General features: G+C 43.1%; 2 protein-coding genes across 8 annotated transcripts in view; one reads left to right on the top strand and one right to left on the bottom strand.

Annotated features, from left to right (window-relative positions):
- Positions 1–5373, top strand: part of fbxo25 (F-box protein 25) — a 63121-nt gene extending 57748 nt beyond the window's left edge. For 2 of the 3 annotated variants that reach the window (XM_078541881.1, XM_078541880.1), the window contains exon 9: positions 4447–5373. Coding sequence is in view for 2 of the 3 variants with exons in the window: in XM_078541880.1 (XP_078398006.1) it covers positions 4447–4536 (90 nt within the window). In the remaining variant the exon portion in view is untranslated. Of the gene's footprint in view, positions 1–4149; positions 4177–4446 lie in introns of all 3 variants that reach the window. The other variant, XM_078541879.1, reaches the window with a different exon arrangement.
- Positions 5374–22825: 17452 nt separating this feature from the next.
- On the bottom strand, positions 22826–119114 carry LOC144680656 (testis development-related protein). 5 transcript variants are annotated; one of them, XM_078541884.1, is made up of 7 exons: positions 119004–119114; positions 97512–97630; positions 94059–94182; positions 89713–89792; positions 88760–88819; positions 52608–52702; positions 22826–26632 (listed from the first exon to the last, which is right to left on the bottom strand). In XM_078541884.1, exons 3-7 carry the CDS (start codon positions 94177–94179, stop codon positions 26296–26298), a joined length of 693 nt encoding a protein of 230 aa, XP_078398010.1. In that variant the 5' UTR covers positions 94180–94182; positions 97512–97630; positions 119004–119114; the 3' UTR covers positions 22826–26295. The 5 variants fall into 5 exon arrangements, with proteins under 5 accessions (XP_078398010.1, XP_078398008.1, XP_078398009.1 ...); XM_078541882.1 differs by having other exon boundaries at positions 97599–97630; positions 119004–119108; XM_078541883.1 differs by lacking the exon at positions 94059–94182.
- Between the last annotated feature and the right edge of the window lie 25065 nt (positions 119115–144179).

Here is a 144179-nt window from a genome sequence, read left to right on the forward strand (position 1 = left end):
CTGAAAATCATCTTCGTTTCTAATGCTGTGATTGACTATTTTAAAAATAACAAGATCTATGAGAGGTTTTTTCCCTATTGTTTTAAGTACCACTAGTAGACAGCCAAACTGCATTATATGCATGTGTCAAACAATGCATGCATGCATGGAATTTTCTTTTTTCCCCAGTGATGTGAATAAACCCCATATTTGTAGCTGCTTGCTTGCATCAATTTTGAATGTTTAATTTGGGCTAATATGCAGCCTTTTAAAATGTATGTTATTCAGGATTAGAAAAAATAACTGAAATTGTGTACATGATTTAGTACCATTTGAAACTTGCATTTTAATATGGCAATTTTTGTGGGGGTTTTTTGCTCTTGAGCATCAAAACAGCACAAGAGTAGCTGAGTGTTCCGAAACAATCACGGAGGTAAAACTGAAGAAGGAACGCCACAACCTTCATGGAGGGTCAAATCTGAGGAATTGTATAATAAGTCTTGGGATAAATATTTGGTAGTTGCTGTTCAAGTAGTATAAGTATTTAGTTTAGTGGTTAGAGTTTATGTATTGGTGTTAAATTGTTAAAATTGATTTGTTTTGCTTTTAAAGGTATTTAAATACTTATTGGCTAACATGGTAGGGCAACTGGGGCACATCCTATGCCATGTGGGAACTCAAGGACACTGTGTCCTGCAGAACCACCATGCAGGAAGTGCTGCCAACTGCTCAAGCTCTTTGAGCTTGAAGGGGTGGCTGGCATCACTATAGTACGTACTGGAAGCTGATAGTTTTATGGACAGCATGTCTCGGGAGGTGGTCACCCTGCAGCTACAAATAGTTCACAGGGAGAGGGAATGGGTGACCACCAGAAGGAACAGCCAGGCAGTACAGGAAACCCTTGGGACTGCGATATCCACAGACACTGGCATTCTGTGCCTCCCAGGTTCCAGAGCTTTTAGAGGCAAGAAGAAGATTAAAGGACAGGATGCCCAAAAGTGATTATCTCTATTTCCAGAGTGACCTGCGTGTGAGTACAGAAGATAATAGCAGTGAATATGTGGCTGAAGAGGTCGCGCAGGAAAGAAGGCTTTAGATTTCTGGGGCATTGGTACCAGTTCTGGGGTGGGAGGGACCTGTTCAAACCAGATGGGTTGTGCCTGAACAGGGCTGAGATCAATAACCCCTCCACAAAGACAACTAACGCAATGGGGATGAGTTTAAAAGCCACCAGGACACAACAGCAGAGAAGAGTGACCTGATCACAGAAAACCAGTTCAAACAAATTGCAACAGAACAAAGAATAGAGTAATGAGAATCAAAAGCGAATGGAGATTTTTTAAAAAAGTAAAGCAGTTGAGCATGGTGTTGAAATGCGTATGTGTTAGTGGGAGGAGAGTTATGCATAAGGTGGTTCAGCTGCAGATGCAACTTGCGACTTGGGGTTATGATATAGTGGCTATAACAGATCTGGCTTCAACTTGGGGATGAATGGAGAAATATTCCTGCCTGCAATGTATTCAGGAGGGATAGGGAAAAGAAAAAGGTTCGGGGGTGTTTGGGTAGTAGGAATGTTGGTCAAGGATATTACAGTTCTACAGAGGGAAGCTAAACTAAAGGGTTCAAAGACTGAGGGAAGAATTTTCTCCCCATCGGGGGAGCTGAACAGGCGCAGGGAGGGCGATTGGCTGCGTGCTGCCATTTTACGTGGGCAGGCCAATTAAGGCCCCCCCAGTGTGATGCGCACCTGAAAACACTGAGCGCTCCCTGTGCGGGCGGAGGGAGGAGGCTGAGTCGGGGCCTGCGCTCTTTCGTGAAAGAGCGCAGAAATCTCTGGGGCACAGAGCTGCCTCGGGGAGATTAGTTTGATTTTGAAAAATTTAAATAAAGAAAGAAAAAAAATTTTAAGACATCCCCTCATGTGGACATGTCAATGAATTTTAATCATTTTTTTATTCAATTTATAAACACTCCATGAAACCTCACCCCACCTGTGGTTGGATAGGCAACCCTGTTAATTGATTGAAGTGGTTTTTAAATGGCCTTAATAAGCCTTTGACAGTTCGGCCAGTGCGCGCATGCCAAACTGAAGATCGGAATGACGCGCGGTGACGTCGGGACACACACCTGATGTCACCGCGCGCCATTTTACGTGTCGGCAAATGGGACCCACCTCCTCCCCCCCCCCCCCTTCCTCCCCTGCTCGCCGACCAGAAGATTCATGCCTGGATTTATTAGGTTAGAGCTATTATTTTGTTGGGTGTTTACTACAGGTTCCCAAATATTGAGGAGATTGAGGAGCAAATCTGTAAGTGAATTTGGAGAAATACAAGAATAATCTAGCAGTAATAATAAGGGATTTCACCCGAACAAAGACTGGGGAATTAAAAGAAGCAGAGTGAAGGGCAAGGAGGCTGATTTAAGGAAGTTCTCCTCCTTCAATCTGTTTCAAGCCCAGATGGTTGAAACAGTGTTGGATTTAGTTCTTGGGAGTGTAGTAGAGGACTGCCATGTTTTTGGTGGGGAGAAGCTCTGGGCAATAATTCTAATATAATTAATTTCAAAGTACAATAATAAAAAGGGACAAAAAGATCAAAGATGAAAATACCAAACTAGTGGGAAACCAATTTCTGTGATTTAAAGGATCTAGCACTGGGCAAAAAAAAACTTGGAAAGCAGTAAATAAGCAAAGACAGGCCTTCAAGGAAGAGTTTTTGTTTGTTCATGGATGAACCAAGCTTGTTCCCATAAGGAAGAATGATAAAGCACCCAAAGTTAGGGCCCCCAGGATGATAAATAAAGGTTAAAATAAAATAGAAAAATTAGGTTTATGACAAATGTCAGGTACAGAATACAGCTGGAAATCAGAATAATCAGAATACAAAGAGTGCAGAGGAAATTGCAAAAGATACAAAGGCAAAGGGAGAGTATGAGGAAAATTTGTAAGTAACATAAAAAGGAGCCCAAAATCTGTTACTTTTTTTACTTATATGTTTGTAATTGGAATTGAGAGAACAATTAGGGGCATAAAAAGAAATTTTGTGGAGGCAGATAGTATGACTAAGGTACTAAATGAGTACTTTGTATCTGTCTTCACAAAGACTAGGATGAAGCAAATGTTGCTGTAGAGGAGGTGGGTGCAGTTTTAAATTGGATAAAAATAGGAAAAAGGTGCTAAATGGGTTAGCATCACTCAGTTAACTAATCATCTGGTCTAGATGGGATGTGTCCTAGTTTGCTGAGGGAAGATAGAGGAGATATAGCAGAGAAGCTCTGGCTGCAATCTTACAACCCTCCCTAAATATTGGAGTGGTCTGGAGGAATGCAAATCTTACACCCCTCTTCAAAAAAAGAAGGGAAGAGGGATCAACATGGGAACTACAGTCCAGACAGTCTAACATAAGTGGTAAGAAAGTACTAGAGATTATTGTGAACAATAAGTTAATTCTCACTTGGAGAAATATGGATTGATAAGGGACAGCCAACATGTCTTTATTAAAGGCAAATGGAGCCTGACCAACCTGACTGTTACTTCAGAAAAAAACCTGAGGGTTGATGAAGGATACCTATATCTGATGGACCTTCAGAAGGCATTTGATAAACACTTAATTGGAAAATAAAAGCATATGGTATTAAAGAATGATTGTAACTTGTGTAGAAAAATTATCCAAGTGATGGGGGCAAAGTGTAGTGATGAACGTTTTTATGATGAGAGAAGTATTCAATGGGCTCCCCCGGGGGTTGATATTAGGATCATTGCTTTTCTTATATACGAATGACCTGGACTTGAGTGGACAATATAAAACTTAGCAACATAGTAAGTAATGAGCATAATAGTAGAAGGCATCGGGAGGACATAGACTGTTAAATGGGCAAAAACCTGGCAGATGCAATTTAATGTGGACTTTGCACTTTGGAAGTCACAACATCAAGAAACAGTAGAGTCTAAAGAGTACTATTTTGAAAGGGATGCATGAACAGAAAGTCCTAATTGTTTTCATTCCATTAACCAATTAAGAACAATATTACAGAACACTAACTTTATTTAGGAAAGGTTCGCTGGAAAGGGTGATCAGGTTGGGAAAAATCCTTATCTCTTCTTTTAATTGTTCCTATTTATCCTTTTTCTCCCTTTTTCCTTCATGCTTCCCTTCTTCCTTGATCTCAAAGGACTACCATCTTGCTTTATTATTCAAGGTATTTTGAAACATTTACATCCTTGAATTCTAACTGCTTCAGTAAATTAAATAAATAATGATATAGCAGTCAAAATGTTGATATCTCAGTTAAACACAATGTTAGGAGACAAGGGCAGGATTGTAAAATTGCACATTTTCCGTAGAGATATTATGTTCAGCTTGCTTGAGAAGTAGCAAGCATGTGAGTAGCAAGTTTTTTGATACTCTAATCAGTCACAAAAGCACTTAAAAAGGTTTCTATTAATTTGTTATATTTCCTTTTTACTAGGATACAGGACATCCATGTACAGCCAACAATCCTGAAAGCTGCTCTACACCAGTATCACCTCAGCACTTCATAGACCTTTTTAAGTTTTAAATGGAACTATTAATGCTTTAAAGATTTTATTTTAGATGGCGCTGTTTTTGTAGGAGAGCACGTTGCTGCTTATTCTTGTGCAATACATCTGTTCTTGTATGCTGTTTTTATTTAAAACTAATTAGAAACATTTCCTACATCAGAAAAGAAAATCATGTAGACTTAAGTTCCTGTAGAATACAAAAGCATTATAGCTCTTAACTCCATGCAAACATCTGGAAGTAGATTCTTGATTTAAAAGCTTCAATAATGTTACAAGTTGTTAAGTTTAAAAATAAATATTTTTGCACATAATGGATACATTTAGCCTGAAATGTAATTTACATAATGAAACAATTGCTTTAGTTCTGTTTTTTAGCCTACATGTTAAAATCTATTAAGATTGATTGAAAAAAAATTTCTAAACTAGTGTACCGCCTTTTTTAAAACAAAGCACTTTTTCTGTTTTTTAAGCTGCTTTTTGAACAGGACATTAGCCCCTACAAAGCATTATGTATGATTATTCATTAAGACTGATCCACATGGATAGGATAAAACCATGTTACTGCTATGAATTGTGATATTTAAGGTTTTTTCAAAAATATTGCAGATGTACATTATTTTATAAAATAATTCCAGCTGCCTGTGATGCTGGGATAAGAGGCTTGCTGAAAGCAAATACTATATTGTTACAAGCTTGAAGTGCAGAATATACACTTGTTATTTAAAATGGAAAAAAAAACTCCCACAATATTAATTAAATGTAAGGTATTTTTTGGTGCGAAAACAGTAATGTATTGCTTGTATCCTGTAGATATTTGGGAAGTGAGGAGGAAATAAAGATAATTTGATCCCCAATTGTATAATCTATTCACCTGTGTATTACATACTGGAGATTGAAGTCAATATTTGCTTTTTTAAAAAAGTTTATTCTTCAGCTTTCTCCCTATTCCTGTTCTGCATTTGCTGGGGTAGGGTTCCAGTGATACCAGCAATACCTCTGGCAACCTGCCCTAATTACTGTTCTTCATGTGTGAGCCAAGATGGTGTCTGAAAGCTGTTCTGTCATAGAGAACACAATGGCTGAGCCTGATCCTGTTGATATACATGTGCACAATCTAGTTAGAACAAATCATGATTGTAATTGTCTTGTGAATCTTTCTCAAGTTTGTCTTAGTACTTGAAGACAAACACCTGTATATGCATTTATTTTAACTTTTTAATCATCTTAGACTTTCCCCTCATTTGTTGCTTCTACTGGGATTGGTTATTTAGGGGAACAGGTTGCTTGTATATTTCCAAGTGAATACATGAAGGAAGTAATCAGTTAAGATGAACACAAGGTAGATAATATACTGACTTTTAGACTCATTAGGATTCTTGTTTGTTTTTGTGTGCACTAGCTTATCTTTTTATTGAAGGAATCCCAGTGGATCCCCTCACATTTTCTCCTGCAGTTTTTGTAAAGAAAATATTTCCTCATTATATATTTGATTTAATTTTTCTTTGCTTATTTAAGGTTGTGCTTGTTTAGCCTCTACTTACTAACCATAGCTATGCATTTATCCAGCATATTTGGCTGTATGCCTATAAAAGTACACTGCTTACCCTGATATTTGTTCATCAAACACTGATGTTTAAGCTTTCCTCTCCTTTTCAAACTTTTTATTAAATTCAGTATGTACTTGGTTCCTTGTCCAGATCGTCTTGTATAAATGCAAGAAATAGGGGCAGGAATAGGCCATATGGCTTTTTCTGCTTGTTCTTGTCATTCTGCCATTCAGTAAGATTATGGCTGAATTTCTGCATCAACTCTAATTTCCTGCCCTGTCCCCATATCTCTTGGTTTACAAAAATCTATCAATTTCAGTCCTGTATATGCTCATTGAGCATTCACAGGACTCTGGAGTAGAGAATAACAAAGATTGACAACCTTTTTGAGTGAAGAGGTTTCTCCTTTATCACAATCCTAAATGATCAACTCGATACTTTGAGACTGATTAACAGTTATAAACTCTCCAGCTCGAGGAAACAGCCTCTCTGCATATTTATCCTGTAAAACCTTTTAAGAGCTTTATAGATCATCCTGCATCTCTAAACTACCTGACGTATGTGGAAAAGTGCCCAGGTTATGTATTGTTCACAAAAAGCAGGACAAAAATTCAATCCAACCAATTACTATCCCATCAGTCTACTCTCAAGTCATCAGCAAAGTGATAGAAGGTGTCATCAACAGTGCTATCTACAGGCACTCAGCAACAACAGCTCACCAATGCTCAGTTTGAGTTCTACCAGGGCCACTTGGCTCCAGGCTTCATTTCAGTCTTGGTCAAAACATGGACAAATGAGCTGAATTGAAGTGAAGTGAGAATGGCTGCCCTTTTCATCAAGCAGCATTTGACTGAGTGTGTCATGTGAAGGTAAGATAAGGAAAAAAACTGGAAGCAAAGTTGATGTGAAGTTTTCCAGTTCAGGGCAAGAGCAGGAAATTGTGCTGATATAGTCATCATTGTACCAGGAAAAAGAGGTGAAGGAGGGGACCCAAGTAGGCCTGGAACACGGAACGTTCCACACATGCCACAAATAGGCTAGGACTCATGGGTAAGCATAGCAATACCTTTTTTGAAGGAATTGAGTTAAAGGAGTAGTTCAATATGAGAACAAGTTCAGCCAGGTAGAGGAGGATGGCTGCATGCATTGTAGTCCAAAAATAGAAATGTTTTCCCACAATGAATTCAAATTTATGTTTATCTTAAGCTTTGTCAAAAGTCAGGTCTCCTGTTTAGCTCTAAAGAGTTAAAAGGCAATCATACTTCAGTATTGAACAAACTATTATAACTATGTTCATTCTCATTTAACAAGTGTAGGGAATATAATAGTTGAAACTAGAGCAGGTTTTGTATTTGACACAAATGGTACAATTGTGAATAAATATTTTAAAAGTTCACTTTTTTGTAATCTTGACAGCCCAGTCAAAGCATGGATAGATACAAGTAAGTATTATATACTGATCCATATTGACCTTTTGAGAAATCCCAAATTGGCTCTAGCATGAGAGAAATTGAAAACAAGCTTGGGAGCTGCATTCATTGCAAAAATTTCCACAAAAGAGCAGTTGAATTTTTAGAATACAGTTTAGATAATTCTAGATCAGTGTTCTGGTCATAGATATGAATCTCATGTCAACTCTACCAAGTTGATAGTGGTTAACATTCAGTTCTCTGGATATTTTTCACCGATGATTCTAGCAAACCCAAGAACATCAGGCTCACATTCTCCTATGTGTTGAAGTAATACATTGTCAATGCAAAAATATTAATCTGCAGATTAATGTTTCCAGATAGTAGCTATATTTTTTAGATTTATTATAGTTAGGATTTAAAGATGTAGGCATCATTGCCTTTCAACTCATAATACCAAACACATGCAATGCCAATAAAACCATTGATTCCATTTTCTGTTTAGTAATAAGCTTTTGCAATACATTTTAGATTATATTTCCTATTCCAATGACTGCCAGTACATTTCTGTATATGACAAAAATGTCCTTTATGAATTTCAAAGCAATCTCATTTCATATAAGAGATAATCAGATCGTGTTTCTCTATATATCAAATGCTGACTGTTACAGTATAATATTGCAGAGGCCCAATGGTGTACTGCACTAATATCCACCACCAAGTAATGGTAGAATGCAAACTTAGCTCTAATGGTTTATAATATTGAATTTCATAACTTCAGGTAATTTGTGAACTGCTAAGCAAACATAATTCAGTTTGCCATGATATTTATTAATGGATAATTTAACTTGCCTTAGCTGCATTGGATCCTAGATCCCAGAGATGATAAATATGCATCTCAACATTACATGAGCCTGTTTCTGCTCCAGTGATGGTGACTAGAACATCTGCCTGCCAGTGATTTAAGGCACTGACCCTAATGTATTTTGCAAGACCAGATCATTAGCATAGGCCAAAACTGCAACTCCTGTGTAACATGGGGTGATTGTGGGGGTGGTAAGTTGCTGAGGGGATGAGGAACTTCAGAGCAAGTTTGTGGGGGAATATATTCTGGAAAATTCCTCTCTGACCCTCCGAGGTGAAAAAACCAGTCCAAGAGATCACATGGACCAAGATTTATTAATTTAAGGTCACTTACCGCCTTTAAAATGCAGTCTCAGTCCCAGTCAAGAACTGGACCAGCTCCTTTTATGAAGGTGTAGAGGGAGTCCACACCCTTTGACAATGTGTTCCAGGAAGCTCACTATAAGCTGGTAGAAGAACTAACATGCAGTTGATGTCTACTTTTAAAAAGAATGACATCTTCATTCACTATGCACTGTGGTTTAATGGCTCCCCTCTTGCACTGGAGTGCTACTTTGGGCTGCTTTAGAGTGCTTAAGTTGGAGTTTGGTGAGAGGGACCATTAAGGGTTAATTTCTATCTATAGTCTTTAATTTAGCAATTAACTGAAAGTTGCTCCTTGGGTTGGCAGAAGGTGAGTTTTAGTCCACAGGCAGAAAAGAAATGGGTGATGACCAGACAGATTAAAAGCACTAGGCAGGTAGTGCAGGAGTGCCCTGTGTCCATCTTCCTCTCTAACAGATTTTGTGTTTTGAAAGCTGCTGGGGGAGATGGCTGTTGCTGTATTTTCCTGAGAAACCAAGTCCATGGCACTGCGAGTGGCTCAGCTATAAGGGGGAGAAAGAAGAGTGGGAGAGCAATAGTGATAGGGGATTCAATCATAAGGGGAACAGATGGATGTTTCTGCAGCCACAGACGTGACATCAGAATGGTGCCATGTTCAAGGATGTCACTAAGTGGCTGCAGGGCATTGCAAAAGGGAGGGCTCATGGTCCTTTAATACCAACAACATGGATAAAAAGAGGGATGAGGTCCTGAAAGCAGAGTATAAGGAGCTAGGAAATAAAAAGGTAGTAATCTCAGGATTGCTCCCAATGCCACATGATAGCAAGATCAGGAATAGGAGAATAGACCAGATGAATGTGTAGCTGGATCAATGGTGTAGGAGGGGGGATTTAGATTCCTGAGACAATAGGACCGATTCTGGGGAAGATAGCACCTGTATAAGCTGAACGGGTTGCACCCCAACAGGGCCGGCACCAATATCCTTGCAGAGGTATTTGCTAGTACTGAGAGGAAGGGTTTAAACTAGAGTAGCAGGAGGATGGGAATCTGCACATGAAGACACGAGAGGGAAGCAAAGATAGGAATGAAAAAGAGAAAAGTAGAAAGCAGTAGTGGAAGGCTGAGGAAACGAGGGATAGCCGAAAATAGGGATATATTTTTTTAAAGTGTAAAAAAAAAGTGTCTTTAGACTTGTCTTATTCACAATCTGAATGCATGGAGCATTTGCAATAAGGGGGACAAATTAACAGTGCAAATAGATGTAAACGGGCATAGTATGATTGTGATTACAGAGACAATCCATAGAGGGAGTGCCATGGAGTAAGTGCAGCAAAGGTTCACCAGACTGATTCCTGGGATGGCAGGATTGTCATATGAGGAGAGATTGGGCTGACTAGGCCTGTATTCACTGGAGTTTAGAAGAATGAAAGGGGATCTCATTGAAATGTATAAATTCTGACAGGGCTGGACAGACTGGATGCAGGGATGATGTTTCCTCTGGCTGTGAGAATCTAGAATAAGGGGTCATAATCTCAGGATATGGGATCGGCCATTTAGGACTGAGATGAGAAACTTCTTCACTGAGGGTGATGAACCTGTGTAATTCTAAACCACAGAAGGCTGTGGAGACCAAGTCACTGAATATATTTAAGTAGGAAATAGATTTCTAGTCTCTAAAGGCATCAAGTGTTATAGGGGGAGAGTGGGAGTTTGGCGTTGAGATAGAGGCGATGATCATATTGAATGGCAGAGTAGGCTCAAAGAGCCGAATGACCTATCCCTGATTCTATTTTCCCATGTTTCTATGACATGGCTGCAGGGTGACCAAGGCTGTGAACTGAATATCCAAGCGTACTTGACATTTAGGAAGAACAGGCAAAAAGGAAAAGCAAGTGGGTGGCGTAGTTAGTTAAGGATGAAATCAGTGCAATAGTGGGAGAGGATATTGGTTTAGAAAATCTAGATGTAGAATCAATCTAGGTGGAGCTAAGCAGCAACAAAGGACAGAAAACAATAGTGAGAGCTGTCTTTAGGCCTCCAAACAGTGGTGGTAAGGTAGGGGAACGGTATTAAACAGGAAATTAGAAATGCATGTAACAAGGGTGCTACAATAATCATAGGTGACTTTAACCTACATATAGACTGGGCAAACCAAATTAGCAAAAATACTGTGGCGGTAGAATTCCTGGAGTGTGTAAGAGATGGTTTTTTTTTAGACCACTATGTCAAGGAACTGACTAGGGATCAGGCTATCCAAAATTTGGTATTGTGCAATGAGATGTGGTTAATTAATAATCTTGTGAGGGGTAGGGAAGAATGACCATAAGATGATAGAATTCTTCAATAGGATGGAAAATGAAGTAGTCCAATCTAAAGCTAGGGTCTCAAAGCTAAACAGGAAACTACAAAGGTGTGAGGCGTGAGCTGGCTAAAATAGATTAGGAGACTTCATTAAAAGGTAGGCAATGGCTAGAATATAAGGAACTAATGTATGCATTGCAGCAGTTATACATTCCTTTCTGGTGCTAAAACACAACCATGCCTTACAAAAGAAATTAAGGATAGTATTAGACCAAAAGAGGAGCCATATAAAGTTGTTAGAAAATGGACTGTAAAATCTTCTATAAGTTTGTAAAAAGAAAAAGATTAGTGAAGACAAATGTAGATCCCTTACAGTCCAAAACAGGAGAATTTATAATAGGGAACAAGGCAGAACAATTAAGACGGGCACAAATAACTTCCCAGAAATTATAGAGAACCAAGAGCCTAGTAAGAAAGAGGAATTGAAGGCAATTAGTATTACTAAAAAAAATAATGCTGGAGAAATTAATGGGATTGAAAGCCAATAAAACCCCAGGGCACTAAAGGAGGTGGCCATGGAAATAGTGGATGCGTTTGTTGTCATCTTCCAAAATTCTTTAGATTTTGCAGCAGTCCTAGCAAATTGGAAGGTGGCAAATGTAACCTTACCACTTAAAAAAGGAGAGCAGGAGAAAACAGAGTTACAGACTAGTTAGCCTAACATCAGTAGTAGGATGTGATAACAAGGCACTTAAAAAGTATCAATGGGATTAGACAAAGTCAACATGGATGTATGAAAGGGAAATCATGTTTGACCAACCTACTGGAGTTTTTTGAGGATGTAATTAGCAGAATAGATAAGAAATAACCAGTGGATGTGATGTGTTTGGACTTTCAGAAAGCTTTTGATAAAGTCCCACATAAGAGGTTTGTGTACAAAGTTGAAACACACGAAATTGGGAGTAATATATTGGCATGGATTGAGAAACGGAGAGTAGGAATAAATGGTTTTTTTTTGGAGTGATAGGTGGTGACTAGTGGTGCACCGCAGGTGTCAGTACTTGGGCCCCAGTTATTCACAATATATATCAATGATTTGGATAACAGAACCAAGTGTAATATTTCCAAGCTTGCTGATGACATAAAAGTTGGTGGGAACGTGAGTGGTGAGCGGGATGTTAACAGGCTTCAAGAAGATTTAGGCAAGTTGAGTGAGTGGGCAAATATATGGCGAAAGCAGTATAACGTGGATATAACTTGACCCTTATCCACTCCAGAAAAACAGAATGGCAGAGCATTGTTTAAATGGTGATAGATTATGGGAAATGTTGATCTACAAAGTGACCTGGTGTCCTTGTACACCAGTCACTGAAAATTTCATTGTGAGAGGACCTGAATACAGGAGCAAGGAGGTCTTACTGCAGCTGTACAGGGCCTTGGTGAAACCACACCTGGAGTACTGGGTGCAGTTTTCGTCTCCTTACCAGGAAAGGATATACTTACCATAGAGGAAGTGCAGCAAAGATTCACCAGACTGATTCCTGGGATGGCAGGATTGTCATATGAGGAGAGATTGGGCTGACTAGGCCTGTATTCACTGGAGTTTAGAAGAATGAAAGGGGATCTCATTGAAATGTATAAATTCTGACAGGGCTGGACAGACTGGATGTAGGGATGATGTTTCCTCTGGCTGGGGGGATCTAGAACGAGGGGTCACAGTCTCAGGATATGGGGTAGCCCATTTAGGATTAAGATGAGGAGAAGCTTCTTCACTCAGAGGTGGTGAACCTGTGGAATTCTCTACCACAAAAGGCTGTGGAGGCCAAGTCACTGAATATAATCAAGAAGGAAATAGATAGATTTCTGCACCCTAAAGGCACCAAGGGCTATGGGGAGAGAGCAGGGGAATTGTATTGAGATAGAGGATCGGCCATGATCATATTGAATGGCGGAGCAGGCTTGAAGGGCAGAATGACCTCCTCCTATTTTCTATCAGCACATCCCACATTTTAACTAAGTGTGGTAATGGGTGGGGAAAAGGATGTTTTAACCAGTCGGCCGCAATGGTGGCTTTTTACGCCTTATCATCCCAATCCTGCCTCATTAGTTTTGCAGCCACAGAAAACACTCCATCTTGCTGGTAGGCAGCTTCTGAATTGCCGTCACGACATTACCTGGTTGTTTCCTTACTCCAGGTGCCATATATAAACTGCAGCTGCACACACATTTCTCAACGTTTGCAGCCCAGGACTGCTCCAGTGAAGACATGGTCTTGAAAGCCAAGAAGAGTTCAGTGACCCATTACTGGAATGCCTTTTGGAGGCCCCACTGTGATGTCCTCCACCCCAGTTCTGGCCGCAGAAGGTCCAGCTTTCTCGCCACCCTGGTTTGGGAGGCCTGACGCCAGCAGACACGGAAAATTCCGCCCTATGTTTCTATCTTTTACAAAACCAATTTCTCAAGTTGCACAGTTCTTCAATCAGCTATCTGCAACCACAGAGATTTCCTTCAGATGCTTGCTTTCACCTAATACAATATTATGCTATGAGGAAGTGACACAGAGGACAGAATATTACATCCCGCAGATAGGTGCACACCCGACCCAATCGGGTATAAAATAACGCACGATGATGTCAGGTGAGCATCCCAATGTCATCGCGCACTTGTGCGATATTTTGGTCGGTGGGCACGAGCAGGTGCCAGAGCTGCACCTGCCATTAATTAACAGGCCACTTAAAGCTATTAACAATCCAATTGACAGCAATTTAACATTGCCTGTACGATTTTGCACTCGCATGGGCAAAATGGGCAGGCAGCCAGCTGACATCTTCAAAAACCTCATCCACAAGTGGGATAAAAAGAGTCAGCAGCATCGCCAGTGTGAGTAGTGAGGATAAAAAACAAAAAACTGCGGACGCTGGAAATCCAAAACAAAAACGACAACAGGGATTGGATGTCCCTCTACACCTCCATCCCCCATCGGGATGGTCTGAGGGCTCTCCGCTTCTTCCTCAAACAGAGGCCTGAAAAATCCCCATCCACCACTACTCTCCTCCATCTGGCTGAACTTGTTCTCACACTGAACAATTTCTCCTTAAACTGCTCTCACTTCCTCCAAAATAAAAGGTGTGGCTACGGGTACCCACATGGGCCCCAGTTATGCCTGTCTCTTTATGGGGTATGTGGAACATTCGTTGTTCCAGTCCTATTCCGGCCCCCTCCAACAACTCTTTCTCTGGTACATCGATGACTGCTTCATGCTCTCATCTGGACCTGGAAAAATTTATTAATTTTGCTTCCAATTTCCACCCCTCCATCATTTTCACATGGTCCATCGCTGACACTTCCCTTCCCTTCCTTGACCTCTCTGTCTCAATTTCTGGTGATAGACTGTCCACCAATATTCATTACAAGCCTACTGACTCCCACAGCTACCTTGACTACAGCTCCTCACACCCCACTTCCTGTAAGGACTCCATCCCATTCTCTCAGCTCCTTCACCTCCGTCGCATCTGTTCTGATGATGCCACTTTCAAAAACAGTTCCTCTGACATGTCTTCCTTCTTCCTTAACTGAGGTTTTCCACCCTCAACCATGTCCGGCCTATCTCCCGCGTATCCGCCCTCACACCTTTCTCTCCTTCCCAGAACCATGATAGGGTCCCCCTTGTCCTCACTTATCACCCCACCAGCCTCCGCCATTTCCGCCAACTCCAGTATGATGCCACCACCAAACACATCTTCCCTTCACCCCCACCCCAGCGCCATTCCGCAGGGATCGTTCCCTCCGGGACACCCTGGTCCACTCCTCCATCACCCCATACACCTCAACCCCCTCCCACAGCACCTTCCCATGCAACCGCAGAAGGTGCAACACCTGCCCCTTTACTTCCCCCCTCCTCACTGTCCAAGAGCCCAAATACTCCTTTCAAGTGAAGCAGCATTTCACTTGCACTTCCCTCAACTTAGCCTACTGCATTCGCTGCTCCCAATGCGGTTTCCTCTACATTGGAGAGACGAAACGCAGACTGGGTGACCACTTTGCGGAACACCTTCGGTCTGTCCGCAAGCATGACCCAGACCTCCCTGTCGCTTGCCATTTCAACACACCACCCTGCTCTCATGCCCACATGTCCGTCCTTGGCCTGCTGCAATGTTCCAGTGAAGCTCAACGCAAACTGGAGGAACAGCACCTCATCTTCCAACTAGGCACTTTAGCCTTCCGGACTGAATATTGAGTTCAACAACTTTAGATCATGAACTCTCTCCTCCATCCCCACCCCCTTTCCAATCCCCCTTTTTTCCAATAATTTATATAGATTTTTCTTTTCCCACCTATTTCCATAATTTTTAAATGTATTTCCATGCATTGTTTTATCTCTACCTTTTAGCCTATTTCAATCCCTTCCCCCACCCCACCCCCACTAGGGCTATCTGTACCTTGCTCGTCCTGCTTTCTACCCTTAATGTCACCTATTAGCACATTTCTTAGCTAATATCACCACCGTCAACACCTCTTTGTCCTTTTGTCTATGACATCTTTTGGCAATCTCTACTTATCACTGGCCCTCTATCCAGCTCTACCTGTCCCCCCCACACCCCCCCACCCCCCCCACTCCCCTTACACCAGCTTATATTTCACCTCTCTTCTATTTTTCCTTAGCTCTGTTGAAGAGTCATACGGACTCGAAATGTGATTAGGGAGGAGTTTGGTATATAGTTTGTTGCTGGTGACTTATTGGTACTTGGCAGCTTCATCTCTGTTCAGGTCTTCATTCTTAGCTTTTCCAGGCTTTATTTCAGGACTCCTTGATGTCTCCGAGGAACCCGAAGGATTCAGACTGTGTGGACCTGTCCAGGTATCAGACAGCCTTCCGTCATCCTGGTAATGGGGATTGTGGTCTCCACTGGTGGCACCTCCTCTGAGGAGGAAGAGAGGGGCAGAAAGGAGGCCAGGTACCCCAATGCAGCTTCCAGGGGAGTGATCTGTGGGAGGAGAGGCGCAGACACAAAGGACACAGGGCCAGCAGGTAGTCCAAGGTGCAAGTGGCCGCAGAAGATGCCAATATCCTGCTGCCAGGACTTACAGGTGGTGATGCAGCTACCTCAATATGTCCAAGGTACAATGCTGAAGGAGGCCTCTCAAGGGAGACCGTGACCTCTATTTGCCAGATGATTGGGCCTGAGATCAGCTCCAACTGTGTGGGTGGACACCCCATGCCAGTAGCTCTGAAGGTCACAGTGGGGGATCTGTGTGGACTCCCCCAATCAGCTGTTCTCAGTTGCATCAAGCTGGTGACAGAACGCTCTGTTCAGGCGGGTACTGACCTTTATTCTTTACTGTACAGACAAGGCCAGCCAGGCTGAGTGAGCTAGAGGCTTTGCAGTGACTGCTGGGATCCCCCACATTCAGGGTTCCATCGACTGCACACATGACTCACCCAAGAGAATGAGGATGAAGGTATCAAACTTGGGGAGAGAGACTGCGAGGTTCTTAAGCAAATTGATATAGGGGGTGACAAGGTGTTGGCAGGCTTAAAAGTGGACAGATCTCCAGGTCCAGATGATTTGTGTCCCAGACTGCTGAGGGAGGCAAGGGACGAGATCGCAGGGGCTCTGACCCAAATTTTTAATTCCTCTCTGGTCACGAGGGAGGTGCCAGAGGACTGGAGAACAGCTAATGTGGTTCCACTATTTAAGAAGGGTTGTAGAGATAAGCCAGGGAACTACTGGCCAGTGAGTCGCACGTCAGTGGTAAGGAAACTATTGGAGAAAGTTCTGAAGGAGAGTATCTATCTCCACTTGGAGAGGCAAGGTTTGATCAGGGATAGTCAGCATGGCTTTATCAGAGGTAGGTCATGCATAACAAATTTGATTGAATTTTTTGAGGAGGTGACCAGGTGTGTAGATGAGGGTAGTGTAGTTGATGTAGTTTATATGGATTTCAGCAAAGCCTTTGACAAGGTCCCACATGGGAGACTTATAAAGAAAACAAAGGCACATGGGATACAGGGTAATTTGATAAGGTGGATTCAAAATTGGCTTAGTTGTAGGAGGCAGAGGGTGATGACAGAAGGATGCTTTAGTGACTGGGAGCCAGTGTCCAGTGGCATACCACAGGGATCTGTGCTGGGTCCCCTATTATTCGTCATTTATATAAACGACATAGATGACTATGTGGCGGGTAGGATTAGTAAGTTTACGGATGACACAAAGATTGGCTGGGTGGTTAACAGTGAGGTTGAGTGTCTTGGGCTACAGGAAGATATAGATGGGATTGTCAAATGGGGAGATAAGTGGCAGATGGAATTTAATACTGAAAAGTGTGAGGTGATACACTTTGGAAGGAGTAATTTGACAAGGAAGTATTCAATGAACGGCATGGCACTAGGAAGTTCTGAGGAACAAAGGGAACATGGCGTGTGTGTCCATAGATCTCTGAAGGCGGAGGGACATGTTAGTGGGGTGGTGAAAAAGGCATATGGGACACTTGCCTTTATCAATCAAGGCATAGATTACAAAAGTAGGGAGGTCATGTTGGAGTTGTATAGAACCTTGGCGAGGCCACAGCTCAAGTACTGTGTGCAGTTCTGGTTCCCACATTATAGGAAGGATGTGATTGCACCGGAGGGGATGCAGAGGAGATTCACCAGGATGTTGCCTCGGATGAAACATTTAAGTTATGAAGAGAGGTTGGATAGACTTGGGTTGTTTTCATTGGAGCAGAGAAGACTGAGGGGCGACCTGATCAAGGTGTACAAGGTTATGAGGGGCATGGACAGGGTGGATAGGGAGCAGCTGTTCCCCTTAGTTGAAGGGTCAGTCACAAGGGGGGCATAAGTTCAAGGTGAGGGCAGGAGGTTTAGGGGGGATATGAAGAAAAACCTTTTTACCCAGAGGGTGGTGACGGTCTGGAATGCACTGCCTAGGAGGATGGTGGAGGCGGGTTGCCTCACATCCTTTAAAAAATACCTGGATGAGCACTTGGCACATCATAACATTCAAGGCTATGGGCCAAGTGCTGGAAAATGGGATTAGGTAGGTAGGTCAGGTGTTTCTCACGTGTTGGTGCAGACTCGATGAGCCGATGGGCCTCTTCTGCACTGTGATTCTGTGATTCTGTGATGTGGCCATCAAGACACCAGCGGGTTAGCCGGGTGCCTTCATGAACAAGAAGGGATTCCACTTTATCAACATGCCAATCGTGTGTGACCAAAAGATGCAGATTCTGCAAGTCTGTGCAAGGTACCCATGACGTGTATATCCTGACACACTCCCAGGTGCCAAGGCTCTTCAGTGCTCCAGCCTGACTGGATGGATGGCTGTTGAGTGACAAGGGCTATCCATTGAAGAGGTGGCTCATGACACCTCTCCGCCATCCAAGAACAGAGGCAGCGAAGTGTTACAATACGAGTCATGCTTCCAAAAGGGCGGTAGTAGAGAGGACCATAGGTCTTCTCAAGATGCACTTCCGATGCCTGGACCATTCAGTGGGTGCACTACAATACCCTCCAGAGCGGGTGTCACCGATGGTGGTTGCATGCTGCGCTCTCCACAATCTGGCACTGGCAAGGGGGGACCCACTGGAGGAAGAGGATCTTGAGGCAGCTCCACAGCCACAGAGGATGAATCTAGTAGTGAGTTAGAAGAGGAGCACGGTGTGGAGAGCGCTGAGAGTGTGGAGGCAGACCTCGGTGACTGGGGAGATGCCAGCCGTGGCACTGGCTGCTCCCTCCCAGGCGGGGCCAGCACAGGCTCCACTGGCCCGAGGACGACCAAGGTCATCAAGGCCAACAAGACAGCGCAGTCAGCAGGCTGTCTCCAATGCTGCTGCCAGCAAGGCGGGAGCACCAAGACGTAGCACTCGCAAGCGTAAATGTATCCTTCAGGGAGGCAGGGACACCTGGTACGCATTCATCCAACGCTCTTTCAACTAGGCTACCAAAGATCAGCTTTAACCCCAAGTCAGGGCTGCCGCCTCCATCCCGGATGTCTCAAAGGACCCTTTCATTTGAACCCAAACAACACTCAATGCCTGTGCAATAAAGTTCAGAGACACTTATGGCCGGCATTACACACTGGTGTACCCTGCACCAATAAAATGAAAAGGTGAATCATATTCAGTCCTGTCCCTCTTGTGCTCATGGTGCATTTAGCTTATGCTTGCGACTGCTATATCTATGTGTTCCCCCCTCACTGGCACCGGTATTGGAGTCAGCCTGCTGACTGCGCTGTCTTGTTGGCCTTGATGACCTTGGTCGTCCTCGGGCCAGTGGAGCCTGTGCTGGCCCCGCCTGGGAGGGTGTAGCCTGTGCCACAGCTGGCATCTCCCCAGTCACCACAGCCTCATCAGATGCCACGGTCACTGGCAGAGGGGCAGAGGAGCTGCTGCCGTCATCCAGAGCATCCTGACAAGAGCCTGCAGAGACAATTGGCAGCTCATGTGCCAACGTGAGGTCACTTTGGACCTCCCTGCTCACCACTGATGAACAGGTACCAGGCTGGGATACTGGGTGCCTCATCCATCTCCCACACTGCACTGACCACCTGAGGTCATTGCCTGTGTGAGGGCTTGCAGGTCCAAAGGGTCAGCGCAGTTCTCACTCTCCACATAGACTCCTCCATAATGAGACCATGGCATGCATAACCTCATGGATCTCCGCCAGATTCATCTACACATCTCGCTGGACATCCAGTATCTGCCACCTAATGGATGACTCCAGAGGCTCATCAGTTGCCTTCGACTGAGCATCGTCCTGTTCCCCAGCGGTGCTCCAAGTGTCAGCACCCTGAGCACACTCTGTCTCCACCTGCACCTCAAGCGAGTGTGAAGTGCCCTCACCAATGTTCACCAAGATACTAGCCATCACTCTAATGCCCACTGAGGTGCTGGTATCTGCACTGTTTCCTGCTTCAGTGGGTGTGACGCATGTGCAACTGAAGCTCAGTTGTCCTCCAGCGTCAGGGGTGGCCCTTTGGGGTCTGCAGAGCGAATGCCTGCTGGAGAATCTAAAGGAGAATAAGGATGTGTCTTTAGTTAAAGTCATCGCACTGTCACTGTGCATGCCAGGCACCCTGGTGAGATAACGGAGATCTGCATCATGGTGCCGTCATCTTTCAATGATCAATGGGGACTCCAGGTTTGAGGCTCACATCAATGAGGAGACTACACTAGAATGGTTGCACTATCCGAAATTCTCACCTCTGTGCACTGCGCTCTTACCTTCGTCTGGCACCCCCACCTCTCCTCGTCCAGTTGCACGGGGACCGTGCCGGTTCTCAAGCTCAAGGGTGTCCTGCTCGAACTTGCTGAGCTGCAGCAGGTTGGGCAGGCCTCCGCTTGTACATGCCCTGTCTGCCTGGTTATGGCTTGTCTTTTCCTGAAAGGACAGAGGAGCATTGATTAGTCCACTCTCTACCTGCAGCGCCATTGCAGCCTGGCCAACCCCAGCTAAGGAGCACCTTGCAAGGCACATCCGAGTCATGGCCTTGAGCTGCAAGGCACTCAGTCCAAGCAGCCAGGGCTCACCCCCTTGGGCACTGACAGTTGGCCGGTTGGCACTCAAACTTGAGCACCCCTGAAGTCCATGGGGGGGTAGGGGGGGGGAATGACTACATCTTAACATTTCTGCACACTGACCCATGCCAACACAGTACTCACCCTTCCTAAGCGCAGGAAGTCATTGAACCTCTTTTGGCACTGGACCCATGTGCGCCACACCACGTCATGGCTGCTCACCAGTGCCTTCCATGCCCTCATTGTGAGGTGCACTGGCCTCCTCCACTCATCTCTGGTGACAAGGGTGTTCCTCCTGGCTGCCACCTCCCTCAGGATGGTGAGACACTCATTGGAAAAGCGGGAGGGGCTGAGTGCCCACCCGACCTGCCCTCCCGCCTGCCGTGTCTAGCCACACTCGACTCCGTAACTTCAGTTTGGGAACGTAGAGGAGACGTCCTTCTGTGGCAGCCTTGCAGGGACTGCCTGGGCTGCTTTTAAACTAGCTGCCGGGTCACCATTGGACCCGGCGGCTGACAGGCCCCCATCCCGCTCAGCCCTTCCCAACCAGTGAGGAGCCATGTTTTATGTTAGGTGGGCCTTAATTGGCCCACCAGTGTGAAATCATGGTCAGGGCCAATCACAGGCAGCAGACCGTTTCCTGGCCGTTCCTGGGCCCGCCCACCGCGCCTGTCCAATGACCTCAAAATCTTGTCCACACTGTCTGAGCAATGCAAGCCATTGGCTAGCTCGTGACTGAATCCCACTGATTCTGAGAAGCAGGCTATTGAACTGTTGTCCTGACAGTTGGTGATAGTGAGCTCGGTGGGCCAATGCCAGCTGCAGATGGTGGTTGCAGCTGTCAGGAGGATATATTGTGACAAAACCAAATACCTTTTTTCAAATGAATTCTGGTCAATACAGTATGTCCCACATAATTGCAATACCTTGCGTATAACATTATATGAATTCTCCACCTCACCTAAAACCATGTGGTCTTCTGGAAGAAACAAAAATAGATAACACCCAGGCCATTTTGGGGAAAATATTTGGAAAATTCATCTCTGATCCATCTAGGCAATAGAAACTATTCCAGGAAATCAATCTGGCCTGGAATGGCTTGAAGTATTTACCTTATCTAAGAGGTGATATCAGCCCCAACCAGAAACAGGCCCAGCTCGTGCTTGTAAAGTGTCTGTTGCACGAGTTTTGCTTTAAAATTGCAAAAAATGTATTGGTTCCCAGAGTGAGCAAGGAGAGTGTTTAGTATCTTAACTTAGCACTCCTGGTGAGGTCACTGAACTTCTTTTAGCACTGCCCAACAATCCTATAATGGAGTTGGGACTTTGTAGCAGCAGGAGCAGGCCAAATGACCCCCTCAAGCCTGCTCCATCAGACCATACCTCACCACAGTTCTAAATGGTGGCCCCATCACCTCGAGACTATGCTCACTAATTTTAGTATCTCCAGCCAGGGATTACAGCCTCTTTGTATCTACACTGTCAAGCCCTCTCACTGTTATAAATTTCAGTAAGATCACCTTTAATTATTCCAAACACCAGGGAATAAAGGCCCACTCTACTTAACCTCTTTTCATAAGACTCTAGGAATTTTAGAGAATTCTAGGAATCAATCTAGTACATCTGTGTTGCACACCGTCTAAACCAAGTATATTTCCTCCTTAGGCAAGGAAAACAAAACTGTAAACAATACTCAAAGTGTGATCTTACCAAAGCCCTGAGAAATTGTAGCAAGACTTTCTTCCTCTTGCATTCCAGCCCCTTGAAATAAAAGTGATATTCCTAGCTGGTAAATTAACCTTGGAGTTTGTGCCTCTGATTCAATTTCCTCCAATTTTACATGGGATTCATGCCAATCACTCCTCCAGTGCATGTAGAAATCAGCTTAGCCAGGAAACTCCCATCTAACTGCCACTCTATGCAATTGGCAGGTCCAAACCTTTTCTCATTGTCATGATAGTAGAATAACAAGGTAAGTTCACAGTCAGTCATAGTATTTTAGGTTCACTAACCCCCTTTTCTATTAATAATTTCATCAATTAATTGCTTATGATTCATGTTTGCAAACCTTGGAGACCTCTTTTTCCATTAGAGTGTCTCTGATATTTGCAAGTAACCTTTTTTGGCTCATGAGAAGTCTAGCCTTGCATAGTTTCAAGTTGTTGGTGGGTTAGAAATTCTGGAATATGAAATATCTGAGTGCCATTATTTTTTTTTAAATTAAATACTAGCAGTAGTTGTGCTATGTTGATCAGAGAGAAGGATTGTATTTCATCATTGTCTTCTGGAAGCCTGTATAAACATCAACAATAAATTCTATGTTTCCAATTAAGTGTAAAGCAAAACTTTGTCTTCATAATACTTTATTGATGTGAAGCAGTATTGCCTGGCAAAGTATCCACAAAGTGCTAACTATTAATCAAGTTTCAAATTCAACTCTCAATATAAAATGTCTTCTGCTTTTATATAATTTTTCCTTTAAATTTCACATCGAAATCAAATAAGGTTGACTATTGTGTACAAAACAAAAACTCTAATACTAAAATTAGACCAAAAATGTTTAAATGGGCAACTCATTGAGTACAAAGATACATTTATAATAGCATTGTCTTAAAAGAAAATTATCCTCCCATTGTTAAAATTTAACAAGGTAAACATCCAAACTTGTTATATTCACAAATGCTCCAACAGGTTTTGCATAGTTGTATTTATTCATTATGTCTGCCTTTGTTCAGTTTACAAGTGAACAGTACAGGGTATATAGTATGTACTCTAGCTTTGGTCTGGCAATTAGAAATATATTTTATTTGTTGTACTAAATACTTTGGCAGCACTGTTATCGACATGTAAGCAAATGGAAAATACAAGCTTGTGTTAGCAAATGAAAATCATCCTTCAGAAAACAAAAACTATAAAAGATTCCACACATGAATACGATAATCCATCCTGAAGCTCGCAATACCTGATGGCATATCAAAAGAAAAACAACATTTCTAAAAAGTGTATAATCACCCTGAGATGCGACTTAAACAAATAATGTTGTACTGCTGTTATCATCTGCCAACTAAATGTTTCACTGCAGAAAGGCAAAAAAAATGTGCTAGAGAAAAAAAAATGAACTGCTACAATCAGTCTTGTAACAGTGTTTTAACTAGAGGCCGGGTTAGGGTTATCACTTAAGCAGTCTGATCTGATCAGAGCAACACCTAATGAATTACTCATGTTGCTTTAATGTGAATTTATTGCATTCCTTCCCAAACCAGAATCATTGTAATTGGTTACTTATGTTTTAATTGTAAAAACACCACTTCTAACAAATGGAGAAACGAACCCTGAAATCTGACCATCTTGCATTATTTCACAAAGACCAAACCTTCAATGATTTAAGATCCTATTTGTGAAGGTCACATTTCAAAGCCTGAATTGGAACATTAAAACCCATATTTATTCATGCTTTTAAGAAATTTTGGCAAATATTTAATGAACATTTGTTGTAACATATATGCCTGGTTATGCTTTTTTTAAAATAAAAGAATGGAATTCATTTTAAATCTATTAGGCAACTAAAAAACTCTAACCACTGGTATTTTGTGCCACTGTCTATTGTTGAACAATCTTTGCCAACAGTACCACTCGTGCCACTTGCCTGGCATTGTAGCAGTCAAGCAAAACTCTTGCTAAAGTCCAATTTGGAAACTCTACCACTATTTCAGAATAGACCAAGCAAAGAAAAAAAAAAGGCAACCATAGTCCATTGATCAAAAAGCATTTTTTTTTGTTTTATTCATTGACATTTTTTCCCCCTCACATGAACATTACAGGGTGCTTTTTGTTGAGCTATGGTTCCTTTAGTGTCAGGCATTATGTTGTCAAATTTGTCAGTATCAGAAGGCAAAACCAAGTTCAGGAGTGGGCATCACAGCTGTGCATGACCTGATCCAGACAAGCACATAGGCTAAATTGCCTACTCCTGTTCCTATCGAGCTTGTTCCACCGTTCAATTAGATCATGGTTGATCTGTACCTCAAACTGATGTTACCCACTTTTTGCGTTATAGCCGGTGATACGTTAACAGAACAAAAATATATCAATCTCGACCTGAACATTTTGATTGACCAAACTTGCAGACTTGAGGGGGAGGGTGGGAAAGGAACTTCCAGAATTTTACTACCATTCATGTGAAGTGCTTCTTAACTTCACTCCTAAACACCTTAATTCCAATTTCAAAATTGGCATGCAACTGGTAAAAAGAGACAACCATGACAAATTTAATAGTGAGGCAGCCTTTGGTGACTGCCTAAAATAGGTGTTAGAAACCTTACATATGAACAAAACTATCCTTTTTCAGAAGATTATAGAAACTATTCTTTAGTCCAGTGTTTCTCCAACTGTACTTCATAAACAATTTGCACACACACACACAGCACATTTCTGGAGATGTTACACAAAAGAATTAGGATACATAATCTAAAACAGATTTTCAATCTTTGAAATGTTAAGTGTAAACCCAGAAAAGCGGATTTATAAAATCTGGCCTCAATCTAAAGCTGCTAAAATAATTTTAAAATGCTTGATTAGGATGAAGGATCTTGTTTTGAACACATTTTAGATTAGGATGTGATAGGCAAAATGGTCTTCAAAAGAATATCTCCTCTGCACCTTCCCCATATTCAGTGCACCATTGCATTACTGGTCTGTTGCTGTTCTCCGTTGAGATGTTACTTGCAATTCTATAATTAGCCCATGTCGCAAATTGCAATTAAAGAAACAATTGAGCCAAAATTCCTATTCCTGATCATCCAGTCATTGCTATAAGTGTGTATGTGGATGCCCATGGGGAGTAGTGATTTGGACTTGCCTTGTAACAGTCTTCATGATCAATAGCCCATCCTCATTCTTCAGGTTCACACTATGGAACTATATAAAAGGATACTATTACTATATCAAAGCATGAATCAGTATCTTTCATGCAAAGGGGGGAAAGATGGTACAATTTGTAAAAATAAAAAAAGGTTAATAAAGCCTGACCTCGCTGACCAGGTATGTTAAAATCAATTGAAAATGAAGTTGTTGGATCACCCTGAAAAAGTATCTCAGGTGGTGTCTGTTACATCTGGACACCAAGTTGCTCCTAGAATGCTTGCCAAAATTAAATAATGGGAGGCACATTCTATCCAGAACAAACACCCAATTGCTGGTAAGTTGCTGGTCTCCAAATAAATTCCAGCTTCGAATCAGCTTTCAAACTCAATTTACTGGATGTACTTTTCTCTCTTCTCACCCAGACTGAAAGCATCATACGGCAGAGCTAGATATGGAAGGAGGAGCAAAAAAAAAAGGTTTTTCTTTCAGACTGCTATTCAAAGGCAACATCATTTGTACCATTTGTAGTCCAACTATTCTCCTTTGCTAGGTGAAGGGGCAGTGAGAACTTAAGTTTAAAACAAAAAGTGAGATCAAATATTAATAAATAATTATATTTAGGCACTCAGTTAAGCTGATGTCAAACAAACAGTAACAAATAATGAACACTAACTGAGCAATTTACAGTGAAAGACCATCTGAATGGAAAACATGTAACTATATTTATTGAAATAATTATGGCACAACAGAAAAGAGGTTACCAACTCTTCGACTTAATTAAAATATAGTGCTGATCAGGCACCGATTTCTTCACTTGTGCACAAAATCACACAGAATTAGATGCAAAATGATGAATCAAAAAGAGTCCATAGAAAGCATGACTATATATACACAAATAGTGAAGAATGGTGCAAACTGAATCTTGGACTAACATTAAGGCAGATAACTATGTATCACTCTGGCTCTTCCCAGCAGTCAGTCAGATTTCCTTTGCTACGTCTCCTCATTCCAGGCAGCTTCCCTGCTGTCATAATGCTCCACCTGGAGCCACTCGTGTTTGCTTCATTGTCCAGGCTGGTGTATTTGGAACTGCCACTAGTCTCGCTCGTCCAGTCAGACCAGGCATTTGCATCAGTCAGACTGCTACAAGGGTTCTCCACCATTACTTGCGGATTCCAACCCTCATCCTCTGTGGGAATCTTGCTGGCTGAATTCTGTTTAATTCCTAAACTGTCCCAGAAACTAGATTTCTTCTCCATCTTCACTTCTTCTTTTAGTTTTACAGTGGTCCTGCAAAGAAACAAGGGAAAAAGATCATTGCAGCCATTGGTGATGCAACCTGCTTCAAATGCATTCAATTAGTGTATCACTACTTCCATGATGTGACTTACCAACCTCTGTGACCTGCCCTGATAACATTCACCATGTTATCACCCTCAATTTAGGGCCAGCTTGCAGTGGATAATATATATTTAGATTGAGTTCACAATATTTATTTTGTTTTTCCACAGTTACTATTACGGATGAAGAAATAATTGAATGAACAGTCATCCAGACTTGCAAAACGATGTTTGGCTTTTTGGAAATTAAGTGTCAAATGCCTAACAGGTCAATGCATTGCGCAGGCATTTACACATGACAAAACAACTCGGGAGAAGAGGAGATAAGTTCCATTCCTGGTCTAATTTAAGTTAGCTCATCTCAGCTAAGACAATAGTAGGGGTGCCACAATTAGCATCAGTGTCTCAAGGGTTTGGACTAACAAAACTTGCACGTATATAAATGCCTTAGAAAAAATATCCCATGTTAAAAGGCACTTCACAGTGGCATACAATAAAAATTGATAACAGCCAAAGGAGGCAGTAGGAAGAGAGCCCGAAAGTTTGGTCGAAGAGCTGGGATTTAAGAAGATCATTAAGAGTACAGGGAGGTGGAGAGACAGGGACCCAGGTGGCAGAAGGTATGGCTGCTAATGCAGAGCTGAAGGGAGGGAGTACATGAGAGCCCAGGATCAAAAGATCACAGTAGTGAATTTTAACATGAAGGACCGTGTGGGCTTGAGTGCCAGGGAGGGTTTAAAACCAGCCAGAAAACACCAGCACAAGCTGGCTCCAAACCACCAACTTCCACATTAACTGCAGCATGTAAGACGGTTTGCACAGTAATCTACTTGGGAGATGGGTGACCAATTTACATATGGTAATTGCTCAGTCATAGCGATATTGGCAGATTTTTCAGTTCATTGTGTGATCCATGAGTTCCCTGAACAATCCAGAGAAAGCAAGATGAAAACAGTGGCAATTGAGGAGCTCAATGAACCTCAGCGAATTATAAGAATAAATACTTTCTTTGCTACCTGCCAGTGGGAAAGAGTTTGTTCACAGTACTTTTGCTGAGAGTTTAGTTTCTACACTTAGACCATAAGACATAGGAGCAGAAATTAGGCCAATCGGCCCATCGAGTCTGCTCCGCCATTCAATCATGGCTGATAAGTTTCTCAATCCCATTCTCCCGCCTTCTCCCCGTAACCTTTGATCCCCTTACCAATCAAGAACCTTTCTATCTCAGTCTTAAATACACTCAATGACCTGGCCTCCACAGCCTTCTGTGGCAATGAATTCCATAGATTCACCACTCTCTGGCTAAAGAAGTTTCTCCTCATCTCTGTTCTAAAAGGTCTTCCCTTTACTCTGAGGCTGTGCCCTCGGGTCCTAGTCTCTCCTACTAATGGAAACATCTTCCCCACGTCCACTCTATCCACGCCTTTCAGTATTCTGTAAGTTTCAATCAGATCCCCCCTCATCCTTCTAAACTCCATCGAGTATAGACCCAGAGTCCTCAAACGTTCCTCATATGTTAAGCCTTTCATTCCTGGGATCGTTCTCGTGAACCTCCTCTGGACCCTCTCCAGGGCCAGCACATCCTTCCTGAGATACGGGGCCCAAAATTGCTCACAATATTCTAAATGTGGTCGGACCAGAGCCTTATAAAGCCTCAGCAGCACATCCCTTTTATATTCTAGTCCTCTCGAAATAAATGCCAACATTGTATTTGCCTTCCTAACTACCGACTCAACCTGCAAGTTTACCTTAAGAGAATCCTGGACTAGGACTCCCAAGACCTTTTACACTCCAGATTTCTGAATTCTCTCCCCATTTAGAAAATAGTCTATGCCTCTATTCTTCCTAACAAAGTGCATGACCTCACACTTCCCCACGTTATATTCCATCTGCCACTTCTTTGCCCATTCTCCTAACCTGTCCAAATCCTTCTGCAGCCTCCCCGCCTCCTCAATACTACCTGTCCCTCCACCTATCTTTGTATCATCTGCAAACTTAGCCAGGATGCCCTCAGTTCCTTCATCTAGATCATTAATGTAAAAAGTGAAAAGTTGTGGTCCCAACACTGACCCCTACGGAACTCCACTAGTCACCGGCTGCCATCCTGAGAAGGACCCCCTTATCCCCACTCTCTGCCTCCTGCCAGACAGCCAATCTTCTACCCATGCTAGTACCTTGCCTCTAACACCATGGGCTCTTATCTTACTGAGTAGCCTCCTGTGCGGCACCTTGTCAAAGGCCTTCTGGAAGTCCAAGTAGATAACATCCATTGGCTCTCCTTTGTCTAACCTACTCGTTACCTCTTCAAAGAATTCTAACAGATTTGTCAGGCATGACCTCCCCTTGATGAAACCATGCTGACTTTGCCCGATTTTACCATGCACTTCCAAGTATTCTGAAATTTCATCCTTAATAACGGACTCTAAAATCTTACCAACGACCGAGGTCAGGCTAATCGGCCTGTAATTTCCAATCTTTTGCCTCACTCCCTTCTTAAACAGGAGGGTTACATTAGCGATTTTCCAGTCCTCTGGGACCCTCCCTGACTCGTGATTCCTGAAAGATCACCACTAATGCCTCCACTATCTCTTCAGCTATTTCCTTCAGAACTCTGGGGCGTAATCCATCTGGTCCAGATGATTTATCCACCTTCAGACCTTTGTTTTCCTAGCACCTTCTCCTTGGTAATGGCCACCATACTCACCTCTGCCCCCCGACTCTCTTGAACTTTGGGGATGTCACTCGTGTCTTCCAGACTTCAGCAGTCTGCACTATCACATCAGGATGGATGTGGTTTATCTGCTTTTGATTGGATCTCAGATGACAACCAAGATGGCCAGCAATAGCACTAGCAGCTTGCTACTCACACTTCCCTGCACAGCTACAGGTCGAAGGGGAGCAGAAGAGGTGCAGCACACAGGAGGCCATACCTGACTCAAAGGGTCTACAGGCAGAGGATCAGTTTCCTGGTTAGAATAGCAACATATCAGGAGGCTCGGTGTCACATCAGGTGCTGGCAAATGTATTTGCAACCTGCTGGAACAAGACCAGCTGCCAACTGGAGCAGGTGGCCATGCTTTACTAGTGGTTACCAAAGTTACCACTGCCCTCAACCTTTTTGTCTCTGGATCCTTCCTGCAGCTCTGCTGGAGACATTTACAGGATCTCCCAGTCGATGGTCCACAAATGCATAAGTGACTGATTGCTTGTTTGCCAATTGTATTAACTTTGCCTGTAATGACGCCAGTCAGGATAAGCAGACACTTGGGTTTGTGGCTCTGGCTGGCTTTCCACAGATAAAGTTGTCATCAACTACACATGCATAGTAATCAGATAATCACAGGCCAACTGCAAGGGCTTCCACTCTGGCACACACCAGATCAATGTGCATCTGGTTTGCAACCACAGATCTTTATACAGGTTGACACAACCTTCCTGGGCAGCTACCTTGTGACAATCCAACCTCCAGGTTCTTCATACCTGGAAACACAGTTAACTATTGGCTGCTTGGGGACAAAAGCCACATGGATGCTACTGGTGTCCTAAACAACCACATGTTCAGGAAGCACTGCCAGCTGCAGAATCTTGAGCTCCGGGTTTCAGAGCTCGAGCTGCAGCTGGAGTCACTGTGGCACATCCGCGAGGCTGACAGCTACGTGGATAGCACGTTCAGAGGGGTGGTCACACAGCAGCTTAGGAGCCTGGAGGAAGGAAGGGAATGGGTGGCAGCCAGGCAGTCCAAGTGAGGCAGGTAGTGCAGGAATCCCCGCTCACGAATCGGTTTTCCATTTTGGAAGCTGGTAAGGGTGCTGGTTCCTCAGAGGAGTGCAGTCAGAGACAAGTTTGTGGCACCACGAGCAGCTTGGTTGTACAGGAGGGGAGGTAGAAGGAGCAGCGATACCTATAGGGGATTCATTCGTTAGGGGAACAGATATGTGTTTCTGTGGCCGTAGACGTGACTCCAGGATGGTATGTTGCCTCCCTGGTGCCAGGGTCAAGGATGTCACTGAGCAGCTGCAGGACATTCTTCCGGAGGAGGATGATCAGCCAGAGGTCGTGGTCCACATTGGGACCAATGACACAGGTAGGCAGGGGGATGTGGTCCTGCAATCAGAGTTTAGGGAGCCACGTAGATAATTAGCAAGCAGGACCTCTAATATAGTAATCTCCAGATTACTCCCAGCATCACGTGCAAGTGAGCACAGAAATAGGAGGAAAAGGCAGATGAATGTGTGGCTGAAAAGATGGTGCAGGAGGGAGGGCTTTAGATTCCTGGGACACTGGGACTGGCTCTGGGCAAGATGACACCTGCACAAGCTGGATGGGTTGCACCTGAACAGAGCTGGGACTGAGTTCCTTGCGGGGCATTTCGCTAGTGCTGTTGGGAGGGTTTTAAACTAACTCGGCAGGGGTGCGAGAACCAGGAGAGAATATCAGAGAGGAACACCAGGGTGTACAAAATACTGGGAGAGACAGATAGCACTAGTATAGAGAATTATAAGTTAATAGGTGGAGGCAAAGTGAGGGAGAAAGTCATGAAGTCTAAATCAGGGTTACTGCGCATGTATGTGAATGCACGGAGTATAGTAAATAAGATTGGAGAGTTACAGGTGCAGATTGTCATGTGAAAATATGGTGTTGTGGCAATACAAAGACCTGACTCAAGGAAGGGCAGGACTGGGTGTTAAATATTCCTGGGCACAAGGTGTTCAGAAAAGATAGGAAAGGAAGAAAAGGAAGGCAAGGAGGAGGGGTGGCAGAATTGATTGAGGAGAGCATCGCAGTGCTGGAGAAAGAGGATGTCCCAGAGGGTTCAAGGACAGAATCAATTTGGCTAGAGCTAGGGAACAAAAAGGGTGCAATTACATTGCTCGGTGTAGTCTATAGACCGCCAACTAGTGAGAAGGATGTAGAGGAACAAATCTGCAGGGAAATAACAGATGTGCAAACATTATAGATTAGTTACAATGGGAACTTTAATTACCCAAATGTAGACTGGGATAGTGGTAGTGTAAAGGGCGGAGAGGGCCAGAGTTCCTAGACTGTGTTCAGGAGAATTTTCTACAGCAGTATGTGCTCAGTCCAACAAGAAAGGATCACTGTTGGACCTGGTTCTTGGAAATGAGGTGGGCCAAGTACACCAAGTGTCAATGGGGGAACAGTTAGGAGGCAGGGGTCATTAGGATGACGTAGAAAAGGACAATGTGCAATCCAGAGTAAGAATAATTAACTGGGAGGGAGCAGAATTCAATGGGGCAAAAACAGAGCTGGGCTGGATATACTGGAACCAAAGGTTGGCGGGAAAAGCTGTAGCTGAACAATGGGCTACCTTCAAAGAAGAAATGGTGATTCGGGCACAGTCAAGATATATTCCCTCAAAAGGGAAAGGTAGGGCAAATCCACAGCTCCCTGGATGAAAAAGGAGATAGAAATTAAGATAAAGAGGAAAGAGCGTGCTTGTGACAGGTGTCAGGTAGAAAATACAATCGAGAACCAAGCAGAATACAGAAGGTTCAGAGGGGAGGTGAAAAAGCAAATAAGAGAAGCAAAGAGGGATTATGAAAAAAGACTGGCAGCCAACATAAAAGGGGAATCCCAAAGTCTTCTGTCAGCACACAAATAGTAAGGAAAATGGTAAAAGGAGTAGGGCCGATCAAGGACCAAAAAGGGGATTTACACGTGGAAGTAGGGGGCATGGCTGTGGTATTAAATGAATACTTTACATCTGTCTTTACCAAGAAAACAGATGCGACCGAGGCCATGGTGACAGAGAAGGGTTCAAAATTGATGAGGAAGTGTTGAATAAACTGGCAGTAATTAAAGTTGACAAGGCACCAGGACTGGATGGGATGCATCCAAGGATATTGAATGGAGCAAGTGGAAATTGAAGGGGCACTGGTCATAACCTTTCAGTCTTCCCTAGACTGGTGGCGCTAGGGAACTGGAGAATTGCAAACATTACACCCTTGTTCAAAAAGGCTGTTGTTAGGATAAGCCCAGCAATTATTGACCAGTTAGTTTAACTTCAGTGGTAGGCAAGACTCTAGAAACAATTATACAAGATAGAATCAGTAGTCACTTGAGAAAATATGCATTCATTAGGAAGAGCCAGCATGGATTTCTAAAGGGGAAATCATGTTTAACTAACGTGGAGTTGTTTTTAAAGAGGCAACAGAGGGGGTTGATTGAGTAATGTTGTTGATGTGGTTAGTCTACTTGGATTTTCAAAAGGCATTTGACAGTGCCACACAACAGACTTGAGAAAAAGTTACTGCTCATGGAATATAAGGGACAGTAGCAATGCAGATACAAAATTGGCTGACTAATAGGAAATAGAGGGTAATGGTCAATGGATATTTTTGGGGCTGGAGGAAGGGTTGTAGTGGAGCTCCCCAGGGGTCAGTATTGGGACCCTTGCTTTTCTTGATATATACTAATGGTCCAAGGGACAATTTCAAAGTTTGTGGATGATATGAAACTTGGAAGCATTGTAAACTGAGGACAGTATCGGACTTCAAAAAGGAAGTAAACAAGTTGGTGGAGTGGGCAGATAGGTAGCAGATGAAGTTCAATGCGGAGAAGTGTGAGGTGATGCATTTTGGTAGGAAGAACATGGACAGAAGGGGTACAATTCTTAAGGGGGTACTATAGATCATTGAAGGGAGATATTGAAGATTCTTCCCACATATCAAATAATTTTACAGGATTGGCTCATCACTCTTACTTGGACATTGGGATGAGTTTATATCTTGTTACCCCATTCCAGTTTCATTGTCGAGTGGGTTAGTTGCGTTTGACATGTGGTGGGGAGTTGTCATAAGGACTTTTATGGAAGTGCACGAGCATCCCTGCTACCTCCCAAATTTCAGGGGGAAAATTACCTGTTCCAGGTAATGTTCAGCTGTTGCACTGTACTTTACCCTTTACACTGGGACAATTTGTCACCATAACCTATGGCTAAAGCATCATACTTCCATCTCCACAACACCATCTCTGCATCTGAAACCATTATTGATGCTTTTGTAACCTCAAGTGTTCCCTTGCACTCAGTCCCTGAGCCATCCTGAAACCTGCCACTGTATGTTAGTCAACATATTCCAAACCTTTATTGGAAGTGGGTGAGTGGCGACCACAAACTGCTCTATGAAAGTTGTGTAGAATTAGCACCCAAGTGCCAAACCTGTAGGTTTGTGTCTTAGCACCTCCAAGCAAGTTCACATTACAGTAGTAAGCAATTAGGACCAAAATTACATGCTAAAGCCAGACTTACAAAAAAGTCTCATCAGCACAGCGCCCATTTTCACTCCAATCAAAATAATTCCCCTTGCATTAAAGCAATTTTGAATAATTAGCTGGGGTTAAACTATTGTTTCCAGTCATAATTATGTTATTTTGCTAACAGTCTTGAGCATCATTTATGTCCTCAAAACACCTTTGGGGTTAAATCCAAAATTGATCGATTCCATGGAAGCTACATTGCATCACATGCCAAAAAGATATCAATGGCATTGTAGAGAGGACATTGTTATGCTAAGTCTCTGCACTTTATAAACTCCGGGACTGGTTTTAGTCTGTATCATTATTGCTTCAGGATAAGTGCCAAATCATGAAAAAAGCAACCAACAATTCTTCAAGGGGCCTGATGGGATGGATGGTTGAGTGGGGTTAATTAACGAAGAACAATAATCTGTGTGTTGTGATCTCCCTAAGATTCCTACGGGTAATATAGGTGTGTACAAAACTTCAATTTAGAGAGAAGAGCCTTCACGCTAGCTGCAAAGATTGTGTTGCCAAATACGTAATTATTTGCAACAGTCACATCTAGACACCAATCTAATAAACATGATGATTACACCATGTGGCAGCCCAGACAAGACTATCAGAATTCAATTGCAAGATTGCATAGTGAGCAGGCATGAAATGAATGGACTAAAATGCACTCAACCTATAAACTATGCTTTGTCATTAGTATGTAGAATTCAGAGCCATAGTCAGGTCATTCCTTACTGTGCTCAATGTGCTCTCCTAAAATGGACCCAAAAAGCAGATGAGCATTGGGAATGACAAATGTTTGCTTTCAAATCTTGTGAAAAGTTTGAAGGTTGCTTTCGTTGGAAATTATAATCCCTCGTGCAAAGAGGATATCAAATCATGGAATACCATTAAGCAGAGACAAAAAAAAGTTTTTTGCTCTGTAGTTCAGAAGAATGTCCCAAAGAATGTTGGGGGTGATTTTCCCTCAATACTTTTAAGCTCTAATCAGTTTCTGAGGTGTCTTAAGCAAAAATGTCAGTTAAGCCTGTGTTTAGCACAAGAAGCCAACTTGGTAAAAGAGTTGACATGCACAGCAGAAACAGCCATAGAGGGTTGTTAAACAGCTGATTGCCAACTAAATTATCTGCTAGCATTCATTAATAAGGCTGCAGTGCATTTTTGTGGCTATTGCTTAACCTCATTGCCTTACCCAAAAGCAACTAGCTGATTTAGTTGTTGCAGAGGATTTTGAGAGCTTAAAGTCGTCACCTTTTACTTTTTCACTTGCTGCTGGAGATTTCAAGAAGACTTTTAAAACACATCAGCAGACTTTGTGGGACACTTTTCCCAGACTTCAACACTCAAGTAACATTTATTCCAAAAACAGAGTCCTTTTTAGGTGAAGTCACCAGAAGAAAGGAAGTGCTTGGTCTTGAGCATCTTGCTAGATGTCCCCCTTGGTCTTCATGTGGAATGGAAGGAGGTCATGACATCAGGAAGACCACCACCAGTTGCTGCAGGAGGGAGGTATGCCTCAGAGTTATGCTGAGATGACACAAGTTTGTGTGTGTAGCAGGTTTTATTCAGTGCTTTGAAATGTCTGTTCCATGCTTACAGCTCCAGCTTACAGCAACTTTTGCAGTTTTGTTTACTTTTCACCAAGTCCACATCCAGGCTTAACTAATCATGCACAGTGAGTAAAGACTCTCAGTCAAACACAGAATAATTGAACACAAGAAGAGGGACATGGAGGAACAGGAAGGTAAGGTGGACTCCTTTTCCATTGTGGATATCCCTCCTCAACCTCCAAGACCTCTAGTGCCATGTCTTAGAACCTGTGCACCGTTTCACTTGGTCACTCAGCCATCCTGAAATAGGCCACTGCACTTCAGCCTTCACACTCCATATCTTTAGTCTTCCAGGAAGGGAAGGGGTGAGTGGAGGTTACATAAACTGCTCCATGAAAATTGTATCTAATTGAGTGCTAAACCTTGGGTGTCTGACTTAACACAAGGCAAACTCAAATTATGGTTTTAAGCAATTGGAACCAAAACTGCACACTAAAACTAGACCTTCAAACAAATATATCTTCCTTGCACATCACCTGTTTTCACCTTTTCATCAAAATGAGTTATAAATGAAATGTTTGATAATTGATCAAAAAATCCAACTATCGAGTATCTGACTATGTCAGTGAACTACAGCAGGGCCTCATCCAGGTGTGGATAGATAAGATCTGCTGCAAACACACACTACAGAGAATAGCTTGTACAATGAGGCTTGCTCCTCAAAATTGAACCTCAGACATATTCAATGATATTCTCACCTGGCAGTCTGCAAATAAGCATTCTTTACATCTATGATTGCTGGGTGTCTTGTGTTCAATGAAAGCAGTGCCTTTCCACAGAGCTCCACACCCCTGCTCCGCCTCCACTGACTGTACATGTGCTAGAAATTGTGCCAAGCCAGGCAGCTCCTGTAATGGTGGATATGACAAAGCTAATAACTGGGCCTTCAAAAGACCCACCTCAAAAGGAGGGAAACAGAAGATGATTATATATTCAGGTCTGCTGCAGATATCTTCAGAGGTAAAGTGGCATCATTCACCCCTTGAATCAATCTGACTTTTACTTTTATGGCAGCTAACTCACATTGTTCAATACTGACTTGCATGATAGCGTTATTTTGGCATCTAGCAATGCCGATCTAAACTGGGTACTTATTTCTGTTGCATGTGCAGCTGAGCTGCCACAAGGCGAGGCTTGGTTATAAACTGTTAAGCTGATTTATAGTAAGACAAGTGTACAGAATGACAATAATGACCAATTTTACTTATTTCCATCTGTAAATCCTGTCTGTGTAATAATATAAAAATAATGAGCCTATGTTACCTGACTTCACAGGGTCATCTTGCTAAACTTCAAAGTTAATTTTCTAACTCTCCTCCACTGTTTTTAATCCTGCTCATATCTTTTTGTTGGCCGACTAGACATGCCACACATTGACAGGAATTTTGCCAGCCTTGTGAAGGCAGCTATGGAGGTTGAAGGAAAGGGGCTCGTGGGCATGTGGAAATTTAGAATGCGGTGTGTGTTAGGTCAGCTTCCCAACATGTTCCTAGCACCAGGTAAATTTCCCAGGGGCAGGCTGTGAGGGGTATTGTCCACCCAACCTTGCGAGGCAGGCAGCCAATTAAGAGAGTCAAGATCATAATTAACAGCCATTTTCAGAGGATGGCAAGCTCCCAGCCAACACCCACACTGCCCCCTAGCTACGTTAGGAACTCAGCAGTGCATTGGAGGTGGTTTCACTTCAGGAGCACTAAGCTGAAAAACAATTGAGGCCTTCTAATCATTTGCTAGCTGTATTTCTTAATTCTCATGCATTCCCAGAAGGCATGCCATTGTAGCCAGCTTATGGAGATTCATGTCTCCACTAATTGCTGCAATAGCAGCTGCTCTCTTCCTTTTGAAGGCACCTGCACTAGGCCATTGCTATTCCTGCTAATGACCCCTCAGCAGCATCCACACTGCAAAGGCAGCTGGCACCCATATCCATAGGTCACATGTTGAATGCATCTCCCAACTCTGGAATCCAGCCGCCATCCCGAATCTATCATCCTCCTGGAGGCAGCCTGTTAATTGGCCACTTTAAGATCACGCCAGGGAGCAAATGTCAGACACCAGCAAGATTGGAACTAGGAAACTGTCCCGATGCCTCCTGAGTTTTCCAAGTAAAGAAGATTTCAGCCATTGTTTCCATGACTGAGACTCCAGTATCAGCTTTTAGTCAACCATCCCAAAGAGGTGAGTTCACCAGCTTAATCACCAATAACTCCTGCTGAGTTCAAATGAGAAAAAAGAGTAGTCACAGCAGCAATGGGTGTGAACTATTCCAGAAAAGTCAAACTATCTTTCACATTTCGAGGGTTCGGACAACCATCTGAAAATCTATGCCTTTCCAGCCCTGTTTTGCTGTGACTTTTAACGTTTTAGCAAGTGTAAAAAAAAAAACGACATATCGAAGCTTTTAGTCTTGCACTCATCAGGACATTTCAAGAATACCAGTAAGGGGAAAACAATAATTTACACTATGAGAAGAGTGCTGATTGGTAGAGGCCACTTGCCAACCAATCAGCACTCTTCTCATACAGTATAAATTGTTTACCTCTTATATTGGTATTCTTGCTAAGTGTCTTGAGTGCAAGACAAAAAGCTTGAACATCTCTTCTCAGCAATACTCAAGTTCTGTACTACCAAACAGCTTTGAGAATTAAGCTACATATGTTAAAAATACTAGTGTTATAAACTAAACGTAATGTCAAGGTGTTCCCAAGACAGCAAGATCTGAAATCTCAAAATATGATAATGACCTTCAACTGGCATATACATACTTCAGCCACTGTAGAGGTCTGTTAAAAAACTGGTATTCAAAAAATACACACCATGTCAGAAAAAGGGCAGTGCTGGACAACTTCAAGGCATCACAAGCAAAACAATTGTATAGGGAATAAATATTTGATAGCATGTCAACAAGTATTAGGTGAAGAGGAGCTTTTGTTTGTGGCTTGGACAATAGCTTATGTCAGAGGGAAAAAGGGATTAAATGAAATATCACGAGGGATTGACAATATTGGATTGGGTGTGTTCATCCTCTGTCTAAACAGATGGCTTAATGTGTTGGGAACCATGAAGTACTAATTGAATGTTTCACCTCTGGTGGTCTCCATAAACTCTTGTTACAAATGTGTGCAAGCTCTTCTATAGCCATTTCTTGTATACTTATGGTGGTCTTATGATTGAAATTTGTTCTGTTCATCAATAGCTCTGCACATAGGACAACACACCGATGCAAAAGGCCTTTACAGGACTACCTATCAGCATACCCCGACTGGGCTACGCACATGGAAGTGTTGCTTTTGGATCTCTCAGGTCTGATTAATTATAATCCTACATCTGCTGTGACTGTGCTGGAGCATGGTAGTAATTCTGCTTCAAGCTGAAGCTAAGGGGTGATCTATTTGAGGTGTACAAAATTATGAGGGGCATAGATACGGTAGGCAGGAAAGACTCGTTTTCCCCTAGGTGAGAGGTGAGGGGTAAATTACCAGGGGCATAGATTTAAGGTGACTGGTAGAAGGATTAGAGGGAACATAAGGAAACACTTTTTCACCCAGAGGGCAGTGGGCATCTGGAATTCACTGCCTAAGTTGATGGCTGAGGCTGAAATGCTCAACTCATTTAAAAAGGTACCTGGATCTGCATCAGAAGAGCTGTAACCTGTAAGGCTATGGACCAGGTGCTGAAAAGTGGGATTAAGATGAGCGGCTAGTTTCTTTTTTGTCTTTTTGGCTGGTGCAGACACGACAGGCTGAATGGCCTCTTTCTGCACCGTAACTGTTCTCTGGTTCGATACGGCACAACTCTATTGTAGTCAGCAGTGTCTTTATACTTCACGACATGTTGGGTATTTGTTTTCAAAAGGCAACACTGCACCAATATACTCCTGGTGCAAAATTCAATTGACCATTGTGCTGTTCATAATTACCATGCTATCACTTTTTGAGAAACTTCACACGCAACTGGAAACTGTCTTGCAAAATAAAATGAGCAACACTTCAGCAATGCCAACTTCGACTTTACACCAACACCTTTGGAGAAATTAGAAGCCTTTTCCCACCTTCTTAGTCAGCAATTTCCTTTTGTCTTTAATTTTCGCACTTTCTGAATGTTTGGGCACTGTTCTAAAGGCAGTAGTCAGCCTAAATTCACTCCTAAAAAATAGGCACTTGGCAACTTTAACAGCTTACATCCAAGCCCTATCAGGAGTACACAGACAGTTTCCTCAGTACTCCTACTGTGATCCTGGCTGGAATCACAGCCACCTTCAGACAGTCCAGATTTGGAAACAGTCTTCAGCACTGTTTGGCTCATTATCACACTACATGGTGTACAGCAAGTCCCTGTTTTAAGTTTCCCTTTTTAAGTGATTCCACTTTAATGTTAATCAGTTAATGGAGCCGATATTCACACTTGGCCTCAGGGCTTTAGTTTTAATGTTTCACACCAGGTCTGACATAGGAGCCATTTTGGAGCAGCCTCTCCCAGTCACTGATCCTCTCTCTCACCGACCCTCCAGCGTGTGGCTCACCTCTGCAATCCAAAGCTGCTCTTCCTGCCTCTTGCCGCAGGCCTCGTTCACAACGAGAATTCGGGAGAAGGTAGTGGCAAGTAGAGGTGGGAGTGGAAGGTTTGACGAGCACAATCGGTGGTGAGTGGAAGAGTCAGTGAGCAGAAGGATCAGTGAGCAGGATGTGGGGTAAATGGGAGGTTCAGCGAGCACAATCGGCGGGGAGCAATTGAGGCTAGAGGGTCGGCAGGTTGACGATGCAGCAAGTCATAGTTAGTATATTTCTTTTATATTTTAAAATTAGTTTTACTTTACAAGTTATTTTATTTACAAAAAAGTAATGTAAGTTACACGGTACAATATTTTAATATTTTTTTCTGATGCAAGAGGTCCTATAGAATTTCACTCCAGTTTTTACATTGGTTGTAATGGGAAAATCTGCTTCGTTTAATGTTGTTTAAATTCAAGTTGCACTTTTCAGGAACACAACAACAATGTTAAGCAAGGACTTACTGTATCTAATTACTGAGTCACGGAAGAAGTCAATGAGTTATTTTAGAAACAGGAGTTATTAACAACAGTAAGAAAGGGTCCAGTACAAGAACAGCCAACTTTTGGCACAGCCTTAAAAAAACAAAGCGACAATCTTTGTAAGAAATGATTAAGTGTCAAGCCTTACTGGAAACAAGAATAAACATTATTTCAGAGATTTAACTGTTTAGCTTCAGACATTACTTTGTACATGACCAAATTTTGTGCTTTACAGGTTATACAAAGAACTGAAGAGAACTGAATCTGAAAGTAAATCTGAAACAAGATGGTCGAACAGGTACAGCAAACACTAGAACAGCTTGTCAAAAGCTATGTTTTAACTGTGGTGAGCCAAAGCATTATAAAGCTAAATGTGCATGATCACGAGGCGAGCATACTATGAGCAGGACAATAATACACATTACATTCAGTTTTCCTGAGCCAATAACAATAAGCTGAGTGAGCACAAAGAAAGAGATGCCGTCCAAACTAGGGGACACTGCCTGTGTGTGTAGCGTACTGGTTATGTCATTCAAACCACATGGCTGGATGAATCACTGATGGATCCACAAGAAGTTCAAACAAATTTTTAAAAAAAAGATTCTTTTGACAAATGACCAATGACCGTCAATATTGGCCAGGAAGATATGGATTTGATCCCTGATCTCTAGGCAGCCACAATGCAGTAGTGGTGTGAAAATTTCTGAGTCCTGGCCTAGCAAGGGTTGTTGAAAGACATCACTTAGGATTCTTGCTCCTGCAACAAAAGCAGTAACTGCTAGAAAGTCTGCATGCGAGCTTTGCTCGAGGATGGACTGACCTCGACAATACTTTAGCCATTCAATTATCATCATTCAGGCTCACTTCTGAAGGATGACCACTGGGGCAAGGTATCAAAGGTGATGGAGCACACAAAGCTGTACCCCATTGTAAGTTCGCAACCTCAGATGAGGGAAGACAACTGGAAGCAAAACAAACAAATGCACACACTAGAATAGGGGTATATAGAGAAACAAACTTACTATTGATACAATTTATATTAATGGAGTTGTCTGTGCTGTTACAGGAATAATGCCAGGTACAGGTGCTGAGGGTTGGTCTTGAACTGGGCAGTCAGGATTTTGGATGGTCTGTTGACTTGTTCCTTTTCATGATCCCACATAATTTAAAGGACTTCAGCAACAGCAACTTAATTAGCAAACTTTATCCCATAGACCCAAGTGTTATATGGAACTAGGCACAGGTAAGGAAAAGCATTGGCAAGGTGATTCTTTCTCCACATACGCTGTCATTATTGATATTCCTGCCAACCAGAATACAACAAACCCATACAGGTACAGAGTATCATTTATCCATAAATCCGAAAACTGAACACATCCAAAAACCACATTTCTTTTTAAACATCATCAATGAGAAGTCTCTGACCAGAGCCGACGTGAACCTCACCAACCACACCCAACCTTTAGCACAGGAATTCTAGTTGTCTGCACTATTCACCTCGCAAACTCTCTCCTACAAGCAGGATCGCAGATGGCACCATGGGCGGAAACTTACAGATACCCTGTATTCATTATATTCAGGGGTACATTTACTTTTCTAGCCATTTTATTTACTTTAGACTACAGCTAACCTAGGCTTCAGCCATTGTAATGCAAGTAGGCCTAGGCCTATATGCGGTATCCGAAAATCTGAAATACAATCACCCTCAAGGGTTTCGGATAAAGGATACTCGACCTGTATTTGGAATTAACTTCTAAAATGGCACAATCAAAACTCAATGCTGAAATTATTATAGAGTTTTTTTTTTGAACGTGTATTATTGTTTTGATATCTTTACTACCAAGATAAAAACTGGAAATACAAACAACATAAGGCAACAGTTCAATGATGCAGAAGGTGATGCTAAAAACTATATCTGGTCTTTGTTAAAAGGGCAATGGAGTAATTACTTAGCCTGCATCAGACAGGCAGTGAATGATCCAGCATAAAGTAGGAATTAAAGGCAACTGAGCAGATGAGAGATTAAATCACAAGCATCTGTAAAGCTATACATAGAAGAAACAACTTCCAAATGACAGGGCTGTTGAACTGTACTTGCACTAATAAACAAAGGCTTTTCAAAAATTTCTACCCGCTCTTCTGAATTTTTGCTTTTGTAAGAGCACTATACAGATCAGGCCTCATCAAGCCTTGAGGTAGAATACGAGAGAACAAGGCATTATGTGCACACACACTCCATCTGCTTCAATGCTCAGGAAATTCAACTAACAAGAGGGCAAGCCTGGAGAGATTATTACAGCTCCAAGATCAACAATCAATATATATCTGGATTTAACTGATCTCCACTGAAAAGGGCTCATTTGATTAATTTGAAATAAATCCAGGTTCAATGCCGTACCACTGAAAGCACAAATACAATGGAATTTCAATTAATTATTCACCATAATGAAGGTGACATCCTGCTTTTTAGTAGATGAAGGAAATTGGTAGTTAATCAAGAGTCCCATGTTGCACTGTTGATTGATTACTGCTTCAATATTTAAAATGCTCTGCCTCTTCTCATCCGCCTGCTTCCATCCTCTCCATTGGTTCTGCTGGCAGCAATTAACTGTCATGAGAAGAGCTGAACTGCTCACTTACAATATCCAATCACAGCAGTCCACAACTCCAGCCACCAGAACTGCCACAGATTTGGGCGAGCTGACCAAAAACACTACCCTACCTACAGAGACCCTTGGTTACAGAGGAGGATGCTTGCCTGAGTCAGAAGGTTGTGGATTCAAATGGTGCTCCATGACCCAAGTGCCAAAATCTAAGCTGATGCTCCCAGTGCAATACTGAGGGAGTGCTGCACTGTTGGAGGTGCTGTCCTTTAAATGAGAGGTTATACCTAGGCCCCATCTGCCCTTTTTGGTGGATGTAAATGATTCCATGGCACTAATGTTGAAAAAGAGGAGAAGGGGAGTTATCCTTGGTGTACTAGCCATCAGTTATCAAACAACAATTATAAAACCAATTATCTAGTCATTATCACACTGCTGTTTGTGGGTGTTGACCGTGCACAAATTGGCTTCCGTGTTTCCTATATTACAACAGTGATGACTCTTCAAAAAAAAAAAAGCACTGCTTGAAAAGTACTTTGAGACATCTGGCTGTCATGAAAGGCGCTATATAGTCACTTGCAGCGTTTTATCAGCAGCCTGAACAGTTTTGATCTCAGCAGAGCTATAGACTTAAATTAATACAAAGCCTTCCTGTTTAAATGCACTTCAATGCCAGTGAAAATCAGGAACATTCACTGGTCTGAGCTATTCACTCCACCTAAGGCTCCATTTCTGTTGCTGCTCTGTATTCCTAAAGGCAGCAGAGTCAGAGCGAAAATCACTTCCTCAATTGGGTGGTCTTATTTACTTTGCATGCTGCTGTAATTGTCAAGGTTGATGTTGGTGACAACACCAAGTTCAGTGCAGCACAAAGGTCAAATCATTTTCCTATTATACTTTCAGCAGCACACTACAAGGAGCTCCACACCAGGGCCAGGGAAGATTACTTGCACTCTCTATACGTGTATAGAACAGGAACTCAAGTGGCTCCTTAACAGAATTATCCACTACACTAGCACTGCATGCTAATGCGGTATGTTAATAGGAATAATGTTAAAGTAACAACCTAACATTTCTTTGGACAAGAAAGTCTGTATCTACAAGGTGCATCATGTACATAATTGGGAGAACCTCAAGAGTTTTAGCACTGAAATAGTACTCAAGCTACTGATTTCACACTAGTATCTGCAGAGTGCAATGTAAAGCTCCCAGAGCAGAGTTGCATTTCTGACTGTGCCTCCACCACCAAAAAATTCTGTCTGAGTGCCTATACACATGCAGTCTGCCCAGGCAGAGAATGTTCAATACTAGGAGAAAACTGAGCAGCTCTTAGAATATTGAAAAGATTCCAAACAAAGCATTGGAAGCTCCCCTCCGTTAAATGTGGCCTTCTATCAGGTTGAAGTTATGGTGCTGCTGATGAGATGACTGTTTGAAATGGTCGAACATCACTTGAATTCATTGTACTCAGCAGTCAACCAGCACTGAGCTCCCAAATTATATTGTCACTTTTAAATCGATGCTCATCCAAGGCCATTTTACATCAACGCAAAAGTGACAATATAACTGCATGCTAGTGACATGGAGAACTTACCATCAGCCTATTTTTAAGAACATTTCATTTTATCAGACAATAATTATATTCTTACACAATTACACAAGGATTTTCTACTCAAGCTCCACGCCTGAAACAAAGGTCCTGAAGCACTTTTTAACAAAAAAGTTTTTTTTAAAAAATTTATTACAAAAGCAGCTTCATAAATCATAATATTGCAGAACATCAGACTTGATAACTAACTTATACAGAGGAGCGTTGGAGTTGCATTTAAGGTTTGTCAATGTTCAAACCTTAAATGCAACTCCAGAACTGTTTCCCGAAGTTACTTCAGCATTGGTCATAATTAAAGCAGAAAAGGAAATTTCTAACCAGAAGGTGAATAGATATGATGGCCTGCTGTTAGCCATGTCATGTGATTTAATCAGAAGAAACCATTGTTGTAAAGTATTTGATCCTTTTGATGTTAAGGACACTCCAGACAGTGAACATGACCATTATAGGCCAGTTATATAATACATTCTGCATCAACTACAATAAAGGCAAAATACTGCAGATGCTGGAAATCTGAAACTAAAACAAAAAACGCTGGAAAAACTCAGGTCTGACAGCATCTGTGGAGAGAAAGACAGTTAACGTTTCGAGTCCGTGTGACTCTTCTTCAGAGCTCTGAAGAGTCACACTGACTTGAAACGTTAACTCTGTCTTTCTCTCCACAGGTACTGTGAGACCTGCTGAGTTTTTCCAGCATTTTGTGTTTTTGTTTCTGCATCAACTAAAGTTAGCTTTGGCTTTGCATTGATGCAAAGCCATTGTGTCTGGCGACATTAAGTCGCCAGATTTGGCAAATAAGTTTTGGCGAACCTTCATAAAACACTGGTTTCGGCCACCAAACAGTTGTGTATCCAATTCTGGGCACGGCACTTTAGGAATGATGTGAAGGCTTTAGAGAGGGTGCAGAAAAGATTTACAAGAATGATTCCAGGTATGAGGAGCTTAAGTTACATACATAGGTGGGAGAAGCTGGGATTGTTCACCTTAAGAGAAGAAGAAGGAGGAGATTTCATAGCATTGTCTAAATTCCTCAATTTTGACAGTAGATTGAAATTGTTTCCATTGACAGAAGAGTCAAGAAAAAAAAAAGGGCACAGATTTAAAGTGACTAAAGGCAACATGAAGAAAAACTTTTAGATGCATCAAGTGGTTACAATCTGGGATGCACTGCCCGAGAGTGTGGCAGAGAATTTGGTCTTTCAAAAAGGAACTGGATAAGCACCTGAAGGGAAAATATAATTGCAGGGCAACGGGAGAAGGGACGAAGAGTGGGACAAGCTAAATTGCTCTTATAGAAAATCGGCATGGGCTTGATGGGCTAAATGGCCTCCTTCTGTGTTGTAACCATTTTATAATACTATAAGGCCATTTTAAGGAGGTTGCCTTACAACACTTCAGCTTTGTGCAGGCTGCAATATAGCCCCAAGGGGAAAATAACTCAATGGCGAGAAAATTGGGAATCTGGCACAATGGGCTGTGTCAGACACTACTCATTAGCAGCAGAGACTTGTTCTGGGGATTTCAACCTAACCTGCTCATCAGGAAGCTACCTGGACATGGAGCATCACTGGTTCCACATCCCATTTGATTTCACACTTCACTGTTATTTCAGAGGTTAGTGGCAAAAAAGTTAAATATCAATATCCAAGTTGTATATCCAGGCCAAAGCTTGCGGTACAACAGGATGAATACCTTATGGGTTGCTTGCAAATTTCCTATGGGGTCAGTGTTTGGTGATATCCTCCAGGGTCTGATTAAGAAGCTCCTCTAAAGGTCAATGGAAAGCACTATTGGACAGGTATAAAACAAGTGCTCTACCCAATGCCAAGGGCTTCCCACCCAACAAATTAAGCTAAAATTACCCCCCCACCCCACCTCCCCTCCAATTTCAGGGCTTATAATTGTGACTGATGAAAAGCAAACTTTCAAAAACTTCACACACAGCTCATTTCTGCCTGGTTACAGAGGGGCACATACCTGAGGACTATCTGCTCTGCATCGATATAGACAGGGTCTGGGCTTAGCTCTAGTGGCAGTAGTTCAACCACCATTAATACTTCTGAAACAAAACAGGTTTAAGAGCACATCGGAATGCTAACTCCTGAAAGTCCAATCTAAGCTGAAAGGTGTCTGGGACAGAAGTGTGAAATTGTGAGGAAACTTTTTTTCCCCTCACTGGTCCAGCACTTTTTCCCCCTGAAAACAGGGTAGTTTCACTGGCAAAGTTTTCCTCTTCCTGTGCCTAGGCTTTAAGGATCACCAGGAATCAGTACAGAGGGGTAAACTAGTCCTCCCCCGACAATTTCCCTCTATGCAATGCATCCAGGCAATCTAAATATCAAGTGTAGGAACTGGAAAAACTACCCAAGTGACTCAATATTCTGCAGTGTAAATGAGCTGTGTGAAACATGCCAATTAATTCTGTTGGCCATCAACATGTTAGGCATTATTTAAGTTTATTACACAAACTGTGTAATTACACAAATAAATATTAGTATAAACGTTACTGTTCTGGACCTCCCAAAATAGTACTTGGACAATCTTGGGTAATTTCCTGAAACCAGCCTCAATGTATTGACAATGAGGTACCAGCCTGACAGGAACTTGCAATCAGCTGGGACAGAATTAAATGGAAAATAGTGTGCAGCTGTCAACCTTAAAATATTGCAGCTATTATTTAAAAGGAGCTGCTTGATTGTCAAGATGAAAACTGGTAGTGACTATCCAACAACTCCGGCTGTCAGTCAGAGAAGATTGTTCTGTGGGAAGAAAGATGTCTGGTCATGGTAAAACCGGAGGCAAAGGGCGTGCCAAGGTCAAGACTCGCTCCCCCAGAGCTGGTCCCCAGTTCCCCGTCGGCCAAATCCACCGGCTGCTGCGCAAGGGTCGCTATGCCGAGCATGTTGGGGCCGGAGCCCCCGTCTACCTGGCATCCGTCCTCGAGTACCTGACGACCAAGATCCTCGAGCTGGCCGGCAACACAGCCCAGGACAACAAGACAACCCGCATCATCCCCCGCCACCAGCAGCTTCACCATCTGCAACAACGAGGAGCTCAACAAGCTGCTGGGATGGGTCACCATAGCTCAGGGTGGGGTCCTGCCCACCTACAGGTTCGGCTGCTGCCCAAGAAACCCGGCCACCCCAGCAAGGTTTACTCCTAAAGGGGCGAGATTGGAAAACGAACAGAATAACTATATTTTTAGATGCTGCTCATAAAAAGGAAGATATACAGACAAGGACTGGACTGTTTAGGAATCCTGTGCACCCTGGACACTGGCAATATACACCTACACAGCTACTCAGGCTGGGCACAGGACTGGTCACTGGGGGCTGGGCAAAGGATGCCATGCATGTTAGCAGATGCTTCATGGTGTAGCTGCAGTTGAGGAATAACAATGTGACTAGTGGATTCCTCCAGTTACCACCAGACCTTGTAAAATGTTAGGCACACTCATTGGAGAATGTGCTTGGCAAGATGTAACGGTGGTTGTGGAGGAGTCCAATAGTACGTGTATGCAGCCTCATATGAAACTTAGAATTAGAATTTACCATGAAGCATGTTGCAACTCCAGGAACACCTGTAACAGAGCCTCTTGTGGCAAAAGCCCTAAGTTCAGTGGATAAGATCTCACAGAGTTAGGAGTAATATATTAGCTTGGATTGAGTATTGGCTAACCAACAGAAAGCAGAGAGTCGGGATAAACAGGTCTTTTTCCTGGATGGCAAGCTGCAACTAGTCGGGTGCCACAGGGTTCGGTCCTTGGGCCCCAACTATTTACAATCTACATTAATGACTTGGATTCAGGGATAGAAGGTACTATAGCTAAATTTGCAGATGACACCAAAATAGGTGGGAAAGTAAGTTGTAATGAAGAAATAAGAAATTTACAAATGGATATGGACAGGTTAGGTGAATGGACCAAAATTTGGCAGATGGAGTTTAATGTGGGTAAGTGTGAGGTTATCCATTTTGGTCAGAAGAATAAAAAGGCAACTTATTATTTAAATGGAGAGAAACTTCAGAATGCTTCAGTGCAGAGGGATCTGGGTGTCCTCGTGCATGAATCGCTGAAAGCTCGTATACAGGTACAGCAGGTAATAAGGAAGGCAAATGGAATTTTGGCATTTATTGCTAAAGGAATAGAGTATAAAAATAGGAAAGTGTTGTTGCAACTGTACAAGGCATTGGTGAGACCGCACCTGGAGTACTGTGCAGAGTTTTGGTCCTCTTACTTGAGGAAGGATGTAGTTGCACTGAAGGCAGTTCAGAGGAGGTTCACTAGACTGATTCCAGAGATGCGGGTCTTATCTTATGAGGAGAGATTGAGCAGTTTAGGCCTATACTCGCTAGTGTTTAGAAGGATGAGAGGAGATCTAATTGAGGTATATAAATGCTAAAAGGGATAGACAAAGTGGACGTGGAGCGGATGTTTCCCCTTGTGGAGCATTCTAGAATGAGAGGCCATAGTTTTAGGCTAAGGGGTGGTAGATTTAAATCAGAGATGAGGAGGAATTACTTTTCTCAAAGGGTCGTGAATCTGTGGAATTCACTACCTTAGAGTGCAGTGGATGCTGGGACGCTGAATAAATTGGAGGAGATAGACAGATTTTTAATTAGTAATGGGTTGAAAGGTTAGGGGGAAGAGGACGGGAAATTGGAGTTGAGGCCGAAATGAGTTCAGCCATGATCGTAATGAATGGCGGGGCAGGCTCGAGGGGCTGAATTACTTACTCCTGGTTCTTAGGTTCTAACTCTCTCTCTCAGGAATATAATACTGCTGCTATAAAGGGCTTGCACATGTCGCTTTGGATCAATCATAGCACTGCCCCTCAAGTCAGATGGCTGCGTGTTCATGTCTCATTATATAATCCTAGATGACAATTTAGTGCAACACCAAGGCAGTGCTGTACTATCAGAGGTGCCATATTTCGTAGAAGATATTAAACGTAGGCCCTGTCTGTCCCCTTGGGGCATGGATCCCATGACACTTAGTGAAAAACTGGGGTGCTGTCCCAGTGCAGAGTACAAAAATTACTATAGTGACTACACTTCAAAAGTACTTTGTTGGTGGTAGAGCCCTTTGGGGTGTACTGAAGTTGTGAAAGGTGCTATATCAATGCAAAATATAAAGCAATGTCACCAAAGGCAAGGGGGTGTGGGGAAGAACACCAACAACATACATCTTTCAGTTTTAGGAAACAACATTTGGTCATACTTTAAATTCAGCTGCACCCAAACAGTTTCCTTCTGACAATGTAGAATAAGGTATTAGTTGATTATTGCATCTGAGTTAGTGCTAAGGCCATTGGTGAAGATGTACTGGCCATATTAGACACATGGAGAGGATAGTCAATGCACTGGATGGGTGGTATTTTGCCATGAAAGCCTGCTGTATTACTCTTGCTACTTGTAAAAGTATTTCCACAGAGCCATCTTGCCACTGATCCTCAGTCTCACTTTGCCCTTAACAATTGGTGGTGCCTTCCCTGCTTCTGTTTGTTCTACTTTTGGCTTTCTGGGCGGGGACTACTACAGTCTTGGAGATCCGACAGATTTCTATTACGACATGCCTCTTGATCAGCCCAGGCATGTGAAGTGAAGTAAAAGCAAAAAACTGCAGATGCTGGACATCTAAAACAAAAACAAAAATACCTGGAAAAACTCAGCAGGTCTGGCAACATCTGTGGAAAGGAGCACAGTTAACGTTTCGAGTCCGCATGACTCTTCAACAGAACTGTTTTCTGTGAATTCAGTTCTGTTGAAGAGTCATGCAGACTCGAAACGTTAACTGTGCTCCTTTCCACAGATGCTGCCAGACCTGCTGAGTTTTTCCAGGTATTTTTGTTTATGTGAAGTGAAGTGTTGTTTAAGATACCTCTAGTGGTCAGTAACAATCCCGGTTTCAATAGCAGCCTCATCATATGTTCACTTATTGCAAACTGTGGCTGATGCAATGGGTCTGACAATGGGGTATTCAAATTCAAATAGATCCAAGAGAGATCGACTGCTGTTTGACTATAAAGCCTAAGCAATGAGGAGCATCACAAGAACAAACTGCACCCATTAACATCTTCGCCCAGACTAGATGGAAAGGAGTCACTCCAAAATCCTGATATTTAAAATTACCCCATTTCCAGGGTTTCAGAATGATTCACGACAAAACCAAATGGTTGGGGGAACGAGAGGAGTTCTGCCCCATCACTGGAATTTCTGGACTCCAATGTTTTATTAAAGTTCAGAACAACTTGCTTAAAAAATGTAATGGATTGGATGCTTATGTTAATCAATGACAAAAGGCTTCTCCTCCTGGAGTGTAAGAACATTACCATTTTAGGACTAAAGTTTGGCACTGTAAGGAGTACTGGAAATTGTCACCAAGGTGGAAAACTCATCAGATTACATTTACTTCTGTAGTACAAATATAGAGAAAAAGATTTACGATCAGCAGCATGGGATGGAGTATCTCCAAATATAATTCTGTGAACACTTGTGGGACCTGTTACATTCTGGTTAAATAATTTTCAAATAGTGTTAAGTCTCATGCTAGAAAACTGTGATCTTTGTACCAAGGAATTGGTATTGGTAGCATGTCAAGCAACTTGCAGTTTAATCGGCAGGTGTATATGAAAGCTGCAAATAACAAAGATCTGGGTTAAAATAGTAGCTACAATCTGTTTCAGTCACGAAGAAAGCTGTATAAAGTTTTGAAATAGTCATGACATTCACTATCTAACCTTGTGTATTAAAAATAGGATATGAAATGGCAAGTTCAAAATTTGGGACTTCAGCATGATTGGGTCTATTTATTAGCAATTATAAAAGTTGTGTGGGAGCAGATTCACCATGATTAAAGTTTGTTAGCAATAAATTTTAGGGTATTGGAAGGTATTAGTACAGTTATATCCATTGTTACTAGATGCAAGGTAGATTTGCATCATGTATTGATATTAGTTTGAAGTTTGGGTGGAGTTCAGCGTATTGATTATCATTATGGTAGAGGAAAAAGTCAGTGTGATCAATGTCATCAATTGTCAGCAGGTTTGATCGGGTGAGGAGGGCACAATAGTTGTATGTGTTTAACATCTATTATCAGGAGGCTTCAGGGCAAGGTGAGAGAGTTCAATGTGACTAGCTTTATCTACAGTCAATATGTTTGAATTCTAGGTGTCGTCAGTGAGCAGTAATTTGGAGGCTGACAGAGATGAGTATAGTTGGAATTATTTATATGCAGAATGTTCAGGTTTGGTGAAGTCCAATGTGGTTGTAGTTGCCACCACTAGTTTCAAGGGTTGGGTGAGCAGGCTTGGACCTATATATACAGGAGGAACATTAATTTAAGGATCAAAGGCCTGTTGCTGCTCCCATTCCCCTTGGGTCTCCCCACATCCCAAGCTGTGAAGTTTCATAGATGCAGGGTCTGACTACCAGCTTTTCATAGCTTGTGAGATACAGCTGAAAACAACAACAGCAAACACCTTTGAACAATGGAGCAAGTTTCACCTCCCAATTTAAATACAGAAAATACTTGCAACATTATGAAGTAAAAAGACCCTACTTGCAGACACAATCACTATGTTCCCCTTTCTAGCATCAATTCTTACCATCTCTCACCCTTTACAGCTTGTTTCACACTGTTACTCTCCATATATATCACAGTTCCATTACCCCTTTATTGTATCAATTTCTTCAGATTTATCAGTAATAGTTTAGTTAGAAGAATTAAAATAGCTATTCAGAGTACCATAATAACTTGCAGCACAGATTTTATCCCCATGTGAAATAGTGATGCTACTCACCATTTAGGTTCACTGTCAGTCAGCAGTTTGTGCTCATCATCTTTATTGAAAAGCGAGGTTACTTCTTTCCAACCTTTTAGACTTGCTCCCTGAACCTAAATCAAGGGAAGAGTTTATTAATGTAGCAAAAATTAGTATTAAAAATGTATAATGACAGAAATTATATCTGGACTCCCTTGATGGCTCTGTTGATAAATGCATTGTCTAGTGTGAAACAGTCATACAGATCAGAATGGTCTCAGTGTTGACTCTTGCTCTAGGCTGAGTTATCCGATTCCAGCAGGAGCAACAGTGAAGATGTTGGAATTGATGGCTTAGGCAGGAAAACAAAATATTTCAGAGTTCCTGCTTTTCAATGGTATCCATAGAACCATTTTAGTATGCACAAGTGGAGTTGAATTTTGGCTGAATAGCCTTCAGGGAAGAGAGCCTAACACCCCTATCTTGTCTGGACCACTTTCGCACAAAATGTTAACTCATAATACCCTCTGAAGTGGCTTAGCAAATATCCATTCTACTCCTGCTCCTATTTCTTCTCTTATGTTCTTATCTTACTAGGGGATCCCCTTACTCCACAGGACGGACAGACGGCGGGGGGGGGGGGGGGGCAGTGGAGGCCGAATAGAGCAGCACCCACACTACAAGGTGCCAGAGGGGGTGAAATGGACCCCTTCCCCTAATTCCAGGTACAGGACATCCCTCCTCCCCTGGACCACCCCTCCAATATACCATCCAAGAACTTGCACAACCTCTCATATGGTCCCTGATCCATCCTGAGACTTGCCACCAAGTGTCAGTCAGCAGAGCATTCCACAAGATGCATATACTGCTCTAAGAAAGTTGTGTTAAATCAGCTAGAGTGCTAAACCTACAGTTGTCAGCTTCAAAGCCTGTAGGCATGTTTAAATCACAATAGTCAATTAGTCTGAAAATTGCATGTTAAATCCGTTCTTTCAACAGGCATAGTCCCTACTTTCATCCTTTCACCAAAATAACATTGAATGGGACCTTCTGACTCCAGCGAGCAACCATATCTCCTTAGTGAAACAGACTGAAGAATTGCTAAATGGGCACAGTGAGAGCCTGAACCAGGAAATGCAAGTTAGAATAGTGAATTAAATGTCAAGGGAGCTGCAGACCATGAAATAAAGAGAGGGAAAGAAAGGTTGGAGCAAAAGAGATACAAGACAAAAAAAAGTTGTGTTTTTTTTAACATCCCCAAGAATAATTAAAATCAGAAGGAATTAGATTCTACACTTGCAAAAGTTAATTTTCAAGACCAAAGCACTTGTTGGTAGTAATTAAAATTTATCACACTGTACACAGGTACTAGCACTGCAATGGGCAAACCCCAACTTTCCAGGAAGTTTGGTTTATATTACTAAATATATATTACTAATCCTACAATCAATTTGTTCAATCTCATAATAAGGGGGTCCAAACCCCGCAAATACCTCTTCCCACTTGATATCCGACATTGAATACCAAAACAAAAACAGAAACAGAAATACCTGGAAAACTCAGCAGGTCTGGCAGCATTGTTGGAGAAGAGGACAGTTGACGTTTTGAGTCCTCATTACCCTTCAACAGAACAGAGTAAAAATAGGAAAGGGGTGAAATATAAGCTGGTTTAAGGGGAGGGGGTTGATGGGACAAGAAGCCAGTAATAGGTGGAGATTACCAAAAGATGTCACAGACAAAAGGTCAAAGAGGTGTTGAAGGTGGTGATATTATCTAAAGGAATGTGCTAATTAAGGGTAGGAAAGCAGGACAAACAAGGTACAGATAGCCCTAGTGGGGGTGGGGTGGGGTGAAGGAATACTAAAAAGGCTAAAAGGTAGAGATAAAACAATGGGTGGAAATACATTTAAAAATAATGGAAATAGGTGGGAAAAGAAAAATCTATATAAATTATTGGAAAAAACAAAGAGGGGGAAGAAATGGAAAGGGGGTGGGGACGGAGGAGAGAGTTCATGATCTAAAATTGTTGAACTCAATATTCAGTCCGGAAGGCTGTTAAGTGCCAAGTCGGAAGATGAGGTGCTGTTCTTCCAGTTTGCATTGAGCTTCACTGGAACAATGCAGCAGGCCAAGGACAGACATGTGGGCATGAGAGCAGGGTGGAGTGTTGAAATGGCAAGTGACATGGAGGTCTGGGTCATGCTTGTGGACAGACCGAAGGTGTTCTGCACAGCGGTCGCCCAGTCTGTGTTTGGTCTCTCCAATGTAGAGGAAACCGCATTGGGAGCAACGAATGCAGTAAACTAAGTTGAGGGAAGTGCAAGTGAAATGCTGCTTCACTTGAAAGGAGTGTTTGGGCCCTTGGACGGTGAGGAGAGAGGAAGTGAAGGGGCAGGTGTTGCATCTTCTGCGGTTGCATGGGAAGGTGCCGTGGGAGGGGGTCGAGGAGTAGGGGGTGATGGAGGAGTGGACCAGGGTGTCACGGAGGGAACGATCCCTACGGAATGCTGCCGGGGGGGTGAAGGGAAGATGTGTTTGGTGGTGGCATCATGCTGGAGTTGGCGGAAATGGCGGAGGATGATCCTTTGAATGCGGAGGCTGGTGGGGTGATAAGTGAGGACAAGGGGGACCCTATCATGTTTCTGGGAGGGAGGAGAAGGCGTGAGGGCAGATGCGCGGGAGATGGGCCGGACACGGTTGAGGGCCCTGTCAACCACTGTGGGTGGAAAACCTAGGTTAAGGAAAAAGGAGGACATGTCAGAGGAACTGTTTTTGAAAGTGGCATCATCAGAACAGATGCGACGGAGGCGAAGGAACTGAGAGAATGAGATGGAGTCCTTACAGGAAGCGGGGTGTGAGGAGTTGTAGTCGAGGTAGCTGTGGGAGTCGGTAGGCTTGTAATGGATATTGGTGGACAGTCTATCACCAGAAATTGAGACAGAGAGGTCAAGGAAGGGAAGGGCAAACTCCTCATTTTCAGAGAGTTTATGATCAACTTCATACCACTCAAAGCGTCGAATGGCAAGTCAGATGGTGAGATATCATCAGCTCCCAGCTGTTGGAAAAGCAGGGCAATATGGACAGAAACTCCCTTATTTCCACATTTAACTGTGCCTGTATGGTTGTGGGAAGTTGTCCAATTTCCATGTAAACAACAGCGAGCGCTGTTTGTCCCAATGATTTCTACTGCAAAATCTGGGCCATTATCTTTGTTTAAAACCCCTTTCATAAAGCTTGAACGTAAATTACAAACATCCAACCTCCCTCTTTCTGCTGCAACAGAGACACAGAAAAAAAGTCTTAGTAGCCATAACAGATAACATGATAAAATAAATCAGGTAAAATAAATGTTGCTTTTGGCGTCTTGAAAGCCATGTTCCACTTCTGTGTTGAATTATTTTATAAATAACTTCAGTTTTATTCTTCGCACTTGTGACATGAATTGAACCTTCACTGTATTAATGCCTTGTAGCACATTCTTAACCATCTTTTTAATGTGGTTCGAAATGTTCGAAATGATTGGCTCTGAACTAATCCCATAATTTTGTCTTAAATCACCATGCATTATTAAATTAAAACAAACATTTGTATGGAGCTTAGAACTTAACTCAAGTTTAATGCAGCTCAGTTGATACAAAATAAAATATTTGTATCGATTTTAGTGACTTTTCTATCAATCATTCTTAACATCTCAGTTAAATAATACTGCAGCAGCTTTGTAACTATGAAGTCACATTAGCTGCAGCAGCCTGTAAATATTTCTGTTAATAAGATGGCCAAAGTCTATTGATTGTGGAGCTGGATTTGGGCGATGAAGGACAAAGGTGGGAGACAGTGAAGGTCATTACTACAGAAAACCAAGAACCTGAGTGAGAGGGAAGAGAAAAAAACATCACAATCAGACAAGGCTCTGATTGTTGTATTTCAGCCTCCCACCCACCAGCCATGTCCTTTTTGTTGCTTTCCCTCTGGTGAAGTGCCTCACCTCTAGCTGGCAACTCTCCATGAGACTGCAGCTGAGATTAAGGTTGGAATTTGAACTCCTAAGCAGGAAAGCAGCCTGGTGATGAGCAGCCCATCCAGTAGCAGCAGTGGGAGGTCCAGCCAAATTCAATGGTTGGGCCTCATTAACATGTCACTGGCTGACTTCGACCAGGATGGCTGGGAATGTGGCGGAAGTCAGGCAAACAGCGATCACAGGCTATGGCAAGTGTAGTTCTGGAGTGGCCAGCAGTATGTGAAAGGCGGCAGTTGGGTGGGGCGAATAAGGAGAAGTCGGGGATGCCGAAACTCATTTTGCAGCCTCCACAAACTCCTGCTCTTCCTGGCCCCATGAGGGAAGGTTTTAATCCAACTTCAGGAGTTTGACCAGGCCCTTGCTGTGAATTCCTCATTGACTTCCTGGTTACAATGGTACTGGTGTCTTTGTGTAATAGGACTTAGATTTCCAAAATTGAACAATATAAAACAATATATCAACTGTATCCCCGGAAAACACTCCATACTTCAGGCATTTTAAAATTGCTATAGATCAAGGACAAAGCAGTTTTTTTTAAAAATCATTCTGGAATGTGAGTGTCACTGGCAAACCATCCCTAATACACTGATAAGATGGCAGTGAGCTGCCTTCTTATACTGCTGCAGTCTAGACTCATTTCCCAATTTTTACTGGTATTCTGCTTTGAGGTATACAAAAACCAGTATTCTTATTTCCGTTTTTACTGTTTTTTTGCTCTGGGTCTGGTGTAAGTCCACTCAGTGCTGTTATGGAGGGAGTCCCAGGATTTTTAAATCGCTGTTCCTTCACCGTAGCAAGGTAAAGTTCCAAGTCACAACAGCGAGAGACTTGGAGGGGAATCGGAGGTGGTCATTTTCCCAAGCATCTGCTGCCTTTGTCCTTACTGCCTACTCTACTGGTTCCTGCCAGATGGGAGGAGTTAAAATTCTTTTGCTGCCAGCATCCTCAAGCACAACATAACATAAACATATACACAGGATAACCTGCAGTATCTAAACCTAACCATTATTTAATACAACACTGTAGAGATATCGTGTATAATAACTTCCCCATCAATTCCAGCATACTAATTTAGGTTTTAAAAAAATCAGAGGATTAATTTTAGCCCAACCCCACTGACAGCATCAGATCAGCTGCCCAATAGAATATACGAGTAGGGAGGTTATGCCAAAGCTACATAAAACACTAGTTAGGCCACAACTCGAGTACTGCTATAAAAGCAAAACACTGCAGATGCTGGAAATCTGAAATAAAAACAGAAAATGCTGGAAAGACTCAAGCAGGTCTGACTGCATCTGTGGAGAGAGAAACAGAGGTGACATTTCGAGGGCATATGACTAAAGTAGAAGTGTGATGAAATTTATACTGTTTAAGGGGAAGTGCGGGGCGGAGTGGTACAAGTGAATCTGGATAGAAGGCCAGCGATAGGTGGGAGCTAAGGAGGGATTGACAAAGATGTCATGCACACAAGGACACACTATGTGTAGTATGTCGATTTCTTGTGTCCATGTCATCTTTGTCAATCCCTTAGCCCCCACCTATCGCTGACCTTCTATCCAGTTTCACCTACTTCCCCCACCTTAAAGAGTATAAATTTCACCACATTTCTACTTCTCTTTAGCTCTGAAGAGTCATATGGACTCAAAACGTTAACTCTGTTTCTCTCTCCACAGATTCTGTCAGACCTGTTGAGTTTTTCAAGGATGCTGCCAATACTGGAAAATTGCAGCTATGAGGAAAGTTTGGATAGGCTGGGGTTGTTTTCCACGGAACAGAGGAGGCTGAGGGGAGATTTGATCGAGATGTATAAGGTTGTGAGGGGCGTGGATAGATTGGATAGGAAGGTAGGAAGGACCTACTTCCCTTAGAAGTCAGTGACTAGGGATCACAGATTTAAAGTGTTTGATAGAAGAATTAGAGAGAAGATGAGGAAAGATTTTTTCATGCAGAGCATGGTAAGGGTCTGGAACGCACTTCCTGAAAGGGTAACAGAGGTAGAAACCCTCAATTCATTTAAAAGGTGTCTGGATATGCACCTGAAGTCACGTAACCTCCAGGTTATGGACCAAGTGCTGGAAAATGGGATGAGGCTACGTTTTCAGCCAGCACAGACACTATGGACAGAGTGGCCTCCTTCTGTGCTGTAAATCTTTCTAGATTTTCTAAATATCTGAAATAGGAGAAATGTGTAGAGATATGAGATGGTGGCAGGGGAGTGGCAGTACGTGAATTGCTTTTCAGGAGAGCCAGCATGGACACAATGGGCTGAATTGCCTTCTTCTATGCTCTAACAATTCTATGATTTTCCTCCCATTAAAAGAAGTCAATGGAAAAATCGACCAGTTTGACCCAGATTTTGCCATGATGAAGAGGCTCACTATTGTGGCGAAAATAGCCGAAAATCCTAAGTCCTGTATCTGAACATTGCTCTTCTCATTTTCGCAAGTGATTGTGGGGGGGGGGGGGGGGGGGGGGGGGGGGGGGGGCGCGGCATGTTTTATGGAGACAGCTGGGTATTCTAATCATCAGCTGCCTCCACTGAAGTGGAATTTTGGTAGGCCAGGAGTCTGAAACCCAAAGTATGCAGATTAGACCAGGTGAAAGCAGATATATTCATTTGGATAGTCCTTTGGAGAGGTAATGTACCTTTGCATCAGTTCCTAGATACCTTTGGGGGAAGTAAGGTGCCCTTTCAGGGAGACAGTGTGGACTTTGGAAGGCATAAGTGTGTACACAAAGGACATAAACTCATTGTCAGAAGCACTTGTCAAAAGGACCTCTCAAAAAGTATCTGCCAAAGGGAGCGGTCAAGGAATTTAGAAGCGTTGCTGTTTAAATCTTTGAAAAAATGTCTGGAGTGTTTAAAAAAAAACACTGCTTGCTATTTCACTCGTCTGTTGACATAAGCTGGAGGGTTTCCATTACTGGATGAGCACTGCATGCCTGAATTCACAACCATCCATTATCACAGTAGGGTGCCCACCATTTCACAGTTTGATTGACAGCTACAAGTTAGACTTTTTGAAGTAGGACTTTAAATTGATTAAACTGATGATGCCACTTTCAAAAAGAGTTCCAAAAACAGGCCCATCTCCCGCGCATCCGCCCTCACACCTTCCTCTCCCTCCCAAAACCATGATAGGGTCCCCCGTGTCCTCTCTTATCACCCCACCAGAATTCAAAGGATCATCCTCCGCCATTTCCGCCAACTCCAGCATGATGCCACCACCAAACACATCTTCCCTTCACCGCCCCGGCGGCATTCTGCAGGGATTGTTCCCTCCGGGACACCCTGGTCCACTCCTCCATCACCCCCTACTCCTCAACCCCCTCCCACGGCAACTTCCCATGCAACCGCAGAAGGTGCAACACCTGCCCCTTTACTTCCCCCCTCCTCACCGTCCAAGGGCCCAAACACTCCTTTCAAGTGAAGCAGCATTTCACTTGCACTTCTCTCAATTTAGTCTACTGCATTCACTGCTCCCAATGCGGTCTCCTCTACATTGGAGGCGCCAAACGCAGACTGGGTGACCGCTTTGCGGAACACCTTCGGTCTGTCCGCAAGCATGACCTAGACCTCCCTGTCGCTTGCCATTTCAACACACCACCCTGCTCTCATACCCACATGTCCATCCTTGGCCTGCTGCAATGTTCCAGTGAAGCTCAACGCAAACTGGAGGAACAGCACCTCATCTTCCAACTAGGCACTTTACAGCCTTCCGGACTTAATATTGAGTTCAACAACTTCAGAACATGAACTCTCTCCTCCATCCCTACCCCCTTTCCGATCTCCCCTTTTCCAATAATTTATAATTTTTAATATTTTATTATTTTTCTTTTCCCACCTATTTCCATTATTTTTAAAATGTATTTCCATCCATTATTTTAACTCTACCTTTTAGCCTATTTCAATCCCTTCCCCCCCACCCCGCCCCCACTAGGGCTATCTGTCACTTGCTCGTCCTGCTTTCTACCCTTAATGTCATCATTAGCACATTCCTCAGCTAATATCACCACCATCAACACCCCTTTGTCCATGACATCTTTAGCAACCTCTTCTTTGCCTCCACCTCTCACTGGCCCTCTATCCAGCTCTACTTGTCCCACCCCCCCTCTACCAGCTTATATTCCACCTCATTTCTATATTTCTTAGTTCTGATGAAGAGTCATACGGACTCGAAACATTAACTGTATTCCTCTCCACAGACACTGTCAGACCTGCTGAGTTTTTCCAGGTATTTTTGTTTTTGCCTTAAATTCCAATGCCTGTTATAAGGGATGTGTACTTGAATGAAATGTTTATCATTATAAGGTTTTATTTAGTTGAAGGAATGCAAATACAGTAAATGGTTTTTTATGAATGAGGGTGTTTTTTTAATCTCATCTCTGCATAGGTCCCAAGGTCTGCCCATATTGGGCACTAGGTGAGTTGGCACTGTAGATGTAAGGGCAAAGGGTAGAGGGTGGGGGGCATGGGTTGGCACAGGGGCTATAAAGGGCCATGGGAAGTGGATGGGAGGCATGAGTGGGGCGTGGAGACTGGAGGGATATTGTGTGTTTTATTCTTTTATTTTGAAAAGTCTCTTGGACACTGCCGGAGCCCTGAGGCAGGCCTTCCACCCAGTGCTACTCGCACCCAGCAACCACCTCACTTCTTCTGGGGTCGCCTGCCCTGACTTCTAATCCAGCCCGCAATCTCCGGACTGAAAATCTAATGTTTGGGCAGGCAGCCATTTTAAAAGGTCAGGTTCGCGAAGCCAGGGTTTCTCCTGTCTCGTCTGGGCCTTAGGAGTGTCAATTTGATGAAGGGGCTTGGGAGCTTGCTCAGCTCTCATCTTGTAAAAAAAAAATCGGAGGGTTAGCAGCAAAACATGCTTTACAGAGTTCCCTACTAATGTCTGTACTTGCTTGCAGCCTCCACGGATAAACTTGTGGTTGCAGTCTACCACTAACCCTACCACTATAATCCTACCTTCCATTTTCACAGGGAAAAGTGGTTTACTTTTCAAAGCAGCCTTTCTCTGGGCACAGCAAAATGGGGGAAAACATTTCTTCCTCACCTGTACCTTATTCAGGATAATGAAAAGCTCAAATGGAGGAGGTCAGTGACATTAAAACAACCCAATTATAAAGCAGGAGGCAGGTAAGCTAGCAGTAGCCTGGTTTTTTTCAATACCTTCATGTTTTCCCTTTTCCTGAAACTGCCCCTCAGTGTAACCAGCGTAGTCACTGATAGGAATTAGTGACTTAATGCTTAGGGCTGCATGCCAAAAATGACTGAGATCAAACAAGGTGATCCTCCCAACGTCTAGTTACCCAGCATCTGGTACACGTATCTACTGATCCCCAGCTCCGGTGCCCGTGTCGGATGATTCCGTTTGATATTTTCCTCCAGTAAAATGATAGCACTTCGCTGGAGTAGGATGTCACTGTTTACTTGCTCTATAGAAAGTGGTCTTCCTACAATGACTGCAGTAATGCTGTCTGCATTACAATTTAAACTATTGCAATATGGCATTTTATTTTAACCTCTGCAGGAAACCAAGACATAAACTTGGCATTTTTTCTTAATGGCAAGCTATTAGAATCTGAGGAGGAACAAAGTGATTTGTGTGTTCATGTGCGCTAATCATTAAAAGTCGGTATACAGGTACAAAAAATAATAAGGCTAAGGGAATATTGGCCTTTATCTCAGGGGGTGTGTGTATGTGTGTGTGAGAGGGGGCGGGGTTTGTGCTGGATAACAAAGGGAGTTACATTCCCACTGTACAGAGCCTTGGTCAGACACCATCTGGAATAATGTGTTCAGCTTTGGGCACCACGCTTCAGGAAGGATATACTGGCCTTGGAGGGAGTTTAACACAGATTTAATAGAATTATACCAGGGCTTAAAGGGTTGCATTGTATGGATAGTTGTATAAACTTGGCTTATTATCCCTCGAGTACAGAAAGGAAAATACTTACATTTATATAGCATCTTTTAAAACCTCAGCATGTCCGAAAGCATTTTTACAGGCAATGAAGTACCTTGTAATGTAGAAGATTGAGGGTTGATCTAATGGAGGTGTTTAAAATTATAACAAAATTCAATAGGGTAGATACACAAACTGTTTCCTTGGCAGGGAAATCCAGAAAAAGGGGGCACAATGTTACAATTAGAGATAGCTTATTTAAGCATTTTGTTTTCTTCAAAAAGTAAGGAAGACACCCACAAAAGGCTGTGGCTTCTGGGTCAATTAAAATTTTCAAGACTGAGATTGGCAGATTTTTGTTGCTTGACAAGGGTAACAAGGACTATGGAGCAAAGGCTATTAAAATGCAGGTGAGGTACAGATAGGGCACAATCTAACCGAATTGCAGAACACAAGTCAAGAGGCTGAATAATGTGTCTGCAAAAAATTATTTAAATTGGTTAATTTTAAAAGGTAGCCCATTTCTGAACTGCAGCATATAAACAGGGAATCAAATCTGTGATCTCTGATTTCTACAACTTAGCATTACAAAATGAGGCCATAGGGGAGACTGTGCTGATTTTTTTACCAAGCATTGAATGAAGTCAGTATACAATAGCATTTGTCTCTGGAATGAAAATTAGTTCACTTGTCATTATCAATTTATTAATTTGCAGAACACTAACTACTATGATCCTTTACTCAAATTATAATTAAACCGTTTTTTTAATATATGGATGAACTTCATGGGCAAACATCTTTAATTGTACATGGAGGGAGAAAACCTTTACATCATTTATCACTAGGTCATGTGCATACAACAAGATACATATCTCAACTTGATTTAGGTCACTGTATCATGTTTGCAAATTAAAGGTTTGTGAAAGACTTGCATAAAAAGTGTCCCTTAATAATAACACTCCAATTTCCTTAAACTCTTACTTTTCCTTTTTTTTTTAAAAAAAGAGCAACCCAATTGTTAAGGTATGTTTTATTTCCTCTGATGTACCGACATCATGCAGCGATGGTAGACAACAGAGGAAGTGCTCTTCCCCACGGGGCAGGGAAAAAATATAATTAAATGGCCAGGTTACCTCCAGCTGCTCCTATGTAGCTCCTAGCAACCCAGACCTAGATTAAATGGCATGTTGTGTTTTCCACTACCATACATGACCATTTACTTACCATTACACTGCACAGATGGCTTCTTGTTTTGATAGCTGTAACAATCAGTGCAGAAGCAAATTCCCACCATTTGTTCAGTTGATCATCTGATAGCAGTGTTAATAACATACACATCAACACTGCTATGCTACCAGTGATGATTAAAAGCATAACAGTGCTGTATGATGCATGTGCCTCAGAAAGCATCACTAAATACGTCACCAGAAATAAATATGCAATAAAAAAGGTTGCCTGCCCTGAAGCAGATTTCCACCCTGCCACTTCCAATTCTCCCAATTTTCCCCTCCAACAGCCCTGGGAGCTAAATTAGACATAGCCTTCAAAAAGGGTGGGGGAGCAAAAATCACTTTGCGTGATTAACAGTGCAATTGATTGCAATGCAGGCAGCAGACATTTGTGCTACATGCAGATTTAAATGGTTGCTGCATGCAGCCAGTGCTAACCACACTGGTCACTGGCTGTGCACACCAGTGTCAGGCCCCTGAAATTATAACTTGTTTGCACCAGTTTAAGCTAGCCTGCGCCTCTTAAAAAGGAGAGATGTATTGTGGCTGGAGCAGGTGCTGGCACTCGTGCAGTAAGTGACTCCACAAAAAAAACTGAAAAACAGTACAACATGGAGACCAGGCTCCAAGGATTACTGACACTGCACACAGGATCTTCATGGAAGAGTTGGAAGGAAGGACAGGTGTCCTGTAAACACAGGGGGTCCTCCAGATGCACGCTCAAAAGACAGTGGGAGCAGAGAGCCGTGTGGATCAATGCCAGGAGTCAAGCCCCGAGGTGCAAGAACTTCAATGTCAGTGAATGCATCTTCAAATGTCACATCTTACCAACTGCACCAGTGGCTTCAGCCAATGCACAAATCACCAGCCTCCCAACAATCTCCAATCAAGTTTCATACCTAACATTGATTGCTTCATACCACTTTCACACATCTGATACTGTTGTGAGCCTCTGATTTGACAGCTTCTACACTACCAGCAACTAAACCATGACATATTGCATGACGCTTGTTGACACACCTCCATTCTTGCAGGAAAAGACAGGGCAAAACCAGAAGCATCAGGGCTACCCCACAGGGGCACAGACACACCTGCATGTCCTAACCCCAGGGAGCAAATAACACTGACCATTATTGGAAAGTCCATTGTTGAGGTGGTCTCCAGCAGAAAGATAAAAACAAAAGATAGTGGTATCCTTACACCTAACCCTAATTCTCACATCCCACAATCTCTGATTTACAAGCAACAGATGGTGAAAGCATACTCTTCTTACTTTGGCCTCTTCCCTCATCTGCACACCACAACCTTACCCTTGTGCCTTTCTCTGTTCAAATGCAACCTGATAGTGGAGGAATAGGAAGATAACAGTGATGAAGATGACACCCTGACCTGACACAAATTTTGCACTCGCAGGCACCAGCTCAGACACTGACACTAGTAGAGGTGAGAATTTAGACAGGATCTGCATATGGGGAGATGCTGGGCATGAGTAGCCTGTGACTAGGGCAGTTTAAGTCAGGTGTTCAGATTATATTTTTAACATTGAAACAAAAAAGTTATCCTAAGATTTGGGTTTTTTTTGGTCACGACTGACCCTCGGGACAAGGACTGGATCCATCTTGGAGGAATTAAATACTTTTCTCAAATAACATTGGGCCATTGCCCAGAGTATGTGTCCCACTGCATCTGACCCCTGAGCAATGTTAGATGGTTTACAGTCCTCCTTGATAAGGAGTGGATCTGTGTATCTATAAGCAAGGCTTTTTCAAAAATAAAAGGCTGGTTTTCCCAGCTATCTTCTGATCAAGCCTAGTTAAGAAAGAACTACCATGTTTTTTAAATTACATGAAAGGGTTGATCTACATAATTTGTCGAGCATGATTTCCCTTTCACAAAGCCATGTTGACTCTGTCTGATAGTATTATTATTTTATAAATGTCCTATTACTACCTCTCTAATAATGGATTCTAGCATTTTCTCAATGACAGATGTTAGACTAACTGGCCTATGGTTTCCTGCTTTCTGTCTTCCTTCTTGAATAGCGGTGTTGCCTTTGTAGTTTTCCAGTCTGCTTGAACCTTTCTAGAATCTGAGGAATTCTGGAAGATTACAACTAATGCATCCAATATCTCTGCGGCCACTTCTTTTAAGACCTTAGGATGCAGGCCATTTATTCCCATTACTTTTTCTCTCGTGATTGTGATTGTTTTTTTTTAAGTGTCTCCTTCCTTTCTGCCCCCTTTTCTACTATTCTTGGGATGCATTTTGTCTCGTCTGCTATGAAGACAGATACAAAATACTTGTTCAAAGTTTCTGCTATTTCCTCACTCTCATCCTCTAAGGGGCCAACACTCACTTTGACTACTCTTTTCCTTTTTATATACTTGTAGGTGCTTTTACTGTCTTTTTATACTTATTTCTTACTAGTTATTTCTCGTACTCCATGACTTCATGAGGATTGCAGGCTTCCCCATGGTGCAAGCTGTCACTGATTGCACGCACATTGCTTTGCAGGTACCACATGTCAACTCTACCCTACAATAGATTTGAGGGGGATTCCACTCCCTCAACCTCCACCCAGTGCGTGACCATAGGAAGTGAAGGGAGACACCCCACAGAATGCTACAGTACAGAGGGATCTGGGTGTCCTTAAACATGAATCACAAAAAGTCAGCATGCAGGTACAGTAAGTATTTAGAAAGGCAAATGGAATGTTGGCTTTAATTGCAAAGACAGATGGAATACAAAAGTCGTAAAGTTTTGCTCAACTGTACAGGGCTTTGGTGGAACCACACCTAGAGAACTGTGTACAATTTTGGTCACCTTACTTGAGGGATATACTTGCATTGAAGCAGTTCAGGGGAACATCCATTAGGTTCATTCCTGGGATGAAGGGGTTGTCTTATGAGGAAGGGTTGAGCAGATTGGGCCTATACTCATTGGAGTTCAGAAGAATGAGGGGTGATCTTACTGAAACCTAAGATTCTGAGGGGGCTCGACAGGGTAGATACTGAAAGGCTGTTTCCTTTTGTGGAGGAATCTAGAACAGTGGGCACAGCTTAAAAATAAGGGGTTTTCCATTTAAGTTGGAGATGAGGGGGAACTTTTTCTCCGAGGGTTGCTAGTCTTCGGAATTCCCTTTCCAAGCAAGCAGTGGAGGCTGGGTCATTGAATATATTCAAGGCTGGGTCAAACAGATTTTTTGATCGACAAGGGAGTCAGGGTAGTGGAGTTAAAGCCTCAATCAGATCAGCCCTGATCTTACTGAATGGCGGAGCAGGCTTGATGGGCTGAATGGCCCACTTCAGCTCCTATTTCTTATGAACTTGTGGTCATGCGCTCACTCTGCCTGCTTGTCTCTGGCAAGAGAGACTTACTCTATTCAAAGTGGGCTAACTATAGTTGTGTGTCACTGACCTCTCTTATGCAGCAGTGAATGACAAACTGAAATCTTGCAAATATCTCCAGCTTCAGCCTCAGAGCCAAATACACAAAAGTACATCACCATGGTCACCTTCACAGCCACTGGCAATGGGATCCTTGCCCAGCTCTGAAGTTGCAGTTGTAGCTGCATCAGGTGGCACATTTCAGAGAGGAAAAGAGGACATCCTCATTGAAGCCCAGATATTCCTCACATTGTTTTTCATTGAAGCTCTGGTAGGAGACTGGTTTCCTGAGCACCCTGGGCTGATATGACCTCCTGTTGAGGTCCCACTACTCACTCTCCTCCCTCTCCCATCAATTTCTCCTCTGCATGACCTTGTTCATTCTCCCAGTCGTGCCCATTATTCATTCATGTCTAGGAGCAACTAGTATGTGCAGAAGCCTTAAGTCAACAAAATGTCCTTCAGCACCTGCCACACCACTTCCTGTAGACTTTTACACTCAAAACAATTATCAAACTCTTGTAAAATATTAGCAACAGCCTGAAGAAATCAACTGGTAACTAACCTGCAAGTATTTCATGATCCCTTTAAATAGCACTGTGGGGGTCCTTTCTGCTGTTGAACACATGTTCAGCTGTGAGAGACTTAAGGTTAGCTGGCTGGCTGAGCTCCAAAACAGCACCACTGGTGGTAAATCAGCATTGCACACTGACTGATGTCATGATCTGCTGACCCTGCATACTTCTAGCATATGTTCACTCCATGCATACGGCAGCCCCTTTGTGCGAGTTGCCGTACAAGTCTACGTGCATGTGCCGTTTAAGCTCTCAGGACACTCAGCATCCAAAACGTGGGCACAAATGAGCTCAATTCCCACCCAACAAAAAAGTGAGGCAGTGGCTCAGGGGAGAAGATTCAATGTAGAAGTTAATTCGGTGCATACCTTTTTGTTTCTAGTGAATACCACCAGCCAATTACTGTTGTGGTGCAGAGATTATACCAACCTGTTTGATTTTTATTCACAGAATCACCGAATTGTTACAGTGCGGATGGAGGCCATTCGGCCCATCGTCTGTGTACCGGCTCTGAGCATTTTAACTTGGTACCAATCTCCTGCCTTTTCCCTGTAACCTTGCACATTGGATGATTATTTAAATAGAAACAATGACCTCTTGAATGCCTCAATCCACCACGCTTCCAGACAGTGCATTCCAAACCCTAACTACTCACTGTGTGAAAAAGTTTTTTCTCACCTCAAATTTGCTTCTTTTGCAAAACACTTCAAAACTGTGCCCTCTGGTTCTCGATCCATTTATGAGCGGGAACAGTTTCTCCCTATCTACTCTGTCCAGACCCCTCATGATTTTGAGAACTTCGATCAAGTCTCCTCTCAGCCTTTTCCCCTCCAAGGAAAACAGTCCCAACTTCTCCAATCTTTCCTCATAACTGAAGTGTCTCATCCCTGGAACCATTCTCGTAAACCTCTTCTGCACTCTCTCCAATAGAGGAAAAAAACATTTTTCAAGATATATCATATTACTTCTGCTCGTCAACTTACTGTAGTATTAAAGGGACACTTTTGTCTGGTTAGATGAGTTCCTTTTATCATTCCATCAGGGATGCAATGGGTAATGTAAGAAAAACTTCTGCAACTTATTATTTCCTACTGTGTGGAATACTGCATCTGCTTTAGCAGCACCCCATGTAGTTATCAGATAAACATAGCCTTGGAGGAAGTTAGCCAAGCAACTAAATACACTTCTATCTTAATCCAGTGTCACTGACCCCAAACAAGCAGGTCTCTGGTTGTTGATGACACAGGCAAGTATAAAGTTGCTGTCTTCTACATGTCCAATAGCAGCAGATATCCAGATTATCTATGGGACTTTTGTACTGGGATTAAGACTTCCCTTCGTGGCTTACAGATGCACTGGACAGGGTTACAATGCAAAATATCACAAGTACATTGATGCAGTGCACTTAACCTTCCAGGCTTCTCCCCAGAAGTGCTCCCTAAATCCCCTGCAAGAGGATACATTCAAATGAAGCATAATATTTTATGAAAATGCAAACAATGCAGCCCTTCTCTGCTTCAGGTATGTAGGAGGAAATTAATTTTACAAATAGACACCTGTTCTTAAGCACATCTCATTGTGAAAGCGGATTCAGCTAATGACTGGAGGAGAGTAGCACACAGAGGTGACTTTAACATCAATCTTTTAGGACCCAAGATTTAATTTCAAATTCCTTTGCAACCCCACTAAAGGACAGTGATGCTTCTTTAAAAGGAAGGTAAATGCTTATTAAGCACTGTTGAATGGAGTGCTCAACCACCATATGGGGTGATTGGCATTTCCTAACAATTACAAGAATGACCTCTTAACCTTTAGTAGTATAATGTTGGGGAATTATGAATTTTAAACGCACAACAACTTTCATTTATATATAGTAATGTAGTAAACACCCCAAGGTGCTGCACAGGAGCATTATAAAACAGAATTTGACACCGAGCCACACAAAGATATTAGGACAGATGACCAAAAGCCTGGACAAAGAGGTAAGTTTAAAGAAGCATCTTAATGCAGGAGGGATAGGTATACAGAGAGACAGACAGAGACAGGTTTAAAGAGGGAATTCCAGAGCTAAGGGCCTTGGCAACTGAAGGCATGGCATCCAACGGTGGAACAGTTAAAATGAGGGATGCTCAAGGAGACCAGAATTGGAGGGTTGTAGCAGTCTTAAAAAGGGTTGTCAGACTGATGGGGGCTACAGGGATGAGGGTTGAAGCCATGGAAGTACTTGAAAAACATGGAATTAATTGCCAGACCAGGGGCCAATATCAGTGAACAGGGGGTGACGGATTTGAGTTGAACATGATTTCTTTGGAAGGGAGTTCTTTTGGAGTTCCGAAGAAGTCATATTGAAGTCAAAACATGAACCCGGTTTCTCTCTCCACTGATGCTGCCAGACTTGCTGAGGTTTCCCAGCACTTTGGTGTTCATATTTCAAGATTTCCAGCATCCTCGGTATTTTGCTTTGTGGGTAGAAGTTGGCCGTCTTGATCTTGACTTGGATGTATGATTGGAAACTCATCTCAGTGTCCAATACAACGCCAAGGTTGCGAACAGTCTAATTTAGCCTCTCAGTTGCCAAGAGGGGGATGAAGTCAGTAGCTATGGAACAGCATTTGTGGCTGGGACCAAGGACAACGCTGTTCCTGAAATTAGTGCTCCCCCTGTACTGGCCATCAGACAAGCGGTCAGACCATTTAGAGATAGTGGAGGGGTCAGGAGAGCGTTCATGGCCAGGAATCCAACATCAATCCCTTCCACCCTCTGACTTATTGGGGGAGCTTCTCCTTCCACCAAGCGACTGACATGGGTCCTCTCCCACAATTAGGTGCCATGGTTCCAACCGTGACAGGCTGCATTAAATCAAGCCCTACATGCAAGTTCCATACACACTACACTGGCCCTCTTAAGGGAGATATGTATTTTGCATATAACCAAGCTGCCAGAGTTATAGCAGCAGGTAGCTGGAATATTACAGACCAGTTGCAGAATTTGAATAGTGCAGTCTAAAGGTCATGGATGTTTTTCTAAATTCTATTTAAAGAATAACAAGGATTACATATCTGAAAATCTTCCAGGTCAAGTGGTTTGCTGATGCCTACGAAGTTAATTTAGGCCAAGGTACATGAAAAAAATACTATGCAATAATGAGCAGGAATCCACAATCAGAAAGACCTTATAGGGCTAATATTCCAAAAAATGCATTACTGGCAGAGCCTTCATCACGTACACCAGAAAACTGCAGGCACACTCTCCACATTTTTCCATTCATTAATTTTAATAGGGTGAAGAAGCATTGGCAGTAATGCTCATGATTTTCTGATGCTGCGTAGTGGGCAAGAGTCATATCATTTAGTCCTGGGATTGCATGTCTGTGGATCTGGCTAGGTTGTGATGATGCCTCATATTCAAATAGCTTACACACATTCACCCACTTAATAGTGGGCACATGAAGGATTCCTCCTCACCCTTGCCCCAAACCACCTCAGCAGCCTCACCCAATCTTACTTCTTAGCGAGTTTTCTTAGTCCAACTCTGGCCTCTTCTGCACCTCCCAAGGCTCTGCACCCCCTTTTTTATTAAACCCCAAATGTCTCTTTCTACCTTTAAAAAGAGCCTCCTAAAGACTTATCTATCCACACATACATCCGATCATCTCTCTTAACTCTTTCACTACCATCAGTGTCCACAAATTAGGCAGAGCTTCCCCAATGCAGGCTGCTATGGTTGAATTAATTACCAAATGACAAGCTTGCAAAATGAGTGTGCTAATGACAGATATAACTGGTATTTTTCACCCATACATTTCGCTCCGTAGGCCAAATATCACAAGAAGTTAGGTAAAGCAGAGTGAAGTAGAAAGAGGCTACAATACCTATTTCTGCAAAGTCTAGCAATCGTCTTCTTCACAGAGGGGATAATTAAGTCATAATGGGTGTGTGATGTACCGTACTGAGAAACTGAAGAACAGGTCAGAGGAGATTAAAGTTCAAGCTTTCAAGTTTGGCCTGTTCCTCACACCATTCACAATCATATTTGTACATTACATCTAGACATTCAGTAACATTTTATGAACATTTCCCTAAAGTTAAGAAATTTTCTGATAGCACAAGTTATTGCTGTACTTAATTTAAACAGCACTGCCCTGAAGCTGTTTGATTAGTATTTTGAGGCCAAAGCAAAGGTAGCTGCAAAAAAAAAAAAGTCCCTCTCTTGACAAAGTCAAAAATGCAAGGAACAACCTCAATCTTTCAAAGTCAATTGTTGACTGGAGTTGGAAGTGAGTGAGGAGGGTGGCTGCAATATTGTGCACATTATATTCAGATTTTGAGATTGGCAGCAAGTGAGCAGCATGCGCCATCCCTTACCACAAGTTGCAGTGCGAAAGTGTAATTAAAAATCCATTTCAGCACCATGCACTCTACAAGGAATCTGGGGCAGGACCGGTGTAGGTAACAATGTGTCTCCTCAGCCAGATGAAAGAATCCCTACTAAGACACGCAAATTGTAAACCAGGAAGTGCAAGTTAGAGCATTTCATTCAATGCTAAATATATACAAAAAGTAAAAGAAAATAGAGGAGAAGAAAAATAGGATTGAGCATGACAGATAATAGACAAGAAAAAAGTTTTTTTTAGAAAATTTCCAGCAATAAAGTAACATCTGAAGGAATGAATTTTCAGTGCAATGAGGTTGTTTGGCAGTTATTAAGACATATCACATTAAAAATTCCTCTATACTTGAATGGACAAGCACTAACTTTTTCAGGGATGTTTAGTGGGCAAGTACCACAATTTCATGCCCTTCATGAATTAGAATGGGAATCACTGGATGAGGTACTGCAGGCCTCCTGAAGCAGCAAGGCAACTAAGGCAAGCACCTTCTGATCTCCATGTTTAGCTGCATGTGTACAGATCCTGGAAGTTGCTGTCCAATTTACTCCTTAGTAACAAATATAGCCCACCGTCAGCACAGAAAACATGTCTTCATTGTTCATGAGAACATTATCACCATTCCATTGTCTGATGGGGTGGTATTGCAGGAGGGCAGGGTCAATTGATAAAGGATCTGCCAAAGGGATCCAAGGTCATGAACATATGATGTCAATTAATCTAAAATACCTCCAAAACTTGCTACTTTACCATCTGAGGAAAAAATTCCTTTGTTACAGTTTGTCCTGTGACCATTTAACAGGTGTTTTTTTTTGAAAGAAAGAACTATGTAGATCAACCCTTTCATGTAATTTAAAAAACGGAACGCACATGGTAGTTCTTTCTTAACAAGGCTTGATCAGAAGATAGCTGGAAATACCAGCCTTTTATTTTTGAAAAAGCCTTGCTTATAGATACACAGGTCCACTCCTTATCAAAGAGGACTGTAAACCATCTAACATTGCTCAGGGGTCAGATGCAGTGGGACACATACTCTGGGCAATGGCCCAATGTTATTTGAGAAAAGAAAAGAAGCATTTACTTCCTCCAAGATGGATCCAGTCCTCGTCCCGCGGGTCAGTGGTGACAAAAAAAACCCAACAAAATCTTTGGATAACTTTTTTTTTTGTTTCAATGTATGTTAAAAATATAATCTGAACACCTAGCAAACTGCTTGACTATAAAAAAAGGCTACTTATGCTTTATCATCTGAGTAATGATTTTCATTTTGCACTATAATATTATGAATTACAGATTTTCCCCCATATCTTTACTTGTAGAAATGGTTGACCACAGTTTCCATAAACAGACCGAGTTTCCCATGAACTGAAAGCTGTGTCTTTATTCTCTGCCATAATGGGACTTGTGCAGCTCAATCATGCACTGACTGGAAAATGCATTATATGACAACTATACCTCTGGATTAGTTTACAAATAAACTACACTGAAACAGAAAAGGATAAGCAAAACAAAACTACTTTTGTAGCAACTGGAATCAACCCACTAGGAGCTACTATGCTCTTTTCATGAAGCCATCCATTTACAATCTCTTGAAATGTAATAGCTCCTTTGGGTGAATTGCTCGCTCCCTCCCTTTCACCGAATGCGATGTTATACCTGAAAGTGCCCCACTGAGCCTAGGTTTCTTTGCCAGAACTTAAAACATAATAACCAGAATTACAGTATTTATTCCATTTCTTTTGACACAAAGCAATCTATTTTGAAACGATCAACAACATCCTTCCATTTTGTACCTTGCAAAGAGAACAACCTCTATTTTAACCCCTAACTCTGAAAGTACACTCAAACTGAAGATAACAATTTGTTACACTTGAATGAAGAAGTCAGTAAGAGGGGTAGCCAGGTCTACGTTGCAGGACTTTGAATAACTAAATTAAATGAACTGCATAAGTCCAGAACCACCAAAATTACAGGAACAAAACTCTACTTATTTCTCCCCATTTCTGGACAATGCAGCCAACACCAGGCCAACTTACCTTGAGATTTAGATATAGGCATATAAACAGGCACCACTTAATATTTAAAACACAAGTAGCACAAAATACAGCATGTATGAAACAGTTTAGAGCTGGTGTCTAAAGTAAACTGACAGTTAACTTTTTCCACACCTATAATAAACATACCATAACATTTACAACAAAATCTTCTTTTATTTATAGTTTGGATGTTACAAAATATTGTACTAGTGCATTTATTTCCTCTAGTTTGAAAGATTTAATGGTTCAATGCACCTGCCAATTCGTGTTCATGAATTTTCCACCCTCCCTCTTTCCTTCTTGTTTCTCCTTCCCCCATCACTCCACATCCCCGCTTTATTCCTCCTCCTCCTGCTTCATAAGTCACTTTCTTAACTAAAAAATGCATTACATGATAAAAGTTAATTTTATAGTTAAAATAAGGCATGTAGCAGTAAGCCATGCAGAAAGAAGTACAGCATTCAACCAGTTCTCAATTATCCTGTCTTGGATTTGACAAATAACTGATTAGGGTTATAACTTGAACTTTCAACACCAAGTTTTCTAACATACCAGGTTGCTGTGTCACTCCAGTGATAACTGAACATTTAGTAATAACCTTTTGGGCTGTGGCTCTACAAATCATTTCTTCCCATAAATTTACTAAGCATGAATGCAACTTATACAGCTTTGCAGCTTATACATCAAAGGTAACAAAAATGTTACAATTTTTTGGTTTTTTTTGCTGCCTGTACAGACTCATATCTCTAATGGACTGTATTCCTGGCATATCATGATTGTATCCATCAAATTCTTTGGCATGTCTCCCAGCATCCTACCATTTGACATTCATTTGCTTCCTGAGCTTTTAGCCGAATCATTATTTACATTTGACCATTTATTCAGTTACTTAGCTCTTTCAACCTTATTCAATAATAGGAAAGTGACATTCACTTTAAAAATGAATGTTTAGAAAAAAACCTGGACCTTGGCACTTGTCTCTTTCCTTCATTTTCCACATCATGGTCACAAGCAAGAATATAGAATGGGTCAGGCTCAGAACAGTGCACATACATTTATGTTCAATTTGTTGCAGCACTGCAGCGAGAAAATGTTACTTCCTCTTGATTTTAATAATTGAAAGACATGCATGAAGTGGTGGTGGACCCAAGTTCGAATCCCACCATGGCAGATAGTGAAATTTGAATTCAATAAAATATCTGGAATTAATGTTTAATGATCACCGTGAAACCATTGTCAATTATTCACTTATGGCCTTTAGGGAAGGGAATCTGCTGTCGTTACCTGGTCTGGCCTACAATGTGTCTCCAGACTGATAGCAATGTGGCTGACTTTTAAATGCCCTTTGTAATAGCCTAGCAAGCCATTCAGTTCTCAAGAGCAATTAGGGATGGGCAACAAATGCTGGCCTAGTCAGTGACACCCCCATCCAAATGAACAAAAAAAATCTACAAGCTGACTAGAAAAGATGCAAGCAGGGCTAGATTTTCCTGTATGGCTGTGTTAACACAAAAAGTGCACTGGAACTAGTGGCATTATATTCTGACTCCATTCACCTAGCTCAGGTTAAATTTAATAGTGAGGGCAGGATCCTACCTTTAGTTGCACCCTCTGTTGAGGGTTCACCTCTTGGGAAGGAGGATGGGGCACTGCAGCCTCCTTATCTCCACAATTTCCTCAGTTGTGTTCAGTGCATCACCTTGAACTTGTTAACCACTTCCCTCCTCATTTACCTGCGCTATGGTTTTGCAGCCAACTCTGGAACAATCTGCAGCACAGGCTTCCCAAAAGACAACCCAGCAACAAATAAACATTCTGGCATCGAAACTGTAACTGGTGCAAAAGACAGATTGGGATAGTAGAGTGGAGAGGGCCAGCTCTTCTGGTCTCCTGAAAAAGGAGTTGCAGACATGTATCTCTCGGTTTCAATGAGCCAACTGGTACCATTTGGACAATTTTTGTGCTGGTTACTGACCAAACCGAGCCAAGCCCAGTACTGACAGCTTTGACAAGTATGTGCTTCCTTGATGATACCCATTTCAGGGATGTATAATAGGTGCACCCTCCAAGATTTTTTAGTTACGTCAGCAAATCAGCTGTACACTACAGTATTATGTTATCCTTAAAATAACCCTGTGGCATAAACGCTGAGGGCTGCAGTAACTTTCATAAGTAATGCAGTGTCTTTGATGACAATGGGCTGCAGGATCAGCACAATTCCTGCATAGTAATGATCAATATGTGAGAAGCTGAGATCAAGATAAGAGTACATTTGTACCTGCAAGTACGTACAATGCTCACAAGCCCTTTTTTCCTGACATTCCTTCTCAATCAACTTATTGTCCCCTTCAAAGAGAAATCCCCAAGTGAAGCAGTGCTGCATCATGTGCGGAATGCTTAAAAGATGTCCCAAAAAAGAAAAGACTTCCAGCTCAAGGGACCAAGTCACATCAAATCCAAAATCTCAACAATTTTCATCTCCACTGCTGTCTGATGATGGCTGCCCAGCAACCCTGAACACCTCTTTGATAGCAGCAGTCACTTGGACAGGAGGGGCAGAAGCAGGAGAAAGAAACTCAATGCGAGGCAATTGATTAATGGACAGTCCAAACATAAAATACTGTGGCCAAGATTTCAATGGGCACAGCCAAGCTGTCAACATTGAAGAAAATTTTAATTGAGGGTATTGTCCAAGGCTTTGTATTTGGAAAAAGGCCTGCGTACCTCATTTTCCTGCAGCTGCTCGAGATGTGTTTTGGTGCCTCCACCCAGTCCTGACTCACCATTACTGAGGCTGTACTTCCCGCCCCCTACTCCCAAGCTTTCACTCTCAGAAAAGCTTCACTGTCAATATCCTCCATTATTGCCTCACAGCCTCTTGTTCCATCCTGTTATCAGCAGCTACTGCACCCTGCTGCCGGTGGTCACAAGTGGCTGAGCTGTTCCAAGATAACCAGTTTCCCACAGGCACTCTTATGATGGACAAATGCCTACTTTCCCAAATTGCTTTGTTTCCAGGCTCTTGGCCTTACCACCTTCTTCACCCTATCCAGGTTTCCCAGTACACAGAATGTGTCTATATAAAATGGAGGATTCAATTACACCTATTCACCTTGGTCCACTATATGGGCCTGACCCGAAGATTACAGTTGGCCTCAGCCATCAGCTTTAAACGCCAGACATGATCTACATACTTTTTGTTCTAAAAGCATTAGCCATTTTAATTTATGTCAAAACAATCATATCTTCACTTGTTTAAATAGATATTCAAATGTTTACAAATCTCACTTTTATAATTTCCTCTACGTTGGCAGCCATCCTTCCCACAACCAAACCTCCCCTCACCCCACCCACAACCTGAATGAACTCCACTGGCAGAAGCTAGGAGAGATAGCTGCAACATCCAGAAAGATGTGGTATAGTGGTTGGTGCAATATTGATTTTAAGTAAAGTACTCTTCTGGACGAATGAGGACGCATTATGATTTAAAAATAAATGAGTCAGAAAATTAAAAACACATTCATCCCAGCCCTGCAGTGCCAGCATACCAATTAGAAGGAATATTACTATTACTCTACCCTATTGATGGTTCTATGGTGGACACGGATGCGCGCACACAGATCCACCAAGTCCATTCACTTGTTTTAAAATAGTTGAATTCAATTGCAAGGGTTGCATCTGTACCACTCCACAGCCTCCAAATTTAACCTAGCCAGCCCAGTGAGGAGAGAGACAATATTGTGACAAAAATCATGAGGCCCACATTATGCCAAACCCACCAGTCAAACCTGGTGGGAAACAGCATGTTACCATCCCTGTAGAGACTGATAACTTTTAGAAAGATATTCGAATTTCCAGTGATAGACTACAAGAATCACATGACAAGATTTCAAGTTCTAAAAATTTCACTGTAACAAACTAAAATCAACTTTTACTAAACACTATTCCAGTAAGCAACACACAACTACAGAAGAAACAATACTGCATTTACCATTTAAAATGACAGAAAATCCCCCTCCATGGTTATACTTTACTCTGTCCCTCAGGTGAACACTTAGGCCAAAGCTATTCTCAGCTCCCAATGCCTAGTTTCTTTTTTTCCCCCCATTTTCCAGCTGGAAAACTTTTAATCCCCAAACCTTGGAGATTTAGCTCTCTAGCTAAAGTAGGTGAATCTTCCAGCCTTGCTTAAATTCTCAAAGTTGGTCTCTTCAATCAGAGCACAAACTGCATTCTGCATGGTGAATAATAGAGACTGGTTGCCTCCATCTTTCTGCTCGCTCTCTCCCAGATTCTTGCAAACTGAGCCGAGGGGTTCAGGGATAATTTATGACCCTGTAAGCTGAATTTCTTTCTCAGAGCCCATCTTCACAGCAATGTGAATCACAAAGGCCTTGTATATAGGTAGAAATGCTGATTACCTATTTTCTAAACCCCCAACTTCATTCCATCTTGGAAATAAATACAGTTTTAAACAAACAGTTTAGCCATTTACAAAAGCTGACATTCTGAACACCTTCCACTGTTGGCACAGCTACCTTGGTCATTGTTTATAGGTATGAATGGCTTACATCTTCCCAGTAAGCCAACATGGGCCCCCTTTTAACACACAAGCTTGTTTTCAGGCAGAATTCAAAACAGGTCACAAAACTGCACCCCCCTCCCCCCACCAACACCCATTCCTCCATTTTGCCCTAAATGAGAGAAATTATCTCAAAACATAATCTTACAAACAATCTTGCAATATGGTTAACTCGTAAATGCCTTCAGAAATGGCCTAACAAGGCACTCAGTTGTATCAAACTGCTACGAAGTCTAAAAGTAATGAAACCGGATGGACCACCCACCCAGCATCAACTAGGCACCGGAAACGACAACAGCAAACTCAGACCTGACGACCCTGCAAAGTCCTCCTTACTAACATCTGGGGGACTAGTGACAAAATAGGGAGATTGGTTTCAGACTAGTCAAGCAATGGCCTGACATTATCTGTAAGATATGCTTCTGTGAGTATGACTATGTCCCAGACACCACCCTCACGATCCCTGGGTATGTCCTGTCCCATTGGCAGGACAGACCCAGTGAGATGGCAGCACAGTGGCAGACATTCGAGAGAGAGTTGCCCTGGAGTCCTGAACATCGACTCTGGACCCCATGAAGTCTTGTTGCAATAGGTCAAATACGGGCAAGGAAACCTCCTGCTGATTGCCACATAGCACTACTCCCTCCAGCTGATGAGTCAGTGCTCCTCCATGTTGAACACCACTTGGAGACAACACTGAGTGTGGCAAGGGCACAGAATGTACTCTGGGCAGGGTACTTCAACGTCCATCACCAAGAGGGGCTCGTTAGCACAAGTACAGATCAAGCTAGCTGAGTCCTAAAGGACATATCCCTCACCATCTGCCACAGAACCAACAAAAAAGGGGAAGTATAATTGACCTCATCCTCACCAACATGCCTACCAATATCCATGACAGTATCGATAGGAGTGACCACCACACTGTCCTTCTGGAGACGAAGGCCCGTCCTCAAATTGAGGATACCCTCCATCACATTCTGTGGCATAGCCACTGTGCTAAATGGGATAGATTTTGAACAGATCTAGCAAGACTGGCAATCATGAGGTGCTGTTGGCCATAAGCAGCAGAATTGCACTCAAACACAATCTATAACCTCAGGGACCAGCATATCCCTCACTTTATCATTACCATCAAGCCAGGGGATCAACCCTGGTTCAACGAAGAGTGCAGGAGGACATGCCAGGAGCAGCATCAGGCATACCTTAAAATGGTGTCAACCTGGTGAAGCTATAACACAGGACCACTTGCGTGCCAAACAGCGTAAGCAGCAAGTGATAGGCAGAGCTAAGCAATTCCACAACCAATGGATCAGATCTAAGCTCTGTAGCCCTGCCACATCCAGTCATGAATGGTGGTGGACAATTAAACAACTCACTGGAGGAGCAGGCTCCACAAATATCCCCATTTCAATGATGGCAGAGCCCAGCACCTCAGTGCAAAAGATAAGGCTGAAGCATCTGCAACAATCTTCAGCCAGAAATGCCAAGCGGGTGATCAATCTCGGCCTCCTCCGGGAGGTCGCCAGTAAAACAGATGCCTATCTTCAGCTAATTCGATTCACACCATGTGATATCAAAAAACGGCTGAAAGGCACTGGATACCGCCATGGCTATGGGCCCCTGGCCATATTCTGGCAATAGTACTGAAGACTTGTGCTCTAGAACTTGCCGCGCCCCAAGCCAAGCTGTTCCAGTACAGCTACAACAATGGCATCTACCCAGCTATGTGGAAAATTGCCCTGGCATGTCCTGTATTCAAAAAGGACAAATCAAACTCAGCAAATTACCTCCGGATCAGTCTACTCTCAATCATCAGTAAAGTAATGGAAGGAATCATGAACAGTGTTATTAAGCGGCACTTGCTTAGCAATAACCTGCTCACTGACACTCAGTTTGGATTCTGCCAGGGCCACTCAGCTCCTGACCTCATTACAGTCTTGGTTCAAACATGGACAAAAGAGATGAACTCCCAAGATTAGGTGAGAGTGACTGCCCTTGACATCAAGGCAGAATTTGACCAAGTGTGGCATTAAGGAGCCCTAGCAAAACTGGAGTCAATGAGAATCAGGGGGAAAACTCTCCACTGGTTGGAGTCATACCTAGCACAAAGGAAGATGGTTGTGGTTGTGCTCAGACATCTCAGCTCCAGGACAACACTGGAGTTCTTCAGGGTAGTGCCCTAGGCCCAACCATCTTTAACTGCTTCATCAATGAACTTCCTTCTATCACAAGGTCAAAAGTGAGGATGTTCGCTGAGGATTAGACAATGCTCAGCACCATTTGTGACTCTTCACATACTTAAGCAGTCCATGTGGCAAATGCAGTAAGACCTGGATAATATCCAGGCTTGGGCTGCCAAGTGGCAAGTTACACTCACGCCATACAAGTGCCAGGCAAGGACCATCTTGAAGAAGAGAGTCTAACCATTGCCCCTTGACATTCAATGGCATTACCATCACTGAATCCCCCACTATCAACATCCTGGGGGTTACCATTGACCAGAAACTGAACTGGACTAGCCAATAAATACTGTGGCTACAAGGGCAAGTTGGAGGCTAGGAATCCTGCGGCAAGTAACTCACCCCCTGACTCCCCAAAGCCTGTCCACCATCTACAAGGCACAAGTCAGAAGTATGATGGAATACTCCCCACTTGCCTGGATGAGTGCTGCTCCAACAACACCTAAGAAGCTCAACGCAACCCAGGGCAATGCAGCCCACTTAACTGACACCCCATCCACAAACACTCACTCCCTCCACTACTGACGCTACAAGGTGCGCTGCAGGAGCTGACTAAGCCTCCTTAGACAGCACCTCCCAAACCCACAACCACTACCGTCAAGAACAGGGATGGATATTTTTCATCTGGCCTGCGATGAGATTTTCAAAAAAAAAAAAAACCACATGTGTATGATGCTTAATGAGTAAAGGTTAACAGCGGGGCTTTGTCGAAATATGCAACTAGAACGGGGGGGAGAGCGGGGGGAGCGCAGCATGAACCATTCAGGCAGGAGAAGGAGGACAGTGTCCCCCTTCTCTGAATAAACAATATCCAGTCCTTTAAAAGAGTAGACAAACCAGTCTGAGGAATCATTTATTCAGACACTTGTTGAGATGGTGTTGCTGCAGTTTGTTTGTTGGTTATTTAGTTCCTTCACTTTAAACAGAGATGGGAAATAAATTCAAAACTCCAAACACCAGAGAACCAATCTGGGAATGGCACTGAAACCAGCGACAACACTGAGAAGCTAAAGATTGAAACCAACACAAGAGCAAAATTAGAACAGTTCCTGGTCTAATCTCCCTTCAGTTTAAATTCCTTTGAGTGATGCTCTTGGATAGTCCCAGGTTAGAGGTGACCCAGGATAGTCCCAGGTGAGAGGTGTCCCCAGACTCTGTTGCTTACCTGTGTGTGTGGCCTGCGATTGATTTTGTCTATGTGTGAGTGGCCCTTGATAAGAAAACATTGCCCCACCCCGATCCAGAAGGACAAGAGCAGCAAATAGATGTGAACACCACCACCTGGAAATTCCCTTCAAGTCACTCACCATCCTGACTTGGAAATATATCGCTATTCCTTCACTGTTGCTGGGTCAAAATCCCGGAACTCCCTTCCTAACAGCACTGTGGGTGTACCTACACCACAGGGACTGCAGTAGTTCAAGGCGGCAGCTCACCGCCACCTTCTCAAGGGCAAATAGGGATGGACAATAAATACAAACCTAGCCAGCGACATCCACATCCCATGAACGAATAATTTTTAAAAACCGTCATATTTATAACAAGCAGCATTGCAAGTAGTCGTCTGGAAATCCTATGTTTAAATTGTGCAGGTTAATTATCTGCTGTAGGAATTGACCAAATTCTATTTAAAGATCAGTCAACAAAGATGGTCAGGAACAGTAATTCTGCAACTCCCATTAAGAGGCACAAATTATTTTACACCCCCTTAACTAGCCTAAATGGAAATACAAAGCTAATGTCTTAATATTGTGCAATGATTTTAGAACCAGTACATTTTTACCTGTTAACTGCTTGCCTGATGTTGAGGGATGTTTCCCATATTTTAATGCGCCACTGCAGTAAACAAGGTATATGAAATTCCAGTGTCACCAATATTAAAAAGCCAAGGATCACTTGATTCTCATCTAACCGTGCATTGCCCAATTTTATTTTTACAGTTGAAATTCAATTCTGCAGTGAACACATTTAACACTAGAAAGCCAGAATGTCAGAACATATTTATTATTTACTTTTAACACCTTCTGGTCCACATTGTTTCCCTCCTAGCAGGCTTCTTACTGATAATGGGGCTGGTGGGGAACATCTTCCTCATCATTACCAATCATTGCTGTTCCATGATCAGCCAATAGGAAGTGCACTTTAATGTGAGATGAGCCAACAATGATAGCCACACGAACCCACCTCAGACTGGGTTTGCATCAATTACAGAAAACTTGTACTGTAGTATAATTTCAGGTTTTTTTTGCCGAAAAAAAATCCTGTCAGCTAAATACATGGGAAAGAATTATGGTTTTATGAAAAATAACCCACTTGTAATATTAAAGTCGCATAATTTTGGGCAAACCCAAATTGGCCTTTCCCTACCCTCTCCATCACAGGCACAGAAATCATGTATAATCTTAAATAGAGCATTGGAAAACAAGTTGCACAAAATAGAACCATCATTTGTGGAGGTTGGCTAACAGAATTTAGCAGAGGTACAGCAAAATATTTCAATCTCAGTGAGGAGACTGTGCACATTAATTAAATGACTATGAAGTGCAAAAAAATGAAAACAGTTCTGAACGTATTAAAAATTGACAATCCTATTCTCCACGAACGTTGTCAAAAGCATCACAGGTTTCGAAATGCGTTGCCCCTTCTGTTTGGTCTTGTGGAGGTGTGATTGTGAAAACCATCCAGATGCAACTGAATGTTTGCAGTGTTTCACCACACATGATAGCAACAGAACTCTATTTAATAAACTTAGTCAGAAGCTCCAAAATCACATCAGGTAAAGATTTCTTGTGTATTTTTAAAAAAATAAAATCATTAACCCACAGAGGTTTACCACACAGAAGGAAGCCATTTGGGCCCATCATGTCTCCACTGGCTTTTTGCTAGCACAACTCAAAACTAAACCAGCAGTCCTACTCCATTTCCATAGCCTTTCCTCTGCTTCAATTTGCCCCAAAAGGTTCAATGGTCTTAGCCTCGAATACTCCTTGTGGCAATGCATCCAATCCTGCTGTGTAAAGAAATGTTTTCTGACTTCTCTCCTCATTTAGTGTATATTTAAGGTGATTAGGAAGTTTGAAATAAGGGATAAAATTAGTCAGTAATTGCACAAATTGGTCGCTAGTGAAAGGCAACACATATTAGAGATTCTTGGCAGCCTGTTTTTCATTCCTATAAATCTTTCTCTATTCATTCATGGTTTTAAAAACCTCTGTTCCATCTCTTGTTAACCCCCTCTGCTTCAGTGGAAGTAATAACTACAATTTTTCATCCCTATCACCTTAGTGACTATGTTCTGTGTCTTTACTATAATGGATTTTAAAAGTGCTCTGTGACCAAAACAGTGCCTACACAGACTTTTCAGAAGTTATTTTCTCGAGTACTCTATGCCCCTATTTTAAAGCCACACTTTCAGATTTATGAGCAGAGAGAAAAATATCCCCACAGGTTTACACCTCCAAAATTCTTCAATCAGGATACATGAAAGGGATCCTCATAAATCCTTCATGCTCTGGGGTCAGCTCCTCCTGATGTCAAATCCTGCTAAACTCAAACAATAATTTTGTGGGTGGTGCATTAAGAGGTAGGGAACATGGGTATGAGTGATAGATTTTGATATAAAGTAGTGCCCTTTCTGAAGTATATTAATGACCTGAACTTGAGTATATAGAGCATCATTTCAAAGTTAGCAGATGACAAGATTCAGCAAGGTAGAGAACCGAGGAGGATAGTAACAGTCGTCAGGAGCACATAGATTGGAGAAATGGGAAAACACACAGCAGATGAAATTTAACACAGATGTTTGAAGTAATTCATTTTGCTGGAAGAATGAGGAGAAGCAATATAAACAAAATGGTACTATTTAAAGCAGGTGCAGAAACAGATCTGGAGATGCAGAAATCTTTTAAAGATGGCAGGACAAGTTCAGAAGGCCGTTTTAAAAAAAAGCACATGGGATCCTTGGCTTTAATAATAGGAGCAGAGAGACTTATTAGTTGTTCATATGCTATAGGCACCACTATTCATCCCAAGTCATCCTCGATAAGGCGGTGGTAAGCTGCTGCCTTAACCATTGCAGTCCATGTGATACAGATACACACATTCTATTAGATAATTACAGGATTTTGACCATGTGAAGATGAAGGAATGGTGATATACTTTAGGATGGCATGTGACTTTTGTTCACGGGCTAGGCCAGCATTTACTGCCCATCCTTAATTGCCCTTGTTCAGAGGGCATTTAAGAGTCTACCACATTGCTGTGGGTCTGGAGTCACATGCGGGCCAGACCAGGTAAGGACAGCAGATTTCCTTCCCTAAAGGGACATTAGTGACCCAGATGGGTTTTTACAATAATCGGTAATGGTTTCATGGTCATTCTCAGACTTTTAATTCCAGATTTTTGTTGAATTTAAATTCCACCATCTGCCGTGGTGGGATTCGAGTCAGAGTCCCCAGAGTAGTACCCTGGGTCTCTGGAATACTAGTCCAGTGACAATATCACCTCCCCTTAAAACTGGGAAACATTACCTACAAGAGCCCTTCATGAGCCTGCTGTCCATGCCCTTCTATGAGGTAGGGATTGCAAGTTTGGGAGGGCTGTAGAAGAAGCCATTGAGAATTGCAGCAGTACTCCTTGAAGACAGTGGTGGAAGGGATACCAAATCAAGTGGATGGCTTCGAGCTTCTTAAGTGTTGCTGGAATTCCGCTCAAGGCAAGTGGAGTGTGTTCCATCATACTCCTGATTTGTACCTTGTAGATGATGGACAGACTTAGGGGAGTCAGGAGGTGAGTTACTCTTCACAGAATATCCAACATTTGACTTGCTCTTGTAGCCACAGCATGTGTGTGGCTGATCTAGTTCAGTTTCTGATCAATGGTAACCACCAGGATGTTGACCATGAGGAATTCAGCGATGCTAATTCCATTCATTGTCAGGAGGAGGTGGTTAGATTCTCTTGTTGGAAATGGTCACTCAGCCGCCCAAGCCTGAATGTCATCCAGGTCTTGTTGCATGCAAGCATGAAATGTTTTATTGTCCAAGCAATTGCATATGGAACTGAATACTGTGCAATGAGTATTCCTACTTCTGACCTCATGATGGGAAAAGGTCATTAATGAAGCAACTGACGATAGTTGGGCCTAGGACACTACCTTGAAGAACTCCTGCAGTGATGTCCTTGGGCTATGACGATTGACCAACAACAACTATTTTCCTTCCAGCCATCCAGCTAGGTATAACTCCAGCCATTGAAGTGCTTAAGTGTTTCCCCCAATTTTCAATGGCTTCAATTTTACTGGGGTCCTTGATGCCACACTCGGTCAAACGCTGCCTTGACATCAAGGATAGTTACTCCTCTCACCTCTGGAATTGATGTCCATGTTTGGACCAAGTCTGTAATGAGGTCTGAAGCCAAGCAGAACTGACAGAACCCAAACTGAGCATCGGTGAACAGATATTGATGAGTAAGCGCTGCTTGATCGCATTCTCAATATTGCCTTCCATCGTTTTGCTGATAATTGAGTGTAAACAGCTGGGGTGGTAATTAACGGGAGTGGATTTTTCCTGCTTTTTGGAGACAGAAGATACCTGGGCAATCTTCCACTTTGTTAGGTAGGTGCCAGTATTATAGCTATACTGGAACAGTTAGTTATGCTAAGCTTTTAAAAAAACACTGATTATGACCCAGTTCAATCACTGTGTCCAATTCTGGGTGCCACACTATGGGGAGGAGGCCAAGGCTTTAGCAGGGCGCAGAGAAGATTAAGCATAATGGTACCATGGAAAAAAGGTTTCAGTTACATAAAATGATCAGAGAAGGGGGGTTGTTCTCCTTAGAGCAAAGAAAGTTATGGGGAGGTTTGCATGAGGTGTTCAAAGCGACAAAATAAACAAGGAGAAACTGTTCCCAGCTGCAAGAGTCTGTAATGAGAGGACAATTTAAAATAATTGGCAAATGAACCAGAGGCAACATGGGGGAAAATGTTTCACACCACCTTTAATCTGGAACTCACTGCCTGAAAGGGTAATGAGAACAGATTCAATGACATTTCAAAAAGAAGCTGAATATATATTTTAAAAGGTGCAGGGTTATAGAGAAAGAGCAAAGAAGTGGGACTAGTTGGATTACTGTTTCAAAGAGCTATCATAGGCACGATGGGCCAAATGGCCTCTCTCTGTGCTGCACCATCCTAGGATTCTATAACTGGTTAAAGAGACATAGCCAAATATTCAGCAACTTAAAAAAAAAGCAGCCAGGTAGACACTGATACAAGTAGACAGAGAGTGCAGAGTGGTTTCTCAACTTGAGCCTTCACAATCGGGGCTGAAAGGAGTCACCCTCAAGTCTCAATTCATTTTCAAGGATCAGAATCCATAGCACCAAAATTCTAATATGGCCACTTGTCTGTAGTGGATGAGTGGCAGACAGTATCTCAAATCTATCAACGTCAGGAGTCCCAGACTCCATCTCAGACGATGAGAATGGGGTAATGTATCAGGAGCAGCATCCACCTCAAAGAGCTGGCAACAAAAATCAGAGCACAGTGCCAGTGCACTAGACGAAGGGACAACAGAAGAGTACATTTTATTAAATTCTCAGCTCGCAGAGAAGCTAGCAGGGCAGTCTTTGAAGGCAATCAATTCACTCCAGGACCTTTGTCTGCAAGACTTCTAAGGCCCATCGTGGAGCCTCAGCTGGACTCACACCAGCTCCCCCAGGAATTATTCCAGAGATGCCCAATTGATTTTGGGAGTTGGGAAAAATTACTTTTTCTCTCTCCCCCCACCCCCAGCAAACTGGAATAGGCTCGGCTGCAGAAATGTGGCAGGATCCTTAATGGAAATAGGATCTGCCTCATTTTCCATGTCACCTGCTGGGTTTTCCCAAGTCCTCTGTGCATTCCTTACAAAAACCACAAGAATGGACATTTTAGGAAATGAAAAATCTTCGGTGGGCTAACAGGGTGCTGTTTCGAGTTGGATAAGATGCATTGTTGAAGTAAAGCAGAGGAGGCTTCACTCTGGTGTCTGGCATACAACTTACCTGATCCAGACTGAGTGACGAAAGTTGAAAAAAGTATTCTATTTCCCATTCTCAACATCCCTTCACTTACCAGGGATAAAGTTTACTCCCTAAAAGGAGGGATGCATAACATTGAACTAAAGTGTATTTAATTAAAACAAAACTCACTGATGCATCAGGCAGCAAATCTATGTGTACTTGGCCACACTACATTTTCCTAAACAGCTGTGTGTAAATTTACAAGCATAGAAACATCAAGAAATGCTCTACATCATGGTTGAGTGAAAAGATAAATCAACAATTCCTCAATGTTTGATGTATCCCCCTACCTTCAACCAGAAAGTAATTGCCCCAGTCAGAATGTTCAAAAAATGTGGACAGTGGCATACAATGCTAGAGAATCAATGTAAATTAGCAAGCAATCAATTCTTGTACAGCTACAAATGATAACATGAAAAATCCAAAGATTTTTTAGCAGAGCATCTATTGGCCAGTTGATAAATTATTTATATTTCTCCAGTCATTACTAATGTATAATATTGTTCCCATCCCCTAACAGCACGTTTTAACTGAACGTGTGCAGCATAGATGCAATGAGCAAAGTTGCATCTATTGATCTATCCTCTCTTTCTTGTTTATGCTAGACTAATATAGCAGTTTAATCAGAAAGCAAAAATGTTCAGCTCAAATAAAATTTAACTCCAATTACAAACTTTTTTTTTAAAAAAACGAGTATGTGGAACATTTCAGAGTAATCCGTCAAAAGTAGACAAGGGATTCTGAGTGAAAACAGACTCCTACCTTCGTAGCAAGCAGAGAGACAGAGCTTGTAGTCTCTTCTGGAAGCAATGGGTCCTTGCTCTGAAAAAGTCATGAAACAGACATTCCAAATATGTTACTGTGCAGAGAGAAGGCAACGCAGTCTCAGAACTAAAAATCCTCTGAAGTCGGACCTTAAAAGGCACTGCAGTATACAGTAGTGCCAAATGTATCAAACCTTTGTTTTGTTCTGATGGACTTTATTCTTGGGTTAATTTGGGCGAAATGTTGAAGCAACATAAAATTACAGATGCTACCATTATTAATCCGTATGGTAACTGAAAGATCACCCGTTAGGTTCCTTAAGAGATATGCCCGAATCTCGCAAGAACTAGGCATTTAAAAGCCGTGGCACATTCGAATATACAGTGGCACTCATTAAAAAGAAAACATTTCTCCAGCTCCAACCTCTTGTTACATCCCATCCCAGTCTGAGAGTGTGAACAATGTAACCTGCAATTACTTCCACGGGCACTCTCTCCTAGTCCTCGGCCGGCTCGCTAGGAGATGCACTTGAGCATTACAGCACAAGACTCATTCTCCAGCACCCCCACCCCGACACAGCAGAGAAGCTGGTCCCGGGAGTGCGGACATCGAGGAGATCCCAAGCGGAGAGAGTCCAATGGTTTAATTGGCAGAGAGCTCAAATTCCACTTTTAAAAATCAACTTTCCGCGCCTGACACACACACACTCCATACGCAATTCTGCATTGTAACCAACAACAAAAATAAATAAATAAAACCTACTTCGGCGGAAGGCCAGGCTCCGTGAAGTTAACGGGCACTTACAGAGCATACATGCACCCTTTTAGCAAGTCATAACGGACGAGAGAGTCCTGTGTGTGCGAGGGAACCGATAGAGAATGCAGCAGAACAAGCCTCTCACAGCTACTAAAACAAAACCCGTTCCCAATTAAAGGGGGAAATACTCGTACCTTCGACACCTCCTGCGGCTTGTCATCCTCAGAGTCAGAATCTTTTAGTCCTTTATGCTTGATTTTCCACATTCTCCAGACTGCTTATTTGGAGGGAAAGTAAAGTGTTGAATATTGGGTCCGTTGCTTCTTTTTTTCCTCTCACCGCCTCCCCCCCACCCACCCCCTCCCGCCCCAAACGCCGGAGGCTACATCGAGTTCAAACTCCTGAACACTGCAGGAGAGGAGCAGCAGCAACACATCCAGTGACCAACACAAACCCAGCTGAAAGCTGGAGTTTGTCCAGCAGAACCCCGTTCTAATCTGTTCACATGATTAACCGATGACAGAGCTCAGGAGGATTAGTCTGACCAATCGCCAAGAAATAGTTTGCTTTCCCCAGCCTAATAAGAAGGAAAGATCAAAATGCTAAGGTTTGCAAACACAAAGACCACCTCCCTTCCTTCCTTCCTTACTTACCTGTGATTGACACATTCCACAACCTGGTGGGGGTCTTAACAACTGCCACCTCAGTAACCATTAAAGGGGGTGGAGGGGTCATTTATTGGTTTGCTTGTTGCCATGGTATCTCCAGGGCTTTTTTTCATTGCCAAATGCAAAAGAGGATTTTTTATATTTTAAATAAATAAAAGTGCCAAGGCTAGGGCAAAGTAGCATTCATAATCTTCACGAAACTCAAGTGTGTGCGTACGTTGAAAGTAGGCAATTCGCTTTTGCAGTGCCAACTAAACGCATGCACCTTTTTTGTGGTCAACGTGGATCTTGAAAATCTGAGAATTTGCATTAACTTAACCAAGCATGAAAGTCTGAACAATTTGTACTGACCTTGCAATTGAGCAGATTTTTGCAGTAAAGTGCCTAGACCAGAGTTCATCCATAAAACTTGTTTTGATAGCCTGTGTGCTGGGAAGGGGTGTATGGAGGGAGGGGAAGGGGGAGAGGTTGCTATAGTAACTAAGGCCTAATCTTGATCATTTCCACAACAGCCATTTAGAAAATAGGTTGAGTATACGGTTAGCAGCTTCAGGATATCCGAACAGGATGAAGATAAGATCATAGAACTATAGAGACAGGTCAGGTGATCGGAATCTACCTTTTTACCCGAAGAATCCGTGGTGTGAGAGTTGTTCTGTCATTCTTAAAAAAATAAAGCTTCCAGTTTTCTCCCCTACACAAAACACATATGCACCGCACACATTGCAGAATTCTATTTTAATTTAGTGTGACCCACATACCAAAACTTCATTTTGAATTTAAAACTTGTGGATGAATAAGGCATGTAAAGTAAACCTACACACGTCAAAAAAATTATTGATTTTTTTTTCAAACATTTCAATTACAAATGGACTCGGGCGTTTTTTCTCTATTCGACTGGCTTTCAAACGCAAGAATTGCACTCCATCTGAACAAAAATCTAATATAAGTCCATTATGTTACCAGCGGCTCACAAAGGCTGTATTTCAAAGTGAATGACTGTCAACTGAACGAGATGGCCATTTTAAATGAATGTAGTTCCATGCTAATTTCCACTCTATTTAGAATTGTATACAATCCACTGGAAACTGCTACCGTTACTTTCCCCTCTGTTGGTTAATCAGAATATTTAGGAAAGGAGTAGGCATTCCAAAAGGAATACTGCGTGATGTGTTATGATCAATCATTTAAAACAGATTCCCGGTGTTCTGTGAAGAATCCACATTGTTTTTCCTCGGAAGACAAGTCAAGATGAAAGTATCTGTTCCGCTTGGCAGGAATTAGTTGAGCTAATGCTTGGAAACTAATGGTTCAGTCCAGTCTATTTAGAATTTGTCAAAAGCCCTTGCAGCCAAATCATTTTTTTGTAATTAACCCTGTCCGTGCTCCCCAAGCATTAATATCCAACCAATAACCCTAGTACATCACACTGAACCACAAATAAGAGTGCAGCATTTCCCTCTGCCTTGTGTTAACAATGGCAAATGTCGCTTGAAGATATTTTCTGCTCCCTTGGTGATAACATGCTGTTGCTCCAGGCTTCAGCATTGCAGCAGAGTTCCCCTGTTAGATGTGTTTCTCTCCCGAGTTCAAGCTTCACTTTCAGATGCTTGGACAAATGACCATTCTGGAGCTGCCATCTGCTCCAGGGTGAACTGCACTACCCCAGACCAGAGCATCAAGGTGTTGCCAATGCAAGTATTGGGCTCACAGTGTCAGGAACTACCCTCAGCGCCTACACTCCAGTTCAATATTGGAACGGTCAAAGCTGTTGTCTTCAGCCCTGCTATAGACTCTATTCACTCGCCATTAATTCCATCCTCCCCCCTGGCTACTGCCTCTGGCTGCACCGGCCTGTTCACAATCTCGTTGTACTATTTGACCCTAAACTATGCTTTCTATCCCATATCTTCTCCATCACAAAGGTAACCTATTTTCTCCTCTGTAATATTGCCAGAGAGCCTCCACCCCTGCCCCAGTTTTTCTGTGGGTGAGATCCTCATTTATACCTTTGTTACCTCCAGGCTCAATTATTCCAACATTCTGCTGTCTGGCCTCCCATCTTCCATCCTCCATAAACCTGAGCTCATCCAAAGCTCTGTTGCCTGTATCTGACCCTGAACCAAGTCATTCACTCATCTCCCTGGTGTACGGTGACTTAGACTTCCCCCCAGTCCCCAATATCTTGATTTCAAAATTCCCATCCTCATGCTTAAAACCCTTCATGGCCTCACCCCTCCCTAACTCTGTAACTTCTACCAAGTTACAATTCTGCTTGAGCTCTGCACTCCTCCAACTCTGGCCTCTTGTCAATCACACACTCCACTCACCCCACCACTGGTTGCTGACCATTCAGCCATATAAGCCTTAAGCTCTGGAATTCCCTCCTTAAACCTTTCCGCCTCTCCACCTCTCCACTACTCTCTTCTGCTTTAATACCTTCCTTAAAACCTACCTCTTTAGCCAAGCTTCAGTCTAGCCCATCCAGGTATCTCCTCCTTGGTTCGATTTCAACTTATGCCTGATGATACTCTTAATTTTACTGCTTCAATGATGCATCTTGTGACATTATACTACATTAAAGGCACCATAAAAATGCAAGTTGTTGATGCTCTGGAAGCATTCTTTTCTTTCAAAGCAGTGTCCTACCTCTTTAAATAAAGGGGAACTTGTCCTCACTCCCCAGGCAGCAGCATCTTCCTCCTCATTTTCCATATTCTTCTACCCATTGATGCTCAATGCATCACCCTATGCACTCCTCTTTGCATAACCCAAATGCCACCTCCTTAACATGCCCAGTGCAAGATGGTGAGAACAGTTGTTTAGTTGTTTTCGGACATGGTATTGAAAGGGATCCTCAGCTCCCTTAAGGTAAATCTTTGATTAGTCATTTTAAGCTACCTGGGTGCTTTTGGATCAAATTCTTGGCTGTTTTGGTCACCAAGGCCTGTTAAATTGTTTTACAAAATCCATTGATGAAGGGCAACAACTATTTCCCTCAATCAACATTACAAAAACAGATTACCTGGTCATTATCACATTCCTGTTTGTGGGAGCTTGCTGTATGCAAATTGGCTGCCATGTTTCCTACATTACAACAGTGACAACAATTCAAATTCGCTGTAAAATGCTTTGGGATGTCTGCTGGTCATGAAAGGTGCTATATAAATGCAAGTTTTTCTTTTTTGTTTAGGAGAGGCTAAGGGAGGGAATTCCAGAGTCGATCCAGGGAACTGAAGATTCAACTGCCAATGGTGAAATGATGAAAATAAGGGATGTACATTAAAGGAGCGCAGTGGTTTTAGAGAGTTGTTATGGCTGGAGAAGACTACAGAAATAAGGTGGGATGGGCCATTGTGGGATTTGAAACTGAGGTTGAGAATTTTTAAATGAAAATGTTGCTATATTGGAAGTCAATGTATATCAGAGAATACAGGGATGATAGGTGAACAAGAGATGGTGCAAGTTAGGATATGGGTGGAAGAGTTTTGGATGAGCTCAAATTTACGTCCAACGTGTGAGGCCAGCCAGGAGAGCATTAGAATAGTCGAGCATAGAGGTAACAAAGGTATGAAGGAGGCTTTCAGCAGCAGATGAACTAAGACAGAGATGGAAATGGGTGATGTTATGGAGTTGGAAGTAAGCAGTCTTAGTGATGGAGATGTGAGGTCAGAAGCTGAGCTTGGAGTCAAATATAATGGAATGTTGGCATTTATTACGAGAAGGTTCACTCAACTCATTCCTGGCTTGAGGGACTTATCCTATGAAGAAAGGTTAAACAGATTGGGCCTATGCCCATTGGAGTTGAGAAAAATGAGAGGTGATCTTATTGAAACATATAAAATCCTGAGGGGATTTGATAGGGTAGATACCGGGAAGATATTTCCACATTAGGGAGAGGCTAGAACCAGGGTTGAGTGACACTTCCTGTTCATTAGCATTTATTCTTCTTCTTCTCTTCTTCCTCCTCTTCTCCCTGTGGCCAGTGTGCATCTTCTGGACATGAAATGTAAAAAAAAAGTGAGAGAAGAGTCACTTTTAGTGACATGGTTAAACAAAGACTGATGAGTGGCTTCTGAAAACAGCTGCAAACTGAAATACATCATGTGTAGGGATGAGATTCAAGTAAGAAGAGAGGAAAAGAAAATGATTAGAATCCATGCAGGATTTGACCTCCAGCTTCACCAGATGCCATGTTCCTAACCTGCCCCTTCCTCACAATGTGTCCTGCTCTTCACGTGGCAATACTACATGGATGAAGCATGGTCCTTTTCCTGTGGCCACCTGCCCCTTGTAATTCTGTGCGACCCTGTGTTGCAAGAACAAAGAAAGTGAATCAATGTTAGAGAGGTGAGAAGTTTGAAGATATGCAAGTAAGGGTAAAAATAATGTTGTGGGTATGTGCAAGATGGCAGGGCTGTGAAGAGGGGCTGAAGTAAGTAATAGTGAGAAAAGTAACTGGTGCAGAAGCCTGCAAGGAGGTACAGCAAAGTGTGCATCAGTGATCAGAAGGGAGTGCTGATAATCAACAAGAGTATTGAGTTCTGGGGTAATGCAAGGCTAATCAGAGAATAATGATAGGCATGAGATAGAAGGCTTACTTTAGCTTTCCTTCTGAGATCCTTGTACTACTTTCTTTAATGCAGCCATGTTCTGGGGGCAATACTTCTAACACTGACCTGCTCACTCACATTGGGCAGGGTGCTTGGAAATCTTTTCGCTGCCTTGTGATTAGAAAAAGTGCTTTCTTCTGCTGACCTCTTTTTATTTATTTGTTAATGGGATGTGGGTGTCGCTGACTAGGCCAGTGTTTATTACCTATCCCAATTGCCTTTGAGCAGGTGATGGGGAGCCACCTTCTTGAACTTCAGCAGTCCACAGTGCTGTTAAGAAGGGAGTTCCAGGATTTTGACCCAGCAACAGCAAAGGAATGGCGATATAGTTCAAAGTCAGGATAGTGTTTGGCTTGGAGGGGACCTTGCAGGTGGAGGTGCTCCCATACATATACTGCCCTTGCTCTTCCAGTTGGTAGAATCCACGGGTTTGGAAGGTGCTGTCAAAGGAGCATAGCTGAGTTGCTGCAGTGTACCTTATAGATGGTACACACTGCTGCCACCATACATCAGTGGTGGACGGAGTGAATGTATACGGTGGTGGATAGGGTACCAATCAAGCGGGCTGCTTTGTCCTAGATGGTGTTGAACTTCTTGAATGTTGTTGGAGCTGCATTCATCTAGGCAGGTGGAGAATGTGCCCTGTAGCTGGTGGACAGGCTTTGGGGAGTCAGGGGATGAGTTACTCACCACAGAATTCTCAACCTCTGATCTACTCTTGTAGCCATAGTATTTATATGGCTGATCCAGGTCAGTTTCTGGTCAATGGTAAACCCGAGAACGTTGATAGAGGGGGATTCAGCAATGGTAATTGCACTAAATGTTAAGGGGTGATGGTTAGATTATCTCTTGTTGAAGATGGTCATTACCTGGCAATTGTGTGGTGTGAATGTTACTTGCCACTTATCAACCCAAACCTAAATGTTGTCCAGGGCTTGCTGGATCTTGCTACACATTGACACCAACTGCTTCAGTATCTGAAGGCTTGTGAATGATGCTGAACATTGTGCAATCATCAGCGAACATCCCTGTCTCTGGCATCATGATGGGAAGAAGGTCACTGATGAAGCAGTGAACATGGTTGGACCGAGGACACTACCCTGAGGAACTCCTGCAGTGCTCTCCTTGGACTGAGATGATTGACCTCCAACAACCACAGCAATCTTACTTTGTGCTAAGTATGACTCCAACCAGTGAAGAGTTTTCCCCCTGATTTCCATTGACTTCAGTTTTGCTAGGGTTCCCTGATGCCACACTTGATCAAATGCTGCCTTGATGTCAAGGGCAGTCACTCTCACCTTATCTCTTGAGTTTAGCATTTCCATCAATGTTTGGACCAAGACTTTCATGGCATCAGGAGCTGCGTGGCCCTGGCAGAATCCAAACTGAGCATCAGTGAGCAGGTTAGTCCTGAGTAAGTGCTGCTTGACTGGTGACCCCTTCCATCACTTTGCTTATGATCGTGAGTAGCCTGACGGGATGGTAATTGGCTGGGTTGGGTTTGACCTGCTTTTTATGTACAGGACATACCTGGGCAATTTTCCACATTACCGGAAAGCTGCCAGTGTTGTCGCTGTACTGGAACAGCTTGGCTAGGGATGTGGCTAGTTCTGGAACACAAGTCTTCAGTACTATTGCCAGAATGTTGTCAGGGCCCATAGCCTTTGCAATATCCAGTGCGTTCAGCTGTTTCTTGATATCACGTGGAGTGAATCAAATTGGTGGAAGACATTTATGATGTGGAACTCAGGAGGAGGCCAAGATGGATCATCCATGTGACACTTCTGGCTGAAGATGATTGCAAATGCTTCAGCTTTGTCTTTTGCACTGATGTGCTGGGCTACCCCAGCATTGAGAGTGGGGATATTCGTGGAATTTCCTTCTCCTGTTAGTTGGTAATTGTCACTACCATTTATGACTGAATGTGGCATGGGACTGCATAGCTTAGTTCTGATCCATTGGTTGTGGGTTCACTTAGCTCTGTCAATCGCATGCTGCTTCTGCTGTTTGGCAAGCAAGTAGTCCTGTATTGTCATTTCACCAGGTTGGCACCTCATTTTTAGGTATGTCTAGTGCTGCTCCTGACAAGCCCTCCTGCACTCTTCATTGAACCAAGGTTGATCCCTCAGCTTGATGATAATGGTAGAGTGAGGGATATGCCAGGCAATGAAGTTACAGATTGTGTTTGAATACAATTCTGCTGCTGGCCCACAGCACATTATGGATGCCCAATCTTAAATTGTTAGATCTGTTCAAAATCTATCCCATTTAGCACGGTGGTAGTGCCACGTAACATGATGGAGGGTATCCTCAGTGTGAAGACAGGACTTCGTCTCCACAACGACTATGGGGTGGACACTCCTACCAATACTGACATGGACAGATATGTCTGCAACAGGTAGATTGGTGAGGATGAGATCAGGTAGGTTTTTCCCTCTTGTTGGTTCCCATATCCACCTGCCGCCTACCTCAAAAACTGTTCAAAAACTGGAGTGCCTTGCAGCTTCTCCTGCACCTGCCATTAGCCAAAGATATTTATCATCAGCCAAACTGCACCTCCCATTAAACAGGTGCAAGCTGCCTTTAGATCACAATATGCAAAATTAAGTAATTGATGAGTTGAGCGAATTTGGGGTCGTCTTTGCAGTCATATAATCAGGTGGCACTCTGAGTGCAACATCCATTCTGAGCACAATTACACACTATTTCTACCTTTGATTTGATACGGAGAATGGAAGTGCTTGATGGTGCCTGCGTCAATTGCTAACAAGGCTTTAAACAGAAGGGCTGATTCTTCACCTTTCTTCTCCTCTGTGTCTTCTTCTCTGGACCTAGAGGAGGAAGAAAAAATTGTAGGGGGGTTTTGAGGTGCAGAGTTAACCTACCGCTCTCAGTAAAAGAAGGGACATGATCGTTTCATGATGTATTTTGCTTCCAGGAATTGTGGGGGTAAAAGCATGAGAATGAAGAGAAGCACATTACTGTTTTTAAAAGAAAAGTGGTTCATCACAAATCTGCAGATGGCACCTGCCATCCCATTTCTCCATCCCCAAACCTTTGCCTTTTCTCCCAATTGCCTCCGCCTGTATTGCCTCCTCTCCCTGGGAGCGCCAATTCTTCCTTCCCCTAAGCAGTGAGATGGTGGAGGTTTAACTCTTCAGTTTCACTCTTACTTATTTCTCCTGGTTGTTATGTCTTACTCTAGAAAAGGAAATGCACATGGACCAAATGAACTTCAGTAACCTTAAAATGCAGTTAAACCTAGGTATCTGACAGCTTAGTGCAACCAGTAGTAGCAGTCATTGTAAGGCTTTTATTGTGATTGGATGTAAGTGAAGGAATACCATGTATGCTGCAGATATAAAGGATGCAATAGATGTTAATGGTAAGCTCTCTCAGCATTACAGCACCTTGAGCAAAAGGTCTGTTTAGTATACTAAATTCTTGTAGCATATGATTAGCTTCTCTTACCTTGCTTGATCTGATCTGGTCATTCATATTTTTTATGCTTTGAGTAGTGCTGAATACTAGCATTGGCATTCACTAGTCTGGCAACCTGCTTTTATTTCTCTGTTACTGCTTTCTTTGGGGCCCTCTGTCAGTCAATGCAAAATAGTGACTTCATGCTGTCCTGGACCACTTACAGGGACATATCTATCTGACATTTTCCATGAGCAAAGTCCTAAGGAAGAATTTTCCATTCACCTAATTACAAGCAGATTGTGGGGGAGGGAGGTGGTAGACAGAAGATCCACCCACACACTGATGATGCACGTCAAATTTCTCTGATTTGTTACTGAATGTAATGACGAGTGGAAGGAGGTCAAAATATCACATTTTCCATTACTGTCACCATAGTAGTGCTGCAGAAGGACCATAAGCACGTTACTAGCAACTAGCAATGTGACGGTTTACAAAAGACGATTAATATATTAAAACACTTCATTAAAGATTACAGTTCATTGCAGAGTTAGCAAATCTCGCTTTCTACCATGGTATTTTATTATTATTTTTTTTAAACTGGTACGTTTGCAGCTTTTCCACTGGTACTTGGCTTTGCTCTGCTATTGCAGGGCAAACTTCCAATGATAGGCATTTCTAATGCCTGGAACATGCCCAGGGCAGTCAAGTCAAGCTGACCTTGAAAAAGATTGTCAGGGTGAATACTCATGCAGTTGACAAAAACCTAAGTTAGTACATTCGAACTGGTTGGTGTTTTTCAAAGCTAAAATGGCCAATTTAATGGCCAAGCTTTAGTTCTAAAACCACTTGAATGATCTATTGCACTGACAGATCAATCAACGTTGGATTACCTCTTTGGTAATATGATGAAGAAAATTTCCAGTTTAGCTTTCACAATTGATTCGTTCCACTTCTTCTGGTGCAACAAGTGTTGTTTTTGGTGGGAGATTAAAGCTTGTCCCCCATGGTCTGCTGCTGGCTACTGATTCAATATTTTTATGTCACTGGTGCTTTGGAAATGATGATATCTCGAGATCTATTCTGACAGTAATAAAGATGCCATAATATTCACTTTATACAGCAGCAGTTAAGTACTGTAGCTCTAGTAGCCATGGTTACAATTACTCGAATGTCCCAAATATACCTTTGAAAGAATATTTTACATGGCCAACCATTGGCTCTTTCTGCCAGAACTTTGGGGTGCTTTCAAAAGAGTTGAAGTTGGATGGAGACTGGATTTTTCTTTTTGACTTCCTACACATTTTATTCCATAATCATTATGAAAAGTCACTATCACTGTATAGAATAAAAATGAATAAATAATTAGTGTTAGTGATACCTCTCTCCCATATCAAACTGACACCAATACACCCAGCCACCAGTGAACTCTGACTTACAATGGCACCGACTTGTACTAGAAAATTCAGATAATTGAATCTTTCCATTAAACAGTTACATCTGAGAGCTTCCATCACGACCTGTGCTAATTTAGCTAATCTTAACCAAGGTTTCTGTGAAGTACTGCAACTAGCCTCAGCATCTTTGGTTAGGGGAGGATGGTGGGAAATGAGCTGGAGCTCCTGCTTCTGATTGCTGTCAGCTGATCTGGTGGAAAGATGAGCAGCAATGGATATCAAGTGAAGACATGGCTGTGATGTCTTCCACAGGCAAATAGCCTGTCATGATGCTGGAGGGCTTCTGGTGCTAATCAAGTTATACCCCAGCTTGAATCCTGGCCTGTAGGAACGAAGAAAAGGAAGTCACATTGCAAGAGAAAATAAACATCTTCCATGTTTGCAGTATATTTCATTCATTAAGCTTTGCAAATATTTCCTAATTTATCTGATTACATTAAAGCTTTAGCACTTCAGCTGTGCTTGATGTAATGGCATTGCTTAGTTTCATGACACACTGAGCTGATCGTGGAATTTGTCTTACATTTTAATGGAGCGATCACCCATCTGTTTTCTAATGCTGATCAAGCCACATCTTAACTGTCATATTTTCCTCCATTTTAATTAAAGCCTAGAATAAGGATCACTGTACTATATTGACATCTTAGATGCAACTATTAAAACCAAAAAAGTTTTGTGCTTTGCCACTTATGTATTTTCTTTCATCACACACTGAAATAAGCTGTTGTCCTGGGGAGAATACAATGAACCATTTGTGTACAAGATTTCTTTCCCTTGCAGATTAGTTTTAAGCCTTTAAAGCACCAAATAGTGCACACAGAACTTAGAAAAAGTATTTTTTAGTTTATACAGGCTAGTTTTGTAATAAAGAAGTTCATGCACTATGGTTTTATAAATGGGCAAATTAGAATGATGTACGATATAAGAAAATGATGGTGTGTAAGAGTGACTTTTTTTTTGGGACCCAGCACCTGCATACATAGCTTTGAGGTGAATGCAGGTGCAATCAACAAACTAACAAAGGACTCTCCCAGTTAACCATTATTTTCTGTGAGATACTTTTATCTTGTTTCTATTTTCTTTTTGCAAAAAAAAAAGGCTGATACTGTGTCAACATGAGCTAATCGTACAGGTGAGGAAACTGTCAGTGCTGAATAACAATGGGGATATGACGTTGCCTTACATATGAAAATAGATCTTTGTGAACTTCACATGATTCACTCCCGGAACTTGCAAAATAAAATCAGGCAGGGCTTTTTCTGCTCCTAATCACAACACAATAGAAAGTGATTGCAGCTGAGGTGATCCAGTCTCTTCCAACATTTGCACATGTATCTCATGGTAGAGGTCACTGATGGCAATTAGGAACAGGAACAATTGGTTGATTTTAACCCTCCTGACAACAGGGTGCTAAGGCCACTTGTAATGCTGTATCACCAACTGAAGTGCAATCACTTAATTCAGAATAGGCAAGCAAGAAAACCTGTTAACTTGTTAACCAAAAGTGTTTCTTGTTACTGGAACATCAACAGAACACAATGAAATGTAAAGTTTAAGCAAGCATGATAGTCAAAATGTGGAAACACATTTCACAAGTCTCAGCAAAGTTAAGGATGAAAAGACGTTTTGCCACTCACAGAATATTAGACATGTGGAACAGATTCCTGAAGAAGTTACTGGAGAAGTTGAAAGCAAAAAACTGCGGACACTGGAAATCCAAAACAAAAACAAAAATACCTGGAAAAACTCAGCAGGTCTGACAGCATCTGCGGAGAGGAACACAGTGAACGTTTCGAGTCCGTATGACTCTTCAACAGAACTAAGGAAAAATAGAAAAGAGGTGAAATATAAGCTGGTTTAAGGGGAGGGAGGGGAGGGGGTGGGTGGGACAAGTAGAGCTGGATAGAGGGCCAGTGGAGAAACCAAAAGATGTCATAGACAAAAGGCCAAAGAGGTGTTGAAGCTGGTGATATTATCTAAGGAATGTGATAATAAAAGTACAGATAGCCCTAGTGGGGGTGGGGTGGGGTGGGGAGAAGGGATCGAAATAGACTAAAAGGCAGAGATAAAACAATGGATGGAAATATATTTAACAATAATGGAAATAGGTGGGAAAAGAAAAATCTATATAAATTATTGGAAAAAAGGGGGATCGGAAAGGGCGTGGGGATGGAAGAGAGAGTTCATGATCTAAAATTGTTGAACTCAATATTCAGTCCGGAAGGCTGTAAAGTGCCTAGTCAGAAGATGAGGTGCTGTTCCTCCAGTTTGCGTTGAGCTTCACTGGAACACTGCAGCAGGCTAAGGATGGACATGTGGTCATGAGAGCAGAGTGGTGTGTTGAAATAGCAAGCGACAGGGAGGTCTGGGTCATGCTTGCGGACAGACCGAAGGTGTTCTGCAGAGCGGTCGTCCAGTCTGTGTTTGGTCTCTCCAATGTAGAGGAAACCGCATTGGGAGCAGCGAATATAGTAGACTAAATTGAGGGAACAGCAAGTGAAATGCTGCTTCACTTGAAAGGAGTGTTTGGGCCCTTGGACGGTGAGGAGGGGGGAAGTAAAGGGGCAGGTGTTGCACCTTCTGCGGTTACATGGGAAGGTGCTGTGGGAGGGGGTTGAGGCACAGGGGTTGATGGAGGAGTGGATCAGGGTGTCCTGGATGGAACAATCCCTGCAAAATGCAGTTGGAGGCGGTGAAGGGAAGATGTGTTTGGTGGTGGCATCATGCTGGAGTTGGCAGAAATGGCGGAGGATGATCCTTTGAATGCGGAGGCTGGTGGGGTGATAAGTGAGGACAAGGGGGACCCTATCATGGTTCTGGGAGGGAGAGGAAGGTGTGAGGGCGGATGCGCGGGAGATGGGCCGGACACGGTTGAGGGCCTGTCAACCACCGTGGGTGGAAAACCTTGGTTAAGGAAGAAGGAAGACATGTCAAAGGAACTGTTTTTGAAAGTGGCATCATCAGAACAGATGCGACGGAGGCGAAGAAACTGAGAGAATGAGATGGAGTCCTTACAGGAAGCGGGGTGTCAGGAGCTGTACCCGAGGTAGCTGTGGGAATCAGTAGGCTTGTAATGAATATTGGTGGACAGCCTATCACCAGAAATTGAGACATAGAGGTCAAGGAAGGGAAGGGAAGTGTCAGAGATGGACCATGTGAAAATGATGGAGGGGTGGAAATTGGAAGCAAAATTAATTGTCTCTTTCTTTCAGGTGCAAAGGAATGCAAGCTCCAACAACTCATCGACACTAATGCCCATCCAGGACCCTTCACCCCTGCCTGTCCCTCTGTCCCCATCCGGTCTTCCAATCCCAGCCTCGGCCGTGTATTCACCATACCCCCGACCTTCCCCTTTCCGATGCTGAACGTTCAGTGCTCAGCAAAGGACTTAGTTTCATGCCCTTGCGCCCTCATCTCAATAAATTTCGGGCTCGGCACGATGCTGAACCCTTCTTCCGCCGCCTTCGTCTCCGTGCTCACTTCTTTGGGCAGGAGTCCTCTTCCCGTTCAATGGATCCTTTTACCCGCCTCCAATAGTCTCCCTCCACCTGGACCCCTCCCTCTGGATTCTTACCTTCTCTTGATCTTTTCATTGAGAACTGTCAGTGTGACATCAGTCGTCTCAATTTCTCTGCTCCTCTCACCCACTCTAACCTGTCTCTCTCTGAACTTGCTACACTCCGTTCTCTCAGGTCCAACCCTGACATTGTCATCAAACCTGCTGACAAGGGTGGTGCTGCTGTTGTCTGGTGCATTGACCTCTACCTCGCAGAGGCTGAGCGTTAACTCGCAGATACTTCCTCCTACCTTTCCCTGGACCATGACCCCACCACTGAACATCAAGCCATTATTTCCAGGACTGTAACTGACCTCATCTCCTCTGGAGATCTTCCTTCCACAGCTTCCAACCTCATAGTCTCCCAACCTTGGACGGCCCGCTTCTACCTCCTACCCAAAATCCACAAACAGGACTGTCCCAGCAGACCGATCGTGTCAGCCTTTTCCTGCCCCACGGAACTCATTTCTTGCTATCTTGACTCCATTCTCTCTCCCCTTGTCCAGTCCCTTCCCACTTACATCCGGGATTCCTCTGACACCCTACATCATATCAACAATTTCCAGTTCCCTGGCCCCAACCGCCTCCTCTTCACCATGGACGTCCAATCCCTCTACACCTCCATCCCCCACCAGGATGGTCTGATGGCTCTCCGTTTCTTCCTCGAACAGAGGCCCGAACAACCCCCATTCACCACTACTCTCCTCCGTCTGGATGAACTTGTTCTCACACTGAACAATTTCTCCTTAAACACCTCTCACTTCCTCCAAATAAAAGGTGTGGCTATGGGTACCCACATGGGCCCCAGTTATGCCTGTCTCTTTATGGGGTATGTGGAACATTCCTTGTTCCAGTCCTACTCCAGCCCCTTCCCACAAGTCTTTCTCCGGTACATCGATGATTGCTTCGGTGCGGCTTCATGCTCTCGTCTGGACCTGGAAAAATTTATTAATTTTGCTTCCAATTTCCACTCCTCCATCATTTTCACATGGTCCATCGCTGATACTTCCCTTCCCTTCCTTGACCTCTCTGTCTCAATTTCTGGTGATAGACTGTCCACCAATATTCATTACAAGCCTACCAACTCCCACAGCTACCTAGACTACAGCTCCTCACACCCCGCTTCCTGTAAAGAGTCCATCCCATTCTCTCAGTTTCTTCGCCTCCGTCATATCTGTTCTGATGATGCCACTTTCAAAAACAGTTCCTCTGACATGTCCTCCTTTTTCCTTAACCGAGGTTTTCCACCCACAGTGGTTGACAGGGCCCTCAACCGTGTCCGGCCCATCTCCCGCGCATCCGCCCTCACACCTTCCTCTCCCTCCCAGAACCATGATAGGGTCCCCCTTGTCCTCACTCATCACCCCACCAGCCTCTGCATTCAAAGGATCATCCTCCGCCATTTCTGCCAGCTCCAGCATGATGCCACCACCAAACACATCTTCCCTTCACCCCCCCAGGCAGCATTCCGCAGGGATCATTCCCTCCAGGACACCCTGGTCCACTCCTCCATCACCCCCTATACCTCAACCCCCCTCCCACGGCACCTTCCCATGTAACCGCAGAAGGTGCAACACCTGCCCCTTTACTTCCCCTCTCCTCACCGTCCAAGGGCCCAAACACTCCTTTCAAGTGAAGCAGCATTTCACTTGCACTTCCCTCAATTTAGTCTACTGCATTCGCTGCTCCCAATGTGGTTTCCTCTACATTGGAAAGACCAAACGCAGACTGGGTGACCGCTTTGCGGAACACCTTTGGTCCGTCCGCAAGCATGACCCAGACCTCCCTGTCGCTTGCCATTTCAACACTCCACCCTGCTCTCATGCCCACATATCCATCCTTGGCCTGCTGCAATGTTCCAGTGAAGCTCAATGCAAACTGGAGGAACTGCACCTCATCTTCCGACTAGGCACTTTACAGCCTTCCAGACTGAATATTGAGTTCAACAATTTTAGATCATGAACTCTCTCCTCTATCCCCACCCACTTTCCGATCCCCCTTTTTTCCAATAATTTATATAGATTTTTCTTTTCCCACCTATTTCCATTATTTTTAAATGTATTTCCATTCGTTGTTTTATCTCTACCTTTTAGCCTATTTCGATCCCTTCCCCCAACCCCACCCCCACTAGGGCTATCTGTACCTTTATTATCACATTCCTTAGATAATATCACCAGCTTCAACACCTCTTTGGCCTTTTGTCTATGACATCTTTTGGTTATCTCCACCTATCACTGGCCCTCTAACCAGCTCTACCTATCCCACCCCCCCTCCCTTAAATCGGGTTATATTTCACCTCTTTACTATTTTTCCTTAGTTCTGTTGAAGAGTCATACGGACTCGAAACGTTCACTGTGTTCCTCTCCGCAGATGCTGTCAGACCTGCTGAGTTTTTCCAGGTATTTTTGTTTTTGTTTTGGAGAAGTTGAATTGGATTCAACTGACAGTGATTAAGGGTAATTGTATCATCATCTGTTGAGAAAGCTTAGGTATTAGACAATGGTTCATTATTAATAATAATTAATGTTTTATTTTGCACTTTAGTAAAGTAAGGAAGAAAAGCCTCAATTTTCAAAGGCTCTATCCGTGTTTTGTTTGAGGCAGGTATGGATCTGAAAATTAAAAAATGTGTGTTCGCTTTTGTTAAATTTTACTCCATGAATTAAGTGGATTTGTTTGGTGGTCTTCCATTTTTGTCTTTTTGCCTTTCCCTGTTAATAGTTTGCGTTACTGTTGTTGTTTGCTGCTGGTTTTGAATGAAGAGTAGTGTATTCCTTTCAGGGTCATGATTGCTCTGAATAATTGAAGCAAAGAGACAATTTTATGAGGGGCAGACGCAGGTGCAGCAATACCCGAGGCATTTTAATCACACTTAGTGTGACCCTGCATTTATACACCCCTCCATTCATACAGGAACAGATCAGAGGAGTTTTGTCTTCACTAACTTCTTTTTGCAAGACAGGTTATGACAAAGTTGTATTATCTAATGAAAGATAACCTGCAAAAGACATCTGGAACCACAATAGCTCTTCCCTTAGAAGGGAAGGTTACTATAAAAAAAGCCTTAATGCTATTGAACTCTTCAAAGCCAGGCGATGGAATTTAGTCTGCAGAGCACATTATATCTACCAGGGATCAAACATTGTCTCAGGGGCTACACTTTAATGACCTTTCTTGGAAATGAAACAACAGCTGAACAAAGCACAGTGCTTTCACCAGGTGAATGGGTTCTACTGAATAGGTCAAAGATTGACCATGAGGTCTCACATGAACTCTATGGCCTACATGAACATGAAGGAGTTGTAATCAACTATTGTACAAGTGTCTCCTGGCCAAAGAAACATCATGCATGCTAATACTCATTATCCAGAAAGCAGACATGATTTTTTAAATTCATTCATGGGATGTGGGCATCGCTGGCTAGGCCTGTATTTATTGCCGATCCCTAGTTGCCCTTGAGAAGGTGGTGGTGAGCTGCTTTCTTGAACTGCTGCAGTCCATGTGGTGTAGGTACATCCACAGTGCTGTTAGGGAAGGAGTTCCAGGATTTTGATCCAGCGACTGAAGGAACGGTGATATATTTCCAAGTCAGGATGGTGTGTGGCTTGGATGAGAACTTGCAGGTGGTGGTGCTCCCATGTATCTGCTGGCCTTGTCCCTCTAGAGGTAGCAGTTGTGGGTTTGGGAGGTGCTGCCTAAGGAGCCTTGGTGAGTTCCTGCTGTGCATCTTGTAGCATACTGCTACTACTGTGCATCAGTGGTGGAGGGAGTGAATGGGGTGCCAATCAAGCAGGCTGCTTTGTCCTGGATGGTGTCGAGCTTCTTGTGTGTTGTGGGAGCAGCACTCATCCAGGCAAATGGGGAGTATTCCATCACACTCCTGACTTGTCCCTTGTAGATGGTGGACAAGCTTTGGGGAGTCAGGAGGTAAGTTACTCACAATGATGCCTTCATTGTCCATGTTAATTGAAGGAGCAGAAACATGGTAAGTTACAATCTTTCTAGATCTTCCATTCTCCAACCAAGTGTACTACTGGTAAAATTCCCTAGACATGCTCTTCATGTACCAGGAGCCTCTTTAAAATAGAGGAAGGGACTCATTTTGAAAACTTTGACATCCATTGCTCCGTGAGCTGCTGATATAGACAAGCCTGCAAAATAAGCCTGCTCATGTTCACTTTGACAGATATAAAAAATCAGGGAAGTTTTTCAAAATTAAAGAATCAATGGTTTAGGGTAATGTTGGAAGAAGAGGGGCATTCCAAGATAGAGTGCCTGAATTTTATGAGAATGCTTGATCAACCTTGTTCTCCCAGTGTCCTGCCCACAACCGAGACCAATTCATCTAATCGCTGTTTATGAGGCATTAATAGCGCAAAATGCATTTGTGCTGGATTGTCCTTTTTAAGGTCACCATTGTTACCGATGGAATAATACTTTAAATAGGAACATTCAAATAACCATAACTGCTCACAAACTCAGAAGGTCTAATTCCGAGTGAGATTTATGCACCCTATCCAGTTAATGTCTTCTTTCCATTTTAAAATTAATGAAGGCATTGCCCACTGTGAATGTGGCAGTTGTCATTTGCACACATGTGCACTTCTGACTGATATACTAAAAGGCTTGTGGGGTGATTTGAAAGAACCCTGCAGCAGGAAAGTTTCTGGGGGGAAGTGCTACCCATGCTGTGTGCAGTAGAAAGCATAACTCTGAAGCAGTCTATCTTATGAAGCAGAGGTAAGGGATAGGTTTCCTCTAACATGTTCAGCTACAAGTTGTGGAGTTGTAATGAGCGTGGGAAAAACACCTCAAAGTTTGATTGTACCTCTTGCAAATTCTTCTTCCCTTTCTCAACGTGTCTAGAATCCCAAAAATAATAGTCATCCTCATCTCTTTGGCTCAATTTACTCTCCTATAGCAACCAAGAATAATGAAGTAAAATATTAATGGGAGGAAAAAAATACTCAAGATTCACAGTGGAGGACTACCCAGCAAAGCCAACTAATGCAGGGAGCACCGCACAACAAGAGAGAAATAAGATTGTGACAAGCTTTTCTTTAACCAGAATCAAAAGCAGACTTTCTGATTTCATGAAACCTAGCTGAACTGGTCAGATCCTGGGTCCTCTATAGGGCTATCTTTTAAATGGTTAAGGAATTGGTATGGGAGCTTAATTTATTTATTTACAACCAACCACCTGCCAGCTCCACAGCCTCTATAAACTCCCCAAAATGTCTGAAAATTGGATCTGCACTGAATCAGTACACATTATGCTTTATCTTTCATGCATAGAAGTTACGATTTTACAACCCACTGCATGTATCACACTGTTAGTTCACAGATTCTCTTCTGGTCAGGCCTCATGGACAACATTTTCCCCCCCATCGCGGGGGTTGTGTGGGAGTGGGCCGGTGGGTTCCCGATTGGCGCCCCCAATTGGGGGCATGCCGCCATTTTATGTGGGCGGGCCAATTAAGGCCCGCCCAGCGTGACGTCCCCAAGGAAGCGCTATGCGCTCCCTGTGCGGGTGGGGGGAATTTTCTGGGCTGGGAGCGCACTCTTTCGCACATGCACGCGAAAGAGCACACTCATGCCCCTGAGGCTAAATGTTGTCTCCGGGAGATCGGCTCATGTTTATTTGAAGTTTCAAATCTGAGAAAAAAATTTCACTACCATGTCCTCTCATGTGACACTGTCATATGAGTTGGGACATGTCCATAATTTTTATTTTGAAATATTCCAAGATTTTTAAATCACTCATGAAACCTCATCCTGCCCGTGGATGAGGTTTCATGCTTTTTCAGAAGCCGGCCTGGGCTCCCAGCCTGCCCGCCAACTCTAAGGTTGGACAGGCAGGCCCATTAATGGTTTCAATTTGTTTTTTAATGGTCTTAATAGGCCGTTGACAGGTCGGCATGTAGCCAACCTGAAAATCGAAATGACGTGGGGTGACGTCGGGACGCACGCCCACGTCACCCCGTGTCATTTTATGTGTCGGCAGCAGGACCCACCCCCGTTCACCGACCAGAAGATTCTGCCCTATGAGTATCAATGTTAACACAATGCATCACACGTGTATAATAAGCCATGAGGACAGTAAATATCTACTCTTGACTGCTTGAAGTTTAAATATTAGAAATGATGGCGTGTAATGAATAACTCATGGTAGAAAGAAACATTTTTAAAGTGAGAATCTATAATTCTTTACCACTAATGACGCCAATAAATGTTTGTCTTAACAACTAACCATTTTACGTAATGGCAGTTATAGTACATATTAATGTGCCATTTTGCAGAAAGTACAATTTAGTGCTTCATGATTATTCGTGTGCAGTGCTAACATTTACATCCCTAAATAAAAAATATTGTTTGCAGCACTGAAAGACAGGGGGTTTCCAACATCATTAAGCAAAAAAAAGCTTTTTAAAAGCCATGGCATCAAGCAACCTCAAAAATGGATTCTGCATGTTCCTTCATCTTGTATTCCACTCTCTCTCCTTTCCCCTGGGGCTATGTTTACAGCAAGAAATTGGAATTAGTTTCAGTACTTGAATGTATTTCTAATACTCTTTACAGTAAGTGGTTCATTAATATGTACTATTTTCTGTTGTGCTGAATCTGACCTTTTAATGTTTTGGGGCAGCAATAGGAAACTGATGAAAGGAAAGGCCCATAAACACCAGTACCAGCAAATAAACAGGAGCCAAAACTGGCAACACAATCACAAATACTGGGGGTATGGGCTGTTCATGTTTGTTATAGAAGCAGTTTAGGTTCTAGGAGATTAGTGTTTATGTTGCAGGGTTTCTTCTGATGAAACCTTTTTATGTCTGAGGTGCTGAAATCTAGAGACAATTAGTTCCGCAGTTTTCATCTTTACCTCCTGAAGTTGCTGATGCTTGATCAGAAATAATTGCCCAAGTTCAGACAGCCCTTCTGTACCGTTTCCAAATAGCCCTTGACTATACCATTGCCCATTGTGGCCGAGGTCACTGTTAGAACCTGAACTGCTGCCCCTGCTGAAATCACCTTTCCCAGCACAGCTCAAGGTTCAAACTATGATCCTTCTAGTCTGTATATCTTACAATCACACCACTTAGCGCATTTACCAATTAAACCATTAGGGATAAAACTTCCAGTGAAATTATGTCAGTAAACTAATTCCTAACTAGAAACAATTAGGCTGATTCCATGACTCCACTCTCCCAGAATGGAAACTATTCTTGCAGGAAGTGTAGGTCCGGGATAGGGCTACAACTAAATAGTCCCAATTCTCTGACTCAGACTCTCTGAGGACAGAGCTGCCCAGTGGGACCGCAGAGCTGCTAAATCTGCTCTATTAGTAAGAAAGTTTCGAAGAGCATTACATTGTTTATGCAGAAAACTCCTGTGAAGAAAATAAATCTCATCTATCAAGCATTCTCCCACATCTTATACCTTTCGCATTGCACCTTAAATGTACAATAGGACCAATAAGATTCTAATGATTTGTTCCTTGGATATGGGTAACTCCTGGGAAGTTGAATTATGTAGCACCAAGCATCATATACCAGGAGTGCCTATTGGAATACTGGGTGCAGAAAGCCATGTGCTCGTCATATAGTCCACTGGCTTTTGCATGTATTAAAATAAATGGGCAGATATGGTACTGCCACTTCTGCAGACTCTGAAAGTTGCCTAAAGAGTTTCATTGGTATCACTGTCGGCAGAAGTGACTCTTGAAGCAATGAGGGCCTCCCCCCAGTTACAAGGTAGCAGTCCTTATAGTCACTGTCTCTCTTGGGTTGTCTGGACTTACACACTAGGGTGTGTAGAATTTTCAACAATGATAACATGCTCCATTTTGAGCAGGTGCTCGCACATAGCTTTGGAAGATGATATGATTGGGCTGCAAGAGTAACTGGCTGAACTCTAGTCTCCCATTGAGCAGGTAGCAACACTAAAGAAAACTGCAATAGCAAGCTCAGTAAAATAGATTGGACAGAAGCATTTCTAATGAATTGACCCACTGCTGCCAAGGGTGCTTTAGAGTCAGGTCAGGTAACATTCTGATTACTGAGGTACAAGGGTTCAAGTTCCAACAGCAATGCAGAGAGAGGCTGTAAGGATGATTCATTTTTGTCTTATACAAAAGATTACAAAATGTTATACAACTCAAGATATTGCCTCACAGATAGTTTTAACTATGCTCAGCCTTAAAAAGACTCCCCAAACCATGAGGCATTATAAAGTATAGGTATTTCGTGAAATAGAGAAAAGTTCACTCAGAATGATTTCGAGATAAATCACAAGTTGCCAGACAAGGGGATCTAGGTGGGAACATGTGATTTATCTCAGTGGCAGTATTTTTCCTTCTCAGTGGCCTGAATTTTCATCCTCGAGGCAGATAGCAGGAATTGGGAAAATTCCCAACTCAGCCTTCCTGCCTCAAGAGAAAGTGCCTGAAAAGGATGCTCGTTGCCCTGGATTGGGTGTGGGCCAAAGTCGGGAAAAAAACCCGGGAAAAAGTTTGGAAGCAGCCATAGGGGCTCTTGGGTGCTGAGCGAGCTGTATAAAAGACCCATCTTGGTTCAGTGGGACTTCGTTCCAGTTAAAAGAAAAACACAAAGGAACTCCATCCCGCACCATTCACCCCCTCACCCTCCAACCACTCCCCATGCCCCATCCATACCACCTCATACCCCCACCCACCCCTTTGGCCCCTCATGCTCCATATGCTAAGCTCTGCCCTTCCACACACCAACCTTGACACCCTCATACCCCCAGTGCCAAGCTATGGCACTTCCATTATACAGTGTACATTGGGTTAATGGGCACGATTGTCCGGGCTCTCAGCCAAGCATATATAATGAGGCTTGGCTGGGAGCCCAGATATCCATTACGCTTGTTGAAACACCTGCACCGCAGAGAAGGCATTGCTTGATTGACAGGAGAGGCTGTCTGATCTCAGCTGCCAATTTCAAAATGTTTACTTACGCAGGGATAGTGGTTTCAAGGTTTTGCGGATTTTGCCTAACTCCAAGATTTGAACACATGGTCATGGTTGACCCTTCGGTGCAGGATAGATAGAATGATGCTCTGTTGAAGGTGTCAATAAGCCATGGTTCCATCAGCTTTTTCAGGTGGATGTAATAGGTCCCATGATGCAATTCAAGGAAGAGTAGAGATTTCTCCTGATATCCTGATGAATGTTCACTCCTCATCCAGATCATCTGATCAAATATCTCATTTGTTGGTTGTAGGAATTTGCTGTCCACAAACTGGATTCTGAATTACAATACTGACCACACTTCAGTAAGAAGTAATCAGGTGCGAAGTGCTTTGTTATGTCATGAGAATGTGAAAGGAGCTATAGAAATGAAAGTTCATTCTTTTTCGATGATAAATTCAAATCTGATGTCAAGAAACACGTCTTAATGTAAAGCGTATTTAACACCTGGAATGGACTTTCGGTATCCTGTGATGAAAAAACCATACATTTCCAAGGAGGGGATGTTGCTAGATGAGTTGAATAGCTTCCCTCATCTTTAACTATCTTTGCGAATTTGTGTTCTGTGCCTCAATAGGATAGAGGGCAGCATGAGACGATAATCTCCATCAGTGGCATGTATGAAGAAGCACAAGAACATCTGGCTGGAGTTCATATTAGTTTCAGACTAGTTCTGTGGAGCTTAACATGAATAACTCAAGGGGCTGCCACTGACAGCAATGTGCCCAAAGTCTTCAGGAAAGGAAGCTCTTGGAATGGATGCTGGTATATCATCGTTAGCCACAGATATAAGTAGTATCCCATGCAGTTATCGATCCAGTTTTATCCTTTCGGGTTAAGGACAAATAATGCAATGTACAAGGCATACAGAGACATTGGTGGCTCATAGAGTATATCTTCAAGATAAACTATGTTTCAAAACAAATTCACTTTTAATATATTCCACTGTCCATCTCACATTTAGAAAAACATAAGCAGGTAAGTATTTAGCAGAGTCAATAGGAAGTAATAGTGGCCAATTGCAGAGCTCACTGGAAGAACTGAACAATGAGACCCTCATCTGATCTCCATGACTTAAAACTAATTGCTCCATTGCCAAGTCCAAGGTTAGGCAACTGTCCTTGATAATATTGTTCATCTTAATTGATATATTTTAACAGTAGATCATAAGGCTTTCCAACTAATATAAACATCTAAAGCATTGCTTTAGTCTGGTCAGTGAGGGTATGGTTTAATTGTTCTCTGCTGGGCTACAAGGATTGGTGCAGAGCTGTCACCAAGCATGAATGTGGCAGAGTGTTTCTCAGACCCCATTGCCAAGTACCTTAACAATTAAATGTTTCATAAACTATTCTGCTATCGCATTACATAGTCTAAAGAATGTCATCATTATTTAAACTAGCAGATTTTGTTAAATTTTCCTATTTTCCTATTCTCTTTTCTCTACTACTGAGGATGTAGTTTCATTATTTATAAAGGTAGTCTAATAACATCAGATGATTGAAGTAATAAAGGTATTAAAATTTGAAAGGAGCTGTGAAAAAAATGAAGGAGCCTTTGTGCAACTGCAAACTGAAACTGGCAGCTATGTAGAATGTGTAAATTTTATGTGAGGTTATTGTAATTGCACAGAATGAAAAATGAAACTTGAATGACTAAGTAGGAAAATAGTGGAGTGTTTGATTCATAGTGCTATGGACGTATGCTAAACACTAGGTGAAATGTATGAGCAATGACAACAGTTTCCATCTAGAGTAAGAAAATAAAAATGATTATGAAAGTGACATTAATTGAACACATTATTCTGGACGGAGGAAGAAATTTGTTGCTTTTCTGTCTGCCTAGATCAATTGATTGAACTAGATCAAGAGGAAGGTGCAGAAAAATCTGACCAAGCGAGGTGATGGAATGGGCAGGTATAACATCAAATGCTGATATAATTCACTGCATGTAGATCGAAAGTGTGAAGCGCATTGGTTGCCAGCTTCCGAAGTGGAGAAGGTACAGAAAGAGAGGGGGCAGGTGAGAGAATAAGGGTCTTACAGTTATGTGGTTTATAAGGTTGTTATATTTTGGGACTGTAGCTTTAAATTTTTTGGCAAATGTAGAGGGTCATGTGACCTAAGATAAAAGCAAAATACTGCGGATGCTAGAAATCTGAAACAAAAACTGAAAATGCTGGAAAAACTCAGCAGGTCTAACAGGATCTGTGGAGAGAAAAAAAGAGTTAATGTTTCGAGTCCTTATGACTTCAGGCTCTAAACATTAACTCTGTTTTTTTCTGTCCACAGATGCTGTTAGACCTGCTGAGTTTTTCCAAGTTTTTGTTTGGGATCATGTGACCTGATCTGCAGTCAGCCTGACAGTAAGCCTGGGTGGTTTAATTGTTAGAAATCAAAGGAAGGCTTAGTGTTTTACTGAAAAGAAGGTGCAAGGTACATATGCTTGGAGACAATGGCAGTGGTGTTTGAGTTTACGATGAGTAGATCCAAAAATCCTTAAATGGGTTGTGAACGGTTGTGCGGTAAACTGTCCCTTCACTTCTAAGATGAAAGGGAGTTGGGGTCAAAAATAGCTAATCAGCATTTCTAACTAGATACAAGATTAATGTGTTTCACATTGCCATGGGGAAAAGGGCAGAGGAAGCCATTTTTGTGATCAGGTTACATACAGACTTCCCTACAAAATCAATGAATATCGCAGACAGGCAGCAGTTCTGTGTGGTCATCAGAGAGAAGCAGCCGCTTGATTTTGTGAGCCACCACGGCCAGATGCAAGATGGAGACAGTCTCTACGTGAAGAGACATATCCTGCAGCCTTCTACAGATTCCAGGAGATTTGTCCTGGCATGGCCAGGGAGATGAAGAATCATCAGAACTGGCTTTACTGCTGGTGGTGGATTTAAGAAACTTTAGAAAAACTGAGGAAAGCCCCTTAAGACAGCCAATCGAAGTTACTACTCAGCAAAGCAGGAATACGGGAACCCATTGGAAGCTGGGTGCAACTGTGGATTGTTTGCTGTAAGGACTGTAATTCCGTGGAGAGGGTGATATCTGAGAAGTATAAAAGGGGAATCTTCATCTCTGTAGTTTAAAGTATAAGTTGCCTACAAAAAGAAAATAGTGTTTAATCAATACTGCTTTCAGTCATGTGTTGTAGTAAATGTTTTAACATGTGAAATCTTGATGTGTCTTTCTTTCAGCTATTAACTGGAAGTCCAAATTTCTTTTTTAAGAAGTTATCAATCTCTATGGGAATTGTAACAAGAGACAGATGGAGAGTCATTAGCAAAAAGGAAACTATTCAACAGGTAATTTGTCACTCATGGCCAGTGTGTAGTGCAATATCCAATGGGCAGAATTTTTCAGTTGGTGGGCGGGCTCAGTGGGGGCGGTCGCGGAGCCAATCGCCACCCTCGATCGGCTCTGCGCCAGCATTTTTACTTGGCCCGCCCAGCGTAACATGTGAGTGGTAACGCACTACCTGTACGGGCAGGGGGAGGATGGAGAGTCAGGGCCAGCACTCTTGCGCACATGCCCGCGAAAGAGCGTTTCAATCTCCCTGAGGCACAGAGCTGCCTCAGGGAGATTGAAGGGCTTCTGAAAGTATTAAATAAAAGGTTTATAAATTTATTTAAATATGTCCCCTCATGTGACTGTGTCACATGAGGTGGGACATGTTTTTATTTTTAACAAAATTTTAAAATTTATTTAATAAAAGCTTTAGGAAACCTCATCCCGCTCATGGATGAGGCTTCCTAAAAAACGCAAAGGCCACTTGGCTTTTTCGCCTGCCCGCCAGCCTTATGGTTGGACGGGCAGTCTAAACAATGACCTTAATTAGATCCTTAATGGCCTTAATAGGCTGTTTACATTTTGGCGGGTGCGCAGCCTACTCTGGCGCGCGCCCGCCAAATGAAACATTGCTACTCAGTGCGATGACATCAGGATGCACGCCCAACATCATCGCACGTCATTTTACGCGTCGGCGTGTCGGGCCTGCCCCAGTACAGCGACTGAAAAATCGTGCCCAATGAATATGTTTGGACTACAAATTAGGATCCATCAGGTGTAGCATGTAGAGAGCTCTGGAGCATGGTTGGAGTGGTCTGCAGCCTCACCTAAATGCTAAGATTCTGCATATAATTCGAATATAATCATTGCCTTCCTGATGATTTAATTAGCATATAATTCACTAGATCAGGCTCAAAAATGATATCAAATTATATCACTTGAATGAATGTGCATGTAGTTCAATATTGTTGCATGACATTAAGTAATAAATGTTTTCTGTCCCGGAAATGTTTTTCATCAAAAATCAATAAAAGAAAATTATTGACCACATGAGTGGTCTTGCAAATATCTGTTTGTTTTCTATCTTCACAAACACTTTTTCCCCTTTGGGAATAGTGGAGAAGTGTTGGCAGGATTAGCGGGCTGATAACCAACCTGTTGAACAGCAGCCTGAATGCTCCTTCCCTGGCCCAGAAGTTCTGGGCCTGAATTTTACAGCCCCGTCTCAGTGAGGACAGGGCCATTAAATGCAGCAAGCCATTCTAAACTCCATTGACTTCAGCGGGAACCTAAAATCCCGCTGCCGTAAAATTCCGCCCCTGGAGTGGGGCATAAACCTGGATCTTCTGGCTCAGAGGGAGGGGTGCTATCTATTGAGTCACAAGACCTTCCTGGTTTGCAAATCATTAAGTCACATATGCCCCCTAATGCAATGTACTACCAGATTAGAAGGACAAAGGTCTAGGATTTGTGATGAGAATAATGGTGAGGCTATCAGCACTCGTGCATTTGTGCATGTTGAACCCGCAAATCCAGAAGTTGTTGTCAGAGCTACCCTGCTCCTCCACAAGATGCATGGTTGCAGCCTGATTGGGCTGGATTTTACAGCCACTCACTGGGCGTGTTTTCAGCAAGGGGGCATGTAAATTAAGTTGCATGTCCAGTCCATTTCCTTCCAGCCCACTCCCAACCTGTTCCCCACTAGGCCACCCACCCTTAGGCCTATCAAATGGCAATTAAGGGCCTCAATCACTGCCAGTGGCAGGCAGGCCAGGATGTAAACACCATTTCTCAACTGGCTTCTTTAAAAAGGCAGGAAGTAAGTGGGGGCTCATCAATTACATGCGGCCCTGTGTGCAACGGAGACAACCCCTCAAGATGTCAACGCCCTTTGTTTCTCCATGCTTGCCCTCCAAAACCCAGCCCCCCACCCCCTTCTTCCCCCTGCTTTGGCTCTCCAATCCCTCCCTGCCCTAAAATCCAGGACTTAGCTGTCTCCTGTTGCCATGTTTTTCTGTCCAGGGCCTCTTTGCAGTCCTAGAAGCACTCACTACTGACACTGCTGGGACAGCTGGAGCTGTCAGCAAATCAGATCGGCTGACAGCTCTCGAGGCTGGGACTTCCTGTCCACTAAGGGGTGGAAGTCCAACTCTCAGCCTGGTTAGTCTGCCCCCAGCATGTTATCGCTGGAGAGAATGGAGGACAGATTTTTAAAAAGTTGGTCCATTCTGGACCGATTGTCCTTAATGTGGGGGGGGGGGTTGGGGGATAGTGTGAGCAGTCCACCGCTCCCCCCCCCCACCCCACCCCATGAAACCTAGCCCCTTAGACTCATCTCTGGAATGAATGCGATGACATGGACTTGTGGTAGTTACCCGCTAATTCCATGTTAAAAATGACTGAAAAGGTTAGCACTCATACATTCTGGAATAAGAGTGTTTTCAATGACTAGGTGATAATTGTTGCTGAAAAATTTCTTTGGCTCTGAAAAATTACTTTTACAATTGTGGAGTCTCATTCACCTCAGCAGAAAATTAGTTCTGATGATTGTTTTAAAAATTGTAATGATTTTTTTGAAATTATTTTTCTGTTTCTTTAATCTCCCTTAATCCCATCTATATTTCACTTTCTGTACAACATTTAAATCTAATTTATGATTCCTCCTGTATATTTCCTGGTTTTAAATCTGCATGTTTCAGTGAGAATTCTTCAATCTGATTGTTTGCAGAGTCTCATTGTTGCTTGTAGTACTCACATATGTCACATATCCCCTGTAGAGTGTGCCAGGCTGGAAAGAATGACTGATTAGAAGAAACCTCTGCTATGGGTCAGTGAAATGTCTGGGGAAGGCTGTCAGGAAGGGGAATAGCGAATCCTGCTCTTTTGACACTGAGACCAAAATCTGGACCATAGTGTATTCCTGCAGCACTACCTGTTTTTCATAATTCAAGTGCACTTATTATGAATGTTCTGTCTGACTCTTGCATTTCTTTATGTTGGCTCTGTAATGACTTGATAAAATTAACAATTCCCTAAAATTTGATAAAGTTCTCTGAGTCCCTTATTTATTGGTCAGGTTACAGGTTAATTAGAAACAAAGAGGCAGGAATTTAAAATTATTGTACCTTATCTATGGATTCATATACCATGCCTGCCTTTGTGGTTTAATTGGGCCAAAGAAGTTTTACAGTAATAATTATCACTTAGCCATTGAAAGCACACTTACTCATGGACGTACGAGTTCAAACTTTTTCAGTCATTTTTAACATGGAATTAGTGGGTAACTACCACAAGTTCATGTCATCACGGTCATTCCAATGATGTGTCTAAAGGGCTGGGTTTCACAGGGTCTTTGTGGTTTACTTGTGCATCCATTGATTGTGACCCTCCTTGCAATTACAATGTAGGCTGACCAGCCTGGCAAAATGCAAGTTAATCTAACTTTATACAGATTTCATAAATGTGACTGAGATGCCAATCTACTACCTTTCCACTTTGATGGAACTCTGCAATGCGAAAGATATGCAAATGATCTGTAATCGCATTTTGTAGACTCTGTATCTGCTGGAATTTTACACATATTCCAAGATCGATAGCCTGGTGGAATAAAAACATGTGTTTAGTTCTAATAACAATTAACAATTTCTACTTTACAGGTTTAATTGTGTCCTGTCTCATGGCAACATCGGTAATGGGATAAGCCATTCAGCCCCTTGAGCCTGTTCTACCATTCAATTAGATCATGGGCCATCCACATCTCAATTCCGTTTACCTACCTTTGTTTCATATCCATTGATACTGTTACCTGATGTAAAATCTATCTATTTCAGTCTTGAAAGTTTCAATTAGCCCAGGGTTTACAGCTTTTTGAGGCAGAGGGTTTCAGATTTCTACTGCCTTGTGTGTGGAAAAGTATTTCCTGGGGCCATGTTTGCTGCCGATGCTGTGCAAGCGCAGTTCAACTGCGTTACTCTGACGTCATTGCAAGTGACAGAGTTGGCAATGGCCAGGACCAAAGATGGCACTGCTCAAATCATCACAGCTCTGCTTTAGGCAGCGGCGTCCTTTTGTCTATTCTTAATGGCTCCATAAAGTTGACAGAACAGTTCCAAATCCACTAGGCTGGGAAAATGCCTGAACTTAACTATATGAAAATGTATTGTCATGACAGTGAATTACAGCCCCGAATTCCTTCCGGGCATATTGAACTTTTTAAGGAAGATATGTGTTTTTTAAAAAGACATACAAGCAAAGACACTGAGCAAAAGATGGCTGAGAATGTAAAGTAACCACTTTCTGGAAAATTCCTATGTGAACTATACTTGATCGATTAGTCCAGAAAGAACATGGAATGTCACACCTAAAAAGGTGTCAAGGCCTACTTCAGACAGAGACATTTGAAAGGAAGAGATGAAATGCAGAAGACTGAACTTTAATCTCCTGAGATTGCAGAGACAGTGGAGACTGATTGCCACATCTCAGCAGACATCCAAAACCCATCTCCTGTTGAGTTATATCTTGGAATGTGGAAATAGTCTGAGTTGAAAGAAAATGGACTCTGGGCAAAATACATGTTTGTTTTTTCCCTTCCAGGAATACACAAGGAAATGGGTTAAAAAACTAGCTGCAGACCAGATCTGTGTATGCTCATGTGCAGTGTGCTAGAATGCTGTGAGAGTGACAGCACAGGATGATCAACTATTTACCTCTATGGTTACAGGCAAAGTTTCTTCTCCCCCCCCCACCCCTGCCAGAGTACAGGAGGAGGACCCTGGGTCAGGCAGTCAGCAGCACCTAGAGGAGAGTGCGATAGGAGGACCCTGGGACAGGCAGTCAGCAGCACCTAGAGGATCTAGTGCATTTAGAGGATCTAGCATCTAGTCTATACTCAAAGTAGGAGTCAAGGTAAAATAAAAGCACTGGTTAAGTTATGTCTAGGGATCTCAGTGCCGTGATTTGCACATCCTATGTTATGTGGGAAATCCTAGATGCTCCTGGTGGTCTGGATGACCATGTGTACAGGAGGTGCCTCCAACTGGAGCAACTCGAGCTCCGGGTTTTTGGAACATGAGCGGCAGCTGGGGGCACTACATTGCATTCACGACGCTGAGAGATTCGCGGATAGCACGTTTCAGGATGTGGTCACCCTGCAGCTTAAGGAAATGCAAGCAAAGAGGGAATGGGTGACCGCCAGACAGAAGAATGGGACCAGGCAGTTAGTGAGGGACTCCCTCGAGTGCATCTCACTCGCAAATCATTTTTCAGCCTTGGAAAATGGTGAGTGATGGCTACTCTGTGGAGACTGAGAGCCAAGGCCTTGGCACTGTGGATGGTCCAGCTGCTATGGGGGGAGAACGAAGTATGGAAGGTCAATAGTGTTAGGGGATTCGTTAGTAAGAGGAGTAGACAGGTACTTCTGTGGCTGTAGGTGTGACTCCAGGATGGTATGTTGCCTCCTGGGTGCCAGGGTCAAGGATGTCCTGGAACGGCTGCAGGGCATTCTGAAGGGGGAGGGTGAACAGCCAGAGATTAGGGTCCATGTTGGGACCAATGACATAGGAAGAAAGAGAAATGAAGCCCTGCATGTTGGAGGAGGTGGTGGTGTAGTGGTATTATCACTAGACCGGTAATCTGGAAACCCAGGGGCAATAAACTGAGGACCTGGGTTTGAATCCCACTACAGCAAATAGTGGAATTTGAATCCAATAAAACCCTGGAATTTAAAGTCTAATGATGACTGTGAAACCATTGCCAATTGTCATAAAAACCCATCTGGTTCACTAATGTCAGTTAGGCAAGGAAATCTGACGTCCTTACCTGGTCTGGCCTACATGTGACTCCAGACCCACAGCAATGTGGTTGACTCTTAAATGCCCTCTGAACAAGGGCAATTGGAGATGGGCAATAAATGCTGGCTGAGCCAACGATGCCCACATCCCATGAACGAATGAAAAAAGAAAGCAGACTTCAGGGAGCTAGATAGGAAATTGAAAAGCAGGACTTTAAGGTAGTAATCTCCGGATTACTCTCGGTGCCACGCAGTAGTGAGTATAGGATAAGAAGGATAGAGCAGATGAATGTGTGGCTGGAGAGATGGTGCAGGAGAGAGGGCTTTAGATTCCTGAGGCATTGGGACTGTTTCTGGGGGAGGTGGCACCTGTACGAGTTGGACGGTTTACATCTGAACAGGAACGGGACCAACATCCTCACGGGGAGGTTTGCTAATGCTGTTGGGGTGGATTTAAACTAAATTGGCAGGAGGATGGGATCCTGGAAAGTAGTTCAGAGGGGAGAGAAGCTGAGATGGAATTAGAAGTTAAAGCTCTAGTAAGTGAGTCTGGAAGAGGAAACATAGGCTAGATAGGAAAGAAGTGAGTTTAGCAAGGCTAAATGGAATATATTTTAATGCAAGGAGCCTGAGGAATAAGACAGATGAGCTGAGGGCACAGATAGGCACGTGGGAGTATGATATCATAGCTATGACCGAGACTTGGCTAAAAGAAGGGCAGGATTGGCAGCTCAAATTCCTGGTTATAGGGTATTCAGGCGAGATAGAGACGGGGATAGAAGAGGAGTTGCGGGGGTGGGGGGTGGCGGGGGGGTGCGTGGGGGGGGGTGCGGTGTTTGCAATATTGATCAAGGAATCAATTATAGCAGTGAGAAGGGCTGATATCTTGGAAGGATCATCAAATGAGGCCATATGGGTAGAAGTAAAAAACACAAAAGGGGCAAACACACTGTTGGGTGTGTACTATAGGCCCCCAAATAGTTAGGGAGAGATAGAGGATCAAATGTGTAATCAAATTCCAGAGAAGTGTAAGAATAATAAGGTGGTAATAGTAGGGGATTTTAACTACCCAAATATTAACTGGGATCTTTTTAATGTGCAAGGTAGAGAGGGAGCAAAATTCTTAAGTTGAATCCAGGAGAATTTGTTTAGCCAATACGTAGAAAGCCCAACAAGGGAGGGGGCAGTTCTGGACCTAATATTTGGAAATAAGCCCAGGCAGGTGGAAGGCATATCAGTAGGGGAGCATTTTGGAGATAGTGACAATAACACAGTTAGATTTAGGATAGTTATGGAAAAAGATAAGGTTGGGCTGGGAATAAAAGTTCCAAACTGGGGGGAAAGGCTAATTTACTAAGATGAAATATGATTTGACCCAAGTAGACTGGGAGCAGCTACTTGCAGATAAAACTTTATCAGAGCAGTGGGAGGCATTCAAGGATAAAATAGCGAGAGTACAGGGCAAATATGTTCCCGTAAAGTCAAAAGGGAGGACCAAGTCCGGAGAACTCTGGATGTCAAGGAACACAAAGGTTAGGATTAAGAAAAAAAGAGAAGCTTATGGCAGATACTGAGGGCTCAATACAGCAGAGTCCCCTAGAGGAGTTTAAAAAGTGTAGGGGAGAATTTACAAAAGGAAATTAGAAAAGTTAAGAGAGTGCATGAGAAAGCGTTGGTGGGTAGAATAAAGGAAAACCCAAAGGGATTTTTTAAATATATAAAGCACAAGAGAATAACTAGGGAAAGAGTAAGGCCAATTAGGGACCATAGAGGTAATCTGTGTGTAGACCTGGAATACTTTGCATCGGTCTTCACAATGGAAAAGGACAATGCAGGTTATAGACATCAGGGTGGAGGACTGTGAAATATTACAGGAAATTAACATAGGGAGAGAGGAGGTTCTAGCAGGTTTAGCGGTCTTAAAAGTGGATAAATTCCTAGGCCTGGGTGAGATGTATCCCAGGCTGTGGAGGGAGGCAAGGGAAGAGATATCAGGGGCCCTGGCAGTAATTTTCAAATCCTCTCTAGCCACAGGTGAGGTGCCAGATGACTAGAGGGCTGCTAACGTTGTCCCATTATTAAAAAAGGGAGAAAGGAATAAACCAGGAAATTACAGGTCAGTCAGTCTAACCTCGGTGGTGGGGAAGTTACTAGAAAGAATTCTGAGGGACAGAATATACCTGCACTTGGAGAGACACGGATTAATCAGGGATAGTCAGCATGGATTTAAGGGAAGGTCATGTTTGACAAATTTGATTGAATTTTTTGAGGAAGTAACCAGGAGCATTGATGAGGGTAATGCATTTGATGTGTTCTACATGGACTTTAGAAAGGCTTTTGATAAGGTCTCTCATGGCAGACTGGTCAAGAAAGTAAGAGCCCATGGAATCCAAGGGAAAGTGTCAGGTTGGATCCAAAATTGGCTGAGAGACAGGAAGCAGAGGGTGATGATAGAGGGATGTTTCTGTGGCTGGAAGCCTGCTTCCAGTAGGGTTCCACAGGGCTCAGTGCTGGGGCCCTTGCTGTTTGTGGTGTACATAAATGATTTGGACTTAAATGTAGGGGGTATGATCAAAAGGTTCGCGGATGACACCAAAATTGGTAGGGTAGTAAATAGTGAGGACGATATCCATAAACTGCAGGAGGATATCAATGGACTGGTCAGGTGGGCAGAGCCGTGGCAAATGGAATTCAACCCGGAAAAGTGTGAGGTAATGCACTTGGGGAAGGTTAACAAGGCAAGGGATTACATTAAGAATGGTAGGGCCTTGGAAAGTACTGAAGATCAGAGGGACCTTGGTGTGCATATCCATTGATCCCTGAAGGTAGCAGGGCAGATAGATAAGGTGGTTAGAAGGCATATGGGATACTTGTCTTTATTAGCCGGGGCATAGAATATAAGAGCAGGGAAGAACTGTATAAAACGCTGGTTAGACCACAACTGGAGTGCTGCATATAGTTCTGGTCACCACATTATAGGAAGGATGTGATTGCACTGGAGAGGGTGCAGAGGAGATTTACCAGGATGCTGCCTGGGCTGAAGGATCTGAGCTACGAGGAAAGGTTGGATAGGCTGGGGTTATTTTCCTTGGAGCAACGAAGGTTGAGAGGGGACCTGATAGAGGTGTATAAGGTTATGAGGGACATAGATAGGGTGAATAGGAAGGCATTTTTTCTGTTAGTAGAGAGGTTAATAACCAGGGGACATAGATTTAAGGTTAAGAAGGGAATTGAGGAGAAATTTTTAGCCCAGAGAGTGGCGGGAGTCTGGAATTCACTGTCTGAAAGAGTGGTTGATTCAGAAACTCCTGTAACATTTAAGAAGTATTTAGATATTCACTTGCTTTGCCATAGCCCCCAGAGCTATGGGCCAAGCGCTGGAAAATGCAATTAGTGTAGTCAGATCTTTGTTGACCGGCGTGGACACGATGGGCCGAATGGCTTTCTTCTGTGCTGTAGTGCTGAGTCTATGGATTTACGAGTCTCTCTGTTGCTAGAGGTAAGTCAGCAAAGCCACAATCAGAAAGGAAATAGAACAGCTTCTTTAGCCAACCTGCAGAACCAAGTGCCTCCAATAACAACTGCTAAAGTCAGCTCTACCGGAATCACCCAATTTAACGGCCACAACGTTTCACCATCTATGCCTCACTGACAAGCCAAAGGCTGATTCATAAAACTTTTTAAACTTTTTTAATTGGACTCAACTTCTCATTTCTGATCTGTATGTGTTGCATTTTTATTGTTTTTTTTCTCAGATTTTTAGTAACTGATAAACTTACTCTTTTTTTGACTCAAAAGCCTGGTTAAATTGGCTCCTTCTAAAACATAAATACATTTGGACTGGGAAAAGGTATCCATAGGGGTGGGGCAGGGGAGGGATCCTTATTGCGACCAACTGAGGAGGGGGTGTTGAACAAAGAAGGGGAGCCAGCTCATTACTCCTTACCTGGGAGCATAACAAAATTGGGCTCCCATTCGGGAAGTTAACAAATTGGGGGACCTCGCCCGGAGACCGGTCATACAGTATTTGACCAATTATTTAAAATTGCGGCGTCACATTTTAAACCTTCAGTGGGACAGAAGTGGATTAAATAGACTATTTGGAGAAAAGTCCCAGATTGTGACCTGTTTCATTAAGTGTGCTACTTTTCTGCATATGAGCCTTCACCAGTTTCAAGATGCACGTGCAGTATTTATAGAATAATATAGTTTTACTGTGTCTCTGAGGAGGACCGCGCAATATAAGGATGTACTGACGCAGGCAGGCTGGGACTGGGTGCAGTAAAATGATGTCGCTAATTTTCTGCACATGTGCAGATGTGCAGATGGGTATCGGTGGTCATCTTGCGTTGGCAGGAAACACAGTGGTTTCCTGGTGCAGGATTTTTTTGGATGGTGGGCTTTCCCGCCCCACCAATTAAGTGGTCACCTCCAAGACTCCCCTCCAATTAAAGCAGGCCCCCAAGGCGCAAAGGTCAATAGAGCTGACAGCTCAGTAGCCCCAATGTCACTGGCGGGAAACTACTGATGTAGGTAGGAGACAGAGAAGGTGCCTCAACATAGAGACATCTTCTAAGGATCTTTTACAAATTTTCTAATCAAACCACAGCTGCCAGGCTGCCATTGTGGAGGAGAATCCTCGCCACTGGATGGCCAGTGGCCACAGCTGAGACCCTATTTCTGTGGCAGATGTTTGAGGGGGGGGGGGGGTGCGGAGTCAGCAGAGTGACTTTTAAAAATGATCTAATTGGCTAGCCATTACTTGCAGATAGGTAGCTGTCACCCTCTCCAACCCTCCTTCAGCTCCCGCCGCTCCCCCACCCCATCAATCCAGCTTGTTCCAAATTGGCCCAGAGACAGGAACATGCCGTAAGCCTGCACTCTGTTCAGGAATGCGAAATTGCGGCCTCCCTCACCTCCGGACCCACCTCTGTAGCCAAGCAAAAATTCAGACCATTGTGTCGATGCCAACTCTTTTCTAAGGAATTCCAAAATCTTTTATTTTCTCCCCATCCGCCTGGAATAAATATTTTTCTCCATATATAATAGTGTTATTGTTTAGTAATCTACTGCAGATTGAATTCCAGTTGCCTTGCAGCAATTGCATCATAAATGTAATCTGTCAAAATCTGCTACCTACTACAAAGAGTGTCCTCTCCATCAATATTCTCTCTGACTGCATCAATATTACCCATGAGACATGCTGGAGATTGGGAGAGGAATACATCTTCCCCAAAACAACAAATTATTACTTTTAAACTGACACTGATGTAGTTATAAATTATAATGCAACAAAGGTTCTTAAAGCAATTACAGAGAAAGTAATCACTGAGCAACAGTGAATTATTTGAGTTATGCTCTTGAGATTAATGACACCCTCTAAAGCATTGGATAAAATTAATTTTCTCTATCATCCACACACCCATTTTCCAGTATTTAGAACCATGCAGCATTTGTGTCTATGAACAAAGTACTGGAAATGTTTATTGTGGACAAAAGATGACAAATGAAAACATTTAATCATTTTAAATAATGTCAGAATTACGGATGAAAATTGCAGAGATGGAAACTGGCGACCTTTGGAAAAAATATTTGTCACTTGAATACATAAACATGAGCTGACACCAAAAATAGAATTAAACTGAGGATACCACGCCCTTCTGTTACAAAGTGGAAAAAACTGCTCCATTATTAATTGATTGTCAATGCTTTTCATTTGCTGTATTTCCTATAAACTTAATCCGCAGACCCTGGGTCCTCAACTGTTACAAATGGAGCATTTTGCAAGCCAGTTTAAAGCACACATAACCTTGTAATACCATTGTAACAGGATATATGGATCTATAGAAAATTAAGCATTAAACAGAAAGCCCAAGCATTTTGCCTGTTGGACACTAAAGGGCTGCATTCTCTGCCAGTTGGCTACAAATGGATGTAAAATCCAGTGCTGTATGCTGATTACTGGTACTCTGTAATTTCACAGACTGACACCATGTGGACCTAAAGCCCATTAATAATAGAAAACAAAAGCCATAAAATGAAAAAAAAATCAATATGAGGCCTCAGACACATTTTATTGATATCCCCAGGGAAACCAACCATTCGACCACAGGGTGTTATAGAAGCAATTTCCAGACTGAACAGCGCTGCTACTAGAAAATCAATCAGTTTGGAAAATGTTTTACCAAGGTCTTAATCAACTGAAAACCCTCAGTAATGATAAACTAGTAGATGTCAAGGGAAATGCTGATTATGTTTGCATTGTGTTATAACTATTGTAAATCTAGTAAGTAGTTAAAAAAAGACTGTAAAACTTCATCAAATTTGCTAAACAGAAAAATCTGTGTCAAGATCCACTGAAGGGTTCACCAGCACCTGCTTTCCTCAGATGTTGCCAGTGAGCTAATATATGAATAGGCACCATTGGTGTCTGTTTTATTCATTATCTCAGAAGGTTATCTGGTTTCACTTTCTTACACCATGGGATTGTTTTTATTTTTCTGAGGATGATACATGAACACTCTCAATGGATTCAAGAAATAGTTGTTTCTGTAGTGAAACAAATCCTTTGATGGCTTTTTTTTCTTAACCAGTGTTATCCTTCAGTACCTGCATTGGTACCAAGATCAGTCCAAATGTTAGGTTTGATCTAAACTCTGAAGCTATCATCATTCTAATGCTTATAACACAACCCTACAGTGCCAAAATTTAACAGTAGCCACACCAACACTTGCGAAGATAAAATGAAAACCATGACAACAGGAAATCTGATACAAAACAGAAAATGCTGAAAATACACAGCAGATCCCTTAGCATCTGAAAGAGAGGAGATAGGCCAACCTTTAAGTTAACACTCAGGTGCATTAATCTATCTTTCTTTTCCAGATAATGTTTGTGTTGCTGTACATTTCCAGCCTTTTTTTTATACAGAACTTCCAGTGTATCATAGCACTATTAGACAGTCGTATTGTTAGAAAAAGCACCATTGCTTTCAAGACTGGTGTTTACATGTTTATATTTTGAAGCAACATTATAACAAATATTGGTAGAAACTATTTTAAACTGCTTGGTGACCATTTGTAAAGGGTTATATCAGGTGTAGCAATTGTTTATTCTAAATTGATATTTTGACAATTTGCAATATGGTGACAGACAATTAAAGGAAAAGTCACACTGTGATGTTATTTCATAGATACTTGCAATACTCATTAAATGATTTTGATTTGAGAACTCAAGTGGTATGAGATATTAACACATCACCAATATTCAGTTCCATCAAAAACAAATCAGAAGTTTACATTATAATCCTTGGTAATTGGTTGCTGATTGATGCTTCAACCATTTTTGAGATTAGCAACACATTGTGGTGGATTTTTGCTGTCCCAAACAAGTACTGCTTGCCTAATTCTGGATTATTTCAAAAATTGACACCTCCAACAGTACAGGTCTCCCCCAGTAATGCACTCTGGTGTTAGCCTAGATTTTGTTAATATTCCCAGAACAGTTAATGATGATACCTAACACAATATCCTATTCTTGATGATTTCTCTCAACTATATGCACCAGACACAATGGATCATATATCTTATGGATGTTTTCTCATTCTCATTCAACCTTCTTTGCCTCAGGTCTATTTCCGCATTCAATTGCAATAAAGAAGTAAAACACAAGTCAACTTGTGCTACAAATTATTACTTTACAAATAGGACAAAGCGTATCAGATAAGACCACTGACCTTTGTATAAGGACCAATCATTTATTGTATTATCAATAGGTTATAGCCTTTGAATCTGCTAATTAATAGTCATAGTTGTTTGATAGCACAAAACTTGAGTGTTGCTGAAAAAAGAGACATGTCGGAGCTTTTCATCTTGCACTGATCAGGACACTTGGCAAGAATACCAATATAAGAGGAATTTATACAATTATACAATTTATGCTGTATGAGAAGAGAGTGCTGATTCACTGGCAAATGGACTCTGTAGACAATAGTAGGACATATAAGTTGTGATATCTGGCAGTCAAGTTGCAAATTACTTCAATAATTTTCATATAATTTGGGTTATTAAAAAGGTTGGAATGCTATAATGAGTAAGCGATTCCATAACAATTCTGATTAGAGAAACCCTTGTCCTCTTCAAGAGAAAACTACAGATTTCCTAAAATGAACTTGGGATCATAAAGTCCTCTATAATTTTCCATTGTCCATGTATATGATTTTATGTATCATATCACTTCACAATTGCCTGCTCTGGCCCCATTCAATTTTGACTCTTCAGAGCAGATGCTCTTGACTCCTATATAAAATAAATCCCATCTAGAATGGCCAACAAATGACCAATTTATACCACTTAGAGTCTTGTATTGTTGAAATGTCACAAAATGCTTCACCAAATAATTAAAGTTTTAGAGCTCGGTGACTTGTTATGTAGGCAAAATATGAATATTAATAAAGAACAAACACTGATTAATGAACAAATGATGAAAGCAAAACTGTGGCAGATGAAGTCCAGAGTGGAGAAGTGTGAAGTCATCCACTTTGGACCCAAGAAAGATTGGTCAGGGTATTTACTAAATATTAAGACGTTGTGAAGGAGCAGAGAGACTTAGGAGTCCATGTACAGAAATCTCCTTTACTTCCTATGGTGGGAGAGTCCAGTACAAGGGGACATATAAGTTTGAGCTTGGTTGTTCAGGGCTGATGTCAGGGAACACTTCTTCACACAAAGATAGTGGAAATCTGGAGCTCTCTCCCCCAAAAAGCTGTTAAGGTTGGGTCAGTGGAAAATTTCAAAACTGAGATTGATAGATTTTTGTTAGGTAAGATTGTCGAGGGATATGTACCCAAGGCAGGTAATGGAGAAAAGATACAAAGCAGCCATGATCTAATTAAATGGCAGATCAGGCTCAATGGGCCTGAATGGCCTCCTCCTAGTTTCTATGTCACAATTCAACCAAATTCAAAGGATTTAAATATGTAACATCATGAGGACAATATATAGAAAAAAAATCGATTAGCTGTAGATCAGTGTAAACTATTTACTATGGGAGTAAAGCATCAAAGAACTAGTATGTGTTACTGGAACACTGTTACAGCCTGCTGATCAAGAAAACAGGTCAATTAATGAAACAGTCAGCACCATACTTAGTTGTATGAAAAATGCCTATTATTTATTCGGTTGCATTGTCAAAGAGATAGAGTAAAAATCTAAAAGCTGCTTTTATGTTGCTCTTCAATTATTGGCTTCTGCAGCACAGGCCTCCTGAAGCAACCAACTCCAGCAAGGTATATTGCCAGAATATTTTAGACCACCGAAAAGGAAGGCATTTTTTGGTGGACTTTTCTGACTGCCAGCTTCTTGGGGCTAGTAAATGCATTGCTGCAGTGACAATAGTGTGTTATGGTGATGATATCATGGCATTGCATCATGCCATCATGCACATTATTTTCCCATAATCTTATTGAGAGAACATGGTGCCACAACTCCATGCTCGCCCGCTGGTCAAAATGTCACAACCAGCCTGTGTCTAAATGGAATGTTGGCAATCAGTCCACAGGAAGACTAGCTACATGCTACAAAATAAACATGGGGAAGTGCCTTTGCAGTTTCTCCCGAAACCTGGGCTGCAACTTCAGTGTAGCTAAAGAGAAGATATCGCTGCAGTGTAAGATGTTTGTCTGACCCCACGTGGAGTACTGTGTGCATTTCTGATCAAAAACATTTGAAGGATATAAATGCTCTTCAGAAGACACTGAAATTATGAGGAAAAGTTAAGAAAGTTAGGCTTGTTTCCTTTAAAAAAGAGGAATTTTATAGAGAGGAGTTTCAAGGACACGTAGAGACTCGACAAGACACATTGTTTATTATGGTTAAAAATGAAGAAGGAATAAGAAGGGTAGTCAGTTGTAGCTTTTCATTCAAATTTGGAATAGAGATGAGGAATGAATTGCCAAGAAAGCACACAAAAGGGTGTGTGGAATAAAAGTTAAAAAAACATGGTTTTTCTGGAGAGAGAAGGGAAGAGAAATTGTTAGAGGCAGGTGAGTGGCTTAATATATCAAAAATACTTCAACTTGTAAGGCCTAAATGGCTTTCCAAGGCCTAACAATTCTTATGGTCTTATTGCATTTCATATGCGATTAAGAGGTAAAGAAGCCAGGCTTAGATTCTCAAGTGCACCAGTGATTATCCTTTCACTGCATTTACTCATTAACAATGTTCATTTGGATTTTGGCTGTATTTTGAAAACTATTTTAGTCACTGTATGGTGATTTGGTTACAATTGACCGATTTGACTAGTAGCAATGGACATTGGAAGTTCCATAATAATTATTCATTTTTTTTGTCTGTTGGCAGTTCATAAACACAAACAAGAAAAAGCAAAATTCACTCAAAATAAATGTTTGTAACAATTTCTGTTTTAATTAGGAATCATAGCTGAGATCCTTTTCACTGAAATGACAATAACATGGGACCCTGCACAATGTTAGTGCCACCTGCTGCTGGGTGCACACACTTTCCTTTGCACTAAGACCACAGGGTGTGGTAAGTGTTTAATAGCGGTTCCACAACAAGGATGTATAGAGACACACTCAGGCTCGCAGCTATGAAACTTTATGTAAATTTAGGATCTCATTCTTTGTCATGAACCAAATGTTTTGTTTTCCAATAATGTTTCTTCTAAATAATGCTCCAATTGTATCATTGTTCCCAGACTATGCAGCAACATTAGCTTAGCTATAAGATCAAAAGTTGTTTTAGTAGCTCATCTCATTAAATTGCTCATTACATCACCACAAATCTGTGGTGCAGCGCGACTAAATTCCAGCCATCTAAGAAGATATATTTCAAGCGGACTGAATATATACAATAAAAAAAACTTGCTGAGAAGGCAATTAAAGGCCATAATTCAATCAAAGAGCTTTGTACTCAACTGTGTATATTACAGGAGCATTACTCTTGTGGTTTATGACCTTATTAGAATCCCCAAATTAAATTACAGCTCTGTAACTCCTTCTAAAGGAACTTTCTTTACAGCATATACTTGGATTAGAAACAGGAAAGATATTTTATATTTCTCTGTGGTTAAGAAGCTATAAAACAGTGAAATCGAAATTCATTCTTTGAAACATCTAACCTGAGCAGAGCACGCACTAAGCAGCAGTGGGATCTGATAATTATTTCCATTTAATGTTGGTCTTTACATATTATCAATAAATTTCACTGAAAGGGTAAAACTATACAAGTGTACAATAAACTTAATGTAGCAGTGTTGTAAATAGTAGCATCTAATTAGTAGAATATTATTTCATTACTCAGGTGCATAAAATGTCTCAGAGAATACAATATTTCTTTAGGCAGGAACAAATCCATTGTCATCAGGAATTCCTGTTGTCTGGGACATAAACACATATCTATTAAAGTACAACTTCAAAATAGAAATATAGCCAATAATCTATCAAAATTCATAAGCCTAACTGTGTAAAGCAGAAGCTTTGTCAGAGTTCCTACACTCTTCTTCGAGGTAAGTCAAAGATGGGCTGAATATCAGGGACAAGTTTACGGTAATGTGGCTTTTGAACCATTTCCAAATATATATATTTAGATTGAATCTTTGACACTGTCAGAAACCATGGGCAGGATTTTCCATTCATCAGGCGGGCACAGCGGACAGGCCTGGGAGCGGCCAGGAAACGGCCACTGCCCGCGTTTAGCCCCCGACCGTGATTTCATGCTGGCTGACCAATTAACAGCCAGCCATGTGAAAGGCGTGCTGAGGAGCTCAGTGCTGCTGGGGTGGGGGTGGGAGGTGCGCAAGCGCTAAAGCCTGTGCATACGCGGGAAACGCGCACTGAAAGCTCCCTGAAGGCACAGAGCTGCCTCAGGGAGCTGAAGAATTGTAGAAACAAAAATAAAGATTTTAAAAATGAGAGAAACATGTCCCCACATGTGACTCAGTCATATGAACAGGGACATATTAAAAATGATGTCCAGAAATTTTTATTTTTTTTTAATTACTGTTGGAAACCTCATCCCACCCATGGATGAGGTTTCTTAAAAAATCCAAACCATAAGATTGGACGGGCAGTGATAAATGGATTTCAATTATTTGATTAAGGGCTTTAATAGTTCTCTTAACTGTCGGCGGGTGCGCAGCCGACTCTCGCGCGCACCCACCGTCCAAAATTTTGCGTGATGACATCAGGACAAATGCCTGATGTCATCGCGCGTTATTTTACTCCCGATCGGTTCGGGCGCATGCCCGCCCATGGGACGTAAAATCCTGCACCATTGTTTAGATTTGAGAAATTCCTAATGTTGATGCTCTTTAAAGTGCAGTGAGTAGACGAACTTTATCATTGTTAAATAATGCAAACACTAATGAAAATAACATACGTTGGAATGCTATTCTGACTCATAATCAGTGTTTATTTAATTTAGGAGTTGTGTGCGCATCAGCTTAAAGGACTACATCTCATAAGTAGGCCTGCTTTACTAAGCTTCTTCTCATAGGGGGAATGCAACTGTCAGATTTGAAATGAAGGTTCTCATCATTTTCAATCAATGCTAAAAAAGAATATTGTAAATAACGGGTGGAATTTAAAATGGCCTGCTTGAGTGGGCTGCAAGGGAGATGCCGATGTAGAATCAGAGCAGGATATGCTGGAGCAGAAACCCAATGGCATGATGTTAGGTCTACATTATACCAGTGGCAGGAATCCTCCAAGGCTATGATGTGGCAGGAAATCAATTCAACTAGCTGTGCAAATAATTAATGATCATTAAATGCAGCTAAATGTGCTCTGAATTCAACAGGCCTGCGGACCAAGGTCATCAGGTCCCTGACTGCTTAAAGCTGGTGGCACCCAGGTGAGGCCTCAAGTTCACATGTGGAGGTCAGCCATATTGGAGCTGCCTTCAGTGTTTGGATCGTTGGAAGAAAAGGGAGAGGAGGCCATCGTCACGGTCAGTTAGGGGGCATCTGCCTGAGGAGTAAAAGCCAGTGGGTCATCTCTGAGGGGCTGGGGTGTTTTAAGTTGTGATCATTGCCTCTCAGTGAGGCAAACAGTGGTGCAGGGCTGCAGGCTGCAAGGGAATCGACAAGGCCAGGGACCCAGGCGAAGTTTCCTGAAGGCCAATGAACAGTAAAGGGCGATGGCCTCAGGCCTGGCACTCATCCACCCAGTTCTCCTGGACCCCCATGTGGAGGAGAAGCAGCGTAGAGGGAGGGAGGACCAGGCGCAGAGGCACGAGTGCAGCAGCAACAGCAGAAAGACAACTGGGCTCAGTCAAAAGGGCAGCCATGTCAAGATGAACCCATCTGCAGCCTAGAGTTTTGCGAGCTCGCCTGAATTACCTCCAGTTGTCCAAGCGACAGTTCTAACAAAGACTATGGCTTTCAAGGGAGGCCGTCACCTACCTGTGTGTAATGCTACAGAACAAGCTGTGATCCATGGGACTGGGCGGACACCCAATGCCAGTACCATTGAAAATCACCATAACATTGAATTTCCAGAGATCTACCGGAGACATGTGTGGAGTTTCCCAGGCAGCAGCTCATTGCTGCATTAAGTAGGTGACCAATGCATTGTTCTCTCTCTCTTCTTAGTATTCCTTTGGGTTCAGGGGTGACTTGTAAATCAAATTGAAATATTCCAACTTTTTGTTTGGAAAAAGCAACTTTAAAAGTCTCACACAAAACTCTGGCTTTGGATTCCTCTCAATGTTGCCTGGAATACAGGACCACACAACAGTACAATGGCGCCAACCTGACAGGGCACGATGACATGCGAAACGTGATGATTCACAAGATACGATGACACACAAAATGGGAGAAAATGTTATAGCAGGGATCGGCATTTATAACAAGAAGACAGGACATAAAACAAACACTACTTTATAGCAAATCCACTTAAATCAGAGCACCTTAAAATGAGGGCTTACTGTATGGCGCATATATACTGCGATACTCCCAGGTGCCAAAGCTGTTCCAGCCCCCTGTGTGCCTTCAGAGATGGATCCTTGAGGACAAGGGGTACCCACTCAAGACATGGCTGAATACACCGGTGAGGAATCACAGAATCACACAGTGCAGAAGACGCCCTTCGGCCCATCGAGTCCGCACCGACACGTGAGAAACACCTGAATGTCATGCCAGACATGGGTCGACCCGAATCATGATCAAGCGCACCATTAGTATCCTAAAGATTAGATTCCATTAATATGAAAGAAAAATACTCTGGATGCTGAAAATCTGAAAAAAACCCAGAAAGTGCTAGAAAAACTCAGCACCATCTATGGAGAGAAGACTCTTCTGAGGAAGAGTCATATTGGACTTGAAACATTAACTGTTTCTCCCTCCGTTGCCTGGGCTAGTCTGGTGGAGTGCTGTCGTATGCCCCATCGAGGGTTTTCCACATTATCGTCATGTGCTGTGCTCTGCACAACCTCTCGCTTGAGAGGGTGGCCTTGCATCTGGACGATTTAGATGAATCTCATTCCTCATCTGACAAGGAGGATGTGAAGGAAGGGAAGAGCAGGAGTGGAAGATGATGAGGGGCCCGCACTGAGGCAATGGAGAGACATGCAAGGGAGGCTCACGAGACCTGATTCACATCTACTTCCAGCAACCAGGATACCCTTGAAATGCCTCCCACATAAAAAATCCATGTCACATTGGCATCTGCTTCCACTCACCATCATGCAGGCACCAGCCTCTCCACACACACTGCCTCATTTGAGGAGATTAGGAGACTCCTCCAGCCCCCACACAAGCATGCAACTGACGGTGCAAGAGTATGTTTTCCAATTGACAATACACCATTCACTGCATTAACAGCACACATCACAACAGCAATTGATTAAACAACACCATCAATCCATACATAATGTGTACAAACTCTTAACCCCCATAATCCCCTGGTGCACTAAGGTGCCCTTAATGTGCCCACGAGTGATTTTTTATTATTCATTCACAGGATGTGGGCTTCACTGGCTGGGCCAGCATTTATTGCCCATCCCTAGTTGCCCTTGAGAGGGTGGTGGTGAGCTGCCTTCTTGAACCGCTGCAGTCCATGGGCTGAATTTTCTGGTTGGCGGGGGTGTGGAGTGAGACTGGGCGCGGACCCAATCACTGCTTGCGCTCGGGTCCGTGCTGCCATTTTACACGGGTGGGCCAATTAAAGCCCGCCCAGCGTACTTCACGACTCCCGTGCATAGCGAGAGTGGGTGCTCTCAGGCCGCTGGGTCCAATGGCGACCCGGTGGCCTGCATAAAGGAAGGCCCTCGCAGCCTCAGAAAGGCTGCTTGCAATGGCTGGGCGAAGAGCTGTACAGAGGGGCAATGAAGTTCACGTAAGTCCGGAGGGTAGGCCATTGGGGCATGTCAGGCCGGAGGGTAGCCCTTCGGGATAGGCCAGGCTGGAGGGTAGGGTGGGGGGGCCAGTGAGCCCTTCGTTTTTCGGATGGCTGCCTTGCTGCCCTCCTCGAGGAGGTGACAGCATGGCAGGAGGTGTTGGTCCCCCGGGATGGGAGGAGGAGGCACCCCCACAAGATGAAACGTGCCTGGGAGGAGGTGGCGGAGGTGGTGAGCTCCCGCGATGTGGTGCAGTGCACCTGGATCCTGTGCTGTAAGCGCTTCAATGATTTGTTACACTCTGGCAGGGTGAGTACCACGTTGGCGTTGGTCATTCAACCCAGCAGGTCGTCTTACCCCCCTGCTGCCACCCCCCCCCCCCCCCCCCACACCCCCAACCCACCTCCCCACAAGTCTGAATGCATTGAATCATTGACAGCATGTGTCCTTTGCTGGGTGGGCCAGCAGATATTGCCCATGCTGAGGTCACCCTGAGAGGGTGGTGAAAAGATGGGTTCTGCACCTGCAACATGTGTTACATTGAATCCTACATGACTGGTTTGGGGGCAACCTGGAGGAGCTGCACCTAGGCGCTGTGTTTGAACTCCAGGACATGTCCAAGTCAGGGTGATGACATGCTGGGAGGGGAGCTTCAAGGTGGGGTGGCACCAAACCTTCTGCTGCGCTCTGCGCTTCACGTGCTTGCGCCTCCTTGCTATGGAAGGTTATACCATGTGATGCCTAATGTGATGTAGGCAGCATGTGTCCAAAGACGGGGTGGGGAACAGGCCTAGCATCTTTGTGTGAGTGTTTGGGCTTCCTGGGGATGCGCTCTGACCAGCAAGCCCTCACATCGGCATTGACCTCAGCTGGTCATTGCCAGTGTGGGACATGGTGTGGGCATCAAGTTTCCCAGCTCTGTGCCCATCCATCCACAGTGAGCAGGGAGGTCCGAAGCGAGCTCACATTGGTGCAGCAGCTGCCTGTCGTCTCTGTGGGCACCTCAGGGCGCTCCAGATGAGGGCGGCAGCTCCTCCACCCCTCTCCCAGTGACCGTAGCATCCGGTGAGGCTGTGACTACTGAGGAGATGTCAGCTGTGGAACTCGCAGCTCCCTCCCAGGCGGGGCCAGCAATGGCCCCACGGGCCAGAGGACGACCGCCAAAGTCATCGAGGCCAACAGGACAGCAGAGTCAGCAGGCTGTCTCAGATGCCACTCTGAGCAATGGGGCAGCACCAAGGTGCAGCACCCAGAAACGAAAACATAGGGCACCTTAGACACACCATGGGTTTTTCACTGGTGCTTTTGTGTTGGCCTGAGATGAGGTCTTCATGATTTGCTCTGATTTGTAACACTATTGTTTTTTTTTGACATAAGTTTGTTTGCTTGACATATTAAATTCAGATATGTCACCATGACTGAGGGTGCCTCTTTTCTTCTGCCTCTGGATGGTTTCCAAAAATTTAATGAGTGCTTTGTTGGACATTCAACTTTATTAACGAGGCCCTTAGTTACCGTTCCTAACCTGGCAGATTTTGCACTTAGGTTTTGAGAATCGAGCCTTCAGCCCAGGCTTGTCCTGGAGGTCCATACGTGGTGGGCTAGCTGAAGGTTCATTGGATTAAAGCCTCCCAGGTGTCCCTGCCTCCCTGCAGTATGCCCAGGTCAGTGTCTACCTCCTCAGCATTTCCCTGTGCCTGCCCGTCCCCGGACTCACTGCTGGACTCATCTTGTGCAGCTGCAGCCACTGCACTGACGTCTTCATCGTCCACTGTGTCCCCCCCTTTCCAGCGCAAGACTGTGGAGAGTGCAGCATGCAACCCCTATCACCAACACATGATCTGGGGGGTACTGGAGTGCATCCCCTGAGCGGTCCAGGCATCGGAAGCGCATCTTGAGAAGACCAATGGTTCTCTCCACCACAGCCCTTGTGGCAGCGTGGCTCCTATTGTACCACTGCTCAGCCTCTGTTCTTAGATGATGGAGAGGTGCCATGAGCCACCTTCTGAGGGTGTCACCCTTGTCACCCAGCAGCCAACCATCCAGCCAAGCTGGAGCACTGAAGAGTCCCGGCACCTGGGAGTGTCTGAGGATGTAGGCGTTGTGGGAGCTGCCTGGGTACCTTGCACAGACTTGTAAAATCTGCATCCTGTGGTCACACACTATCTGCACAACCATGGAGTGAAAGCCCTTCCTGTTGATGAAGGCACCGGGCTCACCTGCTGGTGCCTTGATGGCCACATGTGTGCAGCCTATTGCACCCTGGACGCGGGGGAAGCCAGCAATGGCCGTGAAGCCTCTAGCTCGTTGTGCCTGGCTCCTGGTCCCAATGGAAGTAGATGAAGGTCAATGCACGCCTGAATAGAGCGTCTGTAACCTACTTGACACAAGTGTGGACAGCTGATTGGGAGACACTGCAAAGATCACCCACCGAGCCCTAGAAGGAGCCAGAGGCATAGAAGTTGAGGGCAGCTGTGACCTTCAGAGCCACTGGCATGGGGTGTCCACCCACACAGTTAGCAGAGATCTCAGGGCCCATCATCTGACAGATATAGTTGACTATCTCCCTTGAGGAGCGGAGCCTCCTTTGGCACTGCACCTCAGACATATTGAGGTAGCTGCTTCACCACCTGTATACCCTGGCATCAGGATAGTGGCGTCTTCTGTGGCCCCTTCCTCCTTGGTCCACCTCTTGGCCCCGCGCCCCTTGTGCCTGCTCTTGTCCTTCCAAAGGTGGCTCCCCTGGAGGCTGAATGTGCACTCCTGGCCTCCTCCCCCTTCTAGCCCTCTCTTCCTCCTCAGAGGAGCTGCCTCCAGTGGACAGTTCAGCTCCCATTTCCAGGCTAAGGGAAGGCTTCCTGAAACCTGCAGGCCCAGAAAAGATTCCTCACAGCAGCGTGCTGACCTGAAGGTTAAGAGTCCAGACTAAGCAGCTGGAATGTGTTTTGAAGTACTGCAGATCACACAGGCAAGTTTCAATAACTTTGAAAAATCAATACTTGAGAGAGCACACTCGCGACCCCAGTGAGCCCTCTTACCCCACCCGTGGATGAGGTTTATACAAATATGTCCTACCCGCCTGCCCGTTGCACCCATGCGCCAACCCGAAGTTTGCACGGGTGCCGGAAAATCCGCGTCAATTGGTGAGTCAAGGGCCTTAAGTGGCCCATTAATTAATGGCAGGCACGCATCGGACATCATCGCGCGCCCACCCAACAAAATATCACGATGACGCGCAGTGATGTTGGGTGCCCGACGTCACCTCACATCATTTTACGCATGGATGTGCGGAGCCTGCCCCCTCATGCCAATGGGAAAATTCTGTCCCATGTGGTGTAAGTACACCCACAGTGCTGTTAGGATGGGAGTTCCAGGATTTTGACTCAGTGAAAGTAAAGGAACGGCGATATGTTTCCAAGTCAGGATGGTGAATGACTTGGAGGGGAACTTCCAGGTGGTGGAGTTCCCATCTACCTGCTGCCCTTGTCCTTCTAGATGGTAGTGGTCATGGGTTTGGAAGGTGCTGCCGAAGGAGCCTTGGTGAATTCCTGCAGTGCATCTTGTAGATGGTACACGCTGCCACTGTGCATTGGTGGTGGAGGGAGTTAATGTTTGTGGATGTGGTGCCAATCAAGCTTCAACGAGGTGGGATCCCTGTGCTTGCATGAAGTGGAGGAAGGCTGCTGATCAAGCTGCCCTGTGGCTTGTGATGACCGGCAATCATCCCCTGGCTGCCTAACACCTGGAAGGCCCCAGCATGTGGAGGGGCTCCTGCACAGGTGCAGGACAAACCCCTTGGTCGCTGGGGCAACTGGAGACTCTGGGGTTACTGGCAAAGGGGCTGCAAAGCTACTGTCCACACTCAAAGCACCTCGAGAGGGGTTCCCAGAAGCATCTGGCAAGTGCTCCTTCTCCCTCGTGATGCATACCTGCACCTCTCTGCATACTGCAGATGGAGGCATATCTGAAGGAAACTCCAGGAACCTCGTCCCACTCTCGCCTTGCCACTGCTGCCTAGTGCTCATCGCCAAAGTGATGATGTACAGGTCTACATTGGTATCCAGCAATTATTGAGTGATCAGCTGGATCTGGCTGTCCATGAAGGTCGCCAACCTCTGAATGGAGGAGGTCATGTACTTATACGCCCAAGATATAACAACATTAATGGTCTGAATGGACTTCTCCATCGGCGATGAATTCCACTACCTGTTGCTCCAAATCTAGCAGGTTCCATATGGCCAGAGGCTTGTCATCAGCCTGGGGCTCAGCATGAACCTGGCCTCCCACAGTCTTCCGACTGTTGGTGGCCACAGCTGTCACAGCCTTTGTTAGCTGTTTGGGCACATGCTTGACGTAGTATAATGGTCTGACACATACTGGATTAACATGGGACTGAGCACAGTACTGCCCACACAGTAATATAAGAGAGCACACAACCAGCACCGAGGGTCAGTCTAGTTTTGGACTGAGCGGTAAGTACCAGCAAGCATAGAGATAGCTCCTAGCTCGTACCCTTTACTGTATATTTGTAAATAGTTCTAAAAGTCAATAAAGACTTACAGTAAACCTATGTATGACTATGAAGACTTCTTCAGACCTACTGAACAGTAACCAACATCCTCCAACATTTGCAGTGCTCCCCAGTTTGTGTTACCCCAAACCTACTCATGAATGCATATCCACCAATGTGAGGATCTCTCCCCTTGTGGAGAGTCTGGAGGGATGCTTCTGAAGAATCCGCATCTCTTTCTCATCGGTGGACTGCAGGTCCTCAGTCTCTGCAGCTGCCTTCTGGAGTGTGAACACAGTTAGGGATAAGGCAGTCCTGTTTCCCTCTCCCATCCATGCCTGCTGTGAATATCCTCCTATCTAGTGGTTGACACAAATTCAAATCCTCTTCACTTTCCCAACCTCAGTCTTGCCATCTGTAATTGCCTGTCTGCCCTGCACTGCTGCCAGTTCCAGAGCTTCCTCTTCTTTAGGCCACAGGGCTGGAAGGTTGATCACTCCACCACTGTTCTTGGCCCTCCCTGTTGCATTGTAGGCCCATTTCTCCTGCAGGCAGGAGGAAGCACACTCAGTTTCCACACACTGATCAGCTGAACACACATGCTACTGGCATCCCTCTGGCCCATGATGGGGGCTCCTGCATCCTTTCTCAATACATCAACTCTCTTGGGACATGGAGGGACCAGCCACCATAGCACCTAGAAGCGTCAATGCATCATCAGGCAGCTGGTGCTGGCACACCCCAAGCTAGGGTTCACCTGGTCAATTCCATCCCATGTGGTGATTTGAGCTGGGTGGCCAATTGCCAGCTGACCTCAATGAATAGGGCTCACCCTGGCAGAGCGGAAGAGGTCATTGAGCCATCTGTGGTAATGACCCATGGGCATTGCTGGACCCCACGGCTGCTGGCCTCTGCTGCTATCTCTGTTCAGTCTTCCTTGGTCAGGCGGAAGGGTCCCTTCTTGCCATCCCTTGGGAAAATTACCTCCTATCCTTCCCATGCAGTCTGGAGGAGAACCTGCAGGGGGCATCGCTAAATTGGACTGCCTGGAGTCTTTCCTCAGTCATTTTGACAGTTGCCTTGTGGTCTACTCCTTGTCCACTCCTTGGGTTTCCAGTTCAGCCAGAGGGGAGAGGGGTCTTCCAATTCAGATAAAGTGGTTGAGGGTTCTTCCAGTTCACCAAAGGGGTCTTCAACATTGTTGCTCAGGTGAACCTGAAGATTCAGGCAGAACCACATGCAGGTCTGGCAGTCCTTTGATGATGGTTCCAGCACCTGCCTTTCTGGTGGGTGACACAGCGATCGGATGGGCCCCATGCCTCCATGATGTTAAATGAATGTGTGATAGCAGTTGGCCAGCCACATCCCTTCTATTTGGCAATGGTGTCCACTTCCTGGTCTGGTGCTGAGACCCGTGCCGGTGGAATTAAATTCAGCCCACATTATCTCCAAGATGTTCAATGTTTCTCGAATCATTGCTGTTGCGGCATCCTGAGATCCATTCTCATTCACCACATACACACTTTCAATCTCTATCATCTCATTCTAGCTCTCAGCTGGCTGCAGTTCATAGGGAAATGTTGGAAGCCATTATTAAAATGTTATGGCATGGCACTTAGAAAAATTCAAGGCAATCAGGCAGAGTCAACATGGTTTTGTGAAAGGGAAATCATGTTTAACCAATTTATTGGAGTTTTTTGAAGGAGTCACATGTGCTCTGGATAAAGGGAATCGGTGGATGTGCTGTACTTAGATTTCCAGAAGGCATATAATAAGGTACCACATCAAAGGTTATTGGGAAAATAAAAGCTCATGGTGTAGGGGTAACAAATTGGCATGGGTAGAAGATTGGCTAGCTAACAGGAAGTAGAGAGTAGGTTTAAATGGGCCTTTTTCTGGTTGACAGGATGTAATGAGCAATGTGCCACAGGGTTCAGTGCTGGGGCCTCAACTTTTTACTATTTATATAAATGATTTGGATGAAGGGACCGAAGGTATGGTTGCTAAATGTACTGATGACACAAAAATAAGTAGGAAAGTAAGTTGTGAAGAGGACATAAGGAGGCTATAAAGTGACATAGATAGGTTAGGTGAGTGGGCAAAGACCTGGCATATGGAGTATAATTTGGAAAAATGTAAAATTGTTTATTTTGGCAGGAAGAATAAAAAAGAAGCTTATTATCTAAATGGTGAGAGATTGCACAGCTCTGAGATTCAAAGGGATCTGGATGTCCTAGTGCATGAATCACAAAAGGCTAGTATGCAGGTACAGCAAGTAATGAGGAAAGCTAATCGAATATTATCATTTAGGGAAATTGAATATAAAGGTAGGGAGCAGCATCTGTGGAGAGAGAAACAGAGATAACGTTTCAAGTCCGTGGATCATACGGACTCAAAATGTTAATTCTGTTTCTCTCTCCACAGATGCTGCTAGACCTACTGAGTTTTTCCAACGTTTTCAGTTTTTGTTTCAGGTTTCCAGCATCCACAGTATTTTGCTTTTATAAAAGTAGGGAGGTTATGCTTCAGTTGTACAGAGTACTGGTAAGACCACATCTGGAGTACTGAGTACAGTATTAGTCTCCTCATTTAAGGAAGGGTGTAAATGCATTAGAAGCAGTTCAAAGGTTTACTAGACTAATACCAGAAATGAGCAGGTTGTCTTATGAAGAAACATTGGACAGGCTATGCTTGTATCCACTGGAGTGTAGAAGAGTAAGAGGCTACTTGACTGAAATTTTTAAGATCCTGAGGGCTCTTGACAAGGTGGATGTAGAGAGGATATTTCCTCTTGTGGGAGAATCTAGAACTAGGGCTCACTGTTTAAAAATAAGGGGTCACCCATTTAGGACAGAGACGAGGAGAATTTCTTTCTCTCAGAGGGTAGTGAGTCTTTGGATCTCCCTTCCTCAAAAGGTAGTGGAAGCAGAGTCTTTGAACATTTTTAAGGCAGAGGTAGACAGATTCTTGATAAGCATAAGTGTAAAAAGCTATCTGGGATAAGCAGG

This window comes from Cetorhinus maximus, chromosome 5, assembly GCF_964194155.1.
Source record: "Cetorhinus maximus chromosome 5, sCetMax3.hap1.1, whole genome shotgun sequence".
Classification (NCBI taxonomy): Eukaryota; Metazoa; Chordata; class Chondrichthyes; order Lamniformes; family Cetorhinidae; genus Cetorhinus; species Cetorhinus maximus.

Coding starts and splice junctions, on each gene's coding strand:
- LOC144680656 (XM_078541882.1), bottom strand. CDS start 119,097: ATGTGTAAAATTCCAGCAGATACAGAGTCTACAAAATGCGATTACAGA. Junction 89,793..94,058: donor AATGTGGAAATATCTTCCCG/GTATCTACCCTA, acceptor CCAAATAAGCAG/TCTGGAGAATGTGGAAAATC. Junction 52,703..88,759: donor TCTCTCTGCTTGCTACGAAG/GTAGGAGTCTGT, acceptor CCCTTGATTTAG/GTTCAGGGAGCAAGTCTAAA.